Source organism: Solanum stenotomum, chromosome 1 (genome assembly GCF_019186545.1).
Source record: "Solanum stenotomum isolate F172 chromosome 1, ASM1918654v1, whole genome shotgun sequence".
In the NCBI taxonomy this organism is placed as follows: domain Eukaryota; kingdom Viridiplantae; phylum Streptophyta; class Magnoliopsida; order Solanales; family Solanaceae; genus Solanum; species Solanum stenotomum.
The window spans coordinates 8,438,278-8,551,187 of NC_064282.1; the positions used below are offsets into that span (position 1 = coordinate 8,438,278).

The following is a 112,910-nucleotide window of genomic DNA, read 5'->3' on the forward strand; positions in this document are numbered from 1 at the left end:
TTAAGTCATAATACATAATAATGATCCTGAATTTGACTTTAACTGATAACTATAAATTTGGGTAACATAGACTTATTTGTCCCTATATGACGTCCTACAATTTTGTATATTACGTGTCGTTTTACGTGTATTATGTCACGTAAAATACGTGTGTCTATTTATTTAATTTTATATAAATTTAAATGTCTACTTGTTTACATCCAAAGTTAGATGACATAGATATTAGCTGAATTTAAGTTAAAGAGAATATATGTATTATGCCTAAAATTAAATCTGTTAATAGACTGACAGGGACTTAACCATAAAAGAATTATTATTATTAGTGGTGAAATAAAAAGTTACCTTTTTTTTTCTTTATTTGTACTTCTATTTTTTAATTTTTATGTTTTAAAAAACAGACTTTCCAGGCTCTAAAATTGATAGATTGGGAGGCTAAATTTGCCACGAAACTTTTAGATTCTATTATGTTTTGGATTAGGTAAAAAGATTAGGTGAATTTAGAAAACCACAAAATGATTAGAAAAAAAATTATAACGTTGAAAGAGAAGAGAAAGTCCAATTAACATGTACTCTTTTGGTTCAATTTGTTTGTTTTATTTTAACTTGACATAAATTTTAAAAAAATAAAAAAATATTTAAATTTTGTGATTTAAACTAAAGATATATAAATTAACGTACTAAAATGTCTTTAATTTTAATCTTATGATTTCAAACATTCACGTAAAAAACTAAAACTAAAGAGTTGTCAAAAAAGAGATAAACATAGTATTACAATTCAAACTGTAATAACAATTATAGATCAACATATTCAATTTTATTTCATGGCTGAATTATATAACAATATATTTAATTTTATTTCTTAATAATGTGTCAAATCAACGTAATCACATAATATGAAACCGAGAAAGTTATACAATATGAGAATTTGTGGTGCATACAAATCTTAATTCAATGAGAATACCTAATATCACATGGAGAAAGAAAACGAAAGACTTTAAGTGTTGTATGACCACCTATATCCAAAGACACATTACTATTTATAATTTTACATTATTTTTTATGTTCACGTGAGTAAATATATATGTTTAAAATACGATATTAAATAGTCTAGAGAGGTAATAGGTCCTCATGAAAGTTTACTATCGCAACAGCAAATTCGATCAAAATTAGAGTATTTTTGAGACCGTTATCCCTAACTTCTACTGAAGGCAAAATGAGGAATTTTCGCATCAATTTTAAGTTAGCTTCTTAATATTCCAAAGCCAAACAAGTACAATAGTATGGACGGTATTTTTATTTATACTAAAAAATGAAGGGATTTTGTTAATATTATCCACATAGCCCACCTACTTAACATGTGTTTTCAATTAACAATTATATTATCTAACTAGTAAACTTAGCCGCGCTACGCGCGATGAGAAAAAGTTTTGAAATTTTTTTTGATCTTCAAATCCAAACAAATAAGATGAAAAATCTTAACACTTAGATTTATAATTTTAACTTGATTCATCAAATATTGATTTTATCCAAAAAAAAAAAAAAANCTTCCCTCAAATTTGACTTAATAACATTTTTTTTTCTTTTTTTCTTTTTCATTAAAGAGACTTAATAACGTTTACCACTTAAAATTTATGATATTAAGACTTTTTGACATATTAAAAATAAAATAAAATAAATAAATAAATAATGGTTTAAAAGGGGACAAAGGGATAAATATGAATGGAGGAATTTTATACTAATTAAATTGATGAATAAAAGAAAAATTAAGGTCACAACACATTTAAAGTTCAAATAAAAGAGGTTTAATATATTGCCACAATTCATTTTTGACTCCCACTCTTGATCCTTTTTAATTTGGGTCGATAAAAGAAAATTGTTAAATTGTAATAGCCTAAAAATGAGAGGCTAAATTTGATGAGCGGAATTTCTTGATTCTTATAAAAAAAAGTTATTTCATCTTTTAAAAGTTAAGCAGTTAGAATTTTCTCTCCTTTTTTATTGTTGTTTAAGGTGAATTTTTTATTTTCAATTTAGTACAATATTACCATGTGAGTAAATTTATTGTTTGTAGATACTAATTACATTATGCAAACTAATGGGATTTGCCGATGGAGTTAGCTTCTAGAAAGATGAAGAGATGTGAGTTACAAATGAGAAATCAAGAAAAATGTCAAAAAGAGGACAACAAAAGAAAAATGTCAGGTGTCTCTTTCAAAGCGGCTCTTCGCACGATTATAAAAGTATTTATAAAACCATTTTGTGAATTTAGATACTATAATTCCTTCTTCCTTTTATCCTATTGAAAAAGAAAAGAAAAATGCTTATACACGTCATGCATTTGAACTTAATTCATACATTAATTCCAACATTTTTATTATTAACAAATGATTCAAAGGGAATCATGTCCATTTGAAATGTGAAATTGAAATAAAATGGCATAAATTTCATTTTTTAGGAACTTCTATGAAAATCCATAGCCACTAATTTTGGGTAAAAATTGTATTGTCCTAATTTTTGTGACTTTCCCATCTTCTCATTTAAAAAATCAAAAGTAGAAAGATATTTAAAGGAAAAACCATCTATTTATATCATAATTATTTATGTTAATTGTTTAGACACAAGTATTATGATAAAGCTAAATAAGATACAATCTTAGATTCGTCTAATTTTAAAATAAATAATTATTTATTTTCTACTTTCCTCTTCTTTAGCTTTCTCAATGAAATGATCCTTATGATGATTCTCATTCTTTCTTTTATTTTAATCTTAATTAAATACAGTATCAATTCATGGCTTCATGTGACTATATAATATGTTTTTATTGTTTTAGTGTTTGTTATAAAAAAATATTCAAAATTTTACTCTACAATTAGGAATCAGAAATTCACATATGCAATAAGAAAATAGCTACATAAGCTAATCAAACTCAATAAAATACTGGATTTTATTATTTAATTTAGCAAATGAACACTTATTGTCATCTCAAAAATTTATAGGTGACGAAAATAACAATCAAAATTATGTTTTTATATCACTGTCATATGAATTGAGATTTGAAGCAAAAGAAGAATTATTCAACCAATATTGCATCATAAATATCTCCAAATGTATTAACCGTGAGAAGTGAAACAATAACAAAACAGCAAAGAACTATTATTATAAGTAAAATGACACAAAACTAATTAGTTTAAGAAGATAGACAACTAATCATCACATATGAATAAGACACAACCTATTTCAAAAGAAAACTATAGTCATACTTAAGATTTATAGGAAATAATTTAAATCACCATTACATTTATTCAAATTAAACAAAAATAGAAGTGGTTTCTACTATATATTCTAGGATCAGGGTGTACCAATGACTGCATAAAATTTCTTCCAATACTTTTAAAATCCTTACGGTGGCTAAAAGTAGTGCGGATTGAAGATTTTAAGGTTGTGGGTGTTCTAGACACAGCAGGTGCAATATACAACTTTGAGTAGCTATAAATAACCACTACACCAATCAACTACTTGTTGCTTGGAAGCTCACTATTTAATTTCATTCATTCAAATTTCTATATAAATGTATATTAAGTCGATACAAAATTAATGGATGCTTGAGGACCCCAAAGCTTCAATGTAGGTCTGCCCGGGGTTAAGAGAGATAAATTAGCTTTGCTAACCTTCAATTTATAATTTTATACCATAAAATTCTTACCTTTAAAATTGAAAAATTGAGAAGTCGTAAGGTTATAGGAGTATCAATGTTATTTTTTCCTCATTCTTTTTATTTATTTATATATCATGGAGGTACATTTAACACCTTAATTTTAAAATGTTAAACATTTAACATGGTTAAGGAATAATTAAGAGAGTTAGATGAGCAATTTTTCAGTTTTTTAATATATACACATAAATAAAAAGTAAAAATAAAACCAAAAAGGAAGAATTTTTTTTTGTTACAGAGAAGTGGCTATATATAGAGAGAGATTAGATATCTTTCTTGATGTATAAAGAATACTATAGAGATCATACAAAAAAAAAAAACTTACAAGATCAAATGTAAACATTAATTTTAAATTATTTAGATGAAGTAAAGAAAAAACATTACCAAAAAGAACATCTATACCAAATGGCCAGTAATGATGATGTCTTTGTCCATAATCAATTTCCAACTCAAAAATTCATGCACGGCAAATGAAAATTGTTAGCAAGCAAAGTAAATTCATACATGTCAATCCAGAATACAAACAAAATACAAATTTATTGAATGAATCTTACAAGATATATTAAATATATACTAATTTTTATTGTACAATAAAAAACACACACCAAGGCACAACATATATGAATTAACAATAACATACCCCCACATAAAAAAGATGAATAGGAAGATATATAAAGGGCAAACAGTAGAGTATCAAAAGACAAAAATTTCCCAATTAATTTTCACTATAATTATCAGTGATTAATACCAAAAGTTAATACACATTACGTGAAGAGAAATCGTGGAGAGAAAATGCTCTAACTTACTATTATGAAGAAAATTAATGCATTAGTAAATATTATTGTCATGGCTGCATCATAGGGTCACTTGGGCTTTAATGTAAAGATGTACGTGGATTGGCTGTTACCAAGGAATATTCAATTTGTAAAGTATTTGTTAATTAAATTAGTTAGTAAATAGATTATATATAGAGAAATGAAGAAAAAATGTCAAAAAAAAGGAGAAAAAAGAAAAATGTCATTGGAGGCCATAGAGAGGTGCCACATCACCTTCTCTATGTTTCTCCTTTATTATATATATAGATTGTATATGAACAACTAATTAATTAATATAAATTATCACATTAATTAATTTATTAATTCCGAAACAAAATTTTTATTAATTATGGAACATCCATTTTTTTTCTTTTTAAAAATTCCCCAAACTTGTCCATTGGAAGGGCTAGACTTCAGCTTTATTAAAGACAAGTTGATATTGGAAAGGTTCATATTTCTCAAACATTACAATAATGGAGATAAAATAATTTATCTTTCAAAATCTCTAGAACATTTGACCCAAAAAAAAAAAAAGGAAAAAGGAAAAAACAGAACCAACGAGAATGGTACAAAAAAAAACAACATAAAAGAGCAAAATAACCCAACTAATTAATGTGATAAGACATGACAATAAAATGTAGAAAAACAAAGTTCTTGGTCTAAAATATTTTTTCATTGTAAAAGTTCAAGATATAATTAATTACCATTTATTTTTACTCAATGAATGTTGAGAGAGATAAATATGATAAAAAAATGTATGTTAAAATAAGACTAAAGAGTAAATAAAAGTAAATTAATTAATTATTTTTTTAATTAATATTTTCTTAAGGAGAGTTCAAATAATGAAATATAACATATAAAATAATCGAAAAGAGTAACATTAAAATAAAAAAAGTAAACATTCTTACAATCAGTGACGACTCCGAGATTTTTATTCAGGAGATTCAAAAAAATAATAAAAGTATAAACGTGTGAATAAACCAATAAAACACAATTTCAAGAAATTAGTAGTATTTAACATATCAATATAAAAAGTTAATTCCGTTACAAGAGACCTCAAAAGTGATTTAATATTTGGCTCCTGAATCTTGAAGAAAGACCTTATATATGTAGTATAATTTTTTGCCGAAGAGATTCTCCGTTACACCCAAGTAGCCGCCCATGCTCTCGGTACGTGATCATCGCACTAAACACTCGTTTATTAGGTACATAATAGAAAGAAAATATTACTGTACTAAAATTAAAAATAATTTAAGTAAAATTAACTTTTGAATATTGAAATAAAAATAATTATTCCCAACTTCTCGGAGCATCCAAAAGAAAAAGGAAGTGACTTTGCAGATAATGCTGTTTAACTAACACTTTTAAGTATTGTTATGAAGAGTGATCATGATTAGCAAACAATTTAATATTATTTTCTTTTGACTATTTGGCCCTCACCAATATATTAAGTTGTGGCCACAATTATTTCTAGTGTAATATTCATATTGAAATTTAATTAATTTAAATTTGTGTTATATATGACTCAATTCGGAGAATCGCTCCCTATTAAAAAAATTCACACCTAAGCTTAAATTCAATACTTTTAATTAAAGAAAGAAAATTCTCAATACACTATACCACATTTTTTGATGATTACGTACGTTAACTAGATATATATCACATGGATAAAAGTCGTTTCTTTTGGGTGGCATACGAATAAATTAAAGTTATTTGGAATTAAAGTTAGGTGCCTTTTGTGTGTGCGCAGGGGCATGCTTACATATATGATCATCATATTTCTATAAAATTTAGGAAAAATGGATAAGTATCCTTTCAATCTATTCGAAATCTCAGAGACACACTTATATTATATTAAGGTTCTATTATTTTTTTGAATTTATTTTATAAATAATTTTCTACCCTTTTTCGGCCTACGTGGCACTATCTTTTGGGCCCAACGCGTATTGACAATTTTTTCAAGCTATCTGGTTAATAGTGCAACGTAGGCCAAAAATGGGTAGAAAATTATTTATAGAATAAGTTCAGGGGGTAATAGGACCTAAATATAGTATAAGTGTATCTCTGAAATTTCAGGCATAGATTGGGGGTACTTATACATTTTTCCTAAAATTTAAGGACATTACAAATTCTACTCCCAAATATTGCTAATTAGTCATAGTTTTTGATTGAAATTTTTTTATTAACAAAGTTAATACTCTCTCAACCTTAATTTATATGTACTTATTTTTTTAGTCAATTTTAATAAGAATAATGTATTTATATATTTAAACAATATAACTTTAAAATGTTCATATTATCATTAGTAAGATAATTAATAGCCATAAATATTTATGATTTGTTTTAGACTACAAATCTTTTCTCTTTCTTAATCTTCGTAACTAACATTACACAAATTAAAATATTTTATCCTCCGTTTTTCATGATGGATCTCTTGAATACAAATATAAATTTAATTTAATCATAATACAAATACGAGACACCAAATACCAAAGGGTGACAATAAAGAAACGTGAACACATGGATTTGTTTAACAATAATATCATCTCAAAAAAAGAAGAAGAATAAACCACCCTTTTGATTCTTGTGATTCAAAATTCATTACGTATGGGCGGTCATAATTAAATTATTATCTACTTAGGGCAGAAGTCGGTGATAATATGACGATAACAATATGAAGTATACTGTATAGATTTAATGTCTTAAATATATATATAATAAAATTAAGTTATAATACATAATAATGATTCTTAATTTGACTTCAACTGACAACTATGAACTTTAAATTTAGGTAATAAATAGACTTATTCGTCCCTATATGACGTCCTACAATTTTGTATACTACGTGGCGTCCTACGTGTATTATGTCATGTAGAATACGCGTGTCTACTTGTTTAATTTTATATAAGTTTAAGTGTCTACTTGTTTACACCCAAAGTTAGAGGGCATATATATCAACTGAATTCAAGTTAAAGAAAATATATGTATTATGCCTAAAATTAAATCTGTTAATAGACTGACAGGGACTTAACCATAAAAGAATTATTATTATTAGTGGTGAAATAAAAAGTTGCCTTTTTTCTTGCTTTATTTATACTTCTACTTTTTATTTTATTTTAAAAAAAAAAAGACTTTCCAGGCTCTAAAAATGATAGATTGGGAGGCTAAATTTGCCACGAAACTTTTATATTCTATTATGTTTTGGATTAGTTAAAAAGATTAGGTGAATTTAGAAAACCACAAAATGATTAGAAAAAAAATTATAATGTTGAAAGAGAAGAGAAAGTCCAATTAACATGTACTCCTTCGATTCAATTTGTTTGTTTTATTTTAACTTGATATAAAGTTTAAAAAAGTAAAAATACGTTTAAATTTTGTGATTTAAACTAAAGATATATAAATTAACGTACTAACATGTCTTCAATTTTAATCTTATGATTTCGAACATGCTACGTAAAAAACTGAAATTAAAGAGTTGCCAAAAAAGAGATAAACCAAGTATTACAATTCAAACTGTAATAACACTTATAGATCAACATATTCAATTTTATTTCATGGCTGAATTATATAACAATATATTCAATTTTATTTTTTAAGAATGTGTCAAATCAACGTAATCAGATAATATGAAATCGAGAGAATTATACAATATGAGATTTTGCGGTGCATACAAATCTTAATTCAATGAGAATACCTAATTAATATCACATGGATAAAGAAAACGAAAGACTTTAAGCGCTGTATGACCACCTATATCCAAAGAGTCACTTTTGCAATACTGTAGACTTTAATATATGTTTTAATAATATCATACCATATAATATAATTTTAAAATAAAATAAAACTTCAAGTACACTCAAAAGGCACGAGCTATTTTATACTTTTTTGTTACAAATTTTCCGTTCTTTTAAATTATTGTTTTTGTTTATACTTATTTTAAATTTAGTTCTCTAGTTCTTTTGCTTTTACTAAAATTTACGTTTTAATTGCACTCAGATTTGCTTGCTTTTGACTACACTCGAACATGTATTAAAAACATAAATAATATGCACTATGCACTTGATTTATTAAATATGTGCATAATCTAAGGTAATTTGAGTTATGAAAATGATATTATCTTTAACAGTAAATATTTTATTTTTAAAATAATTTTTTAATATAAATTTAAATTAGTCGAACCAAATGGTTAATATATGAGTGAGAATTTTTTTTAAAAAGTAGTTTGAACTTTGTAGAATCAACACGACACACTTGCTACTTTGGCATTATGTGTAGTTTATTATTCTTTTATTTTGTTGCTTTTAAATATTCTTTTCTGTCACTAGCCAAAGTTGGAATACTAGTAGTAGTAGCAAAGTAGGACATGTATTAAACTGTTTTAATTACGACCAAATTAATATGGGTTGTGATGTAATGATAAAACTGTTTTCCTTATAATTAGAGATCCTCTCAAGTAGAGCTTTGTCGTATGCGAGTGGGAAACGAAAAAAGAAGATAATGACAACCCAAAAAAAGAAGAAGATTATTGATGATTTATTATTCTCCTTTTTTGTTGTAATGGCGAAATGTTTCCCTATAACTAAAGATTCCCTAAATAGAGCTTTGCAGTGTGCGAGCAAGAAACGAAAAAGAAGAAGAAAATATTCACAACCAAAACCAAAAAAAGAAGAAGATTATTGATGATTTATTATTCTCCTTGACATAATCTCAAATCTAGACAAGAAAAGGCAAAAAAGTACTTTGTCTTGACCAAAAAAAAAGGTTCTCCGTGTACAACACTCTAAAACATAGACAAATATTACTATTACCATTTATATTTTTATGCAATTAACTTTTGATACCACTAAATTAAACCTCTTATAACATACTAGTATTATTTTTCTCAAAATTATTAATTTACTGAATTAAGCTTTACTAAAATAGTTACAATTGTTAGCGCAAATCATCTTAACTTGATAATGAAAAAAATGGACACATTTCGTGCATAATAGTTAGATTTAGACTCGTATAATATCAATTCGTAAACGTTTTTTTTTGTTATTTTTTAATTAACTTGTGAACCAACAATCTAAAACTTCCAAAAATACTTGAATTTTTTGTTAATATTGATTATTGATAAGTTCTTATTATCAACACAAATTATATTAAGAGGCTCTTAATAAGCTTATTCAAAATTTGTTCTTATACTATTAAATTAAACATCGTATAATAAATTATTACAATTTAATCCACTGGATTAAGCGTACTAACATAGATATATGTTAGTATCACATATCATCTCAACTTTATAATGAAAAAAAACGTATATATTCCGTGAAAGAAAGTTAAATATATAAGTAATATTTAGTGCCAATAGATTATTTTAACGGTAATATTTATTGTCTCAAAAATATTTAGCAACAATTGAATTAACGTCATTGCATTCAGAATCGCTAAAGTTTTCAGCGATATTTATATAAAGTGTTGTTTATAAATATCTATATTTATTATTGCCGCTAAATAATCCGCAAAATTATTTATTTGTTAATATTTTAACCTCTTATCAATATGAAAAAATATATGATTTCTTCCTATTTTAATCTCTTAATTATCTTTTTTTTCTCATCCCTTTTTAATTAACTTGTTAATTAACAGCCTTATACATCCAAAAATACTTCTATTTTTCGTTAATCCACTTGTTTGGAACACAATCTTGTCTGGTCCTATAACTATTCAAATAAACTGTTTTCTTGATTAATAATTTTCAATATATTGTCCACTTTACGTGAGATTAGGTTAACCTAAAATACTTTTCTGATATTTGGTAAAAAATATTAGATTCGTTTTATAATAGGGAAATCAAAGGTGGCTATATTTCTTCCTTCCTCCGTCCGTTTTACTCGTTCATATTTGACTTGGTATATCTTTTACTCTTTCTGTTTAGTTATTGACTTTGTATACTTTTCAAGAAATTATAAACAAAAATGTAATTTTACTATATCATTCTTTGAGTATAATAAATATAACATCTTGAAAACATGTAATAAAGAAATGATTATTATTAATAGACAAATATTGTTGGACATCCCAAAAAGTATAGTAGAAAAATTAGACGGAGAGAATACAAAAAATAATATTAATTTATCATATCATGTCTATTAATCAGAGGTCATCCAAATATTGAGAAATGAATACTGGTATTTAGTAATAAGAATAAAATAGATACGAAAAGCTTGTTTGGTAGATGAAATAAAGATATAGTAAGCAGTAACAAAACTAACTTTCGGATGAATTTATCAAAAAATTGCGTGATAAATTATCTCATAGTTAGTTATTGTAGAATTATAATATTATTTTTATTCACTTGGGATAACTAATTATGCAGTATAATTTATTTTCCCATCTAAACGAGCCTCATAGTGTCAAATTATATCTTAATTTTTATCATTAGATAGTAAATAATATTGTATCGCTATTTTTAGCATAATGAATAAGTAAAGATGGACGGAAAGAGTAAAAAAAGGAAAAAAAAAGTTAAATTATTCCAAATACTACGAGATTTTCTCTAATCTTGAAACTAAGAAAATATTAAGGCCACTAAATCTCCAACACTTGTTGCTCAAAATCCGTGTAAATAATAATAATAAAATGGAAATTCAATTCCAATTGATGTATATATAAATGTAATGTATTGAGAGCTGACTGTTCATAGAATCATCACCATTAACGCAATTCCCGCTTCATTCTCTCTTTACATAATTACAGAATTTTGGAAAATTTTAAAGATTAGTCGATTTCTTGAAAGTGGGGTTTTGTATAATTTAATGTATTGTAATACATAGGAAAAAAGAGGAAATTTTGAGAGGTGGGTAATGATGAGAGATCAAGAAGATATAGAAAATGAAGGAGTTGGGGTAATGGTAATGGAAGATGGGAAAGATTTAGAGAGGAATATTTCATCTGAGAGTGGTTTTAGAGAGCCATTGCTTAAATCAAAGAGTAGAGTCAATAATACATCACAAATTGCTATTATTGGAGCCAATGTTTGCCCTATTGAGAGTCTTGATTATGAGTATGTGTAAATCTGATTTCTCTTTGTTTATTTGTTGTTTGGTTATTTTGTTCCCGCTGTAAAAAAAAAAAGTGATGGGTTTTTTTTTTTTCTGTTTTTCTTTGATTCTTGAATCTTCTTGAACATTTTCTTGAATTGTTTTGCATGGAATTGGATCATCTGGTTCAAAATGATGGCTTTTTCATTCCCTCTCTTTCGGGAGTGGGGAGGGTAGGGTGTATGTAGACCTTACCCCTATCTTGGAAGTAAGAGAGGTTGTTTCCGATAGAGCCTTTGTCTCAAGGAAGAAAAATAATTATTAAATTCAAAGCATTTCGAAAAAAAGAAGCTAGATGAGTGAATCAGGGGATGCTTATAGAATGTTATTTTAGCAGGTGATTGCAGAGAAGGAAAAAAATAATAATAGGAGGAGGGCTCTAGAAAATCAAGAACCGTTTATGCCTTAATCTTATAGTCTCTATTGTTAATTAAAAACTGGGGTGTCTTGTTTATAATTGGAATCATCCCATTGCTTTAACAACAAGGTAGTAGGTAGTGGTCCCTGCCAGTGAATTTTGAGGGCTGAAATTCTTGGTGAAGTGTGGTAACGGACATAATCTCATGTTGCTTTAAGACTTTTGTGTTGAGTTAGGGTTCTCAAATCTCAGACCTTCTGTTCTGATCATTGATTATCGGTCTACTTCATGGTATTTTCCCTGTGGTACTGATTATAGTTAATGAGATGCTGATTTAGAGAAGTAAAACATCCACTTTGTAATAGCTTCAGCCTTTTTAACTAGGAAAAATGAAATGCATAAAGCCACATGCTAAGTACTGTTACTCAAATTGCTTGCTTCTGTTATTGTTTCCGTCTTTGATGTTTCATATAACATATACAATACTGTTCCTAAGATATTCTTTGCTCATATCTGGTGAACAATTTTAACCAAACCTTTTCGTCTGTTCGGAATCGCTGGAAATATCTAAGGGTTCTCTGATTTTGGAAATATCTAAGGGTTCTCTGATTTTGGTATTGCTAATTCATTTTTTGCAGCATTGTTGAAAATGACCTATTCAAGCAAGATTGGAGATCAAGGAAAAAGGTCCAGATATATCAATATATATTCCTAAAGTGGACACTTGTGCTTCTTATTGGATTGAGTACAGGACTTGTTGGTTTCTTTCTAAACATAGCAGTGGAAAATATTGCTGGGTTCAAGCTTCTGCTTGCTAGTGATTTAATGCTTGAGGATAAGTAAGTACAACTTCCATCCACCATAATAGCTTCTCAATATATGTGGTAACTTTGAACTGATTTATCTTGTATAAAACGGCAAACACAAATGTTGAATTTAATAAATTTTCAAACTATGAAAACTTCTAACCGACATTGTTCAAATTACTTCAAAACGGTGAAAGATGCAATTGAAGCTTTTTCAAGACTGAGTTGCAACTATTGAGTGATGTCATATTTAAGATGCCTTAGGAGTTTCGATCATCTTACAGCCTAGTTGTTTCTGATGCATGACAGTTTTATAGTAAGCAAACTTCACAACAGAATAGCAAAGCAGTTCTGCACACATTTCTTACTATACCTTTAAAGAATAGTTGTTGTGCATCAGGGATAGGAATATGAGATAGATGAAAAAGTGTGCAACGAATGGCGAAAGCAAACATAGTTTCCAATTGCTCCAGCATGCTTGAATCCTTTTAAGTTAGAAGGAAAATGTAAGTAAAATGTTAATTCAGATATCATGGATACCTTTTCTCATTGTTGCGTGGGTACTGATAGTCCAAGCAATTTTTGATATCCTTTCTAGTTATAAGGATAGTCACTGGTTTGTTTCCTGTACTTCTGAAGTAACTTCTCTTTGATCGCTAAACTTCTTTGAAGTTACTATAAAGTGATTTTAATTCCACTGCAGGTATTTCCGTGCATTTGCTACTTTTGCAGGTTGCAATTTGGGTCTTGCGACTTGTGCTGCGATCCTGTGTGCATTTATTGCACCTGCAGCTGCAGGGTCAGGAATTCCTGAAGTTAAAGCATATTTGAATGGTGTGGATGCTCATTCCATTTTAGCTCCTAGTACTTTATTTGTGAAGGTGGGTCTTTCTCTCTCTCCCGTCATGTTCCCATATTTGAATGCCCACATGGGTGATTGGGCATCCTTATCAAACCGATGTAGGGATTTTGACCTTACTTGTCACAGTTCAAATATCAATGCTTAGTTTTTCAGGCATGGCAGATGTACTATGAGAGGAAGAGAGCGCTGGTATAGGGCGGATACCATAGGGAACAAAAAATGAGTTTCTGTATAAACATGGGCTGAATGTGCAAATGGTTGTAACTAGAAAACCTTTCCTAGCTATAAGACTCAGAATCTTTTGTCTTACAACAAAGGGCCTCCAAATAATTGTTTATTCATCATCCATAGAAGTATATGTTTAAGGATTTTATTTTAATACTCTGTAAGCATGCATGTTTTGTATGATACACTCCAGTCTAGTCTGAGTTGTTTTTTGCCTTAGCATGACATTAAATAAGTAATAATAGAATGAACTTCCGAAGAGGAAAATTGACTGACTCAGTTATATATGACCTGTTTTATATTCATTAATCAAACTTTTCCGTTGAATTGATAATCCATCCATGCTTGGTTTTCATTTTTCATCCTTTTGTTTGATTTCTCTGTCTGTAGTATTATATTGAACTATCAAAATTTTGATGTGGATGCTTTAATACCTTTGCTATATATAAATCCAACTGTCATTCCTCTAGCAGACTCAAATGATACTTCTGGTTGATGTTCTGTGTGTGGGAAGTCTTTGAACATGTAATGCTTTATTTTAGCATTTGATATTCTCATTTGCTGAAATCTATTCATGGAAGCACTAATTCATATGTATTTTATATGGACAGATAATTGGTTCTGTTTTGGGTGTTTCTGCTGGATTTGTTGTTGGTAAGGAAGGACCCATGGTCCACACTGGCGCTTGTATCGCAAACTTACTTGGACAGGGCGGCTCCCGCAAATATCATCTGACGTGGAAGTGGCTGAGGTATTTCAAAAATGACCGTGACCGCAGAGATTTGATCACTTGTGGTGCTGCAGCTGGTGTTGCAGCCGCTTTCCGAGCTCCAGTTGGTGGTGTTCTTTTTGCTCTCGAAGAAGTAGCCTCATGGTCTGTCTCCCTCTCTTCCTCCACCACCTCTCTCTCTCTCTCTCTTTGTATTTGATTTATTAATGAGGCAAAAGTGAAAATATCTAGGTACAAGTTCTTTGTTGTATTAAATGGTTGGTCTATGAATTGGTAAATTGAGTAGGAAGAACATCTGAGTAGTTCTATGGGCTGATGTGTGAAGGGTATTCCTAACACGTGTTTTGGTGAAAGCATGCTCAATTGCATTTTGACTGTAAATTACAACTTTTTTCTGTTTTTTTATCTCTGCTTATTAATTCAGACGATTGATGCCATTCAATGGACAATGCTGGAGAAGAACTTCTCTCCGTCTCCTGTGGTTTCAGGAAGGCATTTGACATGTTAGAGATTTTGAACTGTTAAATTCTGAATAGAAGGGGTTTCTCTGTGAATAATCTGAATTTATTGTCTCTCAACCCACTCAAGGAGAGTGGGAGTTACTGCATTGATAAGCTGTGAACTTAAGGTTTGCAGGTATAGTTTCTAACCATGGTTTCCACCCCATTCCCAAAGATACTGTCACTGTTTGATTTAGATGAGAAAACTTAGATATGATGGATGTTAGATGTGCTGTGTCCACAAGGTTGTCAAAGATTCAACATCATGTGGTTCTGTGGTTTTCGTGAACCTTCTAAGGGAAACATACCAATAATCCATTTGAAGATGCTATCGTTTTCCAGTTCTTTTCTTGAAATTATTATAAGAAGGCTTGCAGTCTTAGATATTCAACTACTCTATTTTCTGTTTCAGGTGGCGAAGTGCTCTACTTTGGAGGACTTTCTTCACAACTGCTATAGTAGCTATGGTGCTCAGATCTTGCATTCAATTCTGTCGGAGTGGGAACTGTGGTCTATTTGGTCAAGGAGGTTTGATAATGTTTGATGTGAATTCAGGATCTCCTAATTATAACACTGTAGATGTACTGGCGGTATTGACAATTGGAGTTCTTGGAGGCCTTTTGGGAAGCCTTTATAATTATCTTGTGGATAAGGTCCTGCGGACTTACAGCATCATTAATGAGTAAGTCTCTTAGTTCTACCGTCGCAATATGTTTAGTTACCTCAAGTCCTTAAATCATGTTACTATTTATCACAAAGCAACTTATAAGTGTGCATGTCCTAACCTTGGGAAATTAACTGCAAAATTTTCCTGAAGCATGTCTTGCGCTTCTTGTTTTATGCTGCTGTTTTTTATCCTTTCGTGCCATTCTTTTGGAGATGGGATTTGGAGTAGATAAATACAACTGTTCCATAACGTGGGTTATGGTGTGTACAAAGGTGGATCCAGGATGTCAACTTAATGAGTTTTTGAGTTTGGAATTCTACCACAGTCCATCTTATATAATGGGTTCCCAATCTATTTTTTGTATTATTTAGTTGATATTTTAACACAGACAGGGTCTGAGCCAAAGCTACTGGGTTCAGTAGAACCCCATAGCTAAAGCACTAGGTTGGCTTGGGTGGGTAAAAGCATATTTTGTCAGGACATATTATCAAATCTCACTAACATTAGTTTTAAAAGCTAACTATATTCCTTTGCTATTTTCTATCAAAACCTACTTCTTAATGTTCTTCCTTTCCCAAGTTAGTTGATGCTTGTTAAAGCTATCCCTTATTTATGTCTTACCTTTATATTTTATATATGGTATCACTTTTACCACTGGTTATCACATTATGTTTGCTTTTCATTTTCCAATAAGGAATTCAAGAATGTGAATATTCTTTGCGCTTGAGCTTTGGCTGCTGCTTTTGATTTTTCCATTTAGCTGATGTCTTGCAATGGATTGCAGGAGAGGTCCTGCTTTCAAAGTCATGCTCGTAATGACCATTTCGATCCTGACTTCTCTTTGTTCGTATGGTCTTCCATGGTTTGCAAGTTGCACACCTTGCCCTGTAGGCTTGGAGGAAAAATGCCCTACTGTTGGTCGCTCTGGAAACTATAAGAATTTCCAGTGTCCAGCTGGGCATTACAATGATCTGGCCTCCCTGTTTATGAATACCAATGATGATGCCATCCGCAATTTGTTTAGTGCAGAAAATTCAAGTGAATTCCACCTTTCTACACTTTTTGTCTTCTTCGCTGGGGTATATTGCCTTGGCATTATTACCTATGGAATTGCTATTCCCTCTGGGCTGTTCATTCCTGTCATACTTGCTGGAGCCTCATATGGACGTCTTGTTGGAAGTGTCTTGGGTTCGGTCTCTAATCTTAATAATGGCCTGTTTGCGCTCCTTGGGGCTGCCTCCTTCCTTGGTGGTACTATGAGGATGACAGTATCACTCTGTGTCATACTGCTTGAGCTCACCAATAATCTGCTAATGCTTCCGTTGGTGATGCTTGTTCTCCTTGTATCAAAAACTGTGGCCGATAGTTTTAACAAGGGTGTCTATGACCAGATTGTGAAAATGAAAGGCTTGCCTTACTTGGAAGCACACGCCGAACCTTACATGAGGCAATTGGCTGCAGGAGATGTTTGTTCTGGGCCTTTAGTAACATTTTCAGGTGTTGAGAAGGTAGGGAACATAGTACACGCTTTGAAGTTTACTAGACACAATGGTTTTCCCGTGGTTGATTTACCACCATTCTCAGACGCGCCAGAGTTCTGTGGACTTGTTTTAAGGTCACATTTAGTTGTTTTGCTCAAAGGGAAGACATTCACGAAACTAAGTGTACTGAGTGGCTCCAATATTTTGAAGAGGTTTCATGCATTTGATTTCGCGAAACCAGGATCAGGGAAGGGGCTTAAGTTTGAGGATTTGTCCTTCTCCCCCGAGGAGATGGAAATGTATGTTGATCTCCATCCTATCACAAATACATCTCCATACACAGTAGTGGAAACCATGTCTCTGGCCAAAGCTGCAATTCTTTTCCGTGAACTCGGTCTCAGACACTTGTGTGTCGTCCCAAAGACTACCAAGGTAAATTTATCTTCGCCTTCTCATCCCCGACTCCCTCTAGGATAACTACACATAAGACTAGCATGACATTACAAAATCACCACTCTACAAAACTATCAGAAACAACCTCTCTACCTCACAAGGTAGGGGTAAGGTCTGCGTATGCTCTCAGACCCTATTTGTAGGATCACACCGAGTATGTTGTCGTTCTAACAATACTACTTCTCAAGATTTGTTTCTTTTAAATTTGCAGAGAAATCCAATTGTTGGAATCCTGACAAGGCATGACTTCATGCCAGAGCATATAAAGGGACTGTATCCACATTTGGTCCATCACAAGTAAACAGGAGAAAATAACTCTTTCAACAAGCAAATGGCAATTTAGGGAAGTGTTTATACACACTCCACCATTGAGCTCTCTGTACAATCTTCCTAAATTTTTATTTATTTCATTGTTAAATAAATTTAGAAGAAAGATGATCTTAGCAGCACATGAATCAATTGCAATTTTTTAAATTTATTTTTGAATTGATAACTAACAAAAAAATGTGTTCAGATAGATACTATAATTGTTAGTTTCATAAAATTCGCGAGAGGATTAAATTTTGTGAAAATTTGTTAGAAATGATCAAAGAAAAACCCGCGGAGTTATCTTGTATGTTTTGAAAAAAAAAAAAACTCTTTTGTAATCTTTTAATGTAAAAGTGCAAAGAAGGTTTAAATTATCTGTCTTCGATTTATAAAAATAGCTGTATCAAATTATGTCATTTTAAAAGTTCAAAGATAAGATTAATTATATTGTTTTTGAAGACAACAAACATCTTAGTGTAACATTCGATGATGAGATGTTACTCACTGTCCCTAATTACTTATCTACTTTTGAATTGACATATTTATTAAGAAAATAATGATTACAATCTTACTCTTATTAATTATGAAGTGGACGGATTTTTAACTTAAGATTTTTAAGATGTTCTACCTTTTTCAAAGTAATTAATTGAGGGTATAATAAGTAATTTTTTTTTTATTTCTTGATTTGTCAAAATGGACAAGTAATTAGGGACAACTAAAAAAGGAAAAGTGAGCAAATAATTAGAGACAGAGAGAGTATATCTTAAGATATAAATAATGGCAAAATAGTCAAAAAATAAATTCATACAAAGTGTGTAAAAGAGAAATACTACAGATAATTTAAGATGGAGGGAGTATGTTTTAATTTGGAATTTAAATGTATCAATAAGAGTGACTGGATCAGTTATCTAGTGTGCATCCCAAATTAAAACGAAATTCAATAAATCATATTTTCTTAAAAATGTCTAAATATGATTTATTTCCTAACTCTTTTAGACCCTTTTAAGAAAAGAAAAAAAAACCTTAACTCTAAATATAAAGTAAAATATACATATCTTACAAAATACACGGATATAATTAAATGACATAAATATTAATAATTCGATAAATTTATAAAATTTCACAAATGAAAGAATACAAAATACAGGCTCTATTAGTTGAAAATACATAATTTAAGGGACTAAAAATGTAAATTTCTCATGATTTAATATATCAAAGAAAATAATAGTAGTACTTACGTACAGGCGCATATTAGTCGGTTGATATATATACTAATTTGTAGTAACTGCCGAGATGACAGTCCAACGATCAAAATTCTAAGGAAAAAAAAAAATTTTCTCTTCACAAAAATAATAAGTAAAACCTAATACCAAATCAGAAAAAGCATTTCCATTACCGCCATTTTCGGTATCTGTTAAATCTCCAACAACTGTCTATCCCTTCTTCGCCGTGAACCTCCATTGCATTGTTCGGTGCAATTTCAGTGAAGGATTATAATCTGCATGTAATAATATATGCAATTTCAGTGATTTGATTGTGTAGTTTTGGTATTTTATTGTGCGGACGGAGATTGTTTGATTTGGTGGTGAAGCGGATCAATGGAAGCGATCGAGGAATTGGAGCAGCTCGGCGATGCGATGAGGCAAGCCGCGGCGTTGTTAGCCGATGAGGATGTTGATGAAGCTACCGCATCGAATAAACGGCCTTCAACGTTTCTCAATGTAGTGGCGCTTGGCAATACTGTATGTTTTATTTCCTCTGCAATTACTACATGATTTGTCGATTGCTTCTGTATATTGTATGATTAATGATCTGTCTGTGTTAGTGTTATGTTATTTTTCCCTAGATGCAATGCCACATCGTGTGGGAATTTATGAAGTATTACATGCCTATTTTTCTATAAATGAATATTTGCCAACTTGATAGAAATATGGGCTTATAGTATTTGCACTCACCTGCTCATGGAATCAGCACTAGCATTGTTAGCTGACAATAACAAGCATATGATTGTCCAATAAATTTGTTTTCCTTTGTCCTTTCCACTTTGGTTACTCTTTTTGTCAAGTTTAACAGACTCACAGAGTTTTTTTGTTGTGTGTTGAAAGGTCACAGCGTACAGAGTTATTTAACAATGGCTTTAATTGAGTTTAAATTTTGTATACAAACCAAATGTTTATAGCAATATTGTGAAAATAATCTTCAAGTTAATTCTTCATTCACTCCTTGTTACTGTGTGGTTGATCTATATCTAAATCTTTAACATCTCAGGGTGCTGGTAAATCAGCTGTATTGAACAGTCTTTTAGGACATCCTGCTTTGGTTAGTTTCATTTTTACTGATAATTTCTATATATATATATATATATGATAATAAATTGTTGCAACTGTCTGTTCATGCTTCTATATTGTTTTTACCTTGATTTGGACAGCCAACTGGTGAAGGAGGTGCTACTCGTGCTCCTATATGCATTGAACTTAAAAAGGATAGTTCCTTAAACAGCAAGTCAATTATTTTGCAAATCGACAGTAAATCCCAACAAGTCTCTGCAAGTGAGGCCTTCTCCCAAGCTGCAATATCCTCTATACATATTATAGTACAGAACTGTGAATCTATTTTCACTAAAGGCTTATAAATTGGTCATACTCTGATCATACTTGTTCACTCTTTGGCCCAACAAAAGGTGCTCTTCGCCATTCTTTACAGGATAGACTAAGCAAGATCTCAAACAAAAGCCGAGACGAGATATATTTGAAGCTTCGAACTAATACAGGTGTGTCTACTTTAGAAGTGGTATGGCTGTATTCGCTTTGTTTTTGCCATGTTAATCTAGTAGTAGTATTCTACACTTAGAAGGATACTAACTCCATTATTGGTTGACATTATTTTTCTTATTGGAGTTTTCAATCCTAGGATTCTTCTGTTGATACTGTATTATTTACTTTAGTTGAACTTCGGTATAGTACATGGTCCATAAACTAGTTTTGCGGTGCACCTTAAGTGTAATTGTAATTTTTTTTTTGTTTTTCCTGTGTTGTTAGTTTAGTTGATGTTGAATCTCATAAATTTGGATTGTCTTCTACTGATGTCTCTCTGTCCAAATTGCGTGAGCAGATAGTTTTCTACTTATCTTTGTTGCTTTTGTGGTTTTACCTTGCTGTTCAGCTCCTCCATTGAAGTTGGTTGATCTACCTGGAGTGGATAAGGGACATATTGATGATGCATTGGTTAGTGCGAGATTGTGCATTATGGATTCCATTTTAAAATTCACTTTCTTATAGGTGCTTAAAGGATGTTCTTTTTTCCTTACAGAGTACATATGTTGCGCGCAGTGATGCCATATTACTAGTTGTTATTCCCGCTGCTCTAGCACCAGAAATTTCCTCGTATAAAGCACTTCGACTTGTGAAGGAGCATGATGGAGAATGTGAGTTGTACCATCAATGCTTCAATTATTAGTTTCAAGGAAATAAAATTTTCCAAATAAATATGTATTTCACAGCAAATTTTCTTCACTTCTCCATATCTCATAATTGCTGAGAGCATATTTCGCAAATGCTTCAGGTACAAGAACTATAGGTATTATTAGCAAGGTAGATCAAGCAGCTTCAGATCCAAAAGTTCTTGCAGCTATCCATGCGCTTTTGCTAAACCAGGGACCACCAAGCACATCCGATATCCCATGGGTTGCTTTGATTGGTCAATCTGTTTCTATAGCCTCAACCCAGTCAGGAAATGTAGGCAATGATAATTCACTAGAAACAGCATGGCGTGCTGAGAGTGAAAGTCTTAAATCAATATTAACAAAGGCTCCTCAAAGCAAGCTTGGTAGGGTAGCATTAGTGGAGGTCCTTGCTCAACAGATCCGTAATCGAATGAAAGTCAGACTTCCAAATCTCCTCTCAGGGTAATGGCCTATTCCATTACTTTAATTTCACTCTCTTGATTTATATTTGGTAAAATTAGTTTCGGAAACCAATTTTTCAGTTTTTCTCAATTTAGTTTGCAAAGCAACACGTATTGGTGATTTCTTTTTCCCATTCTTTGGCCTCCACAAAATTATGTAAAAGTTGCAACAGATTGCTCATTGTCGTATGGTATATTTGAGTTTCTAGTCTCAATCTTCTCCTTTTTATCTATTTTTTTTTCATTAGCTACTTGTACACACAATTTAATCCTTACTTTATAATTCCTGCAGGCTCCAGGGAAAATCTCAATCAATAAAGGATGAACTGGTAAAGTTTGGCGATCAAATGGTTAATAGTGCTGAAGGTACAAAAGCTTTAGCCCTTGAGCTTTGTCGTGAATTCGAGGATAAGTTTCTGGAACATCTTACAACTGGAGAGGTGAGTCTTGGAGTAGGAAAAAGAATGAAAGCCTAATGTCTCTTTTAAAGTTTATAGTCATGATATTGCTAACATGTTGCTTGAAGTTTCTGTCACAACAATTTGTCCAATTTTAAAGTGAATTGTCCTTTGAGAAATCAATGCTACTAGAAGTTCCTTTATTTAGTTTTTACCTTTTTGGTGGTATATGTTTATTGACAAGCCGGTGGGAAATCTTTCCTTTTTTTTTTTTTTGAAGAAGTCAAAAATATTTTTTAATGGCACACTTAGAGGGTGTCAAAATATGTCAGTATTGAGTGTGTGATGCAGCCACATCAATCTATCAAGTTTTCTCAACTACCAATACAAAAGAGAATTCATCTGTCAAGTTCCCTTTTTCAGTTTTTCGTTTATTATGTTAACCTAGAAGCCCCTCTGGCAATTGGGATCCATGATTCGTATACAGAACCATGTGCTATTTTAGTTGTTTTGTTTGGTTAGAAGTGTAATCTCTTTGGGTATACACTTACTGCATGTAAGCTAATTATGTAGGGCGGTGGTTGGAAAGTAATTGCAAGTTTTGAAGGCAAATTCCCTGATAGGATTAAGCAGCTTCCTATGGATAGACACTTCGAGTTAAAAAATGTGAAGAGGGTATATTTCTTACTCCATCATGCCTTCAGTCAAGTGCATCTTTATTGAATGATTCCTTATTCTTCATTTTCTCAAGTGAACCTTCCATGTTGACTGAAGGTTGTGCTAGAAGCAGATGGCTACCAACCTTACCTTATTTCTCCCGAGAAAGGGTTAAGGTCTTTAATAAAGAGTGTGTTGGAGCTGGCGAAAGAACCTTCAACACTTTGTGTCGAAGAGGTGATCCCTATCCGATGTTATTCTGCTTTATCAAGGCAGTTTTTTGTTTTTGCTTGACCTATTTAGTAGTTTTAATTGTATCTCATCGTCCCTTCTTCCCCAACTAGTTTCTGATTGAGGCATAATAGTTGTTGTCACTTTCCCCTGTTCTTGACAATCACCAAAATGGAAAAGATGTAGGGAATTTTTTTGCAACTTTTATCTCTTTTTTCCTGGCCTCATGCCACCACCTCATATCCTTTCCTCTTCCCCTTACGATCTTTTAGTTTCTTTGTTCACAGATTTCAATTATTTGGTTAACTAGAAAAAATGAAAATTCTAATATGATGATGGAATCGTAGCTCCCATAAACATGATTCTATCAAGACAACGGTTATGGTTAGTAGGACTTGTTGACAGTCTCTGCCTCCAGCCTTTTTATACCCTTCCATTATTTCATTAAGTGATTTCCTTGGGTAGTACTGATTTACTCCTATCTACTATGTTAAATAGAAATTATGCAATTTTGGCAGTACACAATTGTCTTTCAGAAGCATTTTGTTTTTTTCTTCTCCTTTCAATACCTTGGCTGGCCTTTGGCAATACTATACTCATGAAAAATGAACCCAACTTAATCAGAAATTTTGCATTTTTGGCACTATACAGTTGTCTTGCAGAAGTATTAGTTTTGTTCTTTAGAAATTATGGGTTCATTTTGCATGAGAGTATTTCCAAAGGCCATCCAAGCTATTGTAGATGGCCTTTGGCAATACTCTCATGCAAAATGAACCCATGCTAATTGCAATATTTATCTGTGCCTGAGACAGTTAGTGAGAAATTATGCTTCCTTGAACATTTCTCCAAGGACCTGTCCAAGTTAATTCTGTGATGTTCCTCTTTCTACATTCTAAGTCGCTTTAGAAATTTTGGTAGGTGCACCGAGTACTTGTCGATATTGTCTCAAAAGCTGCTAATTCGACACCAGGTCTGGGAAAGTATCCTCCTTTTAAGCAAGAGGTGCCCATCATGCAGATCTGTAATTTTACAAGTTGACTCTTGTGATATTCTTTTCTTCTTATGGAAATAATTCATCTTAGGTAATTGCAATTGCGACTACTGCTCTGGATGGGTTTAGAACTGAAGCAAAGAATATGGTTATTGCCCTTGTTGACATGGAGCGGGTTTATGTTCCCCCACAACACTTTATCCGTTTGGTGCAAAGGCGGTATGATCATAATCTGGCTCCTTTCGTTGCTCTCTTTCCAGAATATTGTTATCATATTTTTGTTTGCATTTTACTCTGTTACCTCGATACCTAACATTTTTTCAGAAATAATCAGCCTTTATGTCAAAATCTCTAATAATCATATTTTCAGTATTATTACAATGTGAGACAAATCAAGCATAGACTCATCTATGGGTTTTACTAGTTGCAACCTGTATTGTCTGTGGATTTTTTTCTAGCGTATTTGTAAAGCAAGTGGACATTGAGTCTAACTCAACCTTAAAAGCAAAAACTGAAATTCTCTTGGAAACTGAAATTCACTTGTGCTTCCAAGAGAATTTAGTCTCAAGATGCAGTTAAACTTTTTGTTTTTATTATCATCATCCAGGTACCGTTACTTTTACCTGATGAAAAAGAAAAACATCATCAAGGGGTGTTTTGCATTGATGTTATCTCATTTATAAAAGTTGTTTTTAGACACTAACTGAATATGAGAGAAAAAAAGAGTTAGAACCCTTATACTTCCACTGGGAGCTCCCAGTGAATTACCAAAAGAAGAACAAAAAGAGATATCAAGAACTACTCTTTTGGAAAATACTGGGAGTGAGATGTATGTTCTTTTATGGTGCATTTTCATGTTTCTGCCCTTAACATTATTTCTCCCAGTAATCTGTTGTTCGGTGAAAGTTAAATCCTTGGTTTCTCCAGGATGGATAGGCAGCGGCGTGACGACGGCCTGAAGAACCCATCCTCCAAGAAGGCAGCACAGGCAGAGCAATCCATGTTGAATAGGGTAGGCCAGTCTTTCCAATGAGTACTGATTGCTTGAGTTCTTTACCTTCTGCTGTCCTGAAGCTTTGGAACTACTTGGATTTTCTCTTCTTTTGTTTTATGAAGTAAGTAGTATTATAAATGACATCAAGAAGATGCATATAGCAAAATAGTTACAAAAGAGTGAGATTGCTAGCTTTGTTACAAAGAGTCCTATACTAAGGATAAAGAGCTAAAGTCCAACAACTTCAAATGAGAAATAGCCTTAAGAGAGTGGTTTAGAGTTGATATATTATCAAAACATCTTCTATTCCTCTCATTCTAAACACACCAAAAAATACAAGCAGAAATCATTTGCCAGACTTGTCTGATGGATTTATCAACTTTCCATGAACTCCAACTAATGTAGACCTCCATGATACTGTCAGGCATGACCCATATTAAGCCAACAATTGTAATGAACAAATACCAGCAGCCACTGTGCAATGTAGTAGGAGATGTCTGTTGATTTCAAAGTTCTGTTGACACATTAGCATCTGTTAACATGATCATCTTCCTTCTACTGAGATTGTCTCATTTCTTTTTCTTCTTCCTTCCAGGGTTATTATGAGTAGAAAAATCTCTCCTAATTGCAATTAATTTTCATATAGGCAACCAGTTCGCAGGCTGGAGATGAACAAAGTAGTTCAAAGCCGGGGAAGGATAAATCAGCTCAGCAAGATAAGGATTCACAAGAAGGACCAGTGTTGAAGACTGCAGGACCCGATGGGGAGATAACAGCAGGTTTAAATTACTGAGCTTGTCTCCAATAATTGTTGATCTAACACAAGATAGATTCTTGGTTCTCTCCTTTAAAGCTAATAGGTATATGAGCATGATTGATAAACAATCAAACAAATAAAAGTCATGATAAGTATTCTGTTGACCTTGAAACAAAATGTCATTTAGCTTTTTTATTTTGCCTGTTTTAGGGGATGCTTCTTTATTGCTCTGAACGCTGTAGTCTGAAGTGAAATTGATTTATCTAGTTTGCTTAGGCTTGTTGGAGTATGTTGTGCAAGTGTTTCTCATAGTTTGTTGCATTTAGTAAGTGTTTCCGCTGCTAGAAGAGTGTAAGATTAGTTCTTGTTAGTCTTTAAGAGTCGGGTAACCCAATAGTAATCATGATTTACATAAAATTCTCAGTAATATATATAGTTAGCAGTTTTACTGGCTACTTTTAAATGTAGCCTTTAGTTGGTCCACTAATACTAGCGCTGGGCCTTGCGCCAATGTAGGTGAACAAAAAAACAAGAAAAAGCTAAGTTAGTATACTTAATAAAGTATGTACATTGGTGTAAAATTTTAGATAGAATTATTTTTAACTTTTTCTGTAGATATTCTCTATATTTGCAACCCAAAATCACTTTTATCATGGCTAGAGAGCTGAAAAATGAGACGAAGTAGAGAAAGAATGAGTGTCCATCTTGGAAACACTTGGAGGTCATCCACCTTATATAAAATTTAACTTGATATTACATTGTAGAAAATAAAGTTTTAACAAATCCCCATTTACAAGCATACTTGCGTTTCCATATGCACTATTGATATTGGAGTCGCCATGAATGTTATTGTTCTTGTGTTGTGATTATGACTATGCTCCTTGTGTAAAGACAGGGATCCTTTTAAAGGAACGTTGAGCTACATGAGATAAGACAAGTATTCTGATTTATGGAATTCATAATAATTATAATTTACACTATTCTTCATGATTCTCTTGGCTTTCAGCATAATAATTAGGGAAAATGCATAAGTACCCCCAACCTATGCCCGAAATCTCAGAGACACACCTAATCTTTACTAAGGTCCTATTACCCCCGAACTTATTTTATATATAATTTTCTACCCCTTTTCGGCCTACGTGGCACTATCCTTGAAAAAATTGGCAACACATCCTGGGCCCACAAGATAGTGCCACGTAGGTCAAAAAGGGATAGAAAATTATATATAAAATAAGTTTGGGGTAATAGGACCTTAGTAAAGGTTAGGTGAGGTACTTATGCATTTTCCCAATATTTTAACTACTCTCCTTATATTCAACGTGTCTTCTCAAACTCAAGGTGGTGAAACAACTTTGACTTTGCTCATCTTAAAATCAAGAAATACTAAATCTTTAGGATTATAGTAAATAGTTGCCTATTAAGTGTCACCAATTAGTGAATAATCACTAAAAGAAAGTTGTGTTGGAACTCTTTCACTTGGAAAGTTGCTGATAATCACACAGCTAAAGCGCTTCTTGCAGCACATTCAAAAAATGAACATTTTCTCAGTTACGAGAAAGTATGGTGACACGAATATTTAAGACATCCCTGGCATAGTTCGCATTGGCGGTTGAATAGTAACTGAAAGAGTAGTTCGAACGGTGATGGAAAAAAATTGCTAGGTAGTGGTTGGAAGACTGGCAGAGTTGTGGCTGGAAGAGGTGTTGCCGCAAGAATGACCATCAAAAAGAGGTGTGGAATCGCTAGTACAATCCCAGGAAAACAAAGTTGTAAAACATGGAAAAGAAAACAAACTTTGGCTTCACGGAACCGCCTTATGCAGAAGTTACCTAAATCTCTACCGAGATCGTAAAGGCTTTGATATCGAGTGAAAAGAAAATGAAGAGAGAAACCCCTTTTGGTACTGCCTGAAACTATTTAGTGCTTTTCTGTTATTACAGAATTAAAAATCTTTTTTTTTTTTTTTTTATGACAAGGGAAACCCGTAGCTGCTACCCTTTGGGTGCTCACAAGGTAAAATCCCCGGTCCTATTCAATAGCTCGCAAACCACATAGGAGTGGTAACCCGCACTAGGCAAGCCCGGTGCGACGAGCTCGACCCAGAAGGCAAACCCCTTGCTTTCGCTGGCAAGGAGTTTCAAACTTGAGACCTCCAACATGGAAGTCCCAAGCCCAAACCACTAGCCATCCCGAAGGGTAGAACTAAAAATCTTATTTTGAAGTACATGAATAAGAAAACTTCCGTAATTCCTGAGCTTCCTAATAATTAAGCCATAACCATTAATAACATCTACATGGCATTCATAACAATTCTTTCCACTCTCCACAATAGCATTTTATTAAGGATTTTATATTCTGGATTAGCCATTTTGTTGCATTGAGAACTTATAATCACATACATTCCTCCAAGCTAATGTGATTATTTGGAACCTTTGGCTTTTAACATGGTTCCTCGATGCCTTATTTGAACTTTTTACGGTACCAAAGTGCTAAATTTGTTGTGCTTACACATAGCTTCCGTCTACATGCAGGGTTTCTACTGAAGAAAAGTGATAAAAAAAGTGGCTGGAGCAAGCGATGGTTTGTTTTAAATGACAAGACCGGAAAGGTTAGCATTGTAGTTTTTTAAGCCATTCTAATATCAGCTGGTGAAAACTCATTGCTTACTGGACCTAATTATATGTATGTGGTCCTTTTATAGCAATTCCTGTTGGGAGTAATTAATTGTAGGAACTTACCATTTAGTTTGAGATCAATAATCGAGTCAACAGCTCATGGTAGAAAGGAGGAAAAGTAGTACTATACTTCCGAGTTTACTGCAAGTTCATATCTTATTTGTAGTTGCGTAATTTGTATTAAGCTGCGAAAAGATGTTACTACTTGTAGTCTAGACCAAATGATAAGATGTTGTATTTTGATATGTTTAATCAAATCCCAAATTAGTTTCTTTTCATCTGTATTTGGGCCTATTTAAATGGAATGTCTACATTTTCGAAGTTTTTCTTTTCTCTTTATTCATATTTCTAAATTTTCTAAAATTCATAAACTGTTCTGTTCAAAATCTAAGAAGAAGTATATATGTCCAAACCCAAACTTCAATTGGAAGAATTTGGAAGATGAACCGTACCCATTCCCCAGGTAGGGTATTGTATGTGCAATAAGAGTGGGAATAGAGAAACCCAGGAAGACTTGGACCCTTTCGTTGCGCACTAATATACATACCTTTGTACTACCAGTAATAGATCGTCCAATAGAAGATGACTTAATATTGTTCTCCTTGTGGGTGACCTTTATATATGTTTCTTGCACATGTGATTTTTCCCCATAAAGAGAAAAAGCTAAAATTGAGCCCTCACTAGTAGTATATAATGTATCCATTCTAGCAAAATTATGAGATATTATAGCAGTTAGTTTGTGCCACTGTTTTATAGCTTTTAGTTATGCTTTTGCAGCTTGGATATACCAAGAAGCAAGAAGAACGGCATTTCCATGGTGTAATTACTTTGGAGGTACTAAAAAGCCAATTGTTGTTTTTAAGATCTAGTTCTTTGATATTTACATTTCAATTTTCGATATGTACTTTGGACTCGTTATTTTTATAGATTTATTAGAAAAGCCTTCTGTGAGTTCTCTGTGTTTATTCTAATTGTTACTCTGTTAAGATTGCTGGGTTGACAATTTGGTGGTTGCCTTAATTGGAGGTATTTTCAATTCCAAAAGTGTTTTTCAGCTGTTTGACTCGTGTGCTGCTTTCTTTTTCATTTGATAGATTTGATAAGTTTTCTGGCTTCAGTTTGTTTCACCTAGATTGTTCTTTCCATGTTAAAGATTATATGCAACAATCGACCAGTACAGATTTTACACAGCTCTTGCTCTAAACTTTTGGGGCATATTATGTTTCATGGTTGTTTACATCACTGAAAGATTTTTTATTAATTTCATGTCCTCTTGTACCACAGAAAAGGTTGTCTTTAAGTTGTCAGAAAAAAGTAGGGAAAAAAAGAAAAAATAACTTTACAAAGGTTTTTGTGCGTCGGATGTAGGGCTATGTTAGATCTAGGAACCACATCATGTGCAAATCAAATATTGCAAGAGTCACATGGCATTTCAAAGTCTAGAAAATGAGATGAGCCACCTCTAGAGCTACAGCCTATAGGAGTAACATTTAGGGTTCCACCCTCTTAGCATCAAGTCCTACGAGCAGTCGAGCACATTGGTTTTTTTTTTTTGAAGAGTTGATTGATCTTGGTCATAGAGTCTAGGTATCTCTTTTTAAGTCAGATTTTTGAAAATTCAAGGCCTAAACATTGAACTTCACAATTCTCAAGCTTATGATTCAAAATCTTCTGACCTATTAGCCTGATGATGCCCCAGTTATCATAATTCTATATACATCTCTGTGCTTTTCTTTATGGAAATTGTATATATTATTTACTGTAATCTCTACATTTCAAGATTGAATATTTTGTTGAATAATTGTCCGTGTTCATGATGTGCAAGAGAATCAAGAAATATTGTATTGAAACTCATGACCCCTGGTGTTAGAGTTATCAAGTGATCCCACTCAAAGGAAGAATCTGAAAAGAACGTAGATAGTTGTTTGCTTTTTGTGTTTAGATTCTGGGGAACGCATACAATTTTTTGTTGTTGACTTGGTTTGTCGTAGTCTTTTAGGTTGTTCATATATGGATAATAACCTCATCTTATTATTGATTTGGTCCTGGTTATCCCTGGGTTTTGTACGTGCAATATTGCTTAGTTTGTGTGGACTCTCAACTTAGTTCAGTATCAGCATTCTGTCTTTTGTTGTTTCCTAAAAACTTACAGTGAATAACTGCATTTCTACATGGGTTTTGGGTCAACTTGGAGAAGTTGTAGCTGTATTTGGCTTTAGTTCTGATCGTTGTCAAATTCTATGAAGAAATATAAATTAGTGGCTATGGAGTTTTCAGAGATTATCATGTAACATCAATTAATCAACCTTTATATTCATTTCAGCACTCTATACACTCATTTTATTCCAAGACTAAATAACTTGTCTTTTAAGTAAAATTAAAGGTTCTCTAAAGCTGGAATTCGCTAAATCTCATACTCATCCTCATTAACATTAATTAAACCTTCATTTCAGGTAGATGGTATCACTTGTATGGATCTTTTGCTTCCATTTATTTGCTTCTCGCTAAATCCATTTTGAGAGACTGTAGATCTTTTGAAACAATTTCCCTCGGTGTGATTGTGGGTCTACCCATCCCTATTTACACCTTCAATTATCATAGTGTGTTGCACCTATGGACCAACTCAAATGGAGATTTACATGGGATATGGCCATAAAATTTATCTTCTGTGTGTGCTTCTTGCTTCCTTCAGTTAAATATGATCATTTGTGATCTTGTATGACTGACTGGCTGCACATCCACTTTAATATTTGCATTTCTATAGCATTCATTATCTGGATATGTTGGACCTTTATCTTATCGTGTAACATGCTATGCGAAACTTTCAGGAATGTAATCTTGAAGAGGCTTCTGAAGAAGGTGAACCATCAAAAAGTTCAAAAGATAAGAAGGCAACTGGGCCTGATGGAGGAAAGGGACCTAGTCTCGTGTTCAAATTAACAAACAGGGTTCAATACAAGACTATTCTTAAAGGTGGTGCATATTCCTGAATTTCTTTTTGCAAGGGAATTATATGATTTGTTCTTTCATTTTTTACAACCAATTTTTTTTAATATTGCAGCCCAAAGTACTGTTATTTTGAAGGCAGAATCTTTGGCTGAGAAGACTGAGTGGTTAAATAAATTAAAAAGTGTCATAAGTTCTAAAGGAGGTCAAGTTATTGCTGAGTCTAGTCAACCTATGAGGCCAAGTTTATCAGAAGGGACACCTGGGACACCTGTAAGTAGCAAAACACAGTTCGTTAAAGACTCAGATTAATTTATTTGCAGGTTCTTCCTATAAATGTTCCTTCAGTTTACTTCATCATAAATAGTTTCTTCAGTTTACTTCATCAGAAACAGTTTCTTCAGTTTACTTTACCAGATTACTGCCATTGTTTATAAATATTTTACTGCACAAAGTTTTTTAGTGCCAGGAGTATTCTTCTTGTCTTACCTGTAAAGAATCTCTTCATATTTTGACTTCTTGATAAGACCATTGAATTTGTACACCAGCATTTTATGGAATATTCTCTTTCCACAATCTGTGTTGTCAAATATCTTACATGGAAAATACTTGGATTGTTTTCTATTTAGGACATGATGACTAGGAAACCTGCAGATCCAGAAGAAGAACTTCGATGGATGGCTCAAGAAGTACGTGGTTATGTTGAAGCTGTTCTCAACAGTCTTGCTGCTAATGTACCAAAGGTCAGTTTAGTGTAACCATTATTCCCTGCACTTTTGTTCTCCATACCCTGTTTAACTTGGGATAACTGGTTCTCAGGCAGTTGTTCTTTGCCAAGTAGAGAAGGCCAGAGAAGATATGCTTAATAAGTTGTACAGTTCTGTCAGGTTAGCAGCAGTTGTATTTCCTTTCAGGAATTATGGATTCCAGGAGCTCTGATTTTGACCACCATATGTATGCAGAGGATCTTTTTTTATATAAAAAAATCAATCTCACAAATTTTACTTAACTCGAAGCTGATCAACCCAGAATATCTATGGCATATGAAAGTGTTATGCATACAGCCTTGTTTGTCTTAAGAAAACTCTCTTTCTTGTTTGTTATCTTTGTTTCTTTCTTATTATCTTCTGACTGCACCCCTGTGTATCAAAATGTGGACTGTAGCGCACAAAGTAGAGCAAAAATCGAAGAGCTACTCCTGGAAGACCATAATGTGAAGCGTAGGAGGGAGCACTTTCAGAAACAGTCCTCTCTTCTTGCTAAGGTTACTCAGCAGCTTAGTGTTCATGATAATCGAGCAGCTGCTACGTCTAGCTACTCAGATAGTGATGGAGCTGGTATTCGGCAAAACCTTTGATAGCTTTAACTTGAAGCCTTATCCTTCAATTCTTTGACTGCTTTCCAGCAATTTAATATGTTGACATCTTAAATTATCAAAACAAACAAACTCTTGTGGTATAATATACTTGCCTCCACATAAATAAAAATGAAAAATGAGTTCCTCTAATGTGTAATTCACCATGACCTAACACATGTTTTCTCATATGAGTTGAATGACTGCCGTCTGGTGAACTATGTTGGATATCCATGGCTAGACCATGAGTTAAGGTGTATTTACCTAGTAGGAGATTTTACAAGTTGCACGGATTTGAAGTGTTTGACACTTGCCGATACTAACTTCAGTGAGCCATGATAAAATTAAGGAAGTATATGATTAAGATATCCCCGAGAAACATGTTATTTAAGTTCCACAGGACCAGTGGACCACAATTCAGTAAAAGATAGGTCTAGTGACTCTGGTACACAAACCTTAGTCTAATACTGCAAGCTAACATAGCTGACTTCTAATCTTGTAGGCTTTTAAATAACAAATGCAGTTGATTCAGAGAAGTATTAAGACTTTAGACTCTTTTTGGTATGAAAGATAACCATTCCACACCATAGAAAAAAGCTCAAACATCACTTAGAAAGCTTGAACTTACTGTTTGGGAACCTTGTATTAATGAATGCTGCAAAGTGTAAGTTATCAACCACTGTGCTTCGATTTCCAATTCATCCCCTTTCTCTTATTTGTATATGGCTATATGCTAAGGGTTTTCAACAAACTCAGTTTATCACCAATATTCTTTTTACCCCTGATGCCTTGTGCTTCTTTTAAAGTTATAATCATCTGCAGAAAGCGTCTCAAGATCTGGTGGGCAGTCATCAGGTGATGAATGGCGATCTGCATTTGATGGTACTTCAAATGCCCCTCAAAATGGTGATGCAGGGTCTAGAAGTCGTCGTACACCAAGCCGGATGCCACCTGCACCTCCTGGTTCTGGACAAAAATCCTAGACATTCGATTCATATTCTTTGTAGCTGAGGAGGTTTTGGTTCCTGCTCTCTTCTTGTGCTCTTGATGTCCTTGGATTTTGTCACGAGATCTTTGTATACATAGCTTCCACATTTTAGGTACCATCTCAGCCATTGGTCCAGTGGTGGTCTCCATTTACCATCAAAGAATAAGTTTTCCAGTTGCTGTTCGATCCTCTAACCCTGTTGCTACTTATTGATTTCAAAGCAAGGAATTCAGGACAATCTTCATGTATAATTTTGTTAGGCGCATGGACAGCTGTCTCTAGTGTTGGTTGAGCTTTAGCTGGGCTTAAATTTTGATAACGTTGCTTAGTGAAGTTGGTGAAACACTTCAAAGGTAGATCATACTTTGGTTTTATAATCTAATTTGATTCTTTAAGATTGCATCTTGCATCCTTAGGTTTGTCCTTTCTCCGGCAAATGTTGATCTAACTTCAGGAAAAAAGTTTTTAAGTGAATTTTTTTTTGTCACAGTTCTATAGTTGTTCTCCTCTCATAGTCCTTTTTTATCACTTGCCCAAGTTTTGAGTGGTTGCACTTTGTTACTTCTTGTCCTGGATCATCTTCAAGTTTCTACAGGTTGTGGCAGGGGTGGAAGATAGCTCTAGCTGTTTCCTTTAACGTAAACTATAATCAAACACAAGAAGCTAAAGTGTTAAACATGAAAATTCTTTGAAATTGGTGATTGTGTCACAAGTAACCTAACCTGGAAAGAATACTGAAAAATGGTAAAAGACGCTTGAGGAGATGAAATTTATAACCTGAAGACGTGCTGTCATCTATCTAATATTTGCTTAAATGAGATAATCAGAACAATATTGTGACCAAGTATTGAAGAAAATGATACTATACAGGAAGAACATTGATCGTTCGCTTTTCTATACATGGCTTACTTGGATATTTACAATTTTGAATATTGGTTGAAAGGGTCTTATCTGTTCTTAGAAAATGATAAATGCTTTAAACAGAAGATATTTCCCCAGTAAAAATAGGATGGGTACTTCTGCTAGCACAGCCAACAAAAGATGTCACTCTGATTGGCGAATTAGAAGAGGGAATAGCTATAAACGCGCACCATAATCAATTCCATACATTCTCCTTGAAGGGACCAGAATCCTGTAATAAATTCATAACAAGTTTAACCTGTAGGAAAATACAAGAAGATAGAGAGATCAGTGAAGTCAAAGCTCCTCAAAGCTACAGTGCCCATACAAATGTGTGGTGTAGCTTAGAGATTTTTGTATGACAATCTAAACTAAGCTACAGGTGGAGTATTTTGGAGGGGAAGAAACACAACAAAAATAGACCGATGGGGAAGATTTTATTAACGAAAGGCAAGGTGTTTTGAGAACATAGAAAACAGTGTGCAAAAAGTGAAGCTCAACTGCATTTTGCTATTTTTGTTTTTGGTGTAATCAGTTATACTCAAATGATACTGTCTCTATAATTGATGTTTTAGACTCAATTTAGCCATAGAGCAGTAAGAATTTGGGGCTTTTGTATATAAGGTTTCAGTACAAGGGTTGTACTGCTTTGTGATATAATCCAACCTTACCAAGTTCCAAAAAAAAAAGACCTGTTGTCAGACTCTTTCATCTGATTTATTCCCAGGCGTTAGAGAATAACTAACTATTTGTCCCAGAGATAAGCATATTGATCATCATATCATTACCCATCAACCTCAATAAACTAGTGTTTAATACTAATTGATTTCTAGACTCATATGCCCCTGATGGAGAGTTTTCACTGCCTTGGGATTGTCAGCAGACGGCTTTTTATGTAGTCCCCAAGATGGTCACTTAGCATCATAATATGAGGGAGGTTACAGAATTCTGAAACCTATTGACTTTTAAGGACAGGAACCTATTATGGGAACATAAATTTTTCTTTTTCCTTTGAGGAAAGAAATATTCAAGAAAAAGGCAACAGTCATCCAAAAGGCTTTTCATTGGAAAGAATAATCACCTGAGCTGTTTCTCGTACCAAGAAATCATCAATGATTCGCTTAAAATCCTCATCTAGAATATAGTGACAGCTGTAGGTAGGTACTGGCATATATCCCCTTTGAATTTTGTGTTCACCCTGAGCACCAGCCTCTACTGTGCTAAGATTTAGTTCAATTGCCGCGTCTATGGCCTGAAAAAAACAGATCAAGGGAACTTAGATATGAAATTTCATGCAGGAAAATATTAAAAGTCTCAAAGAAGAGACTGATCTACTTCTGAACCACTAAAGACTACATCTTGAAAACATACGAGTCTATACCATGAAAAACACAAGTAGATATCTCTGTGGACACTCTTGTCATAAGTCAAGAAAACCTGCAGGCAGCAATGGATGGTTTAAAATACCTGGTAATAGCATGCTTCAAAATGCAAATTTGCATAGTAGGTTCCTGGGAGACATCCCCATAGTCGTCCATACAAGGTATCTCCTCCAATAAGATTCAGGGCAGCAGCTACAAGCTCATCACCTTCTTCCGCAACGACAAGCAGTACATTGTCGCCCATCTTTGCACCCATACGATGAAAAAAATCTCTCGTTAAATAAGCAGTACCCCACCTAAAGAGACAGAGAAATCAGATTAGATAATGCAGGTAATGAAATACAGCTGTAAAATACACTAATATGGCTGACTAAAGTTTAGTTAAGATAAAGAGAAAAGGTTTATGGTCCAAAGAAAAGAACTCCTACTTGTTATCGGTTGTATTTCTGTAGAACTTATAAAATGTGTCCCAATGACTGGCCTGTAAATACCAATAGACAAGCATGAAATGAGAATTTCAATCTAATTCAAGGAAATAATAATAGTTGCACATGTGCCTTAAACCCAGAAATCAGTTTCACGTCAAAACCATAATTAATTTGAGGGGATGTTCGGTGGAGGAAAGTCCAGATGTAAAGACCTCACTTGTTCACAAGATTTAAATAGTTCTCAGCAGCACCAGACCAACACGGAAACAAAGATCACATGATCACAATCAGGTCATTAATCCCCAAAAAGATAATAAGTAGAAAATAAATAAACATTAAATAAATCAGGTTAATGAAGGTACCAACAAATAAACTGTTGTTACTGCCCTCGACAAAAATGTTATCCTATTCCAACAGTCACCTATGCTCAAGAAACTAATTTAATGGAGAGTCAAAAGCTGTAAAAACACACCTTGATTTCAGGTCCTCTTAAGCGTTTCATGGTCACGTTTTGAACTGATATCTGAAATAAGAAAAAGATCTTATGTGCATTTTGCAAATTTGAAGACATTGAGAAGAGAGCGAGGAGGTAAGCAGTGTTTAGTCAATGACAAAACTAAAAGGAAACATTGTACTGCTCTAAGAAAAATCTTGATGTGATAGAAATAAGAGACAAAGGAAGAAGAAAAGATGGCAATGCAGCAAAATGCAACATGCCAATAACGTGACGCTGCAGATGGGGGATAAAGTAAATAAACAATAATAGTGCCTTGTTTATACAACAATAAGAGATTCGTTCTTGATTGTAAGAGAGTCAATAAAAACATGTTCCCAGTAGGATTAGATATAGTCTTGGAGTAGGACCAAAGTCCTCCAGTCATTTGGTTTTCTGAAGCAAGGACCTTTATATGTTCCAGTACTGCAGGCATGTTCTTCGTCATGCGATAAAATTCTTACAAACTCTCTATGATACATGTTCGGGCATGTGCAACCAAAAGGCATGTCTAATTACTATTATACACCACATTCATTTTTAAGTTTCTCAAAGCTTTCACTACTGATAAAACAACTAAAAGGGCCTATCAAATGCCCCAATGCCTCATCCCAGAAATAATCACTTGAACTTTCTAAGGTTATTATTGACAAAACAAATATATAAACGTGTTTCCAGTAGGATAGAATATAATTTAGATATAGGACCAAAATCCTCAGGTCATTTGGCTTTCTGATGCAGAGAACTTGTAATGTTCGGCATGGACATGTGTGACAAAAGGCATATCTAGTTAGATTTTCTTTTGATACAAATACCTTTCATTATACAACCTTTTTTTAAAACTTTATAGAGCTTTTGACTGACCAAGCAATTTCAAGGAAAAAGAACAAATACTTATACAAACCTTCTTGCGTTCTTGACGAATGTTTTTCCTCTTGCTCTGCTTCATGTCCATCAAAAACTCATCAAAGCTGAACATGCAAGAACAAACTTATAACAATCAAAAGAAGAAACAAATACTTGTTAACAACTTAACATGATGTAATGGTAAATATGAACACATAGAAATGGGGACAAAAAATAAAGGTCTTCTAATGCTCTTCAGATGAAGCAAAACTGGTAATGTTAGCAGTTTCAATTACTTTACTGGCTTTTTCTTTGTTTGGAGATTAATGGTGGTGTCTCAGGCAGGTTGCGCACACCTAGACTTGTTCACCAGGTACCTTTTACCTCCCCCCAAGACAAGAACAAGGTAACTCTGTCTATCAAGGTTTAGGAAATGAATACAATTCACCTAGTGTCACCTATGCGAGATTCAAACCTTGGGAACAAGGCTGATACTGCAACTCTAAGACAGCGAGGCCAACTCCTTCCATGGTTTTTGTGATAGAGGTACTACCAGTTCTAAAAGGAACCCCATTCAACCAAATTAGTAAATACCAATAAGGCCTTCCTTATCATTAAGCACCAAGCTCCTTCATCCATAAATCAACCAGGAGATGAAGCCTTCGGAATCTGTAGTTTGATAGGATGTAATATGACTGAATGAAATAAGATCACCTATTAAGAAGAAGAAAAAGAATAAAATACAAGCTACAACTATGTGGAATCCATTTCTAAGTCTCAGAGAAACTATCTCAAGTAAGAAGTAGATCTACATACTCACTTTTTATAATTACGATTTTTCCAATGATACTGCATTCCGGTCCTTTGCAGAAAACCTTTCTCCTCCAACTTGTGCCACTCATTTGAAGTTGGAAAAGTAATATGTAGAGATGAAACGTTGAACTGTCAAGGTAAAATGTCATCAGAATACAAGAAAATATGCATGTGAAATTATTAATGTATTCCAACCTATGGTTGTTGACAGAAATAAAAAGGAGTTCCAGAATGTAATCTTACTAATAAACGTATGGACCATATGGCAAACTATGAAACCATGTACTAGATTCTCCAGGTAATCACTTAGCACAAATTACTTTATGAATCCCTTAAACAATGTAACTCAACAGTAGTTACAATTCAAGAAGCCAAAAGAAGGAAACATCTTAGGACGAAAGCTACAGAGGAGCTAATTCATAAGCTTTGTCGCTCAAGAAGTAACTTCAACAAAATGAGAATTTTAAAGATTTTAACAGACCAATCACAATTTTTTCTCTAATTTGGTATGGGACTGGTCACTTTATGTCATGTGCCTAAACTTTATGAGCCATGCAAACACGGTTCACTAATATTTCTGTTCTCAATCAAGCTGTCTGCTAGCATGCACTTAAGGAACAGGCAGAATTGCAAATTCCTCAATTGCCATTTGAGCTTGCAGAGGCGGCTCAACGTAATTTGAGGCCTAAAACGAAATTTTAATTGAGGCCTAAAATTTATATAAATATCAAATATAGTATTTTATTTTTTAAAACTTTTTAAGTGCAAATTATTACTTGATTTCTTTTCTTAAAATGTATTTTTTCGAATGTCGTTTTTAATTATTAATTTTAAGTAATATTTTATCAATTCAACATTGAAAAATATTCTTTTGCTGAGGCAATCATTATATAAATTGTTAACATAATACTATAAGCAATAAGTTGACAAGTTTTACATAAAGATAAGAATTAGAACTATAAAATCTGATACAAGAAATTGATAACTTGGTATAAGTTATAACCCTACTTTAATATGTTTATGTAATACTTGAATATTTAAGAAGAAACAAACAAAAGAAAAATTGTAAGTCACTTTGTTGAATTTTTCGACTATTTATTTATATTTTTGACAGTGTATTACTCTAACTTATCAAAATTTAAAAAGAAAGTGCAAAAGAATTTTAAAAAGATAAATAATACGAGTGTTAGAGAAGAGAATGTAAACATACAAAATAATGTTTTCTTAATTTCTTCTATTTGATTGGCGTTAAAAATAATAAAATAATATATATTTGTTTAAAATTATACATTTTAAGTAAAAATAATTATTTTTTAATTAAAAAAATTAACACATAATTTTTTCTTGATGAAAATTTGAGGCCCCAAAAATTGGGGGCCTAAGGCATTTGCCTTAAATTTATCAAGCAAGAGCCGGCACTGTGAGCTTGTATAGTAAGCTCTTACCACCAAAGGCAGCATTGACATCACTAGAAAGTAGCATATACTTAAAAGATCTCTTCCAAAAAACAGACATATCTTTTGGCTTCTTATAACTCACAAATCTTTATCAAGCCAGACAAAAAGAAATGATGCATTCCGTTAAATAATGATAACAGAAATATTGGCTTTAATACGCAGGATCTTCCATATCCAGTGAGCAACAATACATAAAAATAAAAAAGAAACAGACTTACAACTGGATGAGTTCATAAAAGTACTTATGAAATCCAAAGTATTACTAGGTGTGTTTGGACATAAAGAAAAGCATACCTTGACTGCCAAATCCTTCATTGCAGAGACCAGGATGTCAAAGACTTGATCTCTATGTGAAGTGTTACGGACCAAGATCCTTGGGCCAGTAACTGGAGTGAAAGGCACCGAGCATTGCAGCTTTGGATAATAGCTCAAACCATAATTGTAATAGGCATTTGCCCAAGAATTATCGAATACATATTCACCATAGGAATGGCTGCAAATTTGGATAAGAAGGAATTAGCCAATGCATGTTGATTACATGGAGTAGAAAACTTATCTAACAGAAAAATAAAGTTCACATATAGAATTGACAGATTCTGAACCTTTTGAGATAGAGAGGAACAACACCTAAAATATTTTTACTTTCATCCTCAGCAATGATGTGTTGTGGAATCCAGCCAGTTCCCTGAGAGAGGACATAAGTTTTTCTTCCATCAAAATGAGGTCATAACAAGAACAGAGGTAGCATAAACTGAAGATAGATGATAGAAGAGATACAAGATTTGCTCCCTAGGTCTCTTATGAGTTCACCGAATGAGAATTAGGCTCACAGCTATTCCAACAATAATATTGAAAGATATGGAATGAATAAACAAAACAGTAAAAATAAGCAAAAGACAGAATATTTGCCACAACAGATATTATTGATATAGTCAGGCAGAAACAACTTTTTACTTGTATAAACATCACCAAACACAAAAAGACAGACAAACTGAGGAAAGAGAAACAATGGCAGGTGTAGTGTTCTTAACCATGCAACAAATAACCATTAAGGAAAGCATTTTCATGTAGAAGGTGATAATTGATAACCTCCACAGCAGAGCCAGACTCCTCTAAGCTCGAAAGAAAACCGTGTGAGAGAAAGGGATTAAACTGCTGATGACCTGTGGCATCCAGACTGCAAGAATCCCAATTATCTGGCGAAACCTCTGAGATTGAGGAAACCACAGAAACAGATATCTTTTCAGGAGTTCCTGTATCCCCCTAAAACAAAAGAGAAATCTAATGACGTTTGAAGCAATATCACAAGAAACTATCACTACAACTACCATAACTTTCAAAAGGGAAACTATATAAATACTAGACGTTGTTTTCTTGATTTGTTTTGATAATGTCAGTGGTATGTTTCAACTACCCAAGAAAAAGAAAAGGAAATCCAAGAAATACCAGTGAATCCGCCTCAGATAAAGTGAATTCCCCAAGCGAAAGAACCTTGTCAGCAGGCTTTACACTTCTTCTTGAACCCCAAAACAGTGCTTTTACTTTGAAAATACAAACTGAATTGTGGGTAAAGTACGTAGATGAAGATTTCCCCTATAATACAAACAGAAAACAAGAAAACCATTAACCCTTGTTCTTGATACACCCTCAACCTAGATATCATTGAAAATACAAAGTGAATTGTGGGTAAAGTGCCCAGATGAAGACTCCCCTACAATACAAACAGAAAACAAGAAAACCATTAACCCCTTGTTCTTGATACACCCTCAACCAAGGAACCAAGAATCGGACTTGGAATTTCTAATTCTATGAAAGCAAGGCTACCTAGATATCATTAAAAATCCATTATACAACCAAGAATCGGACTTGTAACTTCTAATTTTATGAAAACAAAAATATTCTGAATGAACTCGACCTATCTTTGCAAAGTAAAAACCGACTATATCATTATCAAGAAAAGAGAAGAACGAAGAAGTACAAGGTGGAAAGGAACATGGCCCAGAAATGGTGAAGAAGGAAGTGCCCCTGTAATGGCCATGGCTTCCCACGAAGTAGATAATTAATTGGTTTAATTTGTATATTTATAGCGTGAAATTGCAGCCACCAAATAGTTGCAGACGTCGACTCCTGTAGGAGCATTTTAATGGTGTTTGGATTTATTTTTTCTTTATTTATTTGAACAAACGCGGGATTTTTTTTATTGTTTCTTTCTTCAACAACACTTTTTTATTCGAAATTCCATGATGCATCAAAGTAATATTTACTTGGATTTAATTTTTTTACTTAAATCATATTAAAGCCTGAAAATATGTTTTAGAACTCGATGATAAAAAATCCTCCAAACAATAAATTACTAGTACTTGGTTGGTGGGATAAGAGCAGTATTCTTTGATATCCTATAAAATTATTCTATTATGTGTTTGATAGTAGTAGAAATTAGTTCGAGAATTGTGTATCCCACCACTTTAGTATAAATGGTGAAATAAATTATATACTCATAGATACTCCCTCCGTCCACTTTAATTGTCATGTCGGCTGTCGCACTTTTCGAAAGTCAATTGATTAATTTTTAAAGTTAAATTATATTACATTAATTCAATATTTTAAACAAAAAAATAAATATTCAAAAACTATACAAAAATTATTATAAATTGTAATTTTTTGTAAATTAATATGAAAAAAATACATCATAAAATGTTAGTCAAAGTTTTTATGATTTGACCCTAAAAAAAAGAAACTAATGACAATTAAAAGTGGACGGAGATAGTATTTGTGTGGCTAGAAATCATTTCATTATTAATTATCATTAAAGATAAAATAGATATTTTAAAGTTAAATTGTTAAAACTATTAAATATAGAAATGTGTCATTCATTTTAAAATTGACTAAAAAGAAAAGTACACATCATATAAAATGAGAGAGAGGAAGTATGAGTTTAAGATAAGCTCATATAATTGATAGATGTGATGTTGAATAGACTTTGTTGAATGAAAGAATGCACCTCATAATTATATCCCAAAAGCATCATTGGGAATGGAGATTATAGCAGTGCGGCAGTAACTACAGGGATCAAGTACTAGTTATTAGGCAAATCTGGTTATGTTATGGATCATATTCATAGGATCCAACTGATACATTATCAACTTTCTCAAACAAATAGACAAAAAAGTATTTACCTACGCCTAAACTCCCTTTGACTCCCTATTGAAGTTGTCAAAACATTACAAATGTTTCAAATTTCCTAAACTCACAAAAACATAAGACAACTCTGGAGAGAAGAAGATATCACACTCAGAGAAGGCAAAAACTGGTTGTTATTATCATTCTGCTGCCTGCTAAAGCTAGTATGTCACGTTACTGTGTAAACTTACACTGAAAGAGATGCCCCATTATCAGCCATGGTTAGATTTAGTATCATATTAGCCGCCTTTGGAGCCCTGACAAGGTAGAAGGATTTTAGACATAAGCAAACTTCCAGAGGAATATGAAATTCATCTTGAAGCAAATGCAATAACTTCAAACTTGAAGCCTGAAGTGAAACATTCCAAGACAAACCCCAAATACCAATTGTATTAAGAAGTTGAAATTGCATTCAAACAGCCAAAGCAATTGTATAGAAGTAGTTCTTAGTTCTTGACAAGTTTGAGGAGGGGAGGGTGAAGTGAAAGGTATGAAGTACCATGACTCAGGTGTCTGGTATAGGGATGCTGAATTGCCAAAGCATGACTGAAGCATGTCCGTGTAAATGACACCAGGATTAAGTGCAACAGCTGCCATTCCAGGGGGTAACTCCTTCGCAACTGACGCTGTCAAACCTTCAATCGCCCATTTTGAAGCACAATAGGGTGCCACCTGTGAAAATTTAATAACCAGGTCTCAACATTAGTGATATAAGCTAGTAATGGAAATCCAAATAATAGGCTTTTTCATCATCCATTTGTATCTGGTAATCCTACATACATAAGTTTCTTCCTCGTTAACTTCCAAATCTTGAAGTGCCAGTTTAAAGTTCACATTTGAGACCCAAAAACAAATGCAACTTAGGTTCTTAAATGCTTAAAGGGTCATGTTTGAGTTCCATGGTCACTACAAATCATCTAGTGCAAATGTTCTCAAATGTCACCGAGATTATACAGCAAAATTTAGTTCATCAACTCTTTACATACTTTGAAATCCCTCAGTTATTAGGGAAATAAAATATGAGATCTGATGCACAGCTGGCTACAAGAACCATCATTTTGGCAAATCATCAGCAATATGACTAACAGACTAGAGTAGAACTATGAGAACTTATGGATAAAGTTTTGGTGATTTCAGTAGAAACTGACTTTTACCTGTGCCGCGCCAGATCTTCCCCATCCAGAAGACATATTTACGAGCACTCCTTGCTTCTTCTCAAGCATTAGGGGAATAAAGTGACGCAGAACATTTGCAGTTCCTTTCAGGTTAGTATCAATGACAGAATCAAACTCTTCAGCTGGCACTTCCCAAAGTTTGTTGTTCCTATTAATAGTTCCCGCACAGTTCACTGAACGAGGTTCATATTTTAGGTTCGTTTGAATGTGAGATAACAAAGACCAGTACAAACAGTAGATTGCCAATTTAAAACCATAAAAGTACAACCTGTCAATTCAGCAAATTTCAACAGGTTGGGTGAGTGGCATGATCATTCAAGGGTTAAATTAGGTCAACTCAAATTAACACATCAAGAAGACTGGGTCAACATGGGCTAGTTACTGACCCATATAATCCTGGAGCTCTGTCACATCACATTGTCTCCAAAAAAAAAATGGACAAACAAATGGCTTTGATGAAATATATATTTTTACTTTATTGCACAATGAAGCATTTTTAAGTAACTCAACTTTACAGCTATAAACTAGACAAACATAAGCAAATAGAACAGTAGTGTTGAGTTAGGCGGTTTGGACTATAAGCCGCTAGTCAACCCATCTTGATCTAACTCATTTCGACCTAAACAGACTTCAAAGAAATAGAGTCATTGATTCAACCAATTTTTCTACCTATATCAACCTAACATTTCTATTCAACACTCTTAGCTAAGAGTAAATATACATCTAAACATCCCACCTTTATCTTATAGCTAGAAACTTACCGTCAACGAATCAGTCAACCACATCTCCATCAGAATCTAGAAAATGAACCTCGGTCATTATAAGTTTTCAATTTATTATAAGACACAAATTATATCCCCAGTCCCAGCAACTCGACTTGAGACACATAAAAAACTTAAAGCATGTGTCAACAGGCACATCAACTAAAGGTGCATGCATATACAGCTAGAAGATGCAGCATTTAACTTCAAGTGCATGAATGCTCACTGCCACACTTTAAAAATGCACCAAATGCTTAACAACCCAAAAGAATGAAGGTACAATATGGCATAATACATCTTGATGAACAGCACAGAACCTAGGCTACACTGGTCAGTCTTGAAACAGCTCAAGAAATACAAATAGAGAATATATAAGCCACTTCAACAATGAGAAGTCAGAAGCACTTGTTTTACCCTCTTCACTAAGAAGAAACCAGAACCAATATGCTCCCTCAATGCTAAGAAATTTGATTATCATCTTCAGAATAATTGTCATTCTTAAAGTAAAGATATCATCAGGTAGTGATGCATAATCAAAGCGCAAAACATCAGAACTCCAGTACCTAAATTAGTATGTATGTGAAGATTAATTTCAGATCCACAAGGACAAATATACTTTTTTCGTTTTTTTTTTTTTTGCAAAAAGAATATTTGTATTTGAGGATCTGAAATTCTCAGACAAATATGTTCTCATCTATCAGTGTGAAGATCTGACAGGAAACTGAGAAATAACATCCTTAAATAGGATCAACTTTCTCCAATTTTTAGTCGATCCACCACAGAGTGCTTTCAAAAGGGAAGATATTCTTTCTTTAAATTAGAATTTAGAAGAACTCCCAAAATTTCAGAAAAACTAGTCTGAAATATAAAATATTTAAAAAAATAATCAATTCTGCGTTGTTGATAGGTGACAGGGAGAAAAAAAAAAGATCATCATGTCCTTCGATATTTTAAAAAAAAAAACTGTACAGCAGCAGCAAGGTTGTAAACCAAGTACCAATGATATCAGGAACGCCCTTTTTCTCCATAACAGCACGTGCGAACTCTTCAACACTGCTATTTAGACTCTGAAATTCCAAGGAAAAACACAAACTATGTTGATAGATGCATGTAGGCTGATAAGTGATTTTGATACACACGAACACACACATATATTCATTCTTGCAGTCAACCAATATGTTTATTCACCATAATAACATTCAACTATGCCAAACACCTGAGATTCAGATGAGAGCAACATGGACAGAAAGTACTCAAGAGTATAAACAGGGTACAAAGTATTGATTGGGGAGGTGTTAAAAACTTCCTTACTCCCTCTCTCCTTAACCAACAAGGGTTTTCAATTTTTACTGATGGTACTAGTGTCTTTTCTTTTTCCACTGATTGGGCATCCTACCACTTCGCAATACAACATTGAATAGCTTGGCAAGTCATCCTACACCAACCTGTCCAAGACACTTCCAAAACTCAAACCTCTATAAGGATACCATTTGGACCACAAACCCTTCCAAATATTATTCATGGCATCCTTTACCTCAGGCTACCTGATTCTACGATTGTATCTAAAAAAATATCAGAATGGGGAACTGGCGTATCTTCATTATATATTTGGGTCATTTAAAGTTATCATTTGAGTTCATGTCCCATATCATGTTTGTCCAATCCTATGTTATAGCCCTGAAGTCAATCAATTTGTGCCTATAATTGAGCTTTGGTACCCAGTTTCTGTCTAACTATATTCTCAAAGTACTTCTCTCCAATTAAATAAGTAAGGAATACACTCTTCGACCCGAGAGATATAGCCTTTACATTTTCCTTGTTTTCCATTCAACTCATCCTATCAGTCTTCCACTCAATTCATCCTCAGTTTATAAACTAACCATACCCAGAACAGTCAAAACCCCACTTCAACTAAAGTAGTTGATATTTGTAGGATATCCTCCTGTTAGTCTACAGACCTTATTTTCAGCCTATCAACTTGTGCATATTTGCAACTTGGATTTGTCAACTATATGCCCCACGATGTCTTAATTAGCTAAAGAAGTAACAATAATGCATTGAAGCTATTAGTATCCAGTTCAAAGATAAAGAGCTTCTTCTCTGTTCCCAATCTTCTATGTATGTTTCTTTATTACTTAAAAGTAAAAAGTCTAAAAGAGCCTGCAGGAAGCATAAACCCTACTCTAGATGGATATATAAGTCCTTATATCTGCAACTACTGCTGAATTTCTAATGCATAATTGAAGCCAGATTCCAAGAGAAGCACAAAAATTTTCCAAGGAAGCAACCCCTTACCACAGTAAACACAATGAAACAAGCAGCAAAACCAACAACATTACAAAGAAATATCATTCCATTGACAATTGAGTAATCTCTACAACGGAATTATTTAGTCAATTTTCCTCAGTAAACCACACTTCAAGAAGGGAAAAGAAAAACATGAGGCACAGATTTGAAATGCAAATACAGCTCACACGTAACCGTATACAAGGAGAAGGGCGAATGTGAAATAAAGGATTACCACATCGACGCTCATGAGGAGGTGTTTGTTCTCTGAAGGAGGATTAGTAGAGGAAGCGAGCTCGGTTTGAAAGGCATTGAGCTTGTCCTGAGAACGAGCGCAGCCGATGATGTAGTGTCCTCTCTTTGCCAATTCTAGGGCTAGGGCTTTTCCCAACCCTCGGCTCACGCCGGTGATTAGCAACGTCCGTATCGCTCCTCCGGCTGATCGCATACTCGGATTTCCTGCCGGAGTAGGCATTGGCGGTAGTGTCATGTCTTTATTAAAAAAAAAAGCACAAGAAATACGCTTCTTTTCATTTCCCGGCAGAATCGACTCTTTTTGTTTGTGTTTTTTACCACCTACTTTATTCCTAGCTTTGCTCAAAAAAAATTATTCGTCAAAATTATTTATTCAAAATTATTGCTCATTAGTATAAGACTCTTGATGCACATGTGTGCTTCTTGGTATTGATATTAAATTGTAGGATATTTTTGTCATCCTCCAGCTTACTCCAAAAATACTCTGATTTAGTTCTATTGTACTTTATTTTTAGGCATAATACATAAACATGACCCTTAATTTGGCGTCAGTTGATAACTATGACTTTTAACTTTAGAAGTGCACAAATAGGCACTTTAAACTTGTATAAAATTGAACAAATAGACACATTCGTCCTACATGACACCCTACATAGCAATTTTGTGTCTTACATGCAGGGGCGGACCCACGTGGGTTCCAGGGGATTCACCCGAACCTCCTCGACAAAAAATTACACCGTATATATAAGGTATATTTTCTGTATTTTTGTAGGTATCTATATATTTGAACCCCATCAATGACAAAGAAAAGCTAATAGCGCAGTGGCAAGTTCCCCCAAATCAAGTTAGAGGTCACTAGTTTGATTCCTTGTGATAGCGTTTTATTTTTTTCTTATTTAGTTTCACTTTTTTTTTTTAAGTTTCAGTTCTTTTTTTTAGTGTTTGTTTTTTTTTTTAAAATGTTAAAATTGTGGTTTTAAACCCAAAAGAATTCAAGGGTCCAATTTCTAAAGGCTTATTTACACGTTTATACTTTTATTTTTCGAACCCCTTGACCGAAAATTCTAGGTCTGCCACTGCTTACATGGCGTCCCACGTGTATTATGTCATATAGGACATGTGTGTCTACTTGTTCAATTTTATACGAGTTTAAGTGTTTACTTGTACACATTCAAAGTTGGAGAACATAATTATTCGTTGAAGTTAAGTTAAGAGTTATGTTTATGTATTATGCCTTATTTTTATTTTTATGTATTATACCTTCTCCATTGTGGACAAAAAAAAAACCATACTATTTTCAATATATGTCAGCCCTCTTCTTATCTTTCTATGAGTTTTGTGGGCCCAACATTAATAGTTTTTTGGCACTTCATTTTCTCATGCACATCATATTTAAGAGATTGTTATGTGGAGTAATTAATAACTTACAATAGGAAGTTTCAAGAGTTACAGTCTTTAAATTTATTTGTCTTATTTCTTTAATTTTTATATATTTAAAAATCATATACAAATATGAATTTATTCATCATAATAAATAAGTTAAAATATTTAAAAATATAATAAATTTAATTGACTCTTGAAATTTTAACGGTATCACAAAAAATGGGACAGAAAAAAAACTTATATTATTTGAAAATGACGTAAAAAAAACATTGTAAATCTCTTTAAAATTATATATTTGCCACATAAATTGGGGTAAAAGAAATAATATGTGGTATTTGAAAATTACACAAAAATTATTATAGATTACAACAATTAACAACTTAAAATATTTAAAATACATAAAGAGTTTGATTGTTTCTCAAAATTTCATTAGTGCCCCATAAATGAAGTAGAGTGAATAAAATAATATTATTTAAAAATACATAAACAGTGCTATAAATTACAATAATTAATAACTTCAAATCATTTACATATCATATTAAAATTTAACTAACTCACTAAATTATATATGTCATATAAATTAAAAGGAAAAGGGTTTGAAAAAAACTCCAACTTTGATCGACATTGCTGTTACGATACCAAACTGTATGGAGGACCTTTTACCCCTGCATTATTTAATAGTGTATTTTAAAGGTATATGTGTGCCCACGTGGACACGTTATTATTTATAATGATGCAATTTTTATGATGTCCACGTGAACACATAAATACCTTTAAAATACACTATTAAATAGTGCAGGGGGTAAAAGGTCATTTCCAAAGTTTGGTATGGTTACAGTAATTTTGGTCAAAGTTTTGATATATTTCAGACATTTTTCCCTAGATTAAAATAACCAAAACATAGGTTGGGCCCGTGCTAGCACACAGGCAATGCTTTGTCAACATGTTTGTTTGTAGCGAGGGGTAATATGGTAATTTTAATGGTCTTTCCTTTATTTTATTTTTTTGTTTTATTACTTTATATAGATAAAAAAAAAATTATGTAAAAAATATTATAAATCGCAATAATTAATAGCTTAAAATATTTGAAAATATATTAAAGTTCCCGTTAACTCTCAAAATTCCATCTATACCACATAAATTGGATTAAAGGGAGAAATATATATTATGTAAAATACATTAAATGTACTATAAATCACAATAATTACATGTTAAATATCAAAAAGAACTTATAAAAAATATATAAATCATAATAATTAGCAACTTAAAATATCTAATATATATAAATTAGATTGACTCTCAAATTCACCTGTGTCACTTAAATTGATACAAAAGGAGTAACATATATCATGTGAAAATTACGTAAAACGTACGATAAATGATAATAATTATGTAGTAATTAAAAAATTGATTGACTTCAACTTCTATATATATCACATAAATTGAAACAAAAAAAATAACATCTATTGAGCCTCGTATCTAGTGGAAAATATATAGTACTGATTCAATGCTACCAAATTCGACTTGTAGACTTGTATGGCAACAAGAAGTCATCTTAGTTATTCAAGACGACTACTATTAATCATCATCATGTCTTCACTCGATTAAAGAAAAAAAAAAGAAATGGTAAGAACTTCAAAGGGGATTTTTTTTTTCTTTTTAAAAAAAGGTTCTTATGAATGTATCAAATCGATGTTCTAACAAAAAGGGATTTTAGATAGGTTATTTGTGAGAGTAATGGGTGTATTGAGGGGGTTAAATGGGTAATGAGCGAGTATTTGAATTTTGGGCTAATTAATTGGTCAAATCAAATTGAGTCGTATGATTGTGCCATGTGTATCAAATAAGTCTTCTGTCCGTTAGAGTGAGGGGTAAATGTGCATTGATTTTGAGATGGCAGGAGCATTAATGAACAAAAAATACGCTGAAATTATTTATATAACAAAAAAATAATATATTTGTCATTTTTTCATATACTAATTTTTTTTTATGACGAGTGCAAAAGCACCCTTTTTCCGTTATTGAAATGACAGAACTTTGTGATCGCTCAATAATAATACTATACTTATCATTGTAAATGTAATTAACACTATTGAAACCCTAGACGTCGACGATGACGGGACCGATATCAGTCGAAGAAGACGACAAGCAAGCACCGGGACTTCAACGACACGGCGAACCAATTTCGGCGTCGGTGGAGGATCAGATATGCAACAATCGCAAGGAGAAAAGGAAGTTGACGAAGAAGGAGAAGAGGAAGCAGAGAAGGAAGGAACTAGCGGAGAAGACGCGCCAGGAGGAGGAGGCTAAGCTGAATGATCCCGAGGAGCTTCGCAGGATTCAGTTGGAGGAAGAGGAAGAGAAGGAGAGATTAGAGAGAGAAAGGAGAGAGTTTGAGGAAAGAGAGAAGCTCTTTCTCGAAGCACTGGCTCGAAAGGAAGCTCAAGAGGTAGAAGAAGAAGAACGAAGGAGAGTGGAAGAAGAGGAAGAAAAGGCAAAACAAAGCCAGGTACACATAATTGGCGCCAAATGTACTTCCACATCCTCTTTATTTACATAGCAGTGAACTTTGAGTTATGTGGGTTGTGTATAATGTATTTACTTTATTGGTTATAGTTGCTTATTAATGGGGTTAAATTGAAGGTTAATGGATGTTTGTACTTTGTACAATAGACATTGTGTGCCGTGAAGCAAAATTGAGGAAGTTATGAAAGAAGTCAGAAGTCGCTAGCATTTTTTTGGTTATAAAACCTAATCTGAAGTGATTGACCCTCCCAATCATAGTATGGCAGTCAATTCTAAAACAAGCAAAGAGAATCTTGCATTTTTGGGGATTTGGTTAAACTTTTTAGCAGTTGGAGACATTGTGGTGGATGCTTTCTAGAGACGTAAAAGCATGCTCTGGTTTGACAATGATCACAATGCAGAAAGAATGCACATAGGAGTTGGTCAGTGGAGACAAATTGTCAAACAAACTATTCTAATTTAGTTCTAAATTTTGAATATGTCTACATAAACCGAGTGGAAAATATAGCATATCATGTGCTTCTTTGACTGCATAAATTGGTTTGTGTTTTCCAGATTATTGATCTCAGCCTGCAGCTTACGATTGCGCGCAAAGTTAGTTCTATTGCCACATCTAGTATATCAGGTGTTGGTTAAATATGCGTGTGCATGAATTTCTTTAATTTGACATGAGGTTCAGGTATGGATCCTTTGATCCAAATCATGCTACCCATTTAATATGGTCAACAAACTAGTTCTTGGGTTGTTGGAGACAGTTCTGATGTCTTGTTTTGCAAATCATTATTCTGTCTTATCACGTAAGGAATAGTTTCATTAAATATGGGAAAACTCTTACTTACAATAGATATACCAATAAATAGAGGCCTAAACAAAGACAGTTCTTTTCAAAAAAACCCAATCTTCTATTGTTTCTTAAAACTTTCACTCTGGGGGTTTGAATAATTTAGCAGCATATGCAAATGTCTGCGACTCTTTCTCTGTTTTCCCCTCCCTCTCCTTTTCCTACCTAAACCTGTTGTGTCTGTCTTGGTTCTTTAAGTGCTGTGATTTTCACGGTCCACTGGTATTCTTCATATACATACATCCTAGCAGGTTGCCCTTGAGAATGAGCCAGATGGAGATGACGAGTGGGAATATGTAGAAGACGGGCCTCCTGAAATTATATGGCAAGGAAATGAGATAATTGTGAAGAGGAATAAAGTGAAAGTGAAAAAGAAGGATCCAGATCCTGCGATTCTGAAAGAGGTACTAATCTGTAATTCTCTGTACTAGTGTATTTCCCAATTCCATCCTTTGTCCTCTTTGAACAATCCTAACACCTAGCAATTGCCAAAATGAATGGGATGTAAATACTATCCTTTGTCCATGCAGGATCCCAATAGACCAACATCCAATCCACTGGCTCCACAATCTGAAGTCTATGCTGACTACAAGAATGCTTCGTCTCTTTCAGCACAACAGTTGTTGGAGAATGTTGCTGTTCAAACTCCAAATTTTGGAACTGAGCAGGTAAATATCCATAATTCCTAATTATAATGTTCTCTGTGCGTGGATCTCCCTAATTAGTGATGACAGGTTATTGCTATTTTCTTATGTCCTAAACTTCTAATATTCAAAATAGCTAGTCTCTTATATCCTCTCATTTGGTCTAGCATGACCCTCTGCTTTCTTGGTTATCACGTGGCAGGATAAAGCTCATTGTCCTTTCCACCTAAAAACTGGGGCTTGCCGATTTGGTTCACGCTGCAGTAGGGTTCACTTTTATCCCGATAAATCCTGCACTTTGCTCATGAAGAACATGTACTGTGGACCTGGATTTGCTTGGGAGCAGGATGAGGGGCTTGAGGTCTGTTAATGAAGTCTTCATGTGGCTCTAGTATCCTGATTTTTAAATTTTGCTAATCTTTAGTAGTTTCCAGTTTTCTTTAGAACTTCTGTTATGAAATTATTGGTAAGTTCTTCCTTAGGTTGCTTATGCTTCTCTTTACTAAAGTGAAAAAAACTATAGTCTGAATAGATAAATCTTTCAATTTTTGGGTATGTCTACTTTTTTTGCTTCTTTACCTGAATTAGTACTGATCAGTGTTGGTTGTCGATTGTCAATATGTAATGAAACATTATGTCAAGATGTGTCTCCAACATTAACCCTCTTTTTTACTTTGTGGTAATTTTCTTCTTGATCTTATTCCCTTTTCTATAAGTGTGGTCATTTCATTTGATCCAAGTGATGGGTAGTGTATTATGTTTAAGTTGTAATATATTCTTATACTCAAAAGTAATTTATTTTTCTTCGCGGTAGAAGCTTTCTGTTTGTTCTTTAACTCCCTTAAAACAGAATATCTTCCCTGAAAATTCTGGAGGCACGTGTTTCTTCCGCCGATTCAGCTGGAGACTCTTAGCGAACTGTGTATCCTGTTTTGCAAAGTGAGCTAAAGAATTCTGAATATAACAGTTGTATGTGTGTGATTTCTATTTTTCACATTTCTTCATGTTATTTACCGATCTATTTTTAGTAATAGAGAAACGGAAGACAACCACGATTTTTTTGGAATGGGAATTGTGCTGCCTTTCTTGCATAATAGGTATTACTATTGCGTGTAATTGGTAATTTAAAGATTAGTGATGAAGCCGTGGGTTAACCCTTTTAGAGATGTATCTGGGATTGACAATGTTCTTTGGCACCTGGTGCAAACTATGTAGCTCTTTGGTACCCATTGACTATTGAAAAGATCCCCTTTCCATAGTCAAGCCGATAGAGGAGTTATCTAGTGTCTTAACAATCATCCAAAAATCTAGTCATCAAGCTTCTGATTCTCTTGCTCATTTTACATATGCCGTGGCTATTTTGCGGGAAATTCGTAGTTCACAATTACTTAATGTTTAGGTTCTTTTTCAATAGTTTCAAGTAGATGGCAGTGGTTTTAGTGTCAGGTTTTTTGTATCTTAAGTTAAACCTCCGGAACTGTATTACCATTATGTAGGAGAGTATATTCCTATTTGCATAACTGACTAAAGGGACTTGTTGGAGCTTAGTTCCTTGCCTAATTACTAATTTGCTTCTATTTAATAAGCTTCACTATAATTATGTTTTCTGCTTTATTTTTGCAACTTTGAGGGGTAATTGATTTATCTCTTGAAAATAGTAGTTTGTCCAGTACTAAATGCTCAAATGCGGATTTTCATGTATGGGATTTAATTCGTTATACCTGCATAGTCTTTATGCATACATGAATGTTTTCTGAATTTCCTTTTGGTAGCTCTATGTAGTTTCAATTTGCAAAATCTTAAAGAGTTTTTCCAATTTATGTTTGGTTATCTGTTTGTTATTTAGTTGCTAAAGTTCTTGCTAGTTGTATTTGCATCTCTATTTGGATTTCGTATACTCTGCATATGTTTATGCAATCAATTGTTGTCTTCTGTTCTTCTTTCTACAGTATACAGATGAGGAGGTTGAATGTAGTTTTGAGGAATTTTATGAGGATGTTCACACGGAATTTTTGAAGTTTGGAGAAATTATAAATTTCAAGGTAGTGAATTTCTTTCTTTCCGTTGTTGACGTATTGCTAATTATGTCCTCACATTAGGACAGCAGGAATATTTCTTGGAAGTGAGCAGTGTCCTTTTCTACTCTTTTAAAGCATGTTGCTCCCCTGTATGTTGCAAATAGTAAGAACTCATGGAAATAATAGAACACAGTTTAGCTACTCTGTGCTGAAAGAAGAATGATGTCAAAGGCTGAGTTGTTGAGGTGCCTTACAATATTCTAGCCTTTTCTCTTAGGTACGTTTGGTTCCCAATGAAGCAAGGGAAGTGTTAGAAAGTGAATTGCTTTGTGCTTTAGGTGTGTTTGTAAGCAGGAACAATGTGGGAATTGTAATGACTTTCCCACAGGAAAAAGTTTCCTCTAAAATAAATCCTAAATTTTCCTGATTTTTATTTTTTAAAACATCCCCCCCCCCCCCCCCCCCCCCCCCCCCCCNCCCCCCCCCCCAACCCCCACCAAAAAAAAAAACAGAAAAAACACAAACTAAAAAAAAAAACTATCTTGACATTCTAAAGGACCCTTAAGAATCATGTATCAGTAGATGTAAACCAAGGACATCTTTTTCTGTAGAGCTGTGTCACAACAATGAAAGGTCTTATTTGCAACATAATACTGTTAGTAAAGGCTTGCTTCTTTTTGTCCTTTAATTGCATAGCCAACTAATATGTTCCCACATATAGGTGTGTAGAAACAGTTCATCTCATTTGCGAGGAAACGTTTATGTACACTACAAAGATATAGATTCTGCAGTGCTTGCTTATCATTCTATAAATGGCCGTTACTTCGCTAGCAAACAGGTATTTTGAATTCCATTTAAATTAATGGTTTGCAGTTCAAATGAGATGTGCATTTTGCTATCTGTTATTCTAGTAACTTTCTTTCAAGAAAATCGATCGCATGGAAGCATATGAAAATTCCCCTTTTGGTTATAGCATATTGTTTCTTTTTACCCTGAAAGAGTCGATGTTGATAATACTAACATCCTAATGCATGCAAGTACACACTTCTAGGTCACAAAAAATAGCCTATATATGCACTTTGCATCCTTGCATTTGAACCACGTGGCTAGAATGTAATGATAATTGTTTATTCTTCTTGGAATGTCTGATTCTTAATAGATCACATGCGAGTTTGTTAGCGTAACCAAATGGAAGGTTGCCATATGTGGGGAATTCATGAAATCAAAGCTTAAGGTACAACTTGAATCTCACTACTCTCGCTTGAGTTCTGTGTTAATGACTTTGTTACTCTCTGTTTTTTGTCAGCAGTACTTGTAGGGAGTAAATTAGTTAACGAACATCTTTACTGTTTACCTGATTCTGACATTAAGATCTTCTGTACTTCCTATCTTTTAACATGAATTATATACACGTGTGTTGACAGTCATGCTCCCGTGGAACTGCATGCAACTTTATCCATTGTTTCCGCAATCCTGGTGGAGATTATGAATGGGCGGACTTGGATAAACCACCGCCAAGATACTGGCTTACGAAGATGGCTGCTTTGTTTGGGTATGCTGATGAGTCTGTCTATGATAGACGGCTTGAACGGAAAAACTCAGAACGGATGTTGAATTCCTACAAGATGCTGGCAGCTGATTTTGACAGGTCCGTTAGTTTTTGGTATCTTTCATGTGAACTTGATAACGTATTGAACCATATCTTGATACTTCCGTCTTTTATAAAAGAATATACTGATACACCCATCTCAAACATGATACTTCAGTTATGGCTCTCTGATCTTAAGAAATTGCAGTAGACACCTGTTGGATCTGTAGTGGTGGCAATCAGGTCAATCAGATGGTTGTGTTGAATTTGAGCTGGTTAAGAACCAGCTAAAGAAAATTAGCTCAAACTAACTCAACCTATATTTAATATGGGTCAAAAATTCGACCAGTAAAAAATATGGGTCAAAATTGGGTTGGATGATAAGTAATTTGTCTCAGACCTGCATCTTGTACATGAAATGAGAAAAGAAAAGTAAAAACTCTTTGGAACTTATCATTAACCAATCTACAAAAAAATGTCAAATAAAATTTTTAATTCCCCAGTATGAAAATATTTGTAAAAATATGATTAAACTATATTCCCCAGTATTCCAGTGAAAAAAATAATCAAACCAGAATACCCTTCAGGGTGGCCCAGTGGTTTGGCTTGGGACTTCCATGTTGGAGGTCTCAAGTTCGAAACCCTTGCCAGCGAAAGCAAGGGGTTTGCCTTCTGGGTCAAACTTGTCGCGTCAGGCTTGTCTAGTGCGGGTTACCTCTCCTGTGTGGTTTGCAAGCTATTGCATAGGAGCGGTTTTTTACCCAGTGTGCACCCAAAGGGTAGCGGCTACGGGTTTCCCTTATCATTAAAAAAATAATAATCAAACCAGAATGCAACCAATCATGGACATGCAAATGACAACCAATTGACATGATTAAAAAGAAAGTAAAGGAAAACTAACAGTCTGTTAAGTGGTGAAGGGCTTTAAAACGATGAATAATAAAAATGCTTGGTTCGGACATGATTTTTACTATTCATATTGAATGTTATTTCTGTACCCTTTCTCTTGTCTTCTGCGCATTCTCAGATGGGCAGGTTCTCTCCTTTTTTTGGTGATGAAACTATCCTTTTTTCTTCTGTAATATAGGCAGAGAGTGCAGAAAGCATGGTTTAACATTTGATTTCAATACCCTTGTAAAAAAAATTATGCTATAATAATATGACTTTCTTGCACCCAAAAAAGGCATAGGATTTTTATTAGCATAAATTTTTATTATTTATTATATGTTCAAATAAAACATCTGCTAAGTTCTTGGGAAATGACAGGCATCGCTATGATTCAAGGGAGAGAAGGTCTCACTCAAGGGAGAGCAGAAGTTCAAGGATTCACTATGATGATTATGATTTTCATAAAAGGACACATCAAGAGAGAGGCGACCGTACTGATAAAAAACGGTGCAAAACTCTTGATAAGAAACAATTCGAAGAGGGGACAGGACAACATGAAGAGGAAACACATCATCATGGTGAAAATAGATACCACAGTAGTGACTCTGATTGGGATTTATCTGACAGAGAGAAAGAGGGAGTGAGACGCCACCATAGCACAGGGAGAAGATCAAGAAACCACCATAATGAAAAAATGGGGCGTCAACATCGTAATAGTGACATCAAAAAACGAGTTTGCGGTTCCGACTCTGGTGATGATTTGCCGGAAAAGAAGAGATGTAGAGATGCAGGATCTGGTAACAGAGAGAGGGGCTCAAGACATAGGAAGGAAGATCGTAATACAGATTCTAGCGGTGAGTGGTTGGATGAGACACGAGACAGAAGTTTGCATCACAAGAAAAGAAGAAGCAGGTCTAGGCATCATAACGGTGTTCCATCATCACCTGATCGCTGGGATAAGAGAAGCAAAAGCCATGATAGTAATACCACTGGTGACTGGACTGCTGCTATCGCAGATAAAAGAAAGCCAAGTTCTGACAAGAGTGTCGATTCAGATACGGATTACCCTTATCACCATAGTGAAGACATTGGGGAAAGAGGCCGCTGGGAACCTGATGAAGGTGCTACTGGAACACACTCTAAAAGTAGTAAGAAGTCTGTAATTAATGATTCTGAAGATCACAATGTGGAATCTGAGTTGAATGATGATGGGGACTGACTATAATGGTACGTAGTACAACAAGGGAAGTAGCCGATCAATCAATCAAAAAAGGAGGGGGAACAGTGATAGGATGGACTCTGCAAAGATCTAAAGAGAATGATAGGGCACGCAATGGAAAAGACAGGAGTTACACTGGACACTTGAGTTAAGCTCGTGAGGCAGCCATTGCATTACTATTTTCATGAGGTTCATACCATATATAATCTCAGTTGTACTGCTGGAAAGAACTCGAGGATGACGTTACATGCATCAGCCATTGCTAAGTTTCAGTTCTTAGATTGTAAATAGTCGACACTTGTTTGTCTGAATGAAGATCAGGTTATTTTCTGATGCATTCCTAACTGCAGTTGGGAAAATTGCCATTTATTCCAATGGATGCAGAAGAACACATTGGTCATCTCCCTTAAGGTGCTAATCTACTTGTGACTATACAAGAACAAGAGATTATTCCTTGCTTGAATGATCAGTGTGTTAGTTCACTTCAGTTAACAATATTCAGTGCAACGAGCCTTCGGCACCTATGCTTGCGGGTTATAGCATATTGCTTGATAAATTAGTAGAGATGTGTACAAATTGTGTCAAACACTATTGTCTTAAAAAGAAATATCAAAACCTCAAAACTTTTTTGAAACCCATAAATTTTTGTCTTCAATAGAATATTCTATCACAACGGAGCTATTAATTTGACGAATGTTATGTGGACAATTTGAAGGAAAATAAATGGTCAAAATTAGGTGGTTACATTAACGTCTTTCACTAAATCACTCTTAACTTAAACTTTCACATCATGAACTAAGTTTTCAACTAGCATTATTTTACTGGTCAAATAAAAATTTAAGATACGATTCAAATATTATCGATTGTGTAGGACTAATTTTTATTGTTGTGAGAGCAATCAATAAAGTTCAAATTATAACATATCTATATAATAATATGCGGACGAGTATGTGTTTCGATTTTAATTCCTTTCGTTTATTAATAATATAGCTAGATCAATAAATTATTGTCAAGGCTCAAAATGGATTTTAGTGTCAGTAAAATTTAGAAAGAAAAAGAAATGAGTATGTGTTTCAATTTTAATTCCTTTTTGTTTATTAATAACTAGGTAAATTACCCGTGCTTCGCACGAGATTGAACTATTTTACTAAGCTTACATATGGTCATTCGGTAATATTCGTATTTTCGATACATACACTACATTGTCAAGAACATTTTATCTTAAGGTAAAGCATTTTTCAGAAATCTTAAAGTGCAATATTTTTTTTAATTTTCATTTTTGTTATACAAAAATTATGAGTCAGAGAGAAATTTTAAGTATAAGAAAGAAGTCTAAGAAAATCTCCATGGAAATAGTTGGTCAGAAGTAATGAAATTTTCTAAATTCCAAGAAGTTATAAAGAACAACATCAGACATTAAAGAAGAGACCAAAAAGCCTCGAACAACAACACTCCCAAGTAAAGTGGAACATCACGTACATACAAGAACATAATTAACTAAATTCAAATGGAGGACCTTCGACTCCTTTCTTATGAACCTCCATCAATCTCTTTTTTATTATAGTATGTTGTATTATGTATATGTTAAAAATGACCATAAAATTGTGAGTATCATAAATGTTTTTCCTCATTGTCTCAGAATAGTCATTAATATTGCCAGGATTGAGAAGTGAAGAAATAGGGGAAAGACTTTTACTTGGAGAGTCTTGGAAGGAACTAATAATAAACCAAGTTTTTTTAATGAGCTTTTTTTCTAGCCTTTATATCTGTGTTTTTCTTCATTATCTGCTGGAAAAAATTTAGTAATTTTCTTCAATAGAGACGATAATATGTATACCTCAATCCATACAAAATGTTTGTACCTAAGAAAAAACAATCAAAATACTAACTGTGGTAAGCAAGAGAGCAATCTGTTTGGTTCTTTTAACAAACATCATCATTGGTTCCAATTAGTAATCACATATTTATTGTTGTATGCTATCAAATATAACACAATCCACAAGCAATTTTCCCAAAAAGTATATGAAAAAACCTGTAAAAAGGGACAAAAGAGAAGATAAATTTTCAATTATCCTCACTGGAATTTTTAACAGAGTTCAAAAAAAAAGTTACAAAAATAGCAAAAAGAAATTGCAAGGGATACATGAATCACTATGACTTACGGCAAAAGATTAAGCTTCATAAAATAGGAGGAAGAAAGCTTTGAGAAATGGAACACACTTCATAAGAAGCTTAATAAATATATATGTATTTGACTGTCTTATTGCAAAAAAACCTACAAATAATAGTGGCAAAAATAAAAAATTTGGTTACTAAAGAACCAAATGTAATGAACTCAACCATTTCAAAAGCGTTATGAGTTATGGGCGGAGAGGTGCAAGAGTAGTAATGTCGCATTGCAATTAAAATCAATTTTCATTGTTTATATGAAGAAACTTGTAGAAAGGGACAAAATAGAAGATCAGTTTTCAATCATTCTTGCTGAAATTTTTTAACAGAGGTAAAAGAAAGTCACCAAGATAGAAAAAACGAATTGTCATTGTTATATGAATCACTATGACTTATAGGAAAGATTAAACTCCATGAAATTGGAGGAAGAAAGCTTTGAAGAATGAAACAAACTTCATAAGAATCTTAATTAATGAATTTGAATTTGACTATTCTATAGCGAAAAAAAACCCTACAAATAATAGTGACAGAAAATTCCTCTATTTATAGACAACAAATGGTAGTGTGAACAAATTCTTATTGTGCCTTGTCGAAAGGGTCACAACTCATTGGAAAAGTTACAACTCTTCGGAAAGGTCACAACGTTTCATAAAAGTCATATTTTTTCACAAAAATTGCAACTCTTCATAAAAGTCACTACTTTTCATACAAGTTACAACTTTTTAGAAAAGTCACAACTTTTCATTAAAGAGGAATGCTAGTTTTGTAATAAATAAATTAAAAGGGAATTTTTGTTTGTGGTGGTGCCACGTAGGCGGGCCTAGTGTTGTGTTTTTTATATATATATGATATGATTGTTAACATCAATTAACTATTGTCTAAGACTGAAAATGGATATTAGTGTCTGTAAAATTTAGAAAGAAAAAGAAATTAAGAGAACTAGAGAATAAAATGATAAGCTATAATTTGATTTGAAGATAATTCTACAGTAATATTTTTTTTAATTATGCTCCATATTTATGACTTCCTAAATATTTTAACACAATTTGTTTTTTAATTAAAGTGTAATAAAAGTATCATCTGAAAATCATAACACCACCTAAAAACCCTGAGGTTTATACTAGCCAAACCTGCGCTACTTTAGTCTCTTTTCCTTTCTCCGCCGCTTAAAAACGAACGGAAGAAAATCGCCGCCACCAGCGCCGGCAAATACAATCGCCGGCCGCCGGTTCTGATATTCGTTCTCGGTCGACCACTTTATTCCAGTAAAACCATATTCCCTCACTTTTTTTCTCTTTCTAATTTCTTGTTTTCTGTCTGTTGTGAAATAGTTTAGGTTTTTCATTGAAGTTGATAAATGTAACTGAATATAGTTTAATTTATTGATTGAATTGTTTTAGGTTTGTGGAGTGATAGTGAAAGATGGGTTCTTTTAAGAGGAAGTCGCAAGAATTCTCCAATGAGGGTGATATTCCTCCAAGTAAACAGCTGAAACAAAATGATTTACTTGGTGTGGATGAGCCAGTGACATGTCTGCATGATGTGTCATATCCAGAAGGGTATGTTCCCTCTGCTTCAACTTCTGGTTTGCCTCAACAAGATTCAAAACCTGCTAAAGAGTTCCCTTTTCCACTCGATCCTTTTCAATCTGAAGCAATCAAATGTATTAATAATGGCGAATCCGTCATGGTAAGTTTTTCTATTCCCAATCAATCTATCAAAGCATCTTCTTGATTTTCTTAATATTAAACTGTTATTGGGGTCCCTGTATCATTCCAGTAATAAATCATTTGTCTTTTATGGAAAATTGCAGTTTTGTCAGTTTCTCTAAATTCCACAGTTATCTTAAGTAGACCTTAGTTAGATAAATTGTATAATTAACAGTGGTGTGACTGAATTGGAAGTTGTGCCTGTAGGTATCAGCACACACGTCAGCGGGAAAGACAGTTGTGGCATTATATGCAATTGCCTTGTCGTTGAAGAATAACCAGCGAGTAGTATATACTTCACCAATTAAGGCTCTTAGTAATCAGAAGTATAGAGAATTCAAAGAGGAGTTTTCAGATGTGGGTTTGATGACTGGAGATGTCACAATTGATCCAAATGCTTCTTGCCTGGTATGCCCAGTTTGTGCGCGATGCTTTTGCCCTTAGCTTTTTCTTATCTGTCCTGGGTTTCAGTAGGCTAAGGTGTGTTTTGGTTTCAGGTAATGACTACAGAAATCTGGCGTAGTATGCAATACAAAGGATCAGAGGTTACAAGGGAGGTGGCTTGGGTTATTTTTGATGAGGTACACTACATGCGTGATAGAGAAAGAGGTGTGGTTTGGGAGGAAAGCATTGTTATGGCCCCAAAAAATTCCAACTTCGTCTTCCTCTCAGCCACGGTGCCCAATGCTAAAGAGTTTGCGGATTGGGTTGCAAAGGTACTTGTCTATACTCATCGATATTGATCAGTATGCTTGATGCTAGAAACCATCTGATATGTTCATGGATATGACTTCTACTTTATTATTAATGACCTTCATTGAAAGTTTTCTGGAATTCTTGAGATACATTTGAAAAGGTATTTATTGATTGCCTTTTAAGAACTTGTTATCATAATGCTGCTGCTTAAGTCTTGAAAGTAATATATATATTAAAAAAAACTTTGCTGCCTTTATAAACTACTTCACTCTTCACGAAGTAGATAGGTTTTACATGTCTTTAGATGTTGGGGATGATGGCATACACTAGTCTAGGATGATGCTTTGAGAGAGAATCCAAGCAAAGAGTTTTGGACTAAAGATTGACATAGGGGTACAAAGCAATTTTTTAGATCCAGCTGGATCACTGTTTTCCCTAATCCTTCACGCCTCTTTCCTTACCTTTTCAGGAATCCCATGTCTCATGAATTTCTTTTCTCTTTTGTGTGCATGCAAATAAATAGCTGTATCTACCAATTACTCTGGTTAGTCCAAACTAAGGCATCAAGTTATCCATAGTGTCAAACGATGAGAAGAGCTTTTATTACCAGAATATTTCACCACTTAGAAAGAACAATCTTGAGTAATCCTATTTGGCTGAGATTCTAATTTATGAAAGTTATAACTATTTGAATCTTATGGTGGGATAATAATTTGGTTTGTCATGGTGCAGGTCCATCAGCAACCATGTCACATTGTTTATACAGACTATAGACCCACACCACTTCAGCATTATATATTTCCTTCTGGTGGTGATGGGTTATACTTGGTGGTTGATGATAAAGGGAAGTTTCGTGAGGATAGTTTTCAGAAAGCTTTGAATGCTCTTGTTCCAGCCAATGAAGGGGATAAAAAAAGAGAAAGTAGCAAGTGGCAGAAGGGTCTGGTTGTTGGCAAATCTGGTGAGGATAGTGACATATTCAAGATGGTTAAAATGATTATCCAGCGGCAATATGATCCTGTAATATGCTTCAGCTTCAGCAAAAGAGAGTGTGAATTTCTAGCAATGCAGGTATGATTTCTGTGTATTTTACTGAAGTGGATAATTCTTAGATGGTTGTATTGCTCTACTGTGATGTTGGCAAACCAGCGTTCCAATTTCCTGATTTCTTCTCTATTATACCCCCTTTTCACCTGGTTCAGAGAGAAGAGACCATGCCATCAACCTTTGACATGACATTCCATACTGTAGAAGTTTATTTTTTTTTCCATCCACTTTTAAACCAACTCTTCGTGTGAGAGTATACGGATTTTTTATCTGTTGGCACATGAGAACATTTAGATCTGTCTAAAAACACTGGGTCTTGGTTAATAGGCTAACTGTTCTGCCTTTTGAAATTGGAATAGATGGCTAAAATGGATTTAAACAATGATGATGAGAAGGTGAATATTGAAACTATTTTCTGGAGTGCCATGGACATGTTGTCGGATGATGATAAAAAGCTGCCTCAGGTGAGCGTCTTATATTTATTTTTTATTAGACGTATAGCTGAGATTTATTATGTGGTTACAGTGAAGCACTGAATACTCTTCCTACTAAGTACAGTTTCTACTTTCTACCATTTTTCTCTTTCACCATATGTCCCTGGGATCAGGGGTTGCAGTTTGTTTTGCTATTGGAAAAGATTATTGTTTCACATCTTAGATCTTTGGGAAGAGTACTTGCTGATAACTGATGTCTATATTTGTAATTGCAGGTTTCAAATATGCTACCCCTATTGAAACGTGGAATTGGTGTGCATCATTCTGGTTTGCTTCCTATATTGAAAGAAGTGATTGAAATCCTGTTCCAAGAAGGATTCATCAAGGTTGGAGAAAATATTTCTTTAATTGCTTCAAAGAATTATTCCTATGAGGAGAAGGATTTTTTGTGACAACATGACTTCATTCACTCTAAGAAGAAGTTGATTAACTTTATGTTTGCTTTTAAAGATCTATTTGTCTTGTGTCCTGAAATTTTGCTGTAGTTGTGGAGTAGACGAGAATGCTCGAAATATGTGAACTTATTAATCCTCTAATAGAGTACTACTAGCTCAACTAAGTAATGATGCTTTGGTTGTTAAGGTGACCTTCGGTTTTGGTGAGAAAGTTCTTGTTCGTACCACAAAGGTTGTAGTGGAGTGGTAAGTACTCCACCATCCTTAACTAGAGGTCTCGAGTTCTATCCCCGAGTATGGAGTCGTCTTTGATAGGGAGCACTGTACCCCCCGAAAGTGGGACTTCCCTGCGCAAATTTGGATTATCGGGTCCCAAAAATCAAGTACCGGATACCGGGTGGGACCATAAGTGGGGACAAATACTCTTGTTTAAGTGTCCAAGGCCAGCTTAGGCTCTACATGTGAAATATGGTTTCTGCCATCATTCTATGACGGTGCCAGAGGAACGCTTATAAAAGAATAGGTGCCAGAAGAATGTATATATTATTTATTTTTATTTTTTTTCTTCAGATTTGTTTACCTCATCTTTAAGTACTTCTTCTGAAGTTATAGGATACACAAATTCTTACACATGCAAACTTTGCAGCTATCTATGCATAAAAATTTAGGTATGTACTTTATTCCTCTGTAAGAGACTCTTCTAAGCTCAATTCTAATCATGTTGCGTTATATGATTTTCTTGTAGTGTTTGTTTGCCACAGAGACTTTCAGTATAGGGTTGAACATGCCTGCAAAAACTGTTGTCTTCACAAATGTTCGTAAATTTGATGGAGACAAGTTTAGGTGGTTATCCAGTGGTGAGTATATTCAGATGAGTGGTCGTGCTGGCCGTCGGGGCATTGATGATCGTGGGATCTGCATCCTTATGGTTGATGAGAAACTAGAACCTTCTACAGCTAAATTCATGCTAAAAGGAAGTGCTGATGCATTAAACAGGTGCCAATTTTGAATTCTCATTTAAGTCTAGACTCTCTTGAGTAAATTATCTTTCTTCAGAGGAGGATCAGAAATATGTTCTCTTTTTTCCCATATTAAGATGTTTCAACGAACAGGAAAAAAGACAAATAGTGCATTGATGACAACTGTACTTCTATTTGGCACTGCTGAAAAATGAATAATTGGTTAAATAAATGAGTATGGCGGTGTAGAGGGTCAAGCTCATTAGCCTCCGAATTTTAAAGTGCGCACCACTAGCCCCCGAGATTTCTTGGTGACAAAAATAAAAATAAAAATGAAGCCCCCAAACCCAACCAAAAAAAACTTGTTTTATCATCGTATAGAACTTTCAACTTTGTATTTGACTTCTATTTTGTGTATATCAGTGCCTTCCATTTAAGCTATAACATGCTTTTAAATCAAATACGGTCTGAAGATGGTCATCCTGAAAATCTGCTGCGTAACTCATTTTATCAATTTCAAGCAGATCGTGCACTTCCTGATCTTGAGGTTTGTCAATTGACTCAACTCCCGGCTCTCTCTCTCTCTGAAATTCTTCTGAGATTTTCTTCTTTTTTTTCCTTATTCTTGCCAGAAACAAGCAAAGATTCTTGAAGAGGAGAGAAACTCAATTGTGATTGAAGAAGAAGACAGCCTTGAGAGATATTATAATCTGCTAGAACAATATAAGAGCTTGAAGAGGGATGTACGTGGCATTGTTTTTTCTCCAAAATATTGCTTACCTTTCCTGCAGCCTGGTAGGCTTGTATGCATTGAGTGTACAAAGGTTGATGTTGATGTTCCAACCTTCTCCATCAATGAAGAGGTCACATGGGGAGTAATAGTTAATTTTGAAAGGGTGAAAGGGATTTCTGAAGGTGAGGATTTGAATCGGCATCAGTTGAGCTCTTTTGTTAGTTAGATTCCTTAACCTTTAGTTCAATGTTCATGTTCAGATGATGCAAACAAAAAACCGGAGGACGCGAACTATACAGTAGATGTACTCACGAGATGTATAGTGCAGAAGGATGAGATGGGTAGAAAGACAATTAAAGTCGTTCGGTTGAAAGATGCTGGGGAACCAGCTGTTGTCTCTCTTCCTTTGTCCCAGGTAAGCTCCTTAGGCTTATTTGGCAACTAGAAAATCTGATAATGAGTATTAGATTTAGTAATTTAAGATGATGAATGGCGACAAGAGTCTTGAAACTGTACCATGCCTTCGTGTGTGTTCTACTGGGATGAAACTATGAAAAACTGAGGTTAAATCCTTGTAGAAAGGAGTAAGCCCAAGAACCACCATTAGGACCCTAACAACAAGAAACAAGGTCGGGATTTGGTGGAGCACCTTCAGTTCTTGCACCTTTGGTTGAACTGTGAAAGGAAAGGATCCTTGGTGGAAATGTTACTTTCAATTGCATGCCCTTTGCTTTCTTTCTGCATGTGAATGCTTTGATTTTCATAGATTTTGAAGATCCTTTCTCATCTGTTCATATGTTGCATGTATCTTCTATCTGGTAGGTCATGAAAGAAAATATAGAAATGGTTGATGACATACATTTAGGTCTTTTACACTGACAATCATGCAACTTAAATGTATGCTTGTTGTTCTGCTTGTGTGGCTTAGCTAATGTGTTTCCTGCTATAAACAATTAATTGACAGATTGATAGTTTGAGCAGTGTCCGTCTTGTGATACCAAAGGATCTTTTGCCTTCAGAAGTTCGAGAAAATACACTAAAGAAGGTTTCTGAAGTTCTCAATAGATTTTTAAAAGAGGGCATGCCTCTTTTACACCCACAAGATGACATGAAGGTCAGATGCAGTCTATGTCTCTCTCTCTCTCTCTCTCTCTCTCTCATTTGCTAATATATTAGCTTGGTGTTCATTCTATGCATGTTCTGCAGGTTCAAAGTAGCTCGTACAGGAAGGCTTCGAGTAGGATAGAGGCACTGGAGAGTCTGTTTGAAGAGTATGAGATAGCGAAGTCTCCCCTTATAAAAGAGAAGCTTAAGGTTTTGCATAAGAAGAAAGAACTTACTAGCAAAATCAAATCAATCAAGAGAACATTGCGTACTTCAACTGTCTTAGCTTTCAAAGATGAACTTAAAGCAAGGAAAAGAGCTCTTAGAAGACTTGGGTAAATTTACTTGTCTATCTTACCGACCTCGTATTGTTTTTGCTGATTGGCTCTGTTTCTTCTTTGAAGCTGTGCTGTGTTGGCTATTACATCTGTCAAAATTAGAGGAGTATACATGCTGTTAATATTGTTATTGCTCTTGTATCATACTGCTATCTTTCCATTGTTGAACTGCTTTATCTTCTTCTTTTTTTTCTCTTCTACTTCAGAATTACATTTCCATTTTGTTGTGCCCTTTCTAAGGTGTAGTAACATTCAAAATGTTTCTAGTGTTATAATAAGCCCCTCACCTCCTGAATAATTACTGTAATTCTGATCCTTCCTTTGATATGTCGTTCTTTGGTGGGTGTATTTGGCTTTGACAATGTCGAAAATGGGCCACAAATAAGTAGCCTTCTTTGAAGAGAAAAACCATGGGGAGAAATGATGTTATCCTATTTCTCTGTTGTAAGGAAAATGTTGTTTAACTTGGGATAATAATCAACGCAAGAGCCTCAAAAGAGTTATTGAACCATATTTGTTTCTGCAACGCACTTTGGTCCCTCTGTTTGGTATCATACTTGCTTCTTCATCATGTTCTCTGTTCTCTCGGTTTCTTGCTCTGGAATTCTTCTGTTCTTTATGACTTTGCTATTTTTGTGGATTGCATGGAAGTGCTTATAAGGTTGGGGTTTATGCAGATACATCAGGGATGACGTTGTGTTGCAGAAAGGGAAGGTAGCCAGCGAAATCAGCAGTGCAGATGAGTTGACCTTGACTGAATTGATGTTGAATGGGACCTTCAGAAATATTAAAGTGGAGGATATGGTCTCTCTTCTCTCTTGTTTTGTTTGGCAAGAAAAGCTTCAGGATGCTCAAAAGCCCCGGGAAGAGCTTGGGTTGCTCTTTGCACAATTACAGGATACAGCTCGGCAAGTGGCAAAAGTTCAGCTCGAGAGCAAGGTATGTGTCATCTGAATGATTGTGCTGATAAAGCTTTGATAATTACGATATAGAATACCATAGCTGAATGAACATGTTTTACTGTGGTATTATCTTTCAGTTTTTCGGGTTCAATTGAGCACATATGTATATCCACACTGCTTTGAGTTTGTAACATCTGAATTGAGAAACTAATCAACGAAGACCCTCTATATTCCACAACCAAAAGAGCAATTATTGTTGTTATGTCAAGTACAGATTTCTTGTATACCATTGTCTTACTCTGTTGTGCTTTCAATAGGTTCAAATAGATGTTGAGAACTTCGTGAGTTCTTTCCGACCTGATATCATGGAGGCCGTCTATGCCTGGGCTAAAGGATCTAAGTTTTATGAGATTATGGAAATGACTCCGGTGTTTGAAGGCAGTTTAATCAGGGCTATCAGGAGATTGGAGGAAGTTCTTCAGCAGCTAATACAAGCTGCAAAATCCATTGGGGATATCGTGCTTGAGGCAAAATTTGAAGAGGCTGTTACCAAGATCAAGAGGGATATTGTCTTTGCTGCATCTCTATATTTGTAGATACAAAATTGAAGCATTTCTGCAAATGCTCCAGTTACAAAGGTTAGGTTAGATGGGTGTGGTGCCACTAAATTATGCCCTTAAATTGTTGTATGGTAGCTCATTATTTATATTTTATCTAAAATCGAAACCAAATTAACTATGTCAGTTTACATCTTTTTTTTGTTTCAATTTTGTTGTTTTTTCGGGGAATTTCCCCACATGAAAATTCAAATTTATTCTCTGCCATCTACTGGCATACATTATTTGAGAAATATGGCTATGATACATGACAATATTCACCTTCATAAATAAGAAAACAACCTTACCATCCATATATTTATACAACTGTTTTATTACTTGCTATTAAATATATTAAAAGTATGTTGCCAACAATACTGAGAGAGTTTCCAGATAGAGGCAAATGCAATGACAAACCAAATCTTAGCTTTGCTGAGTCCATTATACAGCTTACTTCAGTTCTCGAATATGGAAGCAAGGAAAGAAGCAACGGAACAAATGAGCTCCAAAATTGATCACACATCCAAAAGCTCCACCAGCTCTCTCTGTTCTTACAGGTATGCCATACACTTGATTCTGAACCATATACTGTTGAGGCAAACTATGATCTGACAGTGTTGGTTTTGGTTGATTGATTTCACCAACATTATCGATGTGCTGAGAAATAGTACTACCATTAGGTTGATTTGAATTGTCTGATGTTGAACCTGAAACTTGCTCTGTTGTGTAAATTGAGTCATCATATGGCTGCACGTACTCGAACCAAGGTGGCAAGGGCGGTGCAGACGGCTGAACTGGGTAATTATAAGGGCAGTGGTAATAGCATGGGAGGATTGGTGGTGGCGGTGATGGTGGTCGCTCAAGGAGAGGAACTCTCTTTTTCTTCTTCTTTTTTGACCAGAACTTGAGCTTCTTCATGGCTTTTGTCAATTTCATAGGCTTAGACTTAAGAGGGTGTGTGCCAAAGATGATTTTGGTATAATGTGTTATAACCAAAGTGGCTAAAAAGGGGACTTGTATCCGTTTAAAAAGAGAATGAAATGATACATAAAGAGCTTTTTTTCAAATTTCATGACCGTTACCCTTTTTGCCAAGCTAGTAGCTCCACCAACTTTTTGCAAATACTAGTAAATGTTAGGGCTAATCTTGGATTATTTTGCTCACTTTTTCGCCTTGTGATTTAGAGTGAATATGCATTTTTAATTTTAAAAATGTCACGTGACTTTAAAAATTATCTCACTAAATTTTTTACTCCTCCAAACCCGACCCAACTATAAAAACTCAATTCCTCATTTATGCAGTCATAGTTGTGATGACTGAATAGGAAAGTGATTGAGATTTTTTATTTGGGTCGGGTGTGGAGGGGTAAGAAAAAAAAAATAGGGTGAGATAATTTTTCACACAATTTTATTAAAAAATCAACTTCAGGATTTTCATTTTTTTAAAAAAAAATCGGTTAATATAGGTCTGTTACCAAAAAGATGCATTTTTGTTAGATACAACCGATGTATATATGCATCATTTGTTACCCGATGAGTATATATATATATATCATTTTCTCCTATTGAAGGATATAGCAATCGCATAGTTAAAAGGGTATATTTATCCTTTTTCCCTTTAAATTGGAATTCAACAGCTTATACCAAAGATTAGATACTGGCCAACGGTGTATTTGACAAAGTGCCTGATTAATCTACATTCTACAATAAACAATTTTTTCCTTACAAAAATGGAAAAAAATATATTGATAGATCATACAAGGGAGATAATAATATAACACCAAAATTAATTCAATATTCAACAATTAATACAAAAAGGTAATAATATAATGATGATTATCACAAAAATTGAAATGAAATCAGAGAAGCAACAGCCAACAATACTGTCATGCTTATAGTGATCCCCATTGAGTTTCCAGCAGAATTTGATGCACCTGAAACCAACCAACACAAATTCCAAATCAAATATAAGAATTTTAATAACAGAGTATCGTGAAATTATTTTATCGTATATTTACAATTGAAACATGCTATAATTCGAGTGACGTACCTTTAAGACACCCCATATAATTAACAGGCTGTCCACATTTAGCAGGCAACATTTGTGCCTCATTAACATCAATCCCAGCTTGTTCTGCTGCTTTACTCCCTTTAATACTTACCATTTGACATAAACATTCAGGCATTTTTCTAATTACTTCTTTTAATGGATTGCAACAACTTTGTGGTGGATCCCCTTTTGCTCCATTTAAATAATTCATACATGGGAGTAACTTGCTCATACATGATGAATCCCTATTTTGACTCATTCCTTCTTCCACCATTACTCCAAAAAACAATACTATCATCATAAAATATTTCATCTCCATTAATTTTTCGATACGATTTTTGATCTTTTGTTCTTTGATTTTCTTGGTTATATGTTGTGTTTATATACTTCTTTTGGGTGTTATATGTTTTATTTTTGACTTTGGATGTATATGCATGGTTGGAGTTGTTGATCTAACAGTGTCTCTATGAGTTTTGACTTTTAAAAATATAGTTAAGATAAGTTGAGCTACTTTTAGTTGTACATATTTTGTTTATTCATTTTTTCTATTCTTAGGTTACCACCAAAAATCGGTAATTTAGATCTAGAACCTGTTTTAGATTGATTTATTTTACGTCAAAATAGTTTTTAAGTACTTCTTTAATGTTTGGATAAATTTAAAAAATGATTATAAGCATTTATTTTTAAACTAAATGATAAAAATAAGTCAAATCAAACAGACTCTTAATTTGATGCACACATAGATAAATATTGACATCTACATACAATTCTAAAGAGTAATTCACAATAGCTTAAGATCTGATTAAAGAATAAAATTTAACAAAAACATTATAATTTTAAAAGAAGTGTTTGGAAAAAGTTTCTCTTTTTGTTTTTGGGAAAAACTATAATCTCTTCCCTCAAATAATGCATGTGATCATTATTACGCGGCGTATTAAGACTAAGTGAAAACACGATTGATCCTCTTAGTATTGAATTAGGGGAAAATGATAATTATATAACACTCTAAGAACTAAAAATAAAATGATTTTCAACAATCATAAAAAAGAAAGATTAATATAATGTTTTCTAGCAATTTTAGGAGTAAAAAATGGGTATTTGGGCCGAACAAAAGTGGGTGCCGGCCCATAAGCTATAGATGATAGACTAGATCCATTGGGCCTCAAGAAGGAGCCCAAAACGAATCAGCCAATCACAAGCTTTAATTTGCTTGACTAATGAATTTACCTGAATGCCCCAAGCAGTCACTTTCATCATTTTGGGACCAAAATTTTCAATTATTTAATGTCGTAATTATTTGTCGTTTTGTCTCTTAATTTTCTTACTTTTGTTTGATTAGTTTCTCTTTCTGTTGTTTTTGTCCCTTTTATATATTTCTATGTGTTGCACGTGGGATGAGTTGTGTGTTGTGTTCTCTTCATTTTAGTTTGTCTATATTTTTTTTTTGTCCCTTTTGTTTTTATTTATTTTGTTTTTTTATTTGTTAGGCTATTATTTTGATGGACGTCTATTTATGTCAATTTCTCGATAAATAGTTATGGATCAAGGTTACTAAACAAAGGCCCATTCTTTGTGGACTGAGGTTACATTGTATGGCCCAAATCCAATCATGGGTTCAACTGTTCAAGTAAGGAGCCTAAGATGTATTTTTTGAGAGGGCATATTTAGAGCGTTGTTTATGGATTCATGTGAATTTGATAGTTTTTGTATTAATTATGTATATATTTATTAGAAAATCTATTAAATACTTGTCTCTTAATCCAGATACTAGCGTATATTAACTTGAAATTGTAATAAAAACTTATAAACTCCAAATTATGAATTCACCTCTAATTCTAAAGGATAAGGTATAGAGCGTAAATTGTTTATCTGTGAAAATATTTTTTTAATCATATTAAAAAGGTTGTTAAGCTATAATTCATTGTTCTAAGAATATAACCATTCAAGAATATGGATAGTAAAGTTGTTTGACTATTTGAACGCTCGAACATTTCACTTTAACGTGATAGTTTGATTTCTCATCTTATAAGGTTCTCTCCCACAAATATAAAATAAAATAATCATATGGTCAAAGAAATTTATGTTTACTAAGACCTCAAAACTTTGTACCGACTACATGTTTATAAATAATACCGATCGAATTATGACAATAAATCAACGTAACTTATAAAGATTAAATTATATGTGCCACTTCATCACACCATATGTCATCTCCTTTTTTTCCTCCTTTCTCCCCAAAATATGTTTTAACAAAATAATGTATTGACGCGGAAATCATAAAAAACTTTGACTTTATCCGAAGAATCTTAATGGCATAATTTCTTTTGAATAGTATTTTGTCAAAATTGCTACTTTCTCCATTTACTTTTTTTTCATATATAATTTTTTTTTTAAGAAGGAAAAAAGATTTTTCTTCTTTTTATATATATGTGTGTGAGAGAGAGATCTTATTATGTTATAATATTTTGAAACGTGCAATTTTAAATATGTCATGTAAGGTGATATTTTTCTTTCAATAATCATTTATTTTGTGTGAATATAAATCATTGATTGGTTTATTAGTGAAGTGCACAAACCGGGGCCGACATCTAGTCTTAACTTGTTTACTTATTTTTTGAAATTGCAGGGTTGGTGAGATGTGACTTGTAATACTCTTTATTCGATGAATATTTCCATAACCTCCTTCTTCTTTACTTTTTTTATTCTTTCTCAAATACATCATTTTCATCACTCTGTTGTTTTTATCAACCATGTGGTAAACGATATCTTATTACGAATTAGTCAATGTTCAGTTACAACAACCATATATTAAAACTAAAATAGTGTGACATCGTTTGACTTGATACAAATTTAAGAAGACTTTTGAAATGTGTGGTATTAATATAAATCTTACACATTAATATGACTATAATTAGGAGTTTAAAAAAATAAAAGTTGAATTAAATGTAAGACGACTAAAAAAGAAAGTGTCACATAAATTGAAATCAAATCACCATTATTTCAACACGATCGTAGAGTAGGGGACCACCATAGAGAATTGAGGGTTTTTAGGAAAGAAGAATTAAAGACTAAATACACGAATTGCAATTTTAAAGAAAAATCAATTTCAGCTAAGATTGACTGGATTGTGGTAACATAACAAACAATACAGAAGTTGAAGATAAAAATGGGAGGTAAACAGTAAGAACCAAAATCTATAACTGTGTGTGTGTTTCACTTTATGTGTCTTAGTTATTATTAGAAGAATATTTGACTATGATCCTTTCAAATGAGTACCTTTTACTAAATATCTAGAAACGCGTTTTGTGAAGTAGAAGAGACAGGAAAAAGAAATGTGAGGATATTGATTAATCACGAAACACACATTTGCATAAATAATACTCCTAAATCATGAAAAAGATACCTAAATAAATACAAATAATAATGTAATTGCAAAGGCTATTTTTTTTTTATAATAATATATACATAAGCCATCTTTGTCATAACATGACTTTATATTTAAACAAAAAGGCATAAAAAAGAAGTGCAACAGAAAGTATCTATCTCTCCACATCTCCCATTAGATTAGAGATGGGTGCAGACAAACTTTTTTCTGAGGTCCAAACAAGCAAAGCATCATAAGATTCTCCTTTCTTGACGAAATCATAACAATAAGATAATACTAAGATGGAGAATCCTATCTGTTATGGCATCACTCTCCTCAGAAAATACATTAAAAATCAAAAGCCGATCCTTTTTTCTTGTCTTGCCAGCCAGCCACCATCCATAACTGACCACCCATATGCCAGTACGGGCTAATTGCATCACTTACATTCCCCAAAAAAAAACCAAAACTATTGACTCATATCAGATCCATTCTTTCCCCACTCCTCTACACATTATGGGTATATCAAGTACCTGGACCCACTTCCTATGCTTTCTCCTCATTGCTAACGATACCAGCATCTGAAACTGGTTTCACGTCGTCAACAGGAAGTTTGATCTTTGGTGAAAGTTTTTTGGCTTCCTCAGCTGTGTAGACGTAAATTTTTCTAACCATGCTGCAGAATTCACTGTACCACATTTCCATTACACCAAAAGAATCAAAGTCAGTAGTAGGACTTGAGAAACTTCATCTCGGAAGTAAATTTCTGTAATCCAACTATGTAAAAAGTAAATTTAAGAAAGCATTAAAGTAAGATCACTGTGGATTAAATATGAAAGACAACTGATGAAACTGATTGTCTATGAGCCACATTACTCAGAAGCTATCTATACGCAAGGAATATTGAATGTTTAAGCACAAAATGTAATGCACCCCTCACTTCCAACCCAAAGGTTGCGAGTTCGAGTCACCAAGGGAGCAAAAGGGGTGTGAGCTCTTAGGGAGGGATTAAGAATAAAAAAATAATAATAATAATAATGCAAAATAGAACAATGAAAATATAACTAAGGTTGTCAGACTTACTGCCATGGGTCATCTCCAACCATCATCATGTCGTCCTCGTTATCTGTGTAGACTACCTGCCATTTCTTGGTTGATCCACGAAGTTCACCTTCAATCTCGAACATCTCCTCCAATTTCTTAAGCAGATCTTCATAACTATCTAATCTTGTGAGATCAACTGCCCTCCCAACTGCCTTCCCTTGCATATGCACCTATGGAGAATACCAAGAAGCTCAATCAAACAATGAACTCCAATTTGGCAAAACAAGGGCACCACAACCATTTACTTGTGAAAGAGAGAATTCCGAACAGAACAAAATATAGACTTAACGTTAGGTGTACCTTAGTGCAACTCCGGATTTGTTTGCTTTGAGACTCATGGGTAGACCTCAGAGATGACTTTTCAGGCTCACAACTTACTGAAGGAATTGGATTTGATGGTTCGGAGTTTCGGTCAGAATCAACATTTAAAGATGGAGCTGGCAGATCCTCCATTACAGCACTTGGCATAGCAACCGATGAGGATTCGTCTATGGTTGGACAATCCCGCAACTCAATTCCGAATAACCTACATCCATTAGCCGGTCTCTTTTCACTAGCAGGTGCAACAGACTCTGTACATGTCTCCGATTGACTTGACCAGTACATCGTTTTGGTAGAAAGAGGCATGGAACCATTCTCACTATAACCCAGGCCCTTTGCGGCAGAAGAAAGTTTGGGTGAAGGGTAGAGATCTCGCCCACGAGACGGATCACAGTACGAGAATGATGAAGGAGAATCTACAGGAGACTTCCACATTCCTACAAAATGAGAGTTGCCAATGAGAATGTGTGTACATTAGAAGTAATAATCATACAGCACAGGAGAAAGATTTCAGACCTAAAGCAGGAAGTTCTTGCACTGGCGACGGTAAAACTGACGGTCGAGCACGCTTATTTCTTTGAGGAGGCTGGGTGTTTGTAGGTGTTGCTGCGACAAGTGGTTCCATATCCCATGGAGAAACCCTATCTGGACGCAAAATTGACGATGGTTCATCCCAGTGAACCTGAACGAATCAAATGCACAAAGCGGGTTTATTAGCTATTGTCTATAGGTTAATGTGGCAAAGAAAATGGAAAGGTGAAAACATGGTTAGAGCAACAGATGCCAACTTTATTTGCAGAATTCTATAATCCCTAGTAAACCACATTGCAGTAATATCTAAGTAGATACCACAGGACACAATGACATCACATGAAGAGAACCAAATACTTAAAAACTAGACAGGTTGCTCTCCTTTCTATCCAGGGCACATAAACAAAAACATAAAATGTTGTTTAATGGGCAACAGTACAAAACAAAGTGGGTTGAGAGGAGTAAATTTCACGACCTCTTAACAGCATCCAACAACAAAAACAAGATCATGGAGAGGCCTAAGATGATAATTAACAGCAAGCTTGAATGGTCACTCATACAAATTAAAAAAATAAAAAGTACCTTCAAAGATCTCCATTCAGAATCAGGCCATCTAGATGATGGGTTATCACCAACACCAACAATTGTTCCACTAAACCTATATACAGATAAAGTAGCCAAGGGTTAATTGAGTTTTAGCCTTTTATAGTCCTCTTTTAAATATAATTAGAGCTGAATGTAATGCAGATCTCTAAGAACTGAAAGTTATTATATTCTGAAGCTTTACCTTCTTTCTGGAACTTCCTCACCCTCAAATCTCATTTTAAACCTCATCCCAACAGAAAGCTTGTGATTTCGTGCTTCAAGATATTTGTTCACACTGACAATGAATTCTGACTGACTAGTCCTGGAAATCAGCAGTTTTATTACAGTTAAATCCACATGGCAAGTGAAAGAATCTAGATGCAGAAGCAAGAAAATATTCAAAAGACTGGCAAGACAATAAGAACCAAGTATCAAAACATGCATACAGAAACAGAAAAACTGGATGACGCTACTCAAGTCCCTTAACATCTTAAATCCATCACTACTAATGCTAGCTAAGATTATACCAACCTGCAAAATAAAAAATTCAAATTTCCTATACCACAGAGCTTGTATACAACAATTAACAGAGATGAAATTAGAGAAACTTAATGCTCACAGTACGATTAATTACTACACATGATTTTTGTTGTTGCCAATCTCGATGAAATCAGACTATCATCGCCATTGGTTGAACAGCAACCCAACAATATTGACATACAGAGAGAGGAAGCTTCATCCTATAAAATAGCGATTATATACCCGTGTTGGAAAGGGAAAAAGGAACTACCTAGGCTTATAGAACACCGAGAAGAGGGTCCCAGTTGAGATGGCATGAGATGCAGTTGCAAGAACACCCAGATGCATACTGTGACTTGAAATCACAGAAGATGGCATATTATTTAGCTGTCTCATGAGTCTCCTAACACCAACTCTAAGCTCCCCACTGTCTCCCCTGCAGAGATAAATGAAATGATGGAAGGGTTATGAAAGAGAGTTTTTATAAACACTTCCAGTAAAATATGGCTGGATATGTTACTCGTAAACTTGCCTGAGAAAGATGAAAGCATCTCCAGCAACCAACTTCTTTGCACTGACAAAAACACTCCACCCAGTTGTGAGCAAGTGTCGCCTAGGTTGACCTGAACGTGAAGTCAACATTTATTATGAGAACTAAACAAAAGATTATACGTAATGAAGAAAGAGTCTGTATGCCATAACCACAGGCCTTGCTCTCTTAAATGACAAAACACAAGTTATACAATACAGGTCTTACATCTGATTTGAGAAAAATGCATCACAACAAAGTTAAAAGGCCTATTTTCAGACAGAAACATCCAAGCAAAAAAAGGAATCTCCCACCTGACGTCTACTTAGTACTGACCAGTGTTTTAAAAAACTCTGTTACGCCTCGCCTCACGCCTCCGTCTTTTAAAACACTGGTACTGACCAACACAAAAAGAATCAAGTCTCCCACTCAGACACCACAGCCTAACAGAAGTGTCACCAACTAGATTGAAAGTAGTTTTTCTCTTCCCCTCCTCACTACCTCTATGAACAACTCTACTGACCCAACTCAACAATAACTTTAATCTGAATCTCCAAGTTATACCGACAAAATTGATATATAACCTCGAAAAATGTGGCGGAAGTGCCATTCATTGCCATGTAGATCACTAGCGACCAATTCCTGCCATGGTGGTTGTTGCGACATGTCCTGAGTATGTAGCAAAAATTAATGAGAAGAATAAATGGATAGGGGTAGAGGAGTTCAGAAGGGTGAAGCCAAGGCAAGGCATAATTATGAAATACAAGCTTACCAGTTGAGGCAAACATTCATCTGCATGCCTTCGGAGAACAGAAAACCCACCATGGGTGCTAGTATCAGATGCAGTAAGAGTCTTGCAAAACGAATGGACAGTGCACTTTTCAGGTTCAGGGGGAGGAGGATCAGGGCTTGTGATCTCGCCTTGCTAAATCCACAGAAGACAAAAGGAGAATGCAGGATGTTAAGTAAAAAAGTATGTTTTGGAAGTCTCATATGATCAAAACCTCAAAGATTTAAAGGGCGGCACTCACATCTTGTTCAGGAAGCAGAGTTATCTGTGCATACACCTCATCTGTCTCTGACTCAGCCTAAAATTAAAAATGGTACTTATAACCATGATTCAACCATAGGAAGGGAGAATTAAAAATAATGTTATTTTTTTAAAAGAAAAATAGGGCACTTACCCGAAGTTGGACATTCATCACTTTGCATAAAATTTTAGCTGGCAAATTGAAAGACGGAAGGTGTTGGTCTACTCCCTGGTGTGTCGATGCTTCAAGCTGGAAACAGATTGCAATCATAAAGAATCATAATGAGAAATAGAGAGAGAGAAAAGCACCATTAGATATCACACGTCTGTTTGATAAAACTGTTGTAGAAAACGCAATAAAAAAGACAGTATGAAACATCACACTATAATTGAGGTTTTATATATCTTCCACGTTTGCACGAGAAAATTAAGAAGTGTACATAAGACCTAAAAAGATAAAAGAGGAGGGAAGAAAAATGTAAATTAAAAGATATACCTGTTCCATGTGACCCTGTGGGAAATAATAAACTCTTTCCCCTTCACGAGGAACTGTTACGAGAGGTCCAGCACAGGCATGCCAAAGTTCCTTGTATAATGCACCATTTGCAGACACCCCTACAGAAAGATCAAACAATTATATACATCACTTTCACAAGTAACAAATTTTACATTTATTGGGCTAGGCAGTGCGGAAGCACAAGAATTGGCTACTACCATACAAATGACATACAAGAGCAATAGATGTCAATGTATTAAGGGAGACACACATAGGACAGTGTTATGTGCATATATTATAAATATATGACCAAGTAAAATGACCAAATGGAAAAACTTATAAAAAAGCCGGAGTGAGGACTAATCCATTAGAACTTGCATATAATTGGTTCATGTGAGATGAGTAAGATAAATAGGAACAAGGAGAACCAACATTGTGAAAGCTCCAACCAAAAGCAAATAATGGGCAAAAGAGAGCATTTACAGTCTACAGGTACATCATACTACATGAACTTGGAAAAAATAAATGAGCAATATCTAATTAAGCATAAACCACTAGTAATTATAGATTATAAACATAAAAGTGTTGGAATTGAAAGAGGAAATAACTCAAACCTGGATGAGTCCCGCCACCGAAATGATTTGCAGCAACGTGTGCCATAAGAAAATCAATTTGAAGTCACCAACTCTTAAGTGATTATCTGTGTCTTCAGAAGACTATACCTCTCAATGAATTCCCGGCAAAATTAACTAGATCCAACTGACATAACCCACGAGAATCAGAATAAACCAAGTAATAGTGAACAAATGCAGATGTGAACTTTAAAGCCTCAAAATCTCCAACTGTTCTTGCTCTTCTTCAACAAATCTCTCCAAAAGCACAAAATTTATCACCCCCTCTCAAATAATCTGCACAACTTAAAAAATTGGGCACAAACGCCTGCTTGAGCCCCTTTTACAGTAAAACATGAGAGCAACCAAATTGAGAAATATAGAGGCATAACTTAAACCCTTAATTAGATCCCAAAATGGAGATTCTAAAGTTCAACACAGATGAAAACTCACATCAAAAGAGGAAAAGATGAAAAAATCAAACAAGTTGTACTAAAAAATATAGAAACCAATTACAGATCGAAACACTTATGACAACTCCGAGATCTAACCCAAACTCTGTCAGCTAAAATTTATATATCTATAGAGAAACCATCTACCATATGGAAATTCACAACTTTCTATATATAATAACAACAGCGATTTTTTCTATATAAAACTAGAAGAAATCAACCAAAAAGGAACAAAATCAGAATTCAAAGCAAACCAAAAGATTACCTTAAGTATTCACCCGGATTTCGCTATTTCTCATCATAATCCACGTAAATAATATTCATTTCCATGTACAACAACACACAATCGAAAAAACTTCAGAAAATTAACTAAACTCTGTCACAGAAAACAGGTCGAAGATTAAATTGACCGATTAGCTGAACAATAAAGAGATGAAATTAGGGTTTTGTGTTCTTGACAAAGAGAGAGTAAAGCTATAGAGGAAGAAAGAGAAAATGGTGATGGTGTTTGCCTGGTTGAAGCCGACAGTACTCCTTTTGTTTCTCTCTCTACAAATATTCATGTATCTCTGTATGTATACACATTTTTTTCTTTTTTTCCAAATTTCTTTTTCCTTTTTCTTTTTCTTTTTGGGTTTATATGTTGGACTGTGTGGAGCAATGGTGTCAACTGTCAAGCAAGTAGACTTTGAACAGCCAAAATACGCATTGGACTTGGAGATTACACACATAAATCCAAAATAATTGCAGAAAATAAAAAAAAATAAACACTAATTTAATTAGGAAAATTTTAAATCATACAGCAGCCTAACAAAATCCACAATGAAGGAATAACTTTATTTTTAATAATAAATTTAAGTAACTAGTATGAAAATTATTAATGTAATTTTTACATTATAAATTTACCACACGTTTATTACTGATTGAATATAGGTTAGTGAGTTTGTTTAGCCAGCAATTTTAGCTTACTAGCTAAGAAGCGAGAACGTTAAATCTTACTAGTGCTCAAGCTATTTATCATGTATTTCGATTAATTAATTAAAGGTTTATTTTCTATTATTGCTACAACAATACCAAATAAATCTACCCCTTAAGATACATATAGTGTGAAAATAAATGTCTAGAGCTTTTCTATTTTGTAATAGAAGACTAAGGTATATGCATTATAAAAATTATGAAAATAGTCGAATTTAGTAATTCTAGTTGAAATTTTGTAGTCTTTTAAAAATTACAAAATATATATAAATTACTAATTTAAATTCTAGTAACATAAAGTAATCAAAATTCTTTAACTTCATAAACTTTAAATTCTGACTCCACTTATGTCTCAATATGTTATATATAATTTCCTTTTTTAATTAAAAAAAAATGTAGGCTAATGATAATAAAAATTAGCTATAAATAAAAACCATACAGAATAAAACAAAAATTTGTTATTAATAAGATATATATATATATATATAAATAGACAGAAAATTTATTTGATTGGGTATTGATAAATGTATAAATGAAGTCAAAAGAGTGGATTCATTTGTACTCATAATTAGATCCGATCTTTGGTAGGGGTGGGTAGATGAAGAATAATAATAGAGGGAAGAGTAAATAAATAAATAGTATCTCTGTTGTCCACTATACTAAAAATATAATTGTTCAATAATATTTATCTAATTTAAAAAATTAAAAGATAAAGTAATTTACTTTTTATGTCTATTTTATCCTTACTATTAAAATAGTATCATCCAACATATTTCTCAAAGTATTAAATTTAATAAAATAAAAAAATAATATTATTACTATTATTTATTAATTTTTAAAGAGTATACCAAGTCAATAGTGAATAATTATTGTTGGACGGAGGGATTGAATAAATAATAAATGTATAATACTACTAATAAATAAAAAAGAAACACAGAAGAAAAGCGTGCCCCGAAACGCCAACAGGTTTCCCATCCAGTGTCCACGCGCGTTAAAGCTAACTCTATTGGGAATTGCACGATTTTTTTAATTATCTTTTCTTATTAATTACTTTAATTAATTATTTGTGTATTTAATTAATTAAATTAAAATTAAGCAGACAAGAAGTGCTTTTAATTGTTTAATTGATTAATTATGTGGGTGTGTTTCATTATTGATGATGGCTGAGTGGGATTTGACATTAATGTCCACATATTTTCTGCTTTAATGACATCTCAATCCCTTCATTTATTGTCCATTTCTTCTCCTGATTGGTCATTTGCACATTTCACTACGAGATGCAATCGCCTACAGCTTATCCACGTTGATTAAATCTACAACCGAGCAACACTTGTGTCATAATACTAAGTTCATTATAGGAAAATGGGTCAAAAATATCTCTCAACTTTGTTTTATTGATTGATTTTATCTTTATCATTAAAATGAAGTTAATTTTACCCCTATCATTACTAATTTCACCATATATATCCCTCATTTAACGGAAAGCCCCAAATTACCCAAATTTAAAAAAAAACATTCCCTATTTTTAACCCAATGCCCGACCCCTCTAATCTCATGACCAAATTTTTTTAACCCACTCTCAAATGAACATTCTTAGGGCAAAAAAATTTCAAATCCCTTCCTATAATTCAGTAGATAATCTAATTATAGATGGTCGTCATTGAGGTGAAGAATTTTGGTGGGTTGAGCTCATCTTTCAGTTCCGATTTGGATTCGCCAATTAGCTCTGTATTGCTGAGCATTTCTCCACCGGTGAATTTGAGTTCAAAAAATTCACAGCCTAAGTCACCAAAACTACTTGTTGTTCGTGTTTTTCCTATCTTTAAAAGCACTGGGAAAATGCCAAAAGCTCCCACCCCGAATTTAGGGTAGAATGCACATGATCTCATCAACAGTGTCCTATAAAAGAAGCAAATTAAAGAACAATGGTATTGTTGTTTTTCAATCTAAATAATGAAAAGAAAAAACTTCTTAGGCAAGTGACTGAAACTTACGAATCATCATTTGATACGAAAAGATCGGCAAATGTATGTGGATCCTCAACATAATTGGAGCATAATTTAAATTTTCAGGGATAATCAAGAAGTTAACCATGTGCAAAAAATCACATCATGAAGATAATAGATCTTCAAGAAGATTATTTAAAAAAAAAAAAAAAAACTTCAAGAAGCCAAAATCGGGCTATGATTAGAGGGGTTGGTCATGGGTTTGGGGTTTTAATTTGGTATGAATTCATTTGGTTTAGAGGTTTGGGTTATGATTAAAAGAGAAAATCGGGCTATTTTAATTAAATTGGGCAATTTAAGTCAATTTGGGATTTTCCGTCAAATAAGGGGTATATATGGTAAAATTAGTAACGGTAGGGGTAAAACTAACTTCACTTTAACTGCAAGGGCATAGTCAACCAATAAAATAAAGTTAAGGGGTATTTTTTACCCATTTCCCTTTATTATATTATGAAACCAAGGGAAAATAGTGTACTCTAGTATTTGGGCAAATGTATAAATCACATTATACAATTGTATTTTGATTTGAAATTTCAAACTCATTATTTAAACTTTAATTAATGTTTTATATTTTTTTATATATTGAAAAACATTTTTATCGATGTTAATGAGTATGTATGTATGAATGTTGCGTACATTTCTACAGGGGTGGAGGCATCTCGACTCAAGCGGTGTGATTCAACATCATTTTATATATATATTGAATACTAAAAGAAATGACATCATTCAAAAAACAGCTCATATAAATAATAAGTGAAGTGTTTCAATTACCATGTTGGTGGTTTGACCCGCTATTTGCACGTTAATCAAATTTTTAAAATTAACTTAGCATTTATTCTAAAAAAACATTGAAGCAAATTAGGTTCAAACATACGTACTACTCGTCCAATAAAGTGAAAGTAATCAACCATGACAACACTTAGTGTTTATATGCATGTTGTGTACTTGTGTACATTCCTCTGAAACGAAGGTACATTGATTTAAGGTGTAATTCAACACTAATTTACATATATATTGAATATAAAAAGAATGACATTACTTGATAAAACAACTTAAATAAGTACGAGGAAGCGGTTCAATTACCATATGATATTGATGGTTTAAATTACTCAGATTAATTTAATTAACTTTTAAAAATTGATATTGCGTTATTAAATTCAAACAAATCAGATTCAAATCTAAGATTACTCATCTAACAGAGTGAAATTAATTCAACTAAGACATGTTCGTTTCTTTTATTTCTACCAATTTAGTAAATGAAGTTTAACTTATAAAGGGTGACTAGTCAAATGGAGACGCATCAATAACAATTTATGATCCTATTAAATATGTTTTAAAATAATAAAAATTCATCAAATAAAAGTATAATAGTATATTTAAACTGTATTTCCAAAATGCAATGTCATTATAATAATTTATTCACTCCTTTACATCTTTAAATGTCAATTTCGTTTATGATTTGTATTTCTAACACATGTATAAAATGTTTTATTTTGAAATCAAGAAAAAAAAAGTCTATTTTAGTAGTTGGACAAATGTACAAATCACATAATATAATTGCATTTTGACTTTGAAATTCCGAACCTATTATATGAACTTCCTTTTATTTTTATTGAAAGTCATTTTTATCGTTTTTAAGAAATATGTATAAATGTATGTATGACTATATATTGTACACATTTCTCTTAAACAAAGGCATAACGATTTACGTCATTTGATCATACAACATTTTACCTATATATTGAATAAAAAGATGATATCACTCAATAAAATAGCTTAGATAATTATAAGTGAATCATTACAATTACTAATGTCGGTGATTTAAACATTTAATTAACTTTTTAAAATCAATTTAGTATTATTCGAGAAAAACATTAAAACAGACTAGTTTCAAACCTATTATTACTCTTCTAACAAGTTTACATACTTGAACTGTACTTTTAAAATACAATGTCATTATAGTGATTATTTATTTATTTACTTCTTTACATATTGACAACGTTTATGATATTTTTATACAAATTACTATTATGTTTGTTAAATTTGACCATAACTAACTTATAATTTTATAATAATTTGTAGCTAAAGAAGTAAAGTTACATCCCATAAATTTAATACATCCACCAAATTTACGTACCCTTTGTCAGTCCTCCAAACCACTCTATTAAATTATTTTAAGGATAATTTAGTGGAAATTGTATTATAATTATGAACCTAATTTTGTCATTTTCGTAAAAACTTATAGTGGATTGGGTCGAAATAATAAGATAACGAGGAAATGGGAAAAAGGGTCCCACTATAGTTGGGGAAATTGAGTGCATTGCCCACTCAAACAGTAAAGCCAACTCACACACACACAAAAAAAAAAGTAAAATATTAAAGGATCATTTGATTTGAAGATAAGTTCGGTTGTTATTTTGAATTTAACTATATTAAATAATTTATCTTGTATTATTATTTATTAATTATTTACTTTACTATATTAGAAATAATACACTCCTATTTCATAATTTTAAAAAAAATAATTGTTTATTTATAAAATACATTTCACCTTATTTTGTAGAAAAAGGGCTTGATGGAACTTGAAAATCTCTATCATTTTCATTATTTATTTTTGATAATTATTATTTCATCTTCTTATAGAAATAACTTCTTTCGCTATTAATCTCAAATCTTCATATAGCTTATTTCGGAATTAGTCTAGTTAAACAAGTAATAAGACATTACTCCATTTCATATTAATTGAATTGTTGAGACATTTTTCATTTTTCAAATTAACTTAATTGTTTAATTTTCAAGACTATTTTTAGAATGTTCTTCCAATTTTACCCTTCATTAGTTAGTATTGAAATTAGTTATTAATTAATATTTAGTTATTTTAATCATAAATTTGATAATAATTAATAAGGTAAAAATGGAAAGTTATGCCTAATTTATGTTTTAATCTTCTTTTCTTAAAGGATGTGAAACACCTCAACAATTCAATTAATTTGAAATGAAGGGAGTAACTTTTATTTAATAATTCAGATATTATGATGAATTTTTCACATCAATCATTTTTTTTTTTGAAATATCTATAAAATTTAAAATAGACGAGTAAAATTGAACGGGGAGAAGCGAGTAATAATAAAAAATAAAAAAGGGAGAGACATGAGAGGATGGAGAGGATGGAGAAGCAATAATGGAAGTGAAAGTATGGAATGGTGGCCCAATAATAAGAGCCGTGAAATGAACTCCACATGTTTGTTTGGGTTAAACTTTAAAAGAAAAAAGAACCTTAGCTACTTTCAATTAATAGAAACTAGACAAAACTTTTCTATGTTTGTTGGAAGGGTACATTTGTAACTTTATACCTACATTAGTCCAGAAAACTTAACCATAGTTAACTACAAAATAATAATACTTTATCCGGTTAAAAAAAAATGACCTCATTTCATTTGTAGTCTATTTAAAAAAAAAAGACCTATTTTCTTTTTTAGCAACACTTTAACTTTAACTTTCCACATGGCATATTTAAGATCACAAAATTAAAAGACATTTTGATACATTTGACATAATTTTAATTTAGAATCACGAAATTTAATATTCTTTTTTTTTCTTAAGCTCTGTTCGAATTTAAATTAGGACATTTTTTTAAAAAACGGAGGGAGTAGTACAACACTGCTAAATAAGAAGAAGCAAGTCGATTTCTTTGGTATTTAGGATATTTCTATAAAAAGTATTTTTGACCATAGTTAATTCACACGTACCAATTTACCGGCCCATGTCTTTATTTTTTTCTTTTCTTTTTTTCTGCGCTACATTTTTGTGGACAATTTTGCACGGATAATAGTTATGTAAGGACTTTATGGGCCTTTTCTGGAGACTCTACTGGACAATTTTTGTTACTTTTTTCGGGTTATTTCTGAGTTGTCAATTCGATATATAGTTGCTATTACTATTTTATTTTAATTAAGAAAATAAAGATAGAATTGTTCTATTTTGTTGTCGACATTCATTGTCGTTCAAATTACTACCTATTTAATTGATATCATTTTAGATTTAATATCCCTTAAAAAAAATTAGGTGAGTTGACCATTAAAATTCCTATTTAGTGTTTTCTTAAAGTCAAATTTTCAATAAATTAATTTATTTTGACTAATTAAATTGATCAATGAACATGAATAAATCATTTAGTTTTCCTTTGTTGGTAAAATTCATATGTTTAAAGGCTAGTAATTCTCAAGTTTAAAATAGGAAGAATAATATTATTTATGTATTGGTTTTGTGAAAGAACATTTATTTTTAGTAAGGACACATATAAATAGGAACGGATAGAGTATTATTCTAGCTTCAAATAAAATAAAAATAAAAATAACAATTATCATTTTGAAAGTTCAAGACTAAAGTCGATTTATATCCTAAATAGCACAATTTTGTAAGAGGATTAAATTAATTTACTTTTATTAAATAATGATAACTTGATGAACTAGATGTTATATTTATTATTTACTTGATTGGCGTAAAAAACAAAAATTATTTTAACCCATCGCTCAAATACCTAATTTTCTCTTTAAAATATTATGTTTTTTATTTATATACTATATTTTTTATTTATATACGTGTTATTCGATTTGCTGTTAGTTGGAGTGATCATCGAAATAGTATTTGAGGTAAAACTATAGTTACTCATTATTTGGGTTAAGAAACACGTTTGTAAACTTATAATCATGTTTATAATTCAAGCTTATATATTGTTTAAGACCTTAAAGATAGTCTAAAAATGATGCTGCCGTAATTGTTAAACACAAAAAATTGAAGCATGATACATTCATATTGCACTAACTTAAACGTGTTGTAATAAAATTTAACTTTTGTCAAACTACAAGTTTTAACTTTTATAAGTCAGTGTTCTTTTTTCTATAAACTGATTTTTTTATTTTTTATTTTATGGTTTAATTTAAGGTGGAGCGTCAATTAGATTTCAAATATTCTTATGTCCCATAAATTTCTATGCACGTACATCTAAATTTTTATTTCAAATGTCATTATCATATTAGCTCAAAGACATTAACAAAAATAAAATTAGGAGAAAATTACGAACTCTTTTTCCCGGGTCCTTAGGGATAATGGAGACAAAAACAGTAGAATTGTTAGGAAATATTTTAGTATGGTCTTGAATAACATTTGTAGGTTGATATTTGAAAAATTATATATTTAATTTTGAATATAGATAGGGATAGTTTAGGTAGCTAAAGAAAATAATATATAGTTAAGAGACAAATTTTATGAAAAAGTAATAGTTTCAATTTATTTTTTATCATCATCTCAAAAATAAATATTATTCATTTTTATATGATGACTTTATTTCAAAATACCTATAGGACGACTACGATGGGCATATTATTGTTGTTGAGCTTAATTTCAATATGCCTAACATTACTAGTCAACATAATATATATTAGCATTGATAAATTCAATGGCGGATCCAGAAATTTTATTTTATGGGTGCTCAATTATTTTTAGTTTGAGAATTGCTATATAGTTAATACATTTGAATAAATTATTAGATATTACAAACAAATATTAGTGTTTATTGCAAAAAGCAATGGGCGCTTAAGCACCCATAATTCATAACATACATCCGCCACTGGACAAATTACTTACCGTTTTAAATAAGAGTATATAATATTATATATTAGTATTGATAAATTACTTATCATTTTCGATAAGAGTCTATTTCACTGGCTTATTTTGGACGCTTGTAAGTCCAAATAATTTTCTTAAACACTTTTGTAGTGTACAAATAACATAAAATAAAAAATTTAAACACTTGTTTTATTAGTTAATCTCATGTATTTGCTGGTTAGTGGTTAGTTATGTTATGCTTACAACAAGTTCAAGTTTTTGCATAGAATACCTTTGTTTTGGGATGATTTTAAATTTTTGTTCCTTAAATTTGTGGTCTTTAATTTCTGCGTCTATTGCCTGTTTAATGAAAATTTGTGGTCCTAATAAGTACTTTTAATTTTGACCTAAATTTGTTGGGAAAAATTAATATCACAAAGCAAAACTTTTTAGAGAATGTTTAGCTAAGTTCTATAATATCTGATTCTCATGTGCCTTGAGTTTCTAATTTGAGCCATTGAAGCATAACTTTTAGTCCACTAAACTCCTGTCTTGGAGCATAACTTGTGTCTTGAACTTAATATTTTTTGTCTTGGGAGCATAATTTGTGTTACTTAATTATTGTTCTAGAATATAACTTGAACTGAACTTATATCTCGTGCCTTTTTTGACGCTCTAAAAAATAAAGGAAAAATTACAGAAATCCACCTTTTAGTTTATTTATTACCATTATTCCCTATAAGTTTTACGAATCTCCAAAATCCCTATTTTTGCGTATCAGATTAGTGTATTTCGCGCATTAGATTAGTGTATCTCGCGCATCAGATTAGTGTATCATGTATAAAATGTAATGTATCTTACTTAACGATTAATGTATCTTGCACATCAAATTAATGTATCAGCGCTTATATTATTGTATCAATTTGAGGGATTTCTGTAACTATAAACTTTGAAGGGATAAATTGTAATTTTGCCTTAAAAGTATGTGATTTTTGTAATTTGCCCAAAAATAAAACATAAATATTACTACTCCTATTTTGAAGAGCAAAAATTAGCAAGAGGCCCAAAATAAGGACATTTGTGCCAATGACCCACACAAGTGTAGCAGTAGCCCAAAGGGATTCGGGTCATCTCTTACGCTAAGTAAAATGGCGACGGATTATTTGGATCCGATTCACCAATTGGCGCCTCAGTTTTCGAAACACTTGCAGTAGCTGCTTCTCTGCAAGGCCTCTTACATTTTCATCAATCATCAGAGCTTGATTCAATTACTGTTGAAGTTATCAAAACCCTAGGATTTGGAAGAATCATGATCCTGAGAACACCACCATTCAAGCGAAAGGCGCAGAGCAATCAACCGGAGGATGGAAGTCCCAGCTCCGGCAATCGGCAGCTTGTCATCTTCGAGGATACACCGTTGCCGGAATCATCTCACCATCACCCAGAATCTTCCGACCAAATGCTCTGCACTTATCAATGCCGCCAAATGGTATTCATTCATTAATTTATTCCCCACTCTCTTTATTACAGTTCCAGTATCGAATTGATTTTTCAACAATTGTAGTGGATTCAAGGTTTTAAATCAGTGAGTGCAGACATATTGAGGCTTGTACCTATTTTTCTTCTTATGTGGTAGTGGAAATTGCAACTATTTATGTATATATCTTGAGATAAAGACAGTAGGTGCACCGATTCCCTTGACTGTGACTGCTTTTCGCTTTGTCCACTAATGAGATTTTCCCAGACTAAACATTTCTATGATTTTATTGCTGTCGGAGTGCTAATTAATCCATGTTAAAACACTTAAGGCATTGGTAAATGGTCTTTCGAACTTGGGTTGATTCCTTAATGAGCTTTATATTCAAACTTTATTCATATGTTGAGTGAATTTGGTCTTAGATGTGTATACCAACTCGTAGTTGATTCTTGAGTCAACTTGAGGCTGAGCTTCTTCACAATGAACTAATCACAAACAAAGTTTTTTATATAAATTAATTAGAACATTGTTTTCTACTTTTTGGTATACTACTTGCATACAGGTGTTTTATGCCCTCCATTAGTATAATCTACTTCATCTTTTTGATAACACAAATCTACTTACTTCACTAAAAAACAAACTTACAAGTACATCTTAGATGGACTCAAATTGAGCTACTCTTGATTAGCACGTTTGGATAGTGCAAGTATTGCTGAAGGATATATATGACTTCCAAATCGGTCCGAATGGTGGGACCTACCTGCAGTTTTTCCTTTCAGGTTTGATTACATAGAATGACAGAAGATGATGGAAGATCTCCGAGCTAAATAATATATTCCTTTAAGTTAGCATTCTTGTGTCTCTTATATTGGTCAATGACTTATCAATGGCTCCCTGTTTATTTATTGTACTCAGTTCTTGTGATAGCCTGCACGATTTTGCTTATATCTATATAAAAACAAATTCTATTATCAGGTGAAGTCAGAGTTTTTTGATGCCTTAAGCAGTGCAGAAAAGCAAGCTCGTGATAACCAATCCAAACTTGAAGCACTAAACAATGATTATCTTAAAGCCGGTGAGTCATAAATATCCAATTCTGTGAAATATGTTTGACTAGTTACATGATTTTGTTTCTCCTTGTCCTTTCAACAGACATTTTAAAAGTTTACCTTTGACTGCTCAATTTAATGCACTTTTGTACTAGAGAATGAAGATTCTTTGGTAGAAACATCTATAGAGCACAATACAATTGTTCCTTTGCTAAACTAATCTTGTTTGTACGGTTCAATTGCTCCACTGATTTCAATTGTTAAAAGGCTGTCTTCTTTATTTCAAAATTTATATGTGAGAACTAGCAACTTCACTGAAGCAACTTTACAACATACACAGATGTGTGTACATAAATGGATTCAGGCATACATATATAGATACACATGAACATACATCCATTCATGCACACATCGGAATGATATTATTTGACTTCGTATTTTTTGTCTCCTAAATCAGGTGTTGACTCCTTTTTAGCAACTGTCATGCTTTTTCTTCGTTTTTGTTAATTTCCTTTGTATTTTTTTTCTTTCTGTTCACCACTAACCCTTTACTCCACTGGAGGGACAATGACTATTTGGTTTGTAATTCACCTTTTCTGGAAAGTATACTCCAATACTTATTGATTTTAATTTGCATGATGACATGAATTACACGTGCAGATGCTGAAAGGAAGAAATTCCATGATCAATTTCTCAATGCAGAGCAAGAACTAGCTGCTGCTAAAGGGCGCGAAGAGGCTCTGCAGGACCAGCTAATGAAGGAGGTCAACGTTTCTCAAGAACGGCTCAGAAAACAGTTGCAGTTGTACAATGAACTTGAGGTGCTAGATGTTAATTGTCATTTCCCATTATATTTATGTCACATTCTTGAGAAGAATCAATGGGTTCTCTTTGGTTCACGTCATGTTTTTATGCTGATGTATGAGTTCATTATCAATAATTTGGTCTAATCTGTAAATTTAACTTAAATATAAGGCAATTTGATTTGGTAAGTGTGATAATTTATGCCTAGGAAGAGAGTACTCTCTCTTTTTGACAAGGAATTCTTAGACACAGAGATGGAAGAGATCAAATGGGAATAAGAAGCAATCCCACTTTCCTTTTCGATCATTTTGATAGAGGGGGATGACAAAAGTGGACAATACAAATTAGCATTTCTCATTGAAAACGCTCCTAACCCAACCCCTTCATCTGTAGAGCCCGTGTATAAGTGATCTGAACCTCTTTGCAGTGACCATAGATGCAAGTGAAGTTGGTGAGCCATATGGAGGGCAACTATCTCCTGCTATTCGGAGAGGACACCCACTTGTGGGGCTATACTGGGTATGTTGTTGTTGAGGACAATAAGCAGTTTCCACTTATAAATCACTTTGAATATATGTCAAGATGAGATCCTGCTTAGATTCTACATCTTGAAACCAAGCCAATTTTGGCGCTCTGTGCTACACAACAACTGGAGTCCTCACATTTACCATGCAAAGTCGCGGAACCAACCAAGACTGAACATGGCCTCTGTAAGAAGCGAGCCAGATACTATCTTAATCTGATTAGACTGCATCTCAAACTTTATCACTTTTTTTTTTTCTTCCCAACTGAAACAAAAAGTAGCAGAGACCATAATTTTCAAGTTATAATGGTAATGGCACTGATTTGTGACTAATAATGTGTACATCTATCTCCTGATAAAAGAAAATGTGTACATCTATCTCATTTGTTGAGGTGTGCTGACTTGGTTCTCAATGCTCAGCACAAGTCATGCTTTGGTCGTAAGTCCTAATATTAGAGTAGTTTTCTGTTAGTTCCTTCTTTAAGTAACAATTTATAGCAACATGTATACATCAGAGTGTAAATGCATAGGAGGAGATTTACCATTTAACTGCTGAATGAATGGTTGGGGACATACCTCCAGTTATTCATGTTTCTATTGGAGGCTTTCTTTGCTAGCATTTATCAATTCTTGAGGTACTTAATCTGTATAACTTTCTTAATTATCTCCTTCGTGCCATCTATGATATAATTTATCTACCATCTCATTGTCTTCTAGGTGAAGTTCCAAAACGAGATGAATCTTCGTAAGAAAGTTGAGACGTCAGCTGCTGCAGCAGAAGAAAAAGCAAGTCTTTTAGAGAGAAAGCTTAGTAGTGTGTCGGAAAGCATAGAAAGAGAGAAAAGTCGTTTGCAGAATGATCTTGAGCAGCTCAAAAGTGAATCCAAGTTTTCTATCACAAAAATAAGTAACAATGTGAGAATTGTTTCTGTGAATGCTCTGTGTGAAGTGCAATAAAATGTTATATCCAACATCTAATATGCTTTTATGCAGCTTGAAATAATGGAATTCAGAGCTACCAATGCTGAGGAAGAGTCAGTGCTTCTGAAGGAGCAGCTGGAAGAACTAAGGAAGAGACTTGATGAGGTCAATGCATCTTCTATCCTAGAATTACTGCTTTGTTTGTCTTAAATGTCACCCATGAGTCCGCACAAGCATATGCTGGAGCAAGAGAATGGAGGCTTAGCTATTCTTTTTCAAATTTTAGATTCTTTTGATGAAGTTATTTTTTGACATTTTAAAATATAATTGCATAAGTTGTTGAACGTCATCAAATGAGATCCTCTATGGTGGTCTTGCATGTTTTCTTCTGTCTATTTTCTTTTTGTCATTTGCATCATTTTTTGTCTGTTAGCTTATCATTTTTGGCAATGTTGAATTATAATGAACTTACAATTTTCTTTTGTCTTTTCCCAGTGCATGCAGCAGAAGACTGAAGCAGAGAAGAAACTGTCAAGTTTCACATTTCAAGAAGGTTGTTCTAGTGACAGCAACATTTTGGTGAAACATTTGCAGGAGGAACTTAGAAGCTATGTAAGTTACATCATCATTTGTGATAGTCCAATGTGCAATTAATTGCTTTTTGTTAGTTCTTACTAGCACTTACAGTAGTGAGAAATTCACGTTGTCTGTGCCATGACTGAGATAATCAGTTTCAAGCTAACTGTACGATGATTGGGAAAATAACTTTATAAACAGAGTAATTCCACGATAAGCTGTGTATATCCTGCTAGTTTCTGGATTAGCTTCTAAACTATAGGAAGCTTTTTCCTTTTAGCTTTGACGAGATTGTTATAAAGGAGGTGAAAGATTGATCTTTTATGTTGAAGTTATTTTGCTCTACTAAATTTTAGTTATGCCACTGGATTAGTAACTAACTGGCTTGACTATCCCACCGGTTATCAGAACATATCTTTTCAGTGCCACATTTTACTATAAAGAATTTGAACTTTGGTTTATTTCTCAAAACAGAAAAAAAGTTAATACATAAATAACACTCTGAACTATCAATGTTTTGCAAGATTGACACTCAAACTATAGGGTGTACTGTTACCCCATGAACTATAACATATACTATCTAAAACCTCTCATTAGTGCCAAGTAGTATGGAGAATGACTTCACTCTCTTTGTAATGTGTGGTGGATAGAAGGTAAGTCAAAAAGAGCATCCATGTGACATTTTACATTCAATTTTTTAAAATTAGTTATTTTTTATATTTTATTTGTTAATTGTGCCTTCTTCTTTCTTATTTGTTCTTTATGTTCTTCAAATCTCTACATCTTTGCTAATAACAGTAAACTAGTTGAAACTAATCACTTGAATATTATCAAAAATAAAAATAAAAACAAAATTTAACTTTGGGTTAGCAAATGTTTGATTGATATATCTTGATTCCTCATCAGGAGGCTGAAGTGCGTGAAGCAAGAAAGCTGAAATCGTCTCATGAAAACATTGAGTTATTGAAGGTAAAGATACTTGAGGAAAAAGGCCGGAGGGAGAGGGCAGAGTCAGAGCTACTAAAACTAGCAATGCTTCAAGGAGATATGGAGAAGTTAGAGGATGAACTAAATGCTTGGAAATCAATGGTTAAAGACATTCCTGGTGCATCATGTGCTGCTGATGTGCCTCCCAAATTTGCAGCTCTGCAGAGGTAACCTGTTGATTCAGTTTTTCCTTCATTTTGGTGCGTACTAAATTTTTTCGCGTCCTGAAGCAAGTATGTTCACTGATGAACTCTGTTTCTAACTTCATGCTCCTCATTGGTGCTTAATAGTAGGTCCATTAGGAGTTTCTTTTGTTGATTTAATGATTGACTTTAATGTGGAAAGCTTTGTAAACTTCCTCTTAATTGTTTAATTCTAATCCACAGAGCGAATTCTGGCAGTTCTGTTCTTTTTCTTTGGGTAATCATTGTTGTTTTCGCTTGAGTAGTATAATGTGCACTGTCCTGCAAATTGACACCAATTAACCTAGATTGAGTAGAAACATTCATAGATGTAAATATAGGAAGTGAACCTGTATATTCCGTGCATGTTAAGTTAATAAAATGATGCACATCTTTCACACCTTAAAAAGATAAATTCAGATTCTTTGATTTCCTACACTTATCGTTAGTCTTTTGTTACAGTAGCTAGTATTGAGAGATATAACTGCTTTATGTGAAGCTTGACTTATTGTAAAATGGAACTTGGAGAAAGGATGAAAATATTTCTATCCCCTTTCTCTCAGATGAGTTGTGGTGGAAATTGCTTGATTTTGTTGCTTTGCTTCCATCCCCAACTAATTGGTATTCAAGAGTTTTTGTTTCCTTCTCTGGGAACCAGAGAAGTGCTTGATAGCATGACGAAGGTGGGTGAGATCCAGGCTCGACTTAAACAAATGGAGGTGGCTCTTGACGCTGCTGATCTTGAGAAAAGGGAAGCAGAGAATGAGGCTGTACTTGCAAAGGAGAAAGCGGAATCTTCAAAATCAGAAATCAAGAGGATTGAGTTGAAGGTTAGCATATTTTGCATCTTCTGCTTCAGAAATTAGTTACTGTAAAATTGCTTTTCCCTCTTCCTTGTGGTCTCTGTTTCTTCTTGATTCCTTGCTTGGGAAGTACACCATAAAAAAATGGATTTGAATTCTAGATAAGTAGGCTTTTATAGACCGAGTTCTCATTAGTATTTGTGTTGATATTACTCTTCCCAAACAGTGGAATGCATATATAAAATTATGGCTACCTTTTTTTGGTGATCATATGCCTCTAGTTTCAGAGCTAACCTTTTTCCTGTCCTTCTGTGTTCTTTTTAACTTGTTATGTATTTGATCTCAAATTTCTTTGTAGCTTGCTTCTGTTATGGAGGAAACGGACCGCTTAAAAAACGTCATTGAGGACTTTAGGAAGCAGAAGAGTGTTGAAAGTGGTCAAGAAGTGGTCAGTGGAGCTATTCTTCAGGTTATAACCCCTGCCCTTTTTTCCTATTGACAAACTACCTTATGATTTGTGCTTTAGCTAATTGTGGTAGTTATATCCTGACTACAGGAGCTTGAAACATCTCTTGCCAAGAAAGAGAACTGTATAAAGGAACTGGAGAGCTATTTATCTGAACAAAAAGAAGTTAATATTCGCCAGCTCAATGAAATAAAGTTTCTCAATGAGAAACTAAATAATGAAGCTAGAAGAATTAAATCATTGGAGAGGGAGGGTGATGGCTTACGTTCTCAGATAGCTCTCTTGGAGTCCAAGGTTACTTCTGGGTTACATACTTTGTACTGTTGTATTTTTTATGTTTCTTAAAATATATGTTTCAGACAAGTGATAAATCTCTGGCAGGAAATGATAATGGGATGTTGTTCATCCACGACACATAAGAATTTCATGTTCTAGATATTTGTTAAAGACCTTTAGAGATACTGGTACATGCATTTGGTGGTTATGCGGCTTATGACTTCTCAGTATACTTGCGCGAGTTAGAATATGATCTTTTTTTTGCTATATAATTTTAGAATTGCATGTCTTGTTTTTCCTTCTGTTTTACATCCATCTTATCATATCCTAAATCCCATTAATGATGCTGATATTATACGCTTTGTTTTGCCTCTTTTGTGGAAAATGGAGTGGCATTTCTCCTATGTTTCGTTGATATGCTTTATAGGTCTACTTGGCTGCTAGGTGAACCTTTTGCCTGATGAAAATACGTAATATATGTTGATGCGAAAACTGCTTTTGAGTACCATGCTTACTTGTATGCATTTGCATTCATTGTTATCTACCTAATGAAATTTTAACGTCAGTGAGGATGCAATCAACTGCAGAAAAATACTTTCTTTTCTATTTATTTTTTTTGCGAATGTTTTATTTTTTATTTCTTATGCCGTTATGGAATGCACATGTGTATGTCTCTTACTAGAAATGAAACATTATTGGTGCTTCAGATCATTGTTCCAATGAGAGTGTATAATTTTAATGTTGTAAGTCTGTAGCCCATTTTTAGTATCCTTAGGTTACTTTGGTCCCCTTGCAGTTAGGTCATGGGGACTATTCATCTGCTAATACTAAAGTCTTGCGAATGGTCAACACCCTGGGAGTTGAAAATGAGGCAAAACAAACAATAGAGGCACTTCAGAATGAGTTGCAGAAGACAAAAGAGCAGTTGCTGGCTGTTCAAGAGTTAAAAGGGCAGTCAGGTGCACATAACTTCAATTTTAAGTACATGTATGCCTGTGATTTGTTGCCATTCAGTGCCTTTCCTATTATTAAACAGACTGCAATTGACTTATGTTACAACTATTCTAGTCTTGTGCTCCCTGGCTATCATTTTGGTTGAGGTTTTGATCTGTTATCCAACATTGTTATAAAGTGTTAGAATAGTAATATGTATATACAATCCTACTTAGAATAGGAATAGGAATAGTAATAGCAATAAGAATGGTATATAGTGTCCTACTTAGAAAAGGATTGTATTGTAGTGTCCTAGTTGGAAAAGGTGTCTATTGTAGTGTCTATATATAGGGTCTCTCTGTAATAATGTAGAACAACAATTCAATAATATTCTTCTCCAATATTTCTGGTCCTTTTTAAAAAAAGATAAATTGTGTGGTCCTTTATTAAAAAAGAAAGAGATAAATTAATGATTACTATAATGAAATAGGTTCAAACCAATTGAAATGGATATTGAAGACATTTATTGCAGACCAAGTAGTTCGTGATTGAGTGGTAGAGGTCATTTCAGAAAAAGAGATATACCTAGGAATGTACATGCCATTGTTGCAGTGCGTGAATGACATCCAATAATCTTTATCAGTTAGAAAATTTTGAGTACTCCTGAAATGCAAAAGATACATGTAGGATTAAAAAAGTGGAAAAAGAAAAGAAGAAGACAATATAATCTTTTTATCTTTGGATAACAAAACATTTACTTCTTTCTTCAACGTGATTTTATATGATCCCTTAGAATTGTTATTTGATGTTTCCAAATAGCATCACCAGTTGAGTTATATACATTGAAGCATTGATAGGAAGAAAGATAATGGGGAAGATCTTACACATTAGGCCTTTTGTTCTATAGGAAGTTTAGTAACAACCTGTTTCTAGGTTACATCCAGTAGGATTTAGTGCTTAATATCTAAAGAAGTTTACACCCTGATGATAAATAATAAATCTGAAGTTTACATGATAGCTTATATTCAGAAACTATAATGATGAATTGCAACTAGGGACTACAGTTTCAAAAATTGCAACTAGGGGCTATATATCTTTTTAAATAACAAATAAATCCTCGAAGATCAGTGGCGCACGGTTCGGATCTTGGTTGGTAAATGGGCCTTCCCTTTACCCTTCTCCACTTGAATACTAAGCTTTTACTTAGAGAAGGGTTCAAACCCGTGATGGGAGACTAACCCACACATCACACATTTCGATGTTACCCCTAGACCAAAACTCTGGGGTTAACTAGGGGCTATCTCTTTTATGATTTTTGAGAATGTAGGGACTGTATTTATTTTTTATCCTAATATCCTGTCTAGTCTGGGAAAAAATTGTGCAGACAACGTTATTAGTTTTATGAAGCGGAATGGTTTTAGTGGGTTCATATATTCAGCCCCAACTTTTTTTGGATTTAGGTATGAATCACTCAATATGGATGGTTCTTCTTGATCATAATCATCCTTTTTACTAGTTTGGAATAGTAAAAGGGGAGCTATTTTGATAAAGAAGTATAAACTATTTATCACCCATAATATACTTCTAGATGTCTAAAGAAGTATATAACTCTCTGGTTAATGCTCTGCTCATTGGAGCTGTTAAACAGTATTAAGTATTAATTAATGTGAATTTGTATTTCTTCCTCTTTTCATTCCTCCATTATCTTCCTCCTTTCTCTGGTCTATTTACTTGAGAAATTTTAAGTGCCTTTTGTTAGTTTCTATAATCCAATGCTTAATGCATTTGAAGTGTCAATTGGGACATATAAGTTTTTAGAGACCTTTTCGTCACCTTTTATAATTTCTAATTCATTACCTCTCAATTATGCAGCTGATGCGGGTACACTGGTTGATTCTTATATTTCTGGAAAGATTATGCAGTTGAAAGAGCAAATAGCAACATTAGAAAAGCGTGAGGAGAGGTAAAGGCTTCAGGATTTCTCAGCATTTGTATTGTCGATGGTTTGTTGTTCTTGTCAGAAACTAAGTTTAATCATTCTTCAGGTACAAGACAGTTTTTGCTGATAGGATCTCTGTTTTCAGAAGGGCATGCTGTGAACTTTTTGGGTATAAGGTATTACATTCCTCCTGGGTTATGACTATATTTTGAACTAATATATTTTGCCACTAGAAAATATTGTCCGGAGTCTAGTCGGTATCTCAACCAATGTATTATAATTCCACTAGTTTGAACATAAATTTGGGGGTTGTGCATGGAGTTGGGGTGGTTGTATCTTATTGGAATTTCTTCAGTAGCATCTTTCATTTAGTGCTTGGTGAATCTTCCTTAGGGATGGCAACAGTACGGGTATGGTGCGGGTGTGGGGCTAACCCGCATAAACCCGCAAAGACTTTGTCCCGCCCCGCATAGAAAAATTATTGATTTATTCCCCGCCCACCCCGCATTACCCCCCCCGCAGAGCTTCAACAATCTCTCACTGCAAACATACCTGTGTCTGATTTTTTTGACACCTGGAAGTGTAATGTTATACTATGTTTCTGTTTCTCATACACTTTAGTATTTGGTGTATACATGAATTATGATTGTAATGAAATTCTTTACATGATAGAGTGATGAAAAGATTTCTGGTTTACATGAAAATAATAAATCCAATTTGTAGTACATTTACATTTTAATGTCAAATTGTATGACTTAGCATTTGGTGAATACATGAATTATGATTGTAACTCCATTTTGCATCAATTAGATGTAACTAAGGTTTGAGTAGTACCAAACTACCAATAATTATCAAGACAATAGAAGTTTTGAGTAGTAAAAAAGAAAACACCCCAACCCGCACCCGCCCGCCCCCACACAAAATTAAAGATTCTAATTGAGACCCGCCCGCACCCGCAAATATAAAAATCCGCCCCTCACCATAGTTGACCAAACCTGCCCCGCCCTACACCCGCCCTGCCCCATTGCCACCCCTAATCTTCCTCAATAATTTTCTTCTACTTTGTGGCTTGTGGGTTCTTTCTTATGGACCAGAAAGAGGTGTAGTTTGAGTTAAATGTCACCTAAAAGTACTGAGTTAGTGTCTATAGTATATATTGCAGAAGCTTCTAGCTAAAGATAACACCATTATTACCATTTCAGCACTTATTGGTCAACCTAACAATAATCGGAATTATGTTGTCAGATTGTGATGGATGATCACCAGCGTCCAGATGGAATAGCAGTTACACGGTTTATACTTCAATCAATTTATGCTCAAAGTGATGAAGAAAAGCTTGAATTTGAATATGAATCAGGGAACACAAACATTTTGGTAAGATGCCATGTTTTCATTTTGTGGGTTTAGGATGGTTGAAGTATTTTTGACAGACTTGTTACCATCAATTTCAACATTCATGCAATGCCTTTGTGCTTTAGTTCAGCACATTGCTAGCACAGTATGTAAATGTTATACTTTTGAAGAAGCATGATAATAAACTTTCCTTGTTTTTGATCTTTCAGACGAACAAGTATACCTCTCAGCCTGAGATATCCCAACAGGTATTTAACAACAATTTCTAGAAAAGCCTTTGTGCAAAGCTAATTTTAAGTGTCATTATTCCAGTTTGCTATTATTGTGATCGATTAATCTTTCTTGTTTATCCGTTGTCAGCTTTCATCTTTGAGCAGTTAGTGTTTTCTAGCTTTTATCATTTTAAGCAACATACAAATGGGTAACGTTGAGGTATTCAACCTTCTGAAGTGTTGGGGTATTCTGTTTTTTGCAGGTTGAAATTTTCATTCGAAGGATGAATTCAATACCTGCTTTTACAGCCAATTTAACTGTAGAATCTTTCAACAAGAGAACACTGTCTTGAAGAAACAACACATGACGGTTTCTTCATTCCCTTTCTCTTGCTGGCAATTGTAATTCGGATTGTTCTTCTTTCGGATTTGTTGGGAAGTATCAATGTTGGTTCCAATTGTGAGTAACTAAGTATAAACCGTATAAGTTCATATTCATGTTTCTATGCTGTTTGGTGTAATTAATTGGTATTTCTATCTAGGTGAGGGTATAATATGGGTTTTTTAAATTTATAAGTGTAGAGGAATGATTTTCAATTTTTCCATTTTCGGTTTGCCAAATTTTTTGGCAAATGTTTACTCTAGGAAAAAAATTTCTTAAATGACTTTCCTAGTGGAATTAGAAAAACCAAGTTTTTCGAGTCACATTCCACATTGATTGTGCCTACACTCCACACCCTGTCTTCACCCAACTCTCATAGCCCCATCTCCACCATTAATTTTTTGACAGTATTTACCCTGTCTTCACCCTACTCTCATAGCCCCATCTCCACCATTACTTTTTTGATAGTATTTATCTAGATTATAAATAAATGCTTTTGTTTACATACTTAACACAAAAAAGTAAATAAGAAATTCACATATTTCTTCCAACCAAACACACCCTTCAATCTATTTCTTTCCTTTGAGCAGAAAATGCTTTTGGGTAGGGGTCAATTTGGTTATGAGGACTTTAGGATAATATAGAAATACCCTTATCAACTTGGAGATGTTTGTTTTACATATATCCCATGTTGGTTTTAGGAAACTGTGAATTTAAATTGACACTTGGCAGCATTACAGGCTATACATATAATAAGCCCCTACATAATTAAAGCTTATAGGTAACATGTGTCAATAAACAATTGGTTTGTCGGCAAAAAGTAGTGTAATCAAACAATATAACATACGATAATCCTTTATTGTCATTTCTTGAAAAACTTTTTATTGTATTGAATGAATGATGATGATGCAGTACAATGTTGGAAATTTTTGGACAATGTGGGAGACAATGAAGAGACATTGCTTTTGAATTTAGGTGGTGTCTGTAGATCCCCATTAACTTATTAGCCTTCCATTCCTTTCTCTTTATGTACCCCTCCATCAATACTCCCAAATTAGATTATTGATAAAAATTTATTCGTACTCAATATTTTTTTTTCCTTTTTTAATTATGGTTAAATGATACTATGTATTCTTATTTAAGTTGAGTTGTTTGGTTTGATATAAATATTGTGAGTGATGGAAAATATGGATGTTATGAACATTCTTAACTGATTTAATTGATGAAATTAAACAAAAAAAAAAAAAGGTTGAGATCTTGGTCCAATAGTATTGGATAGTGTTCCTTATTATAAATATTGTTCCTATTGTTACTCTTTTACTATCTTATTAAAAAGGATAGCGGGCGGGTGCATTAAAGCTTTTGCTATGGACGGTTTCAAAAAAGAGCCGAATGGCAAGAGTTACGCAATTTTTACTATCTTATTCTTTGATTTATTATTATATATTTATTTTTAGCATGACTTCTTCACTATTATATTTCTTTTCAATATGTTTTATTTGACCTTCGCAAAATAAAAGTAAGATCGGATACACACTACCCTTTCAGATTTTATTTGTGAAATTAAATTAGATATATTATTATTATTGAAACATGATGAAATTATATGTGCTTGCAATATTATAAATTCAAAATCCACCTGCCACTTCTTAAAGTAGAATAAAATAAAAAGAAATTTCTCATATTTGCTGTTTCCAGAAAAAACAAGGATTACTGGATAATGGATAAAGATGCTTTCTTGGATTCCATTAGCACCATACGCAATGAGTCAACTTTTGTAAATTCATTTATTTTCTTTTTCTTTTAGAAAAAGGCAGATATTAAGCAAATAAAATTTACTCTTTTAACCAATTCAACCAAATCTTTTTATATTAGATCCACATATTGCTCTTGGGGCTACAAAATTGTCAAAAAGGTTAAGTTAATTGGTTAGTTAGATAAGCACTCAACATATATACCACATCAAATTCCCATTTTCCAGAGGTCAAAGGCTTTGAATGGTGATAAGAATATTTTTTAATTTTTAATGAGAGGCTGCGAGTTCGTGTCTTAAAAATAAACAGTCTAGTGAGCTTTTCCTCGCACTAATTACATGAATAAAGATATATCATTTTTTCGAATACATTTCATAGACCTCCTCCCAATATATTAGCCTACTAATAAAGAAAGTATTACTTAAATGTAAAACTTGCAGACCTCATAAATTATAATTTTTCTCTTATGAGTGAACAAAATTAAAGAATGGTATATAAATTAATAAAGACCTTCTATATAATTGTCTATCCAGATGCACTTTACTTTCAAAATAAGACTTTTTCGATGAAATCAAAATTAATTAAGTCTCAAAATAAGTACCAAATAAAGGATGAGAAAAAAAAACCAACGAAAAAAATGCCTTTGTTTTTTTTTGGTTTCCTTCCACTCACTTCCATCCCTTTCTACTTAATTGTTGAATGTATGCACATTAAAGCATTCAAATTTTATAGTCATTATTATATAATTTATATTTAGAAAAAGCTTTTACTTTAAAATGAAGGTTTCTTCTCTAATTGCTTGCATATAGAAGTAGTAATCATTACAATTACAAAGTCCATGAGCCAAAATTCCACTAATTAATACAACACCTGTTTTTGTAAGTGATATGATATAAGTCTCCATTAATCTTAAAATAGTTATGTAATTTTTCTACATTCCTCAAGAAGTTTATTTATTAATGGAACTAGATTATACAAGATTATAATCTAACAATGGCTAATTTTTTCCCCTCAATTTGCCGACAATGATACGTTGACATTGGCCAAAATATTTAAGGAATAAATAAAAAAATAAAAAACAGTTATTTACGTCACAACTATAAGTCACAAATTCGAATCGTGAAAATAACTACTTATATTTGCATTAAGGTAGACGATTGACATCACACCTTGAACCACAACCTTTTTCAGGCTTGTTAATGCGAGATGCTTTGTGCATCAAACTGTCCTTTTTACGAAAATAAAACAACGCGTACATGTGGACACTATATATATATATATATATAAACTATTTTTCATTATGCTCTTATATAGTAATAATTCGTGCACTAAATTATGTCATCATTTTACTGTAACAATTGTGTTCTATTGTGAATATTCTGAATAGACGTTAGATCTCGTTATTTCTGTGTGTTTGTACATGGTGCAAAACTTGTTGTACCGGCACTATACATATATATGCTTTCCATCATTTCTTATTTTGTTTTGCATTTAAATTTACTGTAACTTGTGTTTATAGTATATATATTCTTTAGTGGATTTATATATATATATATATACACGCTGAAAAGATTTATAATCTCGTCATTTCTGGGATTTGTTTTATTATTGAATAATCCAATGTCATGTCATACGAAAAAGATTATGTTAATATATTCATGAAACAATATACCATTATAATAATAACAACAACTAAAACTCCTAGCGCTAATTGATCGATCGAGTAATTCGCTTACAATTTGAATTAAAAAAAAATAATGCTATAATTTTTTTTCATTATTTCAAAAAATTAAAATTCTCTTGTATTTTTTTATTTTATTTTATTGATCATCTATGAAGAGAATCATATAACTGAAATAACGTTTGTAATGGACTATAAAACAATATCTAGCTTTCAATGATCATCATACATTATAAGTTTTATAAAAATTATATCTCATTATGGTAAATATTTTGAAGGAGATATTATTGGGAAAGAAATTTTATTATTAACCTTATGTTTAAGTCAGACTTGTATTAATTTGGAAGAAGAAAAGGAAGGAATTGAAATGTTAAAAAGTCAAAATTAGGGCTTGATGTCATTCTAAATTTTTACTACTACAGGGCATTATAGATTGAAATTGCAACCATAAAAAAAAAAAAAAAGAAGCAAAAGAAGTGGCAAATAATGTGCAGTATGAAGAAGAATTTCTTAGAGTGGAAGAAAGGACAACCCCAAAGTCCATAAAAATCACTTACTATATACCCGCTCCATCCATGTTTACTTGTTCAGTTATTCATTTTTACTTGACACATTTTTTAAGAAACAATAAATAAAATGGTACTATATTATTCCTAATAATTATTATATAAGTCATCTCACTCATTGAGAAATGATTGAAAATAATTATTCATTTTGTTTCAATTTGTTTATATGGTTTTTGATTAGACACAGAGTTTTAGAAAGTAAATAATACTTTCAATCTTGTGATCTTAAATTAAAAATATGTCAAAAGTATCAAAAATATCCTTAATCTTGTGGTATCAAAAATATCGTGTGGAAACATAAGAAGTAGTATAATAGGTATAAAATGGTCAATTATTTCTTAAATTTTCAAACTAAATAAATAATCGTGAACATTAATTTTAGCATCGGCCAAGTAAAAATGGATGGACATAGTATCATATATTGACTTTCCTTTTCCTTTTTAACCTTAATTTCAAAGGGACAACAAAATGTACTCAAAGCCTAAGCTTTCACTTCAACCTCACCTTGTGTGTTCGATGCAACATCACTAATACTTTGTACTGAGAATATCTTTTTGTGACATTAATTTCATGTTGAAGATCCCACCAGTTCCTTCATAAGAAAACAACATCAATGGCTGTGAATTTCACATATAAATCACTCTAGAATTCAAGTTACACACATTAAATAGTGTAAATATTTGTTAGCTGATATCTGTTGCTGGTGGAAGGTGACATATATCCAATGAAATTAGTTGAGGTGCGTGAAAACTGGTTCAGACGCCACAATCATAAAAAAGTAAAAATGTAAAGATTTGTTTATATGGCCCATAGGCTAGTTTTAACAAATATACCCCAGCTGATCAATTATAAGAAGCAACTAATCATATATATATATATATATATAAAAGAGAACCTAAGTCAGCCTACGTGGCGCCATCACAAATCAGGATTTCCTTTTAATTTATTTATTTTTAAAACTAGCCTTCCATTTCATGAAAAGTCGTGATATTTATGAAAAGTTGCGACTTGTTGCGACTTTTATGAAAAAATGCGACTCTTATGAAAGGTTGTGACCTTTTCGAAGGGTTGCAACTTTTTTAAATAGTTGTGATCTTTCTGATAAGACACAACAAACATTTGTTCACACTACCCTTTGTTGTCTATAAATAGAAGGATTTCCTCTCATTTTAAAACAACGAAAATTCTGAACTTCTTATTCTTCTTCTTCTTTTGCACAATTAAATATTCGTGTACCTTGCTCCTGTTGAGTTGCTCCCTGACACCATTGCTTATGTTACAGATCCTGGTATTTTTTTATAGTCATAAATTTATGCTTATGTTATTAAGGATAAATGATAAGATGTTATAGTTTTCATTTTCCTTTACATTTTTAATGTTCGTTACTGGATAATCTTGTATGCAAAATAAATAGTGTTTTAGTTTTAATGACTGATAGGCTTTAAATATTATTTTATAAATTCCGTGATATTAAGTTCCCGCACAAAACACGGGTAATTTTACTAGTTAGCACTATAGATTTTAATCTCAAATTAAGATCAATTAATGTCATGATGGGAGTTGGGAGATTAGGTTTTACTTATCAACTTTTAACTTGTTAATTAATTTTGTGGTTTAGAAAGTTCCAAGTTTCTTTTTTTCCAACACATAAACATAAGAAAAAATAGAGTATTTCTAGACATGTCATGTGCATAGCAATCCAAACGCTAGGTATAGACTCTGCACTTTTTATACATATATATATATATATATATAAATCGGAGTCATGCCTTTCTCTATATATAACAATCATTTTCTATATTAACGTTTCATTATAATAATCAAGTGATTTTTTCGAACATTGTAAATTTTCATATTATATGTTTTTTTTTATGATAATATTAACAATAAAATTTATTTAAACAAACGACGTTGTTACGGAGATTTTTGATGAATATGAGATTCTTATAAAAAGTAAAAACATTGTACCAAACAAGATCCATAAGATCTGGACACCCTTTTAAAAGAAAGAAGACTAAAAAGAATAAACCATTTGAGAATGATATTGACCAAAATTATATGCATTATTATTCTGAATTGATGAAGCTATGTGCACAATCCTATTTGTACAGTAAATAGTACTATTTATATAATATAAAGTTAATTGGGTGGCTAGATACTTCCTCTCAAAAACAAATATATGTAGTCAATAAAGAAAACTAGGATAAGAACACTCTACATCGACAAATGCACTAATTAAATTTGTGATAATTATAAATTTATAATATGGAGTAACCTACATAAAATTAAAACAAAATCACATGAATCAAATTGATCTTTTTCTTTCAATTTTAATTATATAATACGTATAGTCAAAATCACTCTCCTAATTTCCTAGTACTAAAGTTTTCTAGTACCCACCCATGAAAATGATAGTTCATAACCAAAATGTCTTAAAATTTTATTTTCTTGAAAAGAAAAGGATCTTTTGGGTGTGTTTGGTATGATAGTGGGAATTGAGTCTACGAGATTGAGGTAAAGATGACGTATATTGGAGGCTAATCAATATTGTGAAATGCTATTGGTGAAACTTGTTTTTTTTAACTGTCTTTAAGAAAGTCAGCTTTTTCATTTTTAGTGAATATATTTTCAAAAAATTTGACAAATTGAATATGAAAAAATAAATAGAAAAAACATTTTTTAAACACACCCTTTATTCGATAAAAAACTATTAGTATTGATATCTTATATTCTATATATAAATCAATCTTATTTGAAACAATATAATGGACAAAGTGAAAAGTATACTCAAACTTGATGTTTTGGAATCATTTGAATAGATGAAAAATTGCGTAAAAAAATTAAAACAATATATATTTGCATAGGACTACAAAATTAAATCTTAGACCTAGTTGTAAATTAGAACACGTATCTAAAAGAGAAAAGAGAAAAATAAATCATTGAGCGTATATTTCATCAAAGCTTTAGTACTATAAAATTCACCAACCAAAATTGTTTGGATACATGATTACCAATTGGAATCGGAAACTAAATTATTGATAGGGAAGTTGTTTATATAATCCCTTTAATTATGCCCAAAATAATAATAAAAAATACATGTCATTTTTTTTATCTACATAAAAAAAAGGAGAGACATACGTGATATAAAATTGAAAATGAAGCTTAATTTAATTTTCTTTTCTTTTTAGGGAAAAATGTCTGAAATATATTCGAACTTTGATCGAAATTGCTGTAATAATACCGAATTTTGGAAAGGACCTTTTACTCCCCTGCACTATATAATAGTGCATATTAAAGGTATATATGTGCCCACGTGGACATTATAAATAGTAACGTGTCCATGTGGGCACATATATACCTTTAAATACACTATTAGATAGTGCAGAGGGGTAAAAGATCCTCCATAAAATTTGATATCGTAACATCAATTTCGAACAAAGTTGAAATATTTTTCATACTCTTTTCCCTTTCTTTTTATAAGATAGTAGTACAAAGTAATGAAATATATGTACCAGTATTATTTTCAGAGTTTAAGTGACGATCATCTATAATATTTTTCATATAAAAATGATATGATACTTACTAAATATATATTCCTCACGTGTGATGTGATGTAAAAATCAGCACTGACGATGTACGTGATTTAATTATGTAAAATTTAATCACATAAATAAAATAATAATCTTAATTCTTATAATAATAAAATTCACATCTAACTCAATTTTTAACAGCCCTTTTAGACGTGTGAATTGTGATGATTTAGTTCACTTACTTTAAAAGGACTATTGAATAAAATCACCTTTTTAATAAGTTTCTGATTCAGAATATCCAGACGTTATATTTGACTTACAATTTGAAATTCTAAAAAAAACATGTAACATGCACGAGTCAACCAAAAAGATAATGGGAAAATAAACTGAATATTCATACCACAAAAATAAATTATCAAAAAATATTTATTTTAAATAATATAAAACTTTATATATATATATAAAAATATAATTAGAGAGAAATAATTTACAAAGTGCGAAGAGCCGGGGCACGTTGTATACCTTCGGGATAATACAAAGTCACATGTTTACTCTCTCTATCCATATTTTAGTCGATCTCAAAAAAATGACATAATTGAAAAATAAAATTGCCTTTCAAGCGTGAAAATCACATTTTTAAAGTAATATTGCACGTATATATATTGAAGAAAATATTAGTAATTCCCTTTCAAATGCAACAAAACACTTGTATATGCTTGCATATTTTAGAGAATCATCATATTTATAGAAAGTTAGAGAGATAACTTTTCATAATACTCATGTTCTTTCATGAATGACTTTTCATTATAGTCATATTCTTTCATTAACAGATATATGTCTGTTCAATTTAAGACTTGTATATATAATAAGATGACTTTTCATAATAATCATGTTATTTCATGAACTAATATAAATAATCGTTATTTTTTGGAAATATATAACATATATATATGACAAAGAAAATCCACAGCAGCTATGTTTTGGATGTAAAACTGCCGCTTTTATGCTATAGCTCACAAAACCACAGAGGAAAACCGAAAATTCTATAACGTATATAAAACTGCAGAATATAATCTATTGGATAACTCTCTTACTGCGCAAGTCCCAGAAATAAATGGCCAAAAAAAGCCCATATTTTTGGTGCAGAAAGTAGATGAAAAGTTGAACGCACCTTTGACACTTATTATTTATTTGTTGTTTGACATGTGAAAAATTTCCAAAAAGAATGCTTTATCAAAGTGAAACGAATAGGTTGACCTTTGCCAATACAAAATATTTTTATTATTATTATTAAGAGGAATTTTTTTCCATTAAAAGCTACTATACATTTGTTTATGTACAACTTTTTTGAATATAAGCATTAAACTGGTGAACTCTCAAGTGCTCTTCGCTAAGATTAAATTGTTTGAGGATAAGCATTAGCATGCATGACTTTTTTTTTTTGAGTTCATATTGATATCAATCGCATTGAGGGTTGATTAAATTAACAATACTTTTTGATGATTTCATATTTAGAGCTCAATTATGAAATTTTTATTATTAAGAAGGTCAAAAATGCTTATTTTTCTCAAAAAAAGTATTTATTTCAGAAAATAAAGGCGTCTGACCAAATTTCAAGGAAAAATAAGTGCTTACGAGAGAAAATAAAGTGTTTTAGTGAGTAGTATAAGTTGTTTTTGTTTTTAACAAGTTAAAAAAAGTAGTTTTTCTGATAATAAATTAAATTCAGTTCTTGTTGACCAAAAAAGGAAATTAAAAATTAGTCACTCAAGCATTTGAAAAAGTTGAAAGTAGTAGGTAAGACCATAAGAGGATATATAAAAAGAGTTTAATTATCATACATGCACAATAGATTTGATATTAAAAAATATTAATACTACAAAATAATATAAAAGACAATTATATATAATTTTTAAATTTGACTTATTTGTGTGATATGACAGCTTAATTGGCGAATCTTTAATATACACTATCACTACAATTTGATTAATAATTTTACATTGTAGATGATTAATTAATTTTACCTATTATAAAAACACATATTTGTAAGTATCGAATAGTGAAAAATACTTTTACAATACTAGTTAAACTCAAAACCTTTTTATAGCAAACATGGGTTGGTAGCTTTATAAAATCAGTAAATAACTAGTCAGAATTATACGAATGGTAGTGGTAAAATGGTAGGTACAGAT

General features: G+C 33.0%; 10 protein-coding genes across 12 annotated transcripts; 5 read left to right on the forward strand and 5 right to left on the reverse strand.

The window, feature by feature from the left end:
- The first annotated feature begins 11,266 nt into the window (after positions 1–11,266).
- Positions 11,267–18,274, forward strand: LOC125872589 (chloride channel protein CLC-c-like). Its single transcript, XM_049553339.1, has 7 exons — positions 11,267–11,578; positions 12,612–12,812; positions 13,483–13,660; positions 14,478–14,740; positions 15,509–15,778; positions 16,548–17,676; positions 17,909–18,274. The coding sequence occupies exons 1-7, from the start codon at positions 11,379–11,381 to the stop codon at positions 17,996–17,998; spliced, it is 2,331 nt and encodes a 776-aa protein (XP_049409296.1). The 5' UTR covers positions 11,267–11,378; the 3' UTR covers positions 17,999–18,274.
- Positions 18,275–19,431: 1,157 nt separating this feature from the next.
- Positions 19,432–34,295, forward strand: LOC125853329 (dynamin-2A). The gene is made up of 22 exons (XM_049532998.1): positions 19,432–19,748; positions 20,275–20,325; positions 20,435–20,555; positions 20,687–20,776; positions 21,169–21,230; positions 21,316–21,430; positions 21,568–21,910; positions 22,202–22,349; positions 22,881–22,982; positions 23,082–23,201; positions 24,114–24,197; positions 24,278–24,405; positions 25,114–25,198; positions 25,827–25,959; positions 28,469–28,545; positions 29,390–29,446; positions 31,441–31,585; positions 31,674–31,831; positions 32,188–32,301; positions 32,378–32,445; positions 32,723–32,895; positions 33,735–34,295. Exons 1-22 carry the CDS (start codon positions 19,605–19,607, stop codon positions 33,893–33,895), a joined length of 2,679 nt encoding a protein of 892 aa, XP_049388955.1. The 5' UTR covers positions 19,432–19,604; the 3' UTR covers positions 33,896–34,295.
- A 472-nt stretch (positions 34,296–34,767) lies between these two features.
- On the reverse strand, positions 34,768–42,354 carry LOC125876806 (uncharacterized). The gene is made up of 12 exons (XM_049558067.1): positions 42,198–42,354; positions 41,666–41,812; positions 41,309–41,482; positions 40,822–40,904; positions 40,514–40,712; positions 38,770–38,891; positions 38,008–38,074; positions 37,083–37,133; positions 36,611–36,663; positions 36,268–36,478; positions 35,882–36,052; positions 34,768–35,059 (listed from the first exon to the last, which is right to left on the reverse strand). The coding sequence occupies exons 1-12, from the start codon at positions 42,255–42,257 to the stop codon at positions 34,997–34,999; spliced, it is 1,401 nt and encodes a 466-aa protein (XP_049414024.1). The 5' UTR covers positions 42,258–42,354; the 3' UTR covers positions 34,768–34,996.
- Positions 42,355–43,268: 914 nt separating this feature from the next.
- Positions 43,269–48,152, reverse strand: LOC125853411 (NADPH-dependent pterin aldehyde reductase). The gene is made up of 5 exons (XM_049533091.1): positions 47,857–48,152; positions 46,333–46,402; positions 44,554–44,747; positions 43,899–44,071; positions 43,269–43,656 (listed from the first exon to the last, which is right to left on the reverse strand). The coding sequence occupies exons 1-5, from the start codon at positions 48,109–48,111 to the stop codon at positions 43,587–43,589; spliced, it is 762 nt and encodes a 253-aa protein (XP_049389048.1). The 5' UTR covers positions 48,112–48,152; the 3' UTR covers positions 43,269–43,586.
- A 3,202-nt stretch (positions 48,153–51,354) lies between these two features.
- LOC125875904 (zinc finger CCCH domain-containing protein 5) lies at positions 51,355–59,636 on the forward strand. The gene is made up of 9 exons (XM_049556970.1): positions 51,355–51,768; positions 52,878–53,030; positions 53,157–53,294; positions 53,473–53,631; positions 55,220–55,312; positions 56,010–56,126; positions 56,448–56,522; positions 56,713–56,936; positions 58,143–59,636. Exons 1-9 carry the CDS (start codon positions 51,373–51,375, stop codon positions 58,981–58,983), a joined length of 2,196 nt encoding a protein of 731 aa, XP_049412927.1. The 5' UTR covers positions 51,355–51,372; the 3' UTR covers positions 58,984–59,636.
- A 2,631-nt stretch (positions 59,637–62,267) lies between these two features.
- LOC125866118 (DExH-box ATP-dependent RNA helicase DExH9) lies at positions 62,268–70,279 on the forward strand. The gene is made up of 15 exons (XM_049546419.1): positions 62,268–62,417; positions 62,553–62,841; positions 63,069–63,269; positions 63,359–63,577; positions 64,290–64,628; positions 64,964–65,068; positions 65,314–65,424; positions 66,239–66,489; positions 66,876–66,999; positions 67,085–67,367; positions 67,446–67,600; positions 68,150–68,299; positions 68,392–68,624; positions 69,305–69,566; positions 69,847–70,279. Exons 2-15 carry the CDS (start codon positions 62,575–62,577, stop codon positions 70,123–70,125), a joined length of 2,979 nt encoding a protein of 992 aa, XP_049402376.1. The 5' UTR covers positions 62,268–62,417; positions 62,553–62,574; the 3' UTR covers positions 70,126–70,279.
- Positions 70,280–70,363: 84 nt separating this feature from the next.
- On the reverse strand, positions 70,364–71,064 carry LOC125866126 (uncharacterized). Its single transcript, XM_049546428.1, has one exon. The coding sequence runs from the start codon at positions 71,059–71,061 to the stop codon at positions 70,576–70,578; it is 486 nt and encodes a 161-aa protein (XP_049402385.1). The 5' UTR covers positions 71,062–71,064; the 3' UTR covers positions 70,364–70,575.
- An 843-nt stretch (positions 71,065–71,907) lies between these two features.
- On the reverse strand, positions 71,908–72,532 carry LOC125846985 (non-specific lipid transfer protein GPI-anchored 30). The gene is made up of 2 exons (XM_049526707.1): positions 72,175–72,532; positions 71,908–72,058 (listed from the first exon to the last, which is right to left on the reverse strand). The coding sequence occupies exons 1-2, from the start codon at positions 72,491–72,493 to the stop codon at positions 71,964–71,966; spliced, it is 414 nt and encodes a 137-aa protein (XP_049382664.1). The 5' UTR covers positions 72,494–72,532; the 3' UTR covers positions 71,908–71,963.
- A 3,389-nt stretch (positions 72,533–75,921) lies between these two features.
- On the reverse strand, positions 75,922–82,289 carry LOC125866163 (auxin response factor 1). Of its 3 annotated transcripts, none has more exons than XM_049546474.1 (15): positions 81,982–82,289; positions 81,268–81,412; positions 80,654–80,772; positions 80,312–80,407; positions 80,159–80,215; positions 79,900–80,052; positions 79,712–79,796; positions 79,131–79,221; positions 78,870–79,034; positions 78,282–78,401; positions 78,077–78,152; positions 77,480–77,645; positions 76,943–77,400; positions 76,622–76,812; positions 75,922–76,226 (listed from the first exon to the last, which is right to left on the reverse strand). In XM_049546474.1, exons 2-15 carry the CDS (start codon positions 81,311–81,313, stop codon positions 76,085–76,087), a joined length of 1,965 nt encoding a protein of 654 aa, XP_049402431.1. In that variant the 5' UTR covers positions 81,314–81,412; positions 81,982–82,289; the 3' UTR covers positions 75,922–76,084. The 3 variants fall into 3 exon arrangements, with proteins under 3 accessions (XP_049402431.1, XP_049402437.1, XP_049402443.1); XM_049546480.1 differs by having other exon boundaries at positions 81,268–81,561; positions 81,982–82,278; XM_049546486.1 differs by having other exon boundaries at positions 81,268–81,569; positions 81,982–82,278.
- A 9,179-nt stretch (positions 82,290–91,468) lies between these two features.
- LOC125846859 (mitotic spindle checkpoint protein MAD1) lies at positions 91,469–103,356 on the forward strand. Its single transcript, XM_049526539.1, has 16 exons — positions 91,469–91,793; positions 92,757–92,856; positions 93,491–93,651; positions 94,875–95,072; positions 95,151–95,243; positions 95,574–95,690; positions 96,561–96,808; positions 97,482–97,653; positions 97,985–98,095; positions 98,183–98,386; positions 99,165–99,327; positions 101,174–101,264; positions 101,347–101,416; positions 102,486–102,614; positions 102,803–102,841; positions 103,069–103,356. The coding sequence occupies exons 1-16, from the start codon at positions 91,614–91,616 to the stop codon at positions 103,156–103,158; spliced, it is 2,166 nt and encodes a 721-aa protein (XP_049382496.1). The 5' UTR covers positions 91,469–91,613; the 3' UTR covers positions 103,159–103,356.
- The last annotated feature ends 9,554 nt before the right edge of the window (positions 103,357–112,910 follow it).

What these genes read in the sequence shown, in the direction of transcription:
- LOC125872589 (XM_049553339.1), top strand. Translation starts at nt 11,379, where the DNA reads ATGATGAGAGATCAAGAAGATATAGAAAATGAAGGAGTTGGGGTAATG. An exon ending in GATTTAATGCTTGAGGATAA is followed by an intron (nt 12,813 to 13,482) that starts GTAAGTACAACT and finishes ATTCCACTGCAG; the next exon opens with GTATTTCCGTGCATTTGCTA. An exon ending in CTCGAAGAAGTAGCCTCATG is followed by an intron (nt 14,741 to 15,508) that starts GTCTGTCTCCCT and finishes TTTCTGTTTCAG; the next exon opens with GTGGCGAAGTGCTCTACTTT.
- LOC125853329 (XM_049532998.1), top strand. Translation starts at nt 19,605, where the DNA reads ATGGAAGCGATCGAGGAATTGGAGCAGCTCGGCGATGCGATGAGGCAA. An exon ending in GAAGGAGCATGATGGAGAAT is followed by an intron (nt 21,431 to 21,567) that starts GTGAGTTGTACC and finishes CAAATGCTTCAG; the next exon opens with GTACAAGAACTATAGGTATT. An exon ending in AGTTAAAAAATGTGAAGAGG is followed by an intron (nt 22,983 to 23,081) that starts GTATATTTCTTA and finishes TGTTGACTGAAG; the next exon opens with GTTGTGCTAGAAGCAGATGG.
- LOC125876806 (XM_049558067.1), bottom strand. Translation starts at nt 42,257, where the DNA reads ATGGCCATTACAGGGGCACTTCCTTCTTCACCATTTCTGGGCCATGTT. An exon ending in TAAGAGGACCTGAAATCAAG is followed by an intron (nt 36,664 to 37,082) that starts GTGTGTTTTTAC and finishes TGGTATTTACAG; the next exon opens with GCCAGTCATTGGGACACATT. An exon ending in TTGAAGCATGCTATTACCAG is followed by an intron (nt 36,053 to 36,267) that starts GTATTTTAAACC and finishes TGTTTTTTTCAG; the next exon opens with GCCATAGACGCGGCAATTGA.
- LOC125853411 (XM_049533091.1), bottom strand. Translation starts at nt 48,111, where the DNA reads ATGACACTACCGCCAATGCCTACTCCGGCAGGAAATCCGAGTATGCGA. An exon ending in TCCTCATGAGCGTCGATGTG is followed by an intron (nt 46,403 to 47,856) that starts GTAATCCTTTAT and finishes TTGGAATTTCAG; the next exon opens with AGTCTAAATAGCAGTGTTGA. An exon ending in TACCAGACACCTGAGTCATG is followed by an intron (nt 43,657 to 43,898) that starts GTACTTCATACC and finishes CTACCTTGTCAG; the next exon opens with GGCTCCAAAGGCGGCTAATA.
- LOC125875904 (XM_049556970.1), top strand. Translation starts at nt 51,373, where the DNA reads ATGACGGGACCGATATCAGTCGAAGAAGACGACAAGCAAGCACCGGGA. An exon ending in AAAAGGCAAAACAAAGCCAG is followed by an intron (nt 51,769 to 52,877) that starts GTACACATAATT and finishes ACATCCTAGCAG; the next exon opens with GTTGCCCTTGAGAATGAGCC. An exon ending in CAAATTTTGGAACTGAGCAG is followed by an intron (nt 53,295 to 53,472) that starts GTAAATATCCAT and finishes ATCACGTGGCAG; the next exon opens with GATAAAGCTCATTGTCCTTT.
- LOC125866118 (XM_049546419.1), top strand. Translation starts at nt 62,575, where the DNA reads ATGGGTTCTTTTAAGAGGAAGTCGCAAGAATTCTCCAATGAGGGTGAT. An exon ending in ATGATAAAAAGCTGCCTCAG is followed by an intron (nt 65,069 to 65,313) that starts GTGAGCGTCTTA and finishes TTGTAATTGCAG; the next exon opens with GTTTCAAATATGCTACCCCT. An exon ending in ACCCACAAGATGACATGAAG is followed by an intron (nt 68,300 to 68,391) that starts GTCAGATGCAGT and finishes CATGTTCTGCAG; the next exon opens with GTTCAAAGTAGCTCGTACAG.
- LOC125866126 (XM_049546428.1), bottom strand. Translation starts at nt 71,061, where the DNA reads ATGAAATTGACAAAAGCCATGAAGAAGCTCAAGTTCTGGTCAAAAAAG.
- LOC125846985 (XM_049526707.1), bottom strand. Translation starts at nt 72,493, where the DNA reads ATGGAGATGAAATATTTTATGATGATAGTATTGTTTTTTGGAGTAATG. An exon ending in TTATATGGGGTGTCTTAAAG is followed by an intron (nt 72,059 to 72,174) that starts GTACGTCACTCG and finishes GGTTGGTTTCAG; the next exon opens with GTGCATCAAATTCTGCTGGA.
- LOC125866163 (XM_049546474.1), bottom strand. Translation starts at nt 81,313, where the DNA reads ATGGCACACGTTGCTGCAAATCATTTCGGTGGCGGGACTCATCCAG. An exon ending in CACAGGGTCACATGGAACAG is followed by an intron (nt 80,408 to 80,653) that starts GTATATCTTTTA and finishes ATCTGTTTCCAG; the next exon opens with CTTGAAGCATCGACACACCA. An exon ending in CTTCCGCCACATTTTTCGAG is followed by an intron (nt 79,222 to 79,711) that starts GTTATATATCAA and finishes CTTCACGTTCAG; the next exon opens with GTCAACCTAGGCGACACTTG.
- LOC125846859 (XM_049526539.1), top strand. Translation starts at nt 91,614, where the DNA reads ATGATCCTGAGAACACCACCATTCAAGCGAAAGGCGCAGAGCAATCAA. An exon ending in AAATTTGCAGCTCTGCAGAG is followed by an intron (nt 96,809 to 97,481) that starts GTAACCTGTTGA and finishes TCTGGGAACCAG; the next exon opens with AGAAGTGCTTGATAGCATGA. An exon ending in AGAGTTAAAAGGGCAGTCAG is followed by an intron (nt 99,328 to 101,173) that starts GTGCACATAACT and finishes TCAATTATGCAG; the next exon opens with CTGATGCGGGTACACTGGTT.